Source organism: Xenopus tropicalis, chromosome 4, assembly GCF_000004195.4.
Source record: "Xenopus tropicalis strain Nigerian chromosome 4, UCB_Xtro_10.0, whole genome shotgun sequence".
NCBI lineage: Eukaryota > Metazoa > Chordata > Amphibia > Anura > Pipidae > Xenopus > Xenopus tropicalis.
Genome location: NC_030680.2, coordinates 75,889,463 through 76,012,304, shown reverse-complemented (window position 1 = coordinate 76,012,304; position 122,842 = coordinate 75,889,463). Strand labels below are relative to the sequence as shown.

The 122,842-nt window shown below is 38.9% G+C and overlaps 3 protein-coding genes across 4 annotated transcripts; 1 reads left to right on the top strand and 2 right to left on the bottom strand.

The window, feature by feature from the left end:
* Positions 1-22,843: 22,843 nt before the first annotated feature.
* cngb1 (cyclic nucleotide gated channel beta 1) lies at positions 22,844-90,213 on the bottom strand. The gene is made up of 41 exons (XM_031901329.1): positions 89,902-90,213; positions 89,185-89,309; positions 87,500-87,539; positions 86,413-86,455; positions 86,102-86,222; positions 85,818-85,842; positions 84,485-84,527; positions 83,447-83,570; positions 83,317-83,353; positions 82,402-82,531; positions 80,155-80,248; positions 78,954-78,996; positions 78,228-78,252; positions 77,889-77,900; positions 76,805-76,871; positions 75,946-75,982; positions 67,529-67,657; positions 63,838-65,847; positions 55,984-56,140; positions 54,514-54,546; positions 53,643-53,684; positions 53,050-53,103; positions 49,685-49,775; positions 48,103-48,145; positions 46,588-46,744; positions 46,051-46,119; positions 45,493-45,650; positions 43,995-44,183; positions 42,166-42,374; positions 41,431-41,481; positions 39,736-39,822; positions 37,719-37,783; positions 36,693-36,815; positions 35,227-35,368; positions 34,460-34,619; positions 33,403-33,500; positions 32,733-32,816; positions 31,556-31,674; positions 29,542-29,688; positions 28,199-28,385; positions 22,844-23,671 (listed from the first exon to the last, which is right to left on the bottom strand). The coding sequence occupies exons 2-41, from the start codon at positions 89,299-89,301 to the stop codon at positions 23,465-23,467; spliced, it is 5,769 nt and encodes a 1,922-aa protein (XP_031757189.1). The 5' UTR covers positions 89,302-89,309; positions 89,902-90,213; the 3' UTR covers positions 22,844-23,464.
* Positions 90,214-95,120: 4,907 nt separating this feature from the next.
* Positions 95,121-103,660, top strand: tepp (testis, prostate and placenta expressed). Of its 2 annotated transcripts, NM_001170510.1 has the most exon segments (9): positions 95,210-95,219; positions 96,529-96,733; positions 98,318-98,379; positions 100,468-100,642; positions 101,204-101,265; positions 102,346-102,410; positions 102,492-102,524; positions 103,459-103,472; positions 103,475-103,510. In NM_001170510.1, coding segments are annotated over 8 exon segments (618 nt in total). In that variant the 5' UTR covers positions 95,210-95,219; positions 96,529-96,534; the 3' UTR covers positions 103,483-103,510.
* Positions 103,661-106,573: 2,913 nt separating this feature from the next.
* On the bottom strand, positions 106,574-113,086 carry znf319 (zinc finger protein 319). Its single transcript, XM_002931656.5, has 3 exons — positions 112,731-113,086; positions 110,289-110,392; positions 106,574-109,395 (listed from the first exon to the last, which is right to left on the bottom strand). The coding sequence occupies exon 3, from the start codon at positions 108,961-108,963 to the stop codon at positions 107,251-107,253; it is 1,713 nt and encodes a 570-aa protein (XP_002931702.1). The 5' UTR covers positions 108,964-109,395; positions 110,289-110,392; positions 112,731-113,086; the 3' UTR covers positions 106,574-107,250.
* Positions 113,087-122,842: the final 9,756 nt, after the last annotated feature.

The window sequence follows — 122,842 nt, the reverse complement described above, 5'->3', positions numbered from 1 at the left end:
CCTCCTTGTCAGTCATGCAGACAAGTAAGGGCAAAATACAGCAAGCAGCACAAAGGTTCCCATAACCTACTTTTACCGAAAACTGGATATTATGGATACCTGCTTGTGCTCCCACAGTCTAGATCAGATATCTCTTTGCTTAATTGCAGCCTTGGAGAGCAGAGATATGAAACTCACATTTCCTCTGAGCCATAACAAATGATACGCATATTTTCTTGGGATACCAACCAGTGCCAGATTTGTCCAGTGGATGCCCAGAGGTTGCCCCCTGTCTGCCACCCCTCTCACTTTCACCAGCCCTACCCAGGATCACCCAGAATGGCATCCATTTTTCTTGCGCACGGAGCACTGGGGACAGGACACACAGAAATCCCCAACGCACCTAGACCACAGTGCTGCGAATTTGAAGTGTGGCTGGGTGACATGCTGCCCCTAAGTATGAGCCATACTAGGCCCAGGCCTTTGTGGCCTTGACAGAAATCCAAACCTGATACCAACATAATTAGACATAGGTGAAGTTTGATTTCATAAATTGCTTTAGGTTAAGTGACCATTTCATCTGGGTATTTCTGAATATTGCATTTAGGACAGTAGCAACCAACAAGTGAAAAAGGGCGTGTTTATGTAAAATGGACATGGTAGCTAAAAAGTGTGCATGTCCAATACATTTTCACCAAATGTTGGCAGATGTTTTGTTACTCTTTCTGATTTTCAGATGTTGAGAGATATGCTACATGCAGGAGTACAAAATACAGACACAGAAAGGGCATGATCCACTCTGAGTGCCCCTAGCGTTAAATATTTTCATATAGGGGGTGAGCATTGGGAACCACACAGTTTTAGAGCACTTACCATCTAACTTCTCCATTTAATAACATACTGTTGGCCCATTTCAATTTACTGAAATATTTTAAGCCAATAATTAATAATTATAAATATAGATCTTTTATTTCAGATCTGATGGCAAATTTTTTAAAGGTTGAGATAAACATTATAATAGTTTTTGTTTTTGTTTTTTTTACCAAAAACAATCTTTTTGTACCATAGATTAAAATTATTTTCTATTTAGCATTTTTTTTGTATCTTCTTATCAGCTAAAAGTTCAATCCTACAGAGGTCCATTAACATCAGTGGGTACATTATTGTTTGTATGAATGTCAGTCTTTCTACAACTCTACTCACTACTTTTTAAAAGTTTTTTTGTCTTGATGAGCGAATCTGTCCCTTTTCGCTTCACCTGAAAATTTGCAAAATGGCAAACATTTTCAAACGCATTAAATTGCTACAACATTTTCTATTTTGTGCTAGTTTTGATAGGCATTTTTTCCACTGTGATTTCGCTCATCATTACATTGGGGCACATTCATCAAAGTAGTTCAAATTCCTAATTGGGTAAACTTCGGATTAAATACGATAATTTCTGATGATCGTAAATATCACGAAAATGCTTACAAAAAAATTGTATTAGTCACAATAATATCGTAGTGGCGATCCGAAAGTCACAAAATTTTCGTATCCAAACGATCGTAAACAGCGGGAAAACCTTTCTGACAAATACAAATTTTTTGTATTTCGTACCTGTTGTACTTTAATAAATTAGTTCCCTAGTGTTGCTTTAACTTTAAAGTCTATGAGAACTTTGAACAATGTGAAAAGACATTTTTATGCTTGCAAAAAATCAAATGACAAATGATCTCCTCCCTAGTGTTGATAAATTTGAATGACAGGGTTACAGGGAGACCACAAAACTAAAAATAAATTGTATAATTTTAAATATAACAGTGGGATATGCACAACATGTTTAAAGTTACTCATATTAGCCCTACTGTCTTTGGAAATTATTGGTTTTATGTATTGTCTAAATTTAACTTTAATAAAACAGTATTCATTAAAGGTTATCTTTCTGTATTATTTTCAAAGTGCATATACTGTTATGTTGGGGTATATGAGATCCTCAAAGGTGGTTTATGATCAGGCAATGTAGTATTTTTTTTATTTTGCACAATTAAGATCTGATCCTAGGTATTATAATTATATGGTAATAGGTCTTGTCTAGTATTAGTGTCTTGATTATAAGGTAAGGAACTGGACTTTTACTCAATATGGAACTGATACTTTTGTCCACCTCTTCCACTTAATTAGATTACACAATATATAGGGTAGGGTGTCCCTTTGCTTCAAAAGAAATAACAATGATAGTGTGTGATGTCGTGCTTGTGTATACTGATCACATCTCATCTATTTGCTGTGTAATTCTGATACACGTATTTCTGACAAGCTACTTTGGCATGCTGATCCGTACATGTCTGAATAGCAGCTTCCGCAGACTGATTCCGAAAATCTACCATGTCTGGCATGCTGACCCAAACCAACCCCGCCAGCCACAACCTATTTTAGTCCTGGTTACCATAACTTTGTCTTTAGACTTAGTTTTTAGACTTCTTTCTTGCTGAAATCTAAAAGTGATAATAAATATAACTGTCTTAGTTGACAGTTATACTCCTTTTCCCCAAACCTCAATATTTGTGATAATTGGACTATTTGACAACATATAATGGCTCATTTGCTTGACACACAGTAGCTATGGGCCTACAAATTGCTCTGCAGTTGCATGAAAAATCTTATTCATTAAAGTCACTTGCATCAACATGCACTCTGCAAAGATGCGCCTTTTCATCTACTGTCCAATAGGAAAACAGCAAATAGTGAGGAAATGAAAATTTCCACATAATGAGCAGAGTAGCCACAAGAAGTATACATCTATATAGTTAGAGTCAAAATAGTTACTCAAAGTCAGAACAAGAAAGATGTTCCCAAATATTCTATTTGCACAGGTCCCTAAGGGGTACAAGACATTTGATAGGGACATTTTGGCGGTAAAGTGATACTCCTTTGAGCAAGACTTCCATTTCTGATTTGTACTGCACCTGTTGAACTGGGATCACAAAGCCCATGCTGAAAATAAGAATTGTTTAACCCTGTTGTTATGCCACCATAATACCAGGTGGTAACAGATAGTGGGTTTAATGTTAATTTTCTTTCGGAATGTTAGAATGTGTATGCATATATTTGTATGTTCCTCTGTATGGTGCTGTACTATAGAATGTCCTGTCCACAGATAAATGATAATAACAGGGTGTGGATATAATACTTTGTTTTGATGTTGTAATCTTATACTCTTAAAAGCTGCTAGATGCCTTGGATTCCAGAAGATTAATGTATTTCAGGGTGATGCGCGTCTGAAGTTCAAACTTCATTTCATGGGTAATTATCTATATCTTCTGTGCCTGCACTAATGCTCCCAAAGATGCTCCTTTGCTCTCATTGATTGGTATATTAAAAGTTTGGCAGTTATCCTGGAACTAATGGCAGAATCATTTTGGGATTTTACATAACAGCAATTTAATGTCTGCTAATAACCTCTCAGAGATATAATTATTAAGCTAGAAACCTTGCACTTTGAAAACAAAGCAATATACAATCAGAGTGTGTGTGTGGGTGTGTGCAATCACTAAGGGGCCTGGAGCAAATATATAGTTATTTCATGTCAAGGCTGAGATGTGTTGTGTGGGGAAACACTAGCTTTTGCCAGGGCTTTCCCACCCTCTGCCTTTATAGAAAAGCATTATCCTACTGGTTTGTTTTAGGGCAGGCAGAAAGGGCTTTGCTATTCCCCTTGGTAAAAATATAGTTTTGTGTTAAACCATGTTTAATGATTGTTGATGAATACACTCTTGCTAGAGGGGCAGAACTAGTTCTAGGCATTTGCAGAGAGTACAGATGGAGGCTTTGACCTTCCTGATTTTCTAGAGAGTTGTAGCACTGACCCTGGCTTCTGATAGCTTTAGTTTTTTTTTGTATCAGTCAGGGTTAATAAAAGTGCTGTGTACCACTAGTACAACCATACCATAATCCTGTCAGTATTTAGTAAGGATAATTTTTGACCCTAAAGCATCACCTAGGGGCTGATTTACTTACCCACGAACGGGTCGAAAGGAGTCCGATTGCGTTTTTTTCGTAATGATCGGTACTTTGCGATTTTTTCGTATGTTTTGCGATTTTTTCGGATTCTTTACGAATTTTTCGGATCCAATACGATTTTTGCGTAAAAACGCGAGTTTTCCTATCCATTACGAAAGTTGCGTAAAAAGTTGCGCATTTTGCGTAGCGTTAAAACTTACGCGAAAAGTTGCGCATTTTTCGTAGCGTTAAGTTTTAACGCTACGAAAAATGCGCAACTTTTTACGCAACTTTCGTAATGGATACGAAAAACTCGCGTTTTTACGCAAAAATCGTATTGGTAACGAAAAATTCGTACAGAATCCGAAAAAATCGCAAAACATACGAAAAAGTCGCAAAATGTTCGTTTTCAAGTCGGAACTTTTCCAATTCGGGTCGGATTCGTGGGTTAGTAAATCAGCCCCCTAGTGTGCTATAGAATGTATGCTGGCCATACATGCCCACAATTGTTTGGGTAGCTTGGCCAACTTTAACTAGTTTTTGCACGATGGATTGACTGTTAAAGAAGAATATGAGCCAAAGCTCCTTTTTACTTTCTAAAGTTCTGATTGTCTGGGCTGTTGGCCAAATGAACTGAACTGAGAATAGGAAGGTGCTCATGCATGTACATAGCCACTCTTTTGGAATCATTCCGTTCAGACCGAAGGCCGAATGGACAGATATCCTAAACTAGAGGATAAGCCAGGGCATGGCCACCTTTATATAGTAAAAGTTATTTCTGCAATAGACTAGTAATTAATATTTTAGTGGGTCATTAAGCATTGTCAGCTTGTATTAACCTTGATTCCCTGTGTATATGAAGCTTTCTAAAATTTGGAAAAATAATGTACTCTAGTTATGGGTGTATGTTGGGAATTCATAAAATCTATACATTCTTTTTTTGTTCGAAGTGTAATGGCTCATAACAGAAGTGTTGACTCTCTACTGAAATATGTCTTGGGGGCTGCCAGTCTATATAATCTTGTATGGGTAATACTTATCATATTTACTTGTCCAGCACAATAAACTCCTTTCAAGACTTTTAAATTTTTTTTGCCAAATGCTAATAATTCTTATAAATTAAAACCTTAAAAAAAGCATTTGAATTATTGCATTCACTATAGTAGAGTGAAATGTAATTTAAACAAAAATAACAAAAATAAACTGTATTTTTACATAGTTGAAAAAAATTTCACAAACATTTTACCGAATACACAAGAGAAGTGGAAAGGATACAAATGATAGTTGGTTGAACGTATTCTTAGAATACTAAGAATAATACTAGAATACTAGAAGCAATAAAATGTAACAATATAAACATTCACCTGCAGCCTCATTGGGCAGGGAAGTGGCCTTGTGGTACTTAAGGCAACAGATGATGATTTGGGTTTTCTTCCCTCTGTTTTCCTATCAACGACTTGTCCTTCCATCTTATCCTTTCTTTGTTGTCTTAGCAGTTGCTGGAAGGACAGAAACAGCAGTGTACTCAGAACAAACATGGTAAAAGGTTAAGTCTTGAATCTGTTTTTGTTGGTTCTCTGCAGGTTATTTATAAATCAATATCAGTGTTCATTTTATGCCTTGTACAGCATATTCTGTTTCCATATCAGATGGGTGCATTGCAGTTTATAGCTGATGATGTTCGTGTGCTAGACCTCTTGCTTTGGGTTGTGAATTCTTTGGGGTTCCAACATCCAGTCCTTTTTAAAAAAAAACATTCTTTAGAGTCAAAATCCCAAAATGGTAAATTATATTAAATTCCTACTAACATAATAAGCAGGCAAAGACATTATTCCTTTTCTCAGCATCTGTCTCTTGAGTCTCTTCAGGCACAGAACCCAGAAGACACACTGTACCAACACTCATGTTAAAGAATTGAATGTTTAGTGATCTGCTCTGTAAAAGATGTGTTGTGTAGCATAGCATCCTGATTAATCTATAACCTGCCCAGGCATTGATTGCGTACAAGCACTGTGTTTGTGATCCTTTGCAGAACTCTGGATAAGTAGAGCCATAAAGCTTGTGCTTTCAGCTTCCCTGTCCTCCCTATTGCCATCTGTCTAGCTGTAAGAGGATTGGGAGACCTCATTGTGGCAAAACTGATTTTCTGTGTTGATGAGAAAACTAAACCTGTCAGCAGACGTGAATAGACAAACGTCAGCTGAGTAGCCACAGGATGGCATGCATGTTTTCTGTATACTCCCACTTCAGCAGTATTTTTATTTTATGCATGTGAAAATGTTGTTCTCCTTATCAACACTCATTCTGCATCAGACACTTATATGTAAATACAGATGTATCAAACACAACTTGTAGACTAACAATTTTCACAAGGCTCCCTAGGGCCCTGTTATTTCTGGGTGGGGGCATCAACAAGGCTTTGGCTATTGGTGGGAGTCGTACTTTAACAGCAGCTGAAAGGCATTTGTTTGGGCAGCACTGAAGTAAAACAATGCAATTTATTTCTGCTCACTTGGCATCAGGCATTTGCTTTACAGAGCTTTGTTAGACTGGAGAAAAAAAATGAATATGGCCAAACAAAAGACAAGTATGAATGAGTATTCTATTATTTTTAGTGCATGACTGTACTTAAATAATTTTAAAGCATAATAACACTGGGGGTTCTCCTACCAGGCAGAGAAAAAAATCCTGAATATAATATTCCTTCAAATTTATGGAGAGATATCATATTTAGGATTTTTCTATTGTGTGCAACACATTTTTTTCATTATTGCACATCACTTAGGAGTAGAGGGTGCAGGAACTAACATTTTCAGTATGTAGGTCGCCTATCAGACAGTTACCCATAGTCTCATACCCAGTTACCCATAATAACCTTAAAGGGATTCTGTTATGATTTTATGGTGTTCTTTCTAAATTACACTGTTTACATAGCAAATAATTCACTCTACCATTTAAAATGTTATTCTTGAACCAACAAATGTAATTTTTTAGCTGTAATATTGGTATGTAGACAGCCATCTCAATGCATTGTGCCTGAGTCTGAGCTTTCAGAAGGAGCCAGCACTACACATTAGAACTGCTTTCAGGTAACCTATTGTTTCTCCTACTCCCATGTAAATGGAGGAGTCATGAGCTGGACTTGGATTTTTTGCTATTAAGTACTATTCTGATATCTACCACTTTAAGCAATACAGATGTCAGGGAGCTGCTGTCTTGCTACTTTCCCATTGTTCCTCATTGCTTGGGGGGAAGGGGGGAGATGGTATCACTCACAGGCCACATGGCTGAGGGTACCTGGGAAACTAAGAATATTAAATATAATATTAAATATAAAAAAAATCTGTTTTCTATTTAAAAAAAAAGTATTTTAATAAAGGATTCTGCAGGAGAAGCTCTATTAACTGATGCATTTTGTAAAAAACATATTTTCCCATGACAGTATTCCTTTAACTACAATAAGGAACACCTTAAATGGTGCATAGCAGCCCCGGCATATGTACAATTTACATGTACCCCTTATTAGACTTGGGCTGTTAGCCAAAAATAATATTTGTTAATTCTGTGAACACTGCAAGCACATTCTCTGCAATGGTTTTTCCTCATGTATGAATTTCACTTGATTTCTAAGCAGATATTAGATTCCAGGCAGGTGTAATTATTTAAAAGGAGGTATTTAACTTAAAAGGACTCCATGCAGTTATACACTTTGCCTTGTAAGGTGTAGGAGAAAAAACAATTATGTTACAGCAATCAATAAACTATGCAAATAAATAAAAATACCATGAATGTTTCGAAAATTGGACACAATTATTACAGGAAAATATATTTCCTTCTATTCATTTAATTTTTTTTATCAGGGAGTTGATAGCGTCTCTGAAATTACTGTCCAGCATAATCTGTTGCTATGATTAAACCTAATCTCTTATAGTTTATCCCACAGGCACTAAGCAAATGTATAAAGGTTCATGATCCTTGTGTGTACTGATGCTATTCACTAAAGGTATTTGTACTTAAACATGCTCCTAATACTTATATGTGTTTGTCAAGTGCAGCTATTGATTTATAGGTACCCTGGAGCTGCCATCACTCTGGCTGTAATTCCATGGTTCCCACTGCAGAGTGCATAATCACTCGCTTACATCATTTTAACACTAAATAGCTGAAATAAGGCAATCCCCATTCATGAATAAGTCATATATAGTAAAAAAAACATGACCGATTATGTCCGAAATTGCACTTTGCACACTGCACGTGTTTGTAAATGAGCCCTATAGAGTCGGCTGGGCAGCATACACTTGCTTTCTGTGGTCAGAGTGAGTTTTGGATGCAAGGATAGATTTTTTAACCACTTTGCATCCCAAAATGACCAATAACAAAGCTTACTAACACAGCAGACTAACACAGCAGATGGTATCTAAAATTTGGAATAATTGGAACCCTTGTGATACCTCATTTCATCTTGCCACTGAAACAATATTTTATTTACAGAACAATGGGAAGTCTTACAGCATTCTAGAATTTTTAACAAGACTTTGAAAAAGCCTACAAACATAATGAAACAAACCACACCAAAAAAGTATGAATTCCACACAAAAAAATAGACACCAAACACACAAGTATTTGATATAGACAACCCAAATTAGAAAAAAATTGTTTGCGGTTGCTTTTTCATGTCTTATCAAAGAAAAACATTATTAACAAGGCTTCACTGTCATGCACAAAGAAAAGCCACAAACTTTTCCCTTTAATTATTTTAGTTTCAGCAGTCTTTTTGATGTGCCTGGGTACACATTGACATGTAAACATTAGTGTGGCATGAATCTAAATGAAGGATCTACACCATAGGCACTATGGTTCTTTAGGGCCAGTGTCCTAGATCTACAATCCATCTTAATAAAAGGCTTTAAGCAGACACTGCAAAAAATGACAGCAAACAACCAATTTTTCTGTACAAAAATGCAGTTGAATATTTCCCACAAGTCGGTGTGAAAATCACAATTTTAGCAGCATCCATCATTTACAAGTTTATTGAAAATGCACAACCCAAATATGTAAACTATGGAATCCAAAGTTTACATATGTATGTATGAGTTTAATTGTTATATTTATAACCAAACGAGTTCCAAGTGGTAACTGAAAATAAAGGCATAATTGCAAATATAACCTATAAGTATCATTTCCACCTTTAAAGGAGCAGATAATGGAGTCATTGACTTCATGGCTAAAGTGTTGCAGTTAAACACTATTTCATTTTATTTTTTTACATTTGTACCTACATTAGATTAGATTAAATTCAACTTTATTGTCATTACGCAGGTATAAATACAGGGTAACAAAATGAGATTTAGCATCTTATCAGAAATGCAAGGGACAGCAGTGCAATATATACCTGTACAATATACAATATAGCACAACATTCAGTGAAGTTAAAATAAGTAGAATGAAGTTAAAATAAGTATAGTAAAGTTGAAGTAAATAGTGAAATTGAGTACTTGGGTTAGATAGTAACTCAGTTCAGTTTAATTATTTAAATTATTTAATTCTTTAATCAACCCTTTTTTTTTTTTTTTTAAATTTTTTAACTTTTTTATTGAAAATGATAATTGTATAACAATTTCGTCACCGTTGTGTAGTATTACATTTGGTACATCAATAAACTGTTCATTTGTTAACTATACATATTTGTTATGTTTCACTCTTTAAATGGGGAAGGGGGCGTGGGGGGTGGGGAGGAAGGGAAAAGGTAAGGGAGGGGGGTGAGGGGTGGGCAAGTCGGGATCTTGCTTTTTCAGGGTCCCGGCTTGCTGGGGAGTGAAAGGTGGAAAACAAAACTTGGAACGGTGGGGAAAAAACTGGTGTTATAACAAAACATTATATCAGATTGATCCTGTTGGGAAGCTTCTGTATTCTTCTCACCGAGATCCGGGTGCTACCTATAGGTTTTCTTTACTCATATGTCTCTTGGGACTTTTCAGTAGATTTCCCCCATCATACAAGTTACCTTCTATCTTATATGAGAAGTGAGGGCATGGTTCAGCTAAGAGAGGTAGAATATTGTAGCCATGGAGCCCATATTTTTTTAAACTGTTCTTGCCTATCTGTGAGAATAATAGTTAATTTTTCGTTAACTAGTATCCAGTTAATCTTATTTTTTTAATTGTGGTATGGGCAGAAGTGGGGATTTCCACGCTTTGGCTATGGTTAATTTAGCTGCTGTGAAAATTTGATTTATTAACGTTCTTGCGTTTTTGTTTATGTTGGGGATTTTCTTTCCCAATAGTGCATGTTCTGGTGATTTGGGTAAATTTATACCTGTAACAGAATATATCATTTGGTATACTCTGGTCCAGAATCTCTGCACTCTAGAACATTGCCACCATATATGGTAAACCGTGCCTTCACTTCCGCATTTTCTAAAACATTGTGGGTCACATTGGTTGTTAATTTTATGGAGTCTGGATGGGACCAAATACCAGCCTAGCAGAACCTTGTAACCTGCCTCGAGCAGGGAGGTATTAATTGAGTTATGTGCAGTTTGATCCCATATTAAAAACCAGTCTTTTTCCTCTAGTGTTTGACCCAGGTCCCTTTCCCAGGCTCTTACGTAGGGCAAGGTTGGTGGGAGGCTGGTCTCCGATAAGAGACTGTATAACTTCGAAAGTACTCCTTTTGAATAAGGATATTTTGTGCATACGATTTCCAGGTATGTGGAAGGTGGTACCTGTATGCCTAATCAAATCTTTTTTAAATAATTTACTGTCAGATGCTTTCCAAGAATACAGGACACACTGACTAAGCATTCAGTGTTATCCTATAAAGTCCAATATTGGACTTTGATATAAAGACAAGACAGTTATATAACTATATATTATGAAAAATTGCCCTCCAAAGTCCATCACATTCAAACTATCCACTCCTTAATCTGATGAAGAAAAAGTGGCACAGGCCCCTCGACAGTTGAGGCCAAGCCATGGGCATATTTGGGGCATAACCTTCTGAGGTTCTGGATAGCAAGTAGCTATGTACTACATGTGTTCTCTAGTATGTATGCTGTGTGTCATGTATCCAAGGGGTCACATATATATGCAGCCGTTGAGGGCAAGCCATGACAAGCTCTGTGCTACATGTGTCCTCTTGCATGTATGCTGTGTGTCATGTATCCAGGGGGTCACATATATGTGTTACCATGTCATAGTTTGGTTGGGTAGAAGGGATTCTGCTTGTAGCCAGCCAGCTATGGAACCTGCGTAGCAGCACCTAAAAATGCAGAGCAGCTGCAACATTTCCCTTTGCCATCACTAGTATGCAGCCGTTGCTGACCTCTTACCATCCAGCATTTTAGGTACACAGCTAAGCAGGCTGCCATGTTATTGGCAAAGCATGAGAAGCTTTGTTTGTAAATGACCTCCAAAATTTGGTAAAGGTACTGTTATTAGAGAGTAGCTTCTGTATAAGCCCAAAAATGCAACAGTCCTATGAGCCTGAACTATCACATAGTCATAGCTACTGAATCTACACCACAAGCTGAGGAATCATCTGTGTGGAAAAGGAATGGGGCAACCAGCTGAGTAAACCCAATAGATGCAAGGGACTGATATGTACCTATAAGAACCTGCTGCAATTCATCCCATACAGGACAGTATGGAGTAAGCAGCCCACAACAGAGGCTTGGAGCTTCATTTATAAATGGAAAATTTGAAAATGCCAGCCACCCAGGAGTGATTGTAGCCTCTATTAAGAATGGAAGATCTATAGAACTGTTTCTGATGCCCAGTGTGAAACCTCTAAGGGTGAAGACACATGGAGCTACTTAGTAGCAGCTACTTTTCACGGCTGCTAAATGCCAGAAAATCCCCCGCCATAGACAATACTGAGAAATGCCTCTGCTAAAACACACGTAGAGCCAATTATCAGTAAATGATCAGCATTGTCTATTTAAGGAGACATGACATGTAGCTGCTACTAGTAGCTCTGTGTGTCTTCACCCTAAGGGGCACATTTACTAACCCACGAACGGGCCGAATGCGTCCGCTTGCGTTTTTTTCATAATGATCGGTATTTTGCGATTTTTTTCGGAAAATTTCACGACTTTTTCGTTACCAATACGATTTGCGCGAAAAAACGCGAGTTTTTCGTAGCCGTTCCGAAAGTTGCGCAAAATCTGGCGATTTTTTCGTAGCGTTAAAGCTTGCGCGAAACGTCGCGGTATTTTATTTTAAATTTTATTCCCTAACCCATAACAAATAGGCACTGCACAATTGTGCCAAGGTACTACCACTACTGCTGTAAAGTTTACTTTACTTGAAGTAAACACCCTGTGGTACTTGGGATGTTATCCAGCCTTTGCACTAATTCCAGAAAAAAATACAAGGTAAAATGCTTTGTTTTCCCACTATTTGATTCCTCCCCTTTGGCTGCTGGCATCGCACTAACTATTAAATTTATATTTATATCTTATTTTTATGCTATCATCATAGTATATACTCAATTTAATTTTAAACATAGCATCAATATATTTTATGCAAACTTCATATACTTCCTTCCTTCTTTTTGTTACCACCTGCTGTGCAGTGACTCAGACATAAAATATTGGGCAAATGTTTCATGAACATTTTATCCTGTTCTTGCACAATGCTTTGGTTTCGCACAGAAAGCAGTTACTGATGACCTGTTCAACTGTCATCCGCAGTACCAATGCATTAGACAAAAAAAGATTTATTTAATGTAGTGAAGGAAGGAACAGTGCTGTAGCGGACATGGTGTTTTTAAATGAACAATATAAAAACATGTAAATACGTTGCATGTGGTTCCTGTATATAGCAACCAGGTCAAATTACACATTCGAAAGGCTAAGGGCTCTGGCACACAGGGAGATTAGTCGCCCGCGACAAATCTCCCTGTTCGCGGGCGACTAATCTCCCCGAATTGCCATCCCACCGGCGACAATGTAAGTCACCGGTGGGATGGCACGCGCTGCGCAGGCGATTTTGGCAAATCGCCAAAGTTGCCTTGCGAGGCATTTTCGGCGATTTGCCGAAATCACGCCACCGCGTGTGCCATCCCACCGGCGACTTACATTGTCGCCGGTGGGATGGCAACTGATGGCAACTCGGGGAGATTAGTCGCCCGCGACAAATCTCCCTGTTCGCGGGCGACTAATCTCCCCGAGTTGCCATCAGTTGCCATCCCACCGGCGACAATGTAATCTCCCCGTGTGCCAGAGCCCTAAAACACACGGGGCTACTTAGTAGCAGCTACTTGTCAAGGCCAAGAAAGTGCCAGAAAATACCCTGCTATAGACAATATTGAGAATTGCCTCTTCTAAAACACATGTAGAGACAATTATCAGTAATTATCAGCATTGTCTATTTTGTAGCCGCGACAGGTAGCTGCTGCAAGCTACAACCAGTATTTGGTTCCAGTTACATATCAAGTGGCTTACTGCCTGCCCCACCCAGCATGCCTACTATGGCCACTCATCAGAGGAGGCAGGCCAACCCACTGTTCCTGTATCCCCAACTTACTTTTTAAGCTACTTCTCCTTTTGCTTCTTCAGAGCCTTCTTTACCTAGGATTCTCACCTTTGCCTACCTAGTGCGTCCCGCTCTGAACTTGTAAGAACCCACCTGAAACTGTGTGCCCCCCTTCTAATGTGCGTCGGCTTCTATCTGCACCGGGACAGCTGTGGCAGTGAGGAAAGTGGATGGTTTTCTATGAATTTATGGTCCACATTTCTATAAATGTAAGTGAGGCATCAGCAATTGCCACAGCAATGATCTCTGTGGAGTAGTAGTTTTATGTCCCTTGCAAGAAGGTCAAGTGTTTGAATGTCATCTCTGTTCTTCCTGATGTAGTCTTTTCTATTTCAAGTGTATGACTTCAAAACTGCCCTTTGAAAATACAGAATCACATAGGGATTAGATCTATTCCAGCTAAATTTATAGGGACCTGTATAGCCCCCTTTCCAACACTGGTTAAAGGAACAGGATTTGTGATGATATTACTTTTTGCCTAATGTTTTAATTAGGAAATACGTTTTTAGCTATTTCTTGCACTAAACAGTGCAAAATTTGAAAACAAAGCTAAACCACATTAGACTTTTTGATCCCAAAGAGCAAATCGGCATTCCATTAAAAAGCCCTCTGTACTAATAAACCTCTACTTTCCTCCAGCTACGACCTTTTCATCATTTTAAATAAAGAGCAGCTCATTATACAGCTTCTTAGTGGACTGCTGTTTTGCTTGACTTTGCTATTTGGGATCATTTTGAAATTATGCCTGTTTAGAGTAATACCTTGCATTCTCCTAATTAAAAGAGTAGGCAGGAGGTGTGTTCAGCATATTAAACCATGGTGAAAAAGGTGGTATACTGTAGTATTGTAGGGGTCAGAAAAAACTCGCTGATTCAAGTGTTTCTTGTGAGACTACATTTTTATGTCCTTTTTATCATTCTGGCAACCCCTAAAATTATTGAGATGACTGGCAATGAGGCAATTGTGGGGCATCTCAGGAGGGATAATTGCAATTTAAATGTTAATAAAAAATAATATAACATAAATGAAATCTTTAATGAAAATAAGAAAGTAACCTGACTTCCAGAGCATCTTAAGAACAAAAAGTACCTTGCCCAAGAATCTGGACGCTGGGGGATAAAACAGCCACATTTTTGTAAAATGTATCAGTATCCCTTTAATGTGGCTGGTTATTGGCAAGCGCTGACTTTTGTTAAAGTAAGAAATATAGTACATGCACAGTTTGTGTGAAACAAGCCAATATTGTTTTTGATTAGGTAAGAGCTGGAGTTCATATCAGGTTTAATCATATTCTCAGACAAGTAGAGACATTATTGAGTTCAAGTATAAAGGCTGGATTAGAGATATTCTACAGTCCCAGCAGAGATCTGGTCTGAATCTGAATAGAAGCATTGATCAAGCATTGAAAATAACATTTACACTGTATTAGAGGAATACAAAATGGAGGAGAAACTGGCACAAAATATAGTGAAGTAAGCTCACTGCCAACTTTGGAATTTTAATTAAAAGGTGTGGGTAAATCTTTGTTTTTGTGCAGTTCTCAGAATGGATAAAATGCTAAGGAAACAATCCCTTCTGCAAACAACTTGTTTATTATTCTTTTATGCAAAGTCTCAAGCTGTGAAAATACATTTATAAGATTCCATAAAGCTAAATCTATTGTTAGGTTGATCATGGTGGTTTCTGCCCTCAGTTAATATAATCTTATTAACAGTATAATGTGAAATATAAGCTTATGAACCCATGACGAAGCTGACTAGTTCTGCAATTATGTGAAAACATCCTGCTAGACTATACTGATTTATTGCTTGGAACATATGGGAGACAAAAGTGCAACCAGCACTGTAATCAATGGTAAATGTTGTTCTGTATGTAAAAAGTGAAGGAAATTTTGGTCTGCATGACTAAAATAACTTTCTTTTTTTTTTGTGAGGTCACAAATTTTTTTCCTAGATGTGCCTTCCAAGTTCAACGGTGCTGACTGAGGGACTTTTATGTCACTGTAGTAGTGACATAAAATAGCTCTACTGTTATGAGATGTATTATGTAGAATGCATAGGACCATAGGCTACTTAAGCTGCCAACATTTTAATATTTCTTATTTTGTCATCAATAAGGATGTATGCTACCTTAATACAACCTTCTTTAATATTACACAAAACATGTGAATTAGTCCAAAACAGGACTATTTTTGGTTTGTATGTTTTTCAGTATTTGATTTGCCCTACGACCAAACTTCTATATTTCTGCTCCTAAAAGTGGTCATACTCATTCAGATTTCAGTCTTCTTCCAACAAACATTCGGATATTGATTATACATTAAATTGCAATGCTCTAAAACAAACATTCAGATTAAAATTGTAGGATAAAATTGTAGGATGTTCTGAACATTAAATAGTTTGCAGACACCAATCGTACAAAAGTGACTTCCTGGAAATGCATTGTAGGTCCCCCAAGGAAAGCAGCAGATACACAATACATATGTAGATTTTATTGTTATCCAGCCAAAATTTTTTTAACCTGTCCGATTGACTAAACGATCAATTGCCATGGGGTGAAAGTTATCAGGATGATTACTCAGGGCCCACGCAAGGCCCAAAATTGGTACAAAACTATGTTTTGATGCATCTTTTCTTGCCTTGCACATTAAGTTAGCTGACACCCACCTCCAGTCACTTATGCAAAACACTGCCCTTACTTCTTACTATCAGTTGGTGTCCTTGTTAACCACATAGTCATTCCTGCTCTCTTTTTTCTAAAGGGCTTACATAAGCATGTGGAGGCAGTATGTCAGTTTATCTGGTAGGCCCCCAGGAGCATCAGTCTGGCAATAGCTGCCAACTATCTGGTTGAAGATCAAGCAGATTGAAATCCAATAGAGCAGTGACTGAACTGGGCCATTGCTGTGGTCCTAACCTGACTGCATATATATACATACATACATAAATAAACAAACAAACTAATGTGTTTTACATTATCATCCATTTCAGCACAACTTTCCTGAGGGATATCTCAGACCAGAACAAGTCTGGTTCACCCCACTAAATTATTGCATACTACTCTTACATGGATCAAAGAGGTAAACCATGGTGGAAGGATGCAAGGAAACGTAAGCAAATGAATCCTTACGTATCTTAACAGAATCACAATGATATTGCACTTGTGAAGGGTGTAGGGAGCTCCTGCTAATGCCAAACAATAATATAAATAGTTTTTATTACTTTCAGTCTTGTGCAATTGGTGAGATTCCAAGAGAACTTGCTCAAGGGCATTTCACCTCACTCAGCTTTCTTCTGTGGAGTTACTAAACAGTGGGTTGTTTCATCATGAACATATCCTCAATAATTTTTAAAAGTAATTGCTTGAACATTATTGGATACAAGGAATTTCCTTGTTGTAAAGTAATTTTTATGGGCTTGCGGCATAGAAGTGGCACTATGGTATTCCTACTTTTTTACCTTCTATGCAATACTAGATTTTTGTCCTTAACTTTGTCACATTGTTTTATTTGTGTGCCTGAGTTTAGCCATCTTACATGTTTTACGGATCCATTGGCTTTATCCATACAGGATAAAATATGAGTCCTTGGCATGAAAGAAACAATTTTTTCCTTACAAATTGAGTTTTGTTTGATAACCCCATTCATAAAAGAATCAGCTGTTGAAATAATTACCCTGTATCATGACTAACCCAAGGTCACTGATGAGATACTAATTCTCTTTCTCTCTCTCTACAATATGTACCACTGTACCAAAGACTGTAAGGAAGCAACCAGGGTTAATTTTATAGGAATTCTATGAGATCTGTTGAACTTTAAGTACATTTTTTTCAAATGATTTTTTCAAAGCTTCAAAGTAACTGATTTGGCTGGAATGACCAGTCAAATTCATTTACTTCATATGAGGTGTTACAATTCAGTGACAGTACTAAACTATAACACATAGGTAATTTGGGTTAAAAAAAATTAAAAAATGAGGTTAAACCAAAATGAACCCCAGTGCATATAGGTGTACATACCTATACAGACCCATCAATACACTCACACACACACACACATACATATAAATAAACTAAACTGACTGTAGATGTAGAGATTGCTGTAGTCTTGGATTTTATGGATATCTAAGAAATCATCCAACATCCAAGTCACTCTTAAAGGCATTAATAGAATCTGCCACCATAACATCAACCGGCAGGGTATTCCACATCCCCACTGCTCTGAGAATTAAAAACCATTTGTGCTGCTTCAAATGAAAACTCAGTTTCTAAAGGTCTGTTCTTTGAAATTTGAAAGTGAAAACAGATTTTTACCAGAGAAAACAACCCCTGCCTTACTTTCCTCATAGTTTAATTTTGCTAGTCCTAACTATTAGGAAAGAACAAAGTTTGCTTTAATTTTAATCCACTGCTCGTCGATGAGGGGATAACTAAATCAGTAAACATGATTTGCTGCATAACTACAAATCGTTTGTAACAGAAAATGTTTTGTAAATCAGATCTGTCCGAAATTAATAAATCTGCCTCAAGTATTAGATGCTTATTACTTAGGATGTTGATATATTTCAGTCTGCAATGTTTGCCTTTTTCTGCAATATGGATCACCATGCCTTAAGTCTACTAAAAAACATTTAAATATTAAATAAACCCTGTAGGATTGTTTACCACCATTATGTGCAAGGTGCTGTTTAATTTTATTACAAAGAAAAATGAAATAGGTTAAAAAATAATCATAATTTGCCTAAAATAGACTCTATAAGAGATGGCTTCCCATCATTTGATACTTTCGGGATATCGTGTTTCTAGATTAGATATCCCATACCTGTGCAGATGTATATACATCTTATGTTGCATGTGATCTTTTGTACATACAAGTACATGGGCCAGGACCAAGCCATCATATAGCGTAGACACATATACCATTTCTGCTTTGAGTTTGAGGTGTGGTGTTTGAAAATATGTACCAAGTGTTGTGTGCAGTGAGCTACTATGCTGATAAAATTTGTCAAAAGATTATAATATTGCTATCAGTTCCCAATGGTTAACTTACCTTCTCTTTCAAAACAGCAGTAAACAGAAGTTGTGGTTATCTCTTTTCCTATTTATAAGTGTTATCTTACACAATCACGATATGTCTGTGGCTTTCTAACAATCAGTATTATACTTATAGTGCAGAAATGTTTCCAGTACTTTATCGCTGTGGTTTCCTGCTGATCTTGTCATCTGTTGTTTCATAACTTAGTCATACTGTTTGAAAATCATGTTTCACATTTAAGGTATAATAATTATGACCACATTATTCCTTTACTTGTTTCAGCTGTAAGATGCTTTAGAAATGTCCCCAGGATGTCATAGCTGAGAGAGCTATATGTGATTGTGGGGGGAATTTCCAGATTATTCAGCCCTATTCTGCTCCAGTCTCCTGCACTATTATCTGGAGGACAAGGAGGTTCTTGTGTTGGAAAGGATATTTCTGGCCACAGGTCTCAACTTGCAATGCAAAACCTGTAGGGATTTAGTACTTTTACTCCACCTTAGTTGAATTCCTGCTGTTGTCTACCCTCTTCCTGAGTTAGGCTGATGCCCGACGAATGATTAGTTGCCTGTGGTTAATTTTGGCGACTAATCTCCCTGAAATGCAGTTTCACTGGCAATAAACTGAATGTAGGTATTTAGCTAGTGAACAATATGAAGTAAGGTGGGGGGGGGAGGAAAATAATGTTTGTAGTCACAGGATGCTGGGAGAACAAGGAGAAACTAACTTGCTCACAGAGAAGGACATGCCCCACTTCCTATAAAATCTCACAGCATCCATTTTTGATGTATCAGGTACAATTTCAGTACATATAAATGTAGCGCTTTGCACTCATACACATCCTAATCATTAACAATTTGGACGATTATTTTTATTCCAGAACAGAAAATACTTTGATATTGTATGTATTTTATGAGCAGTATGACTAAAGCTAAACTGAGCCCAAAATTCAAATGATTAAATTTAGTAACAATCTGAAACTTCCCACAAGGGGATTCATAAAGGCTCATATATACATGTAACCACAAGTGCGGCACATGGAGCGCAAAGTTGTGTGCGTATCATTGCGAATCAAAAAAGGTACCTATGCTCAAACATGCCCCTTGCACTTCCATGTACTTCTGTGAGAACCAAATTGCCTGCCCAACCTGCTCTTATGAATTGTGTGCAATTGCACCAATTAAGGCAAGAGATCCCTGAACGTTGTTGCACATGATTCATGAATTACATTGAATTTCTTATCTATCTGGAGAGATATTCACCAAGCCCACTTTATTCCCTGCATTGCTGACCTTTTTGGAGGTAATATGCACAAAACCCAGCATACTGCTGGTCTTTTTACAAAACTGATTCGAATTCTTTTCAAGAGACTAAGGGACTGGGATTGACTAGCCCACCACAGTAAAATTACTTTCTATGGGATTTATCACTGGGTGAAGGTGATAATTCACTCTTTGATAAATACCCCTCTAATTTCACACTTTGATAAATCTGCCCCTTAGGGGCACATTTACTTACTCAGGAACGGGCCGAATGCGTCCGATTGTGTTTTTTTCGTAATGATTGGTATTTGGCGATTTTTCGGAAAATTATCGCGACTTTTTCGTTGCCATTCCGAATGTTGCACAAAATCTTGCGCAAGATTTTTTCGTAGCGTTAAAACTTGCGCGAAAAGTTGCGCCTTTTTCACAGCTTTCGCGCCGAGTACGAAACATTCGGATTCATTCAAGCTTCAGTATGGTGACTTTTTTTGGACCAGGTTGGAGCTGCAGGGTGCCATTAAGTCCTATGGGAGGCTTCCAAAATCATGCTAAGTCTGAAAGTTTTGCCCGCCGCTTATGAGCGCTCAATACGAAAAAGTTGCGACAAGATACGAGCGAATCGTAATGGCTACGAAAAACTCGTGTTGTTTCGCGCAAATTGTATTGGTAACAAAAAGTTGCGACAATTTCCGAAAAGTCGTAATGGCGCCGAAAAAAAATCGCAAAAATACGAAAAAGTCGCAAAATGTTCGTTTTCCAATCGGAATTTTTCCAATTTGGATTCGAATTCGTGTCTTAGTAAATCAGCCCCTTAGAGTGTGTGTGTGATGTAGCAATCAGGCATTGTACAATGTTGCAAATAGAATTGGAGTTGCTAGCCATGGACTATACAAGGTCTGTTGGACCTGTGAAGCTTGCTTGCACATTTGCTGAGGGCTTAGATGTCCTATCTAATACAAGGCAGCTACTACTTCTTCAATGAAGTGCTAGTTTTCTCTTCTGCACTGAATTGAGAATTGACATATGTGTATGTGTCACGTGTATTTGCAATATAGGAAGTTACATATTATTCCAGTGTTTGTGTGTATCAGTGGAGTAATGTGACAACAGTTATACACCAGTCATCTAAATTGTAATTTCATGTTGATGTTTCAAAAGGGTGAAGCCTGGGTGCTGACTCTCAAAACAGGTGTGGCCTTGCGGAAAAAAAATGTTTTCTTCTGCTACATAATTAGCCTCCCTCTAACAAATGTACACTTGGGAATGAATAATATCTTGTTACAAGATATATGCAGTTCTATGTAATATTCTCTCAGCAGGATCAAATTAGAAATTATATTAAAAATGCTAAATATTAAAAGACAGCTTTAACATTTTCAGCAGCTGGGAGTCACTGGGCAGCGTGTAATTAGCAGTACCAGATACTTTCAACCTTGCACAGATAATTTTGTGGTTTAAAAAGAAAATAATTTCTACTTCCACATTTACAGTTTTACCATATTATAGCCTAATTTTGAGTTATAGCACAAGGCTAATTTCATTCTCTGAATGAATCTTGTTGAAAAGTAAGCGATCGCATGTTTTATGGGTCGAGTGAGCAGTTACTGTACTGTATACTTAGCTAGATATTATATGGCTTAACTCCCTACAAAGCATAGTCTTTATGTATTAATAGCACTAATTACATGCACAGGCAGCATAATATTGTATTATTTAAGACTTGAAAGCTAATAAAAGCTGATGATAGAAAATGAACTCTTGTATATTAGCAAAATTACAGCATCTACTCCGTGTTTAGTCATTTAAAGCATTTGATTCTTTTAATATTTAGGCTATTTGATGGGGTGTATGTCGTTTGTGAGTTGAAGTATATAGAACAGGTAAAAGACAAATCCAAATCTTCTGACAATAATATATTTCCTAAATGTGTTTATTGTCTCAGGTTACGTCTCATCAAATGGTATGAATATGTGCTATATATAAATCACTCTGATGACACATCAGTGCATTCTGTACATATGAAAACATACCTGGCACGCCAGGCTCCTAAGCCTCAGATGGGAACAGACCAGTTTGAAAGATAAACAGATACCAAACAAAACACCACAGAATAATGTCATGTTCTAAAATGTAAAAAAATGTATATGATCCCAAAATAACAAAAGGCTTGTTATCCTTCTACTATCTCTATGCAGTGAATAAAAGCAGGGCTATCGCGTTTTTTGGGTTGTTTTTCCAATAAACTTGGGAACTATGGCACAGACAGGAGTTTTTAGATCACTTTTAACCAGAGGCAATGGGAAGCAGTGTGGGAAGCCCTAATCTTAGACTTAGATCCACAATTATGAATCAAGGACAATAGGAGTTAACCAGTAACAATCTATGAGCACTACCATTGAAAACATATACTACTCTGCATTACAAAATGTGAATGAAGATGAACAAGGCTTCAAATATAGGCAGTAGATAAAAATAATCACTGGTAATTAATTAATACTGCTACTGTTATGCATTTTTATGAAATAATGCCAGATTTGCTTTTAGCAGAGTTAAGTAATATGGCAGTAATGTTCTCAAACTTTTGTTTGTTTTTTAGAGCAAACCTCCTCTTCTGAGAGACCAGAGTTCTTTTACAAAGTGACCTGTTTGCACATCTCTTCTTTACTTTGCTGCCTGGAAAGTTTCCAGGGGTACTTTTTTGATGAACCCTTATTCAACACAGCAATTTCAACAGTAGTGTGTGTAATGTGCAACAAATATATCATACTGTGAGTCTATCAAGGCCCATCAAATGAGGACACTCTGTTGCAGGCCTCACTTATGGGATTTTTTCAGCCTGCCTGAAATCTGGATGATCAGATATAAATCAAAAGGGCCCTCCAGAGGGCTCACTCAGTCGGCAGCTTTTACATATATAATAACTTTTTGGATATCATTTCCAATAATTATAAAGAACAGTAAAAGGAAAACAGTTTTCTGGTAATTAGAACATTGAAATACATTTGTGCAGTTGCTCAGTAATAAAAACCTGGGGGATTTTCAGAGACAGAGACTCAAAACCACAATTTTATTTTAGCATAGACTCTAGAAACCTGAGGCTCTGTGAATTGAAAGATGGTGGCAATGGTTGACAACTGTTAGAATAATATGAAAACCTGCTACTACAGGCTCAAATAGACACTCAGACAAAACCAGACACAGAATCAGTGGCTAAAATGTCTCATTCTTGATGACAAAGAGAAAGTGGGAAATTAGTCAGCAAACACATAATTGTTCCCAATCAGTACAGAACTTAGTGAATACAAATAAAGATCAGTCTTTCTTGTTTATAGCTCTCTTAAAAGAGAATATGTTTACCCAGTAGCAGCTGACTAAACAAAGCGTGGCTGAATCTTTCTACTTGTAGTGATATAGTACAGCAGATGTTTTCCTTCTATAGGTCCTTGTCACTTTAAGGACAGGGATGCCTGTCTCCTTTACTTTTGTATTTGCACATAAAGACTTGAATTGATCCACTGAGTGATACACATGCTTTTGCCTGACTAAAGAGAGGCATCACCGTTATTCTGGAGTAACCCACAGTACATCTTGCGTTCGTAAGCAGCAGTGTATTTAGTGGTGCAGAAAAGCTACCCCAACTTGCTAACGTTCATTCCTATTAACATTTGTTTTCTTTATTTAGTTTCATCCTCTGGAGCTGTCACTTCCACAGAAAGGATCTGTTCATCACCCCGCGGTGATGGGCTGACCCGTATAAACACGGTGTTGTCTGCAGACTCAGATACAATTTCAGTAGTGTCGTCATCATCAGGCTTGATCTGGGGAACTGGGGATCGCCTGTGCACAGGTGAGCCGGGGGGAACAGGACTGCTCGTGGTGGGCTATTTCCAGAAATAAGAAAACAAAATTAATACATCACTGTTGCTAAAAAACAGAAACTGCTCCTGTATAAGAAATATATTAATAAAAAAAGATACTGTAGTTGAAATTATTGTTCCTGTTAGATACATAGTGCGGACACATTTTAGATATATAGTGCTTCCTCATGCAATTTAAAGCTTGCATACCCACATACCCTGTCCTATATTTTAATTGAGTTCTGACTTTGTTTTAGGTTGTTATACATTTTTATTGTATATAACCATATACCAGGGGTCCCCGAACTTTTTTACCGGTGTTATGGGTGAAGCTGTACAGCAAAGGTTAACCTGCATTTCTGAGTACATCTCCAGAGCGGGTCTTATCAGCTACTATGTACTGTGTTGTTGTTTTACTGTTGTAGAGCCCAGATGCAAGCACAACCCCCCTGAAACTCCATTTTAGTTCCCAAAACTTGCTGTACTTCTAACAGGTACTTCCTACACTCCCTTCTGCAGAGCCTTGGTATAATGTCCTTTTCTGATTATCACACAGAATTTGTGATAAATAAACATTTTTCTACCCCAAATGACCTCTGGTATGTGAATTTCCATCCAACACCAGTGAGCCACATTGAAATATAAAAAGAGTTGGAGAGCAACACAAGCACCCTGTGGGTGCCAAAAAAGGGCTATGATTGGCTATTTGGTAGCCCCTAGGTGGACTTGCAGCCTACAGGTGGTTCTGTTTGGCAGTACACCTGGTTGTTATGCAACCAAAGCTTGCCTCCAAGCCAGAAATTCAAAAAGGAGCACTTGCTTTGAGGCCACTGAGAGCAACATCCAAGGGGTTGGTGAGCAACATGTTGCTCATGAGCCACTGGTTGGAGATCATTGCCATATACTGTATAATTTACCAATGGCCCATATGCGATTCTTTACTCATTGCTCTATGACCAGCAAACCCTTCATGGAAATTAGTATTAATTAGTATTAAGTATTAATGAGTATTTCATTTTTTTATGATCTAGTAATGTTTGCATAACTTTTATTTACTGCTGTTGCATTTTATCATAACCCATGCTTCGTCATTTTGTTATTCATCTTCTGTTATTTGCCTTGCTCATTTCTATTGCTGACACTGATCTACAGTCTCAGCATCCTTGCCTAATGATTTTAGTATTTTTAAGCCAATTGGAACACGTGACTTTTTATAGTTAAGTAATTTCTCAAGACAAATCATTGCTATAAAATCCTGGCAAGAGTTGCTGATCCTTCTCTTTTTTGGTTAATAGGAATCACAGCTTGCATGTCATGTCTCTCAAATGGGCACAATTATCTCCTGACAATGCTGATCTTTCTGTTTTTAAGTTACAAGCATTCTCTTTTCTTTTGCCAGATAAATAATGCAGATCCCTTTGACTACAGTGGTTATGAGTCTGTTACAATGCCCTGTCTTCCAGGGTACAAAATGCCCCATATTGTGCCTCTGCAGATCCTTATATTATTGCCTTAGTGCTTCTTTTAAGCTGAGATGTCACTTTGTGTGACAGTCATGTAATGCCTTTGAATCTAGAATCCAGGATCCCTTACCTATGAAAGAAAACAATGAGTCCAGTCAATGAAACTACATCATTAGACTACCTAGACTACCTACATCAAAGACTACCTTATGGAGCACTCGCCCAGCACCTGATCTGGAAACTGGCACTTATACTGTAATGTCACCCACTGTGACCTATAGCACTTATATTTGCCTATTTGTGTCTGTTAGTTACCCCTCCCATATAGATTGTAAGCTCTACGGGGCAGGGACCTCCTTCATCTTGTGTTCTGACTCTTATTGCAACTGTACCTTGTATTTATTTGTATTTATTGTTGTACTTTGTATTTATCCATTACATTTAACCCCCGTCTGTATTAATGAATCCTACTGTACAGCGCTGCGTACATAAGTAGCGCTTTATAAATAAAGATATACATACATACATACATCATTAGACAGAGTTAATGCTCATCTGAACTGAATGGTGCTTACCTAAGTTTGTGTCTGGAGAGTGATAAGATGCATGAAACAAGGTCAAGGATTAACGAAGTCTGAGCTTTTAAAAGCAGATTTCAAGAGGATGTTGGCGTAATATATTTTTACTACCTATATTTCTGTGTAAATTTAGATGTGCAATTAACGTATGCGACAGCAGTGAGGAATCTGACCCTTTCAGTGCCTCAGTCATTGTATGAGAATAACTATGCACTCCTCCCTTACTGACTGTTCCTTGTACCAACCAGAAGCCATGTGCCTGGTGAAAAAGGAAAGCAAATCCCCCTTATGGGAAAGGGTAACTATAAACAATTTAGGGTCCCCATAAACTTTGTAAATAAGATATTTTTCACTGATACTGTATATATTGAAACTGCTCAGTCAGTGCCCCTCTGGTTGCCCTGTATCTTTTGCCACCTAGTAATTACAGGGTCTGCTACCTCTATAGGTATGTAGATGCCCCTGGGTGCTCATGGTTGCCATTAACAATAATAATGGCAATTTGCAGCCATGGGCGTCCGCAGAAAATTTTCCAAGGGGGGGCAAGTAAGCTAGCATCATCCTGCAACAGATAAATATATATATATATTTTTTTTTTTTGCAGGATGATACTAGGGGAGGCTAAATATGGCCCATACACAGACTGACCTACAGCTAATGTGACACTTAGTGGATTCACTGCTGACGTAAAAAGTTAACCTCCCAACTACCTCTTGCCGTTCCCACTGACTCCCAGGGATACTGTTCAAAAGTGCGGGTGGGGGTGCTATTTTTTTTTTACCCTAAAATGTTTAGTATTAGTAGTAAAAGTATTCATACGCGCACTTCTGTTAGGGGATCTGCAAACATTTGTGTTTGGGATCAGTTAGCTTAAAGGGGTAGTTCGCATTCGAATTCACTTTTATTTTTAATGGTTTTTCAGTTATTTAGCTTTTTGTTCAGCAGCTCTCCATTTGGTATTTCAGCAGCTATCTGGTTGCTAGGGTCTTATTTACCCTAGCAACCAGGTAGTGATTTAAACAAGAGATGGGAATATGAATAGTTAAGGGGCCTACTTGGAAAAATAAGTAATACAAAATTATAATAATAATAAAATTGTAGCCTCGCAGAGCAATATTTTTTGGCCCCCATTTGAAATCTGTATAGAGGCAGAAGAGAAAGGCAAATTATTCAAAAAAATTAATTAGGAAGACCAATTGCAAAGTTGCTAGGAATAGGCCATTTTATAACATACTAAAGGTTAACTTAAAAGTGAACCACCCCTTTAGATGTGTTTATGTTAGTTTTATAGCAAGAAAGGCAGTGGATACTGACTCCCCATTATATACAGTGAGATGCAGTCTGTATTTACAAAACCAGCACATTATATGCCATGAGGAGCAGTGGGTACTGATGGCAGATATTCAGGCCCTGGCACTATAACACTGGCACTGATACACAACATTGACCCCAATAGTAAGTGCAAAAAACAACAACACATATATAAACTCACAATGAGCTTTTTCAGAGGGAAAGAGTTAACTTACCCTCCATGTGTTAGGGTAGGGGATAGATTATAAATTAAACAATTTAATGTCAGCTAGTGATTCTTTAGAACTGTATAGTACCTGTGGGATGAAAACTGCAGCAAAAGTTGAGAGTTGGTTCTCAGGTAAAGTTACAGCTGCAGATTCATCTTTTCAGTCTTTATTTCTGTTTCCAGTTTGCAAAATCTCCCGATCCCTGTGTGCATCTGTGCTCTGATTGGTCAATTTTACTGTCTGTCAAGGAAGCTGTGCTCTGATTGGTGAATCCACAAGAAGAAAGATCCAATCGGAGCACAGCAAAAACGGGCTTGAGGGGAAAGTGCAGAAACGGAGTAAGGTTTTTGTTTTTTTTGCTACTTTTCCAGGGGGGGGCAAGTGCCCCCTCTTGCCCCCTTCTGTGGACGCCCATGTTTGCAGCATTTCTGACATTGTTGTTCCAGTGATTTTTTTCCAGAGAAAATACATGATAACAAAACAAAATCTGTGGCATTGCCCTTAATTCTATCAGAAAATGTATACAGTATGTATACAGCATACAGAGAAGTAAGATATGCTGGACATGTTTTGGGCTTCTGTAACAACCCAAGGAAACCACAGCCCTTTAATAATAAAGATAATAATAAAGAATCTGTGCCTCCAAATATGCCCCCAGCAACTCCCCATCTCCATTTCTGCTTTACTAACACAAGTGTTCGGAGTTGAATCCATGGGTTCAATCTATAACTGATTAAGAAAAGCTTCAATAGTGTGCCAACACCTTGCATGAATTTATATGACCTCTTCATAATTTCAATCAGATACCATTTGTGATAGAAAAGAGGGGGGCATTGAGGATTTGCTGAGTGCTATACATAGTAAGACTTGCCCCTGTATGTTGTTGCCTCATATAATATTCTGGAGTTCTTAGTACAAGGCGATCCATAACATGAAAATATCCTAGGTCTGCATACAACAAGTCTCATTTTTCTAATTTCCTCTGCTTACCTCTATAGTTGTCTTCACTTTCATTCGGCGCCTTAGTTTGGAAAATCCTTTAAAACCCATTTTTTCAGTGGCGGCAATCGCAGCCTTCAGGAGTTTTGGGGTCTCTGGTCTTGGGGGGATGATATGCAAAAATCCTTTTTCTTGACCAGGCTCATCTTTTGGCTTGCTGCTGTTCTTCAACATTTTTCTAAAAGAGATATGTGTCAATGAAGAAGAATGTAGGGCAAACTACTGCAATTCCACCACCGATTGCACTCTTTATTGCCCCTTAAAATAAATGAATTTTTTTGTTTGAATTCCATTCTATATAACTAGATCAGCGTTTTTCAACCACTGTTCCGCGGCACACTAGTGTGCCACGAGATGTTGCCTGGTGTGCCGTAGGCAGGGCCGCAATTTTTACTTTCAAAAAAAAATCCGGGCCCTGTCATTGGTTGCACCCCGTGTGTACGGGTGACGTCAGTACGCACGGGGCGCAACGTTATAAAAGGGCCTGTGTGCGGTCGCGTGTAGGCAGAAGTGCAGAGGCGGCGCGCGTGAGGGGAAGATGCTGCTGAAGCCGCCGAAGAGTAAAATGCTGCTGGGCACCAATGTATTAGGGGGGGCCACGGGGCACACTGACTTATGGGGGCACTGCTGCTGGGCACCAATGTACTAGGGGGGCTGGCTCTTGGCACCAATGTACTGGGGGGCACTGCTGCTGGGCACCAATGTACTAGGGGGGCACTGCTCTTGGCACCAATGTACTAGGGGGGCACTGCTGCTGGGCACCAATGTACTAGGGGGGCACTGCTCTTGGCACCAATGTACTAGGGGGGCACTGCTGCTGGGCACCAATGTACTAGGGGGGCACTGCTCTTGGCACCAATGTACTAGGGGGGCACTGCTGCTGGGCACCAATGTACTAGGGGGGCACTGCTCTTGGCACCAATGTACTAGGGGGGCACTGCTGCTGGGCACCAGTGTACTAGGGGGGCACTGCTGCTGGGCACAGAGTTAAATTTTTTAACATTTTCTAATGGTGGTGTGCCTCGTGATTTTTTTCATGAAACAAGTGTGCCTTTGCCCAAAAAAGGTTGAAAAACACTGAACTAGATGTTGACAGTGTAAGTACAGCTTTAAACTATACTATAACACCCTATGAGCTATTTCTAAATGAGCTGATACATGCATAACCACACTCTGCAGATGCTTCCAATATGAGTTGTCTTGTATGTAATATACACAGTATGTATTCATGTCTTTATGTATGCCTGCTAGTTTATAGTCTTTAGTCGAGGGAGTAACAATGTAGTGCTATGAAAGGAAATTGCCTTCTGTAGTCATGCCTTAGACACACTTACTTTGCTTTCTTGCGCAACAGCTTCTGGGATTCAGGATAATGAAGTAAAATTTCATTTAGGTCTTTTTTATCCAAAATGAAAAGGTTGGTAAATCCGTGAGCAACTACATTTGCTGTCCGTCTGTTTCCACCTCCCACAGCGAGAAGACTGAAAAGAGCCAAAAAAAACAAATTCTCAGAGTTATCTCTAGTTATGCAGGGGAAATTATAGAGAGAACAATAGAAAAAAAGGTGAATGTTAAGGAGATACTGAACAATGCACACTTTCTACTAATTAGTTTATGCATGCTGCTACAGGTAATGGACCTATTATCTAGAATGCTTGGGACCTGGCAGACAAACTTCTTGGATGTTATGAATAAGTCAGGAAAGTCCATTCTTCTGGGTGAGGGCCAAGGTACCTTATTTTCTAGTATGGCTGGCAACCCAACAAGCTCACAGCTTAGTACTATACTGACTGCTATGTATTGATGGCACGTTATGTTTTGGTGGGCAGTTCTGCTGACACTTTCTCAGCTGCCTTACTATGCTGGGCACACTTGATCGCATGTTGGGTGACTTTCTTCTTTGCTTTATTTCTGTGGGTGAATCTTGCAGTTTAACATCAAGAACAACAAGGGCACAAGCAAAGCTGGACGCAGCCATCTGGGCGCCCTAAGTAACCCAGCGGGCCTATGCAAGCTGCTCACACCCCCCTGCAGCATCACCACACATGCACACACGCGTTGACACTGCTGGGGGAATGTGCACTGGAATAGCACTGACAAGTGGGGAACAAGAGGCCAGCGCGGTGATGCTGCAGAGGTGTAGGGGCAGCACAACTGGAGCAGCATTGACAAAAGGGGGGCGAGGGCCCAGACTAGGGGTAGGCAAAGAAGAGTTATGTACCTAGTGACCGCCCATTGTTGCGCCCTAGGCACGTGCTTCTTCTGCCTACCCCTAGTTCTGGCCCTGGGCACAAAGACCAAATATTTAAGTTAATGTTTTACCACAGTGCTGTCCAACTTCTGTTGTACTGAGGGCCGGAATTTTTCCAACCTACGTGGTGGAGGGCCGATAATGGAAGCCAGTTTTGACCACTCCCCTTTTTGAAACCGCACCCACTTGAAACCACACCCATGTTATCACATGACCATACCCATATTAATGGTTGTAGTACAGCAAAAACCTGCCATACTCTGCCTTCCCTACCCTGCCTGTGTGTGCCATACTCTGCCTGCCCTACCCTGCCTGCGCGCCATACTTTCACTGTGTGTGCCATTCTTGGCTGGTTTGTGCCATACTTGGCCTGTGTGTGCCATACTCTGCCTGCCCTACCCTGCATGTGTGTGCCATACTCTGCTTGCCCTATGCTGCCTGTGTGTATGGCACACACAGGCAGCATACAGTGACACAATGCTGGCACTGCTCCTACAGTCTGCACAATAACTATATATTAAAAAGCTATTTAATTGCAGTACCACCTCAGTATTTGTTCTTTTTGTAGTATGCAGGGATTATTTGTGGGTTTCTACTCCTCCTGAGGTGTGAACAGGGGAACAATGGGGGTGATTACAGCCTGAGCCTGAGGTGTGAACACTGCAGGGGGTGAACAATGCAGAGATTAAAAGGTGTGAACAACACAGGGGATTACATATTTAAACAATACAGTCTGATTACAGCCTGAATCTGAGGTGAGAACCATGCAGGGGGGCAGTTAATCACAGTACTGTACTTTAAAAGCTTACACAAGAGTAAGCCATCAAAGCAGCCAGACAGGTGGGGGGCCACACAGAGGGGGGTCGCGGGCCGCCAGTTGGACAGCACTGTTTTACCAGAACTGGTTAACAATAATTTGGTTTCTGCGTTGTCAAGATCTAGGAAAATTATTTTGACAGAATTTTTTTTAATGCTTTTCATTCAAACAACTGCAGGACACCACATCCCAAAATTCATACACACTATGCCATTTAGAACATTTTGACTTAGGCTTTAAATACTATTAATATTCTGTTTCACCTTGTACTGAAACTCACCTGATTTCTCCAAACACAGACCCTGCTTTTAAAGAGACAAGTACAGTTTTGCCATCAGGTCCTCCTAGCACCTGGACTTGTCCGGCTTTGATAATATACATTTCCCTTCCAATTTCCCCCTGGGAAGAAAGAAATCATCTATAATACAGAATCGACTATATGTACAAAATGAATATTAATGGTCCAACAGACAAGAACGGTGTAGATAAATTCTCTCCAAGCAACACATTTAGGTTCAACCACTAACTTTCTGTCACGTACAGGTAGGAATGCACCAAATCCAGGTTTCCGTCCCGGATTCAGCTAAGATTCTGCCTTTCTCAGCAGGATTCAGATCCAGCCTGGTTGAACTGAATCCGAATCCTTAAAATCCAGACTTTTTGTCACATAAATGTGTAAATTGAAAATTTATCACTGCCCCTCCACTGCCTAATCTGCATATGAAAATTAGGATTACGTTCTGTATTTGGGTTTGTTTCAGGGTTTGGCTGGATCCCAAAATGTGGATTTGGTGCACCCCTTACAGGCAGCAAATATTCACATAATATTAGATTAAGAGATAATGAGAAAAGCTACTCCATGAGGCCTTTATCAAAGTATGTAATATTAAAGGGAGGCAGGCATCGCCATCTGAGTTTTTCTGACTTAAATGAGTTACACCATAACAATAATGTCATAAAATAACACTGTTAAACTGTGATCAGGCAATGTAAAAGAAAATATGCACCTCTTTTTACACCGTTTCAGTGTAATAGATAATTTTACAAAGCATGATAAATAGGCCCATATTTGTATATATTAATGGATAGAAACTAATGATGTACTACTAATTAAATTAATGATATCTGCAAAAAGATGTGGATTAATAGTCTCTTGCTGTCTGGCTCCCCCAATAAGGATGGCACTTGCCACATGCCCAGAAAATAATGAGTGTATTGTATAAAAGTAATTACCTGTCCCTTACTAACAAGAGGAACCTCCTGCCAAACAAACACACACTATTGGCCCAGCAGCAGGTGAGTGATCAAGCAATTGGGCCCACTATATCCAAAGACTATTCTTGCTTGTTCAGTTTAGCCAGTGAGAAAATATTATTTGGTTTTCAATAAAAAGTTAAAAAAGTTAAATTTCTAGTTAAATTAGAAATATCTGTCATAAATCACATGTGAATAATTACCTTTTTACAGACATAATCTCCTGGTAAGTAAACCACAGAGCGCAGTCTCTTCAGCATATCATAAATCATCTGCCTGTCGCACCCCTGAGCAGAAAAAGAGGCATGCTTCATGTCTTTCATATGATTAGCATCCTTAACATTATCCTCCCTGTGACCATCATCTTTATTGAGTACATAAGGACAGAGAGGATGTTCAGCTGCTATATACTCTGGCACCTAAATAAAATAGGCCTAAACTTGTAGAGCAGGAACAACTAGCAGAATATACTGTCTGTATTACTACACAGAAAACCTGTGAGGGTACTTTATTAATGTAAATATGTAATTGAATCAAAATTGATTACTATTTAGCTCTGTAACACAACAATATTTTGAATATATTTTTTCTCATTTTGGAGTGCTGATGTTTTATTGGCTATCTTGCTTTTCCTCTGGGTCCAGTATAATTGGAAAATATGGGATTCCCTGTTCACATTGCAAACCAGGTCCAGAAATCTGTACTCCTGTATCATCCTGGCCTTATTCCCCTACCACAATGGCTGTCAGGACAAAATTTTTATTTCTGTGCTTTCTAGTTGATTTAAATTTAGAGGCTGGACCAACAGCTCCACCTCATGGCCATCTTGGAAAATGTACAGCAATTACCTGGAATGGAAGCAAGGGAATTTACCTGAAACAGTATTACTTTGCTCACAATACTGTAATTGACATCGATAGCAAGGTCCAATCTCATCTTATCAGGAAGCTGAACCATGAGTTCTGATTCATCTGGAAAGATAAAGAATTTGTTATATTGGACATGAGCTTGCGAATTTCTGAAAGGCACAGAGGAAATTCCATGAGTTTTCACTGCACCAGTCTTTCTCAGTGAGCTGTAAGACTTCCGCTATGTGTCATCTATAAAACTGTAGCTATCTCAGTTACCACTTTCCCTTCCATCCTACTGTCTCCAAGTAGATACATTTTAACTCTTTCTTCTGTAAAGTCCACTGTGCCCTTTATACGCATTGTTTGTTCTGCTCTTGTAGGAAAGTAGGACCAAAGTGCCAAGCTCGGATAGGTTTGAAAATTTTGGGGGACTTTAAGTACATAGAGACTATAACAGCCCATCACAGGCCCAATAAATATTGACTGTCTATGGCATCTTACAGCAGCCTCTCTGGCATTTGCCAGAACCCACAGATTGCCAGTCTGGGCCTGCCTCTATACCCTCACAAATAGCTGTAACAAATAGCTGTAACAGTCACTAAGTGAAGCATTTGATTCTCCTAATACTAGCTGCCAGTAATGGTGCTTCAGTCCCAGCACCTTCAATCTATTGCCATGATCCATCATCATTCCTGTGAGACCCAGGGAAATTGCCAAACATACACCATTTAGCTATAGCTAAAACTGTCAATTATGAGCTGTGTTTATCATAACTGTAGAAGTGTTATATAAGTGTCCACAACTTTAAAGCCATTGCCGCAATCATCATGTGTTTCTTTAGCAGGTAGACAGAGTGAAATTCAACCTTACAGACTCACCTCTGGCCCTATTTAGTTTCTGTTACATGTAATTTGAGTGGCTGGCATGTAATATGAGTGGCTTGTGTATTTCGGTGTTTGGCTAGGAACTGATGATTTCTGTAAATAAGTGCTTTAAGTGTGGTGCACATCTGAGTAAGTAGATATAATGTGGATCAGGCAGCAGTGCATATGGGCAGACTATGCATGAGAAGTTCTTACCAAGCATGCCCTGGGATTGCCATGTGTACTCATACCACATCTTGACACGGTTTTGCACACTTCGAGGAATTTTGTAACAGTTCATGTATTTAATAGTACTGTCCATACAGCTGCGGTAATATGTCTGTCCTGCTGTCGCTGCCCCAACCACATCTCTCATCTAAAGAAAGAGGACATGGTCTCAAAATGATAGCATGCAAACAGCATGGTGGCACAACAGCATCCTGCCCTGTCTTATCTAGAGTTTATTTGCATCTAACTGTAAATATTTTTTTTTAATGTAAAGCTAACAAAATAATTGATTTAAATCTACTTAGTGCTTCTTTGAGCACATTTCCAGTCTAAATGAATTTCTACTTTTTTGGGTCAGGGTTTTTCACGTAGCAAAAGTCACAAACCCCAAAAAAGTTGCAGGAAAAAAAGTTGCCATTTGTTTGAGACTTATTATGCGTTTTTTCAGCTACAATTCTGAATCTGAAAACTCTGCTTAAAACCTTTCGAGGTCATGTAGAAGTTAATGGCAGATATCCCCTCCCCTGGAAAATTTTACTTTTCAGATTTTTGATGTGGGTTTTTGTGCGACAATACGAAAAAGTCACACTTATCATGTGTCAAGTTGAAAAGCTGTGCTTTTTGCAACTTTTACCTGCACATGCTTTTTTGATAAACGTCTGAAATTTGTGGAAACGAGTTTATTCATGGTTTACAAAAAAATATCATGAGATAGATTTGAATTTTAGCAAATCAGACCCTCATTCTGTACATACCTGACCAATCATGACGGAAAAGGCAAACACACCCATGAAGTAATTTAGTAGCTGAAACCAGAGTTCAAAAAGTGTGTCTGGGTCAGGAAGTCCTCCAATGGTTATCAAGGTCTTCACAGCCCAGTAGTAGCATCGGATATAACTAAAAAAAACAGGGTGTCTGAGCAGGATGTCATGTATTATGAACAATATTGCTATACTATTAATAGAAAGAAACTAGAAGAATTATTTATGTTTTAACTCATTACTGCACATTCTAATTTATATTATCATCATTCACATTCTAAACAGTGTTGGACTGAGCGCCAACCAGAGAACCTGATGTCACGGGCCCCTCAGCCAAAGCTGGTGGGCCCCGGACAAACCAGTCTGACACTGATTAGCTCTTTCTTTCCCATTTTTAGGGTGGACACACAGAGCTACTAGTAGCAGCTACTTGACGTGGCAACTAAAATAGACAATTCTGATCATTTACTGATAATTGTCTCTATGTTTGCTTTAGCAGAGGCAGTTCTCAGTATTGTTTATGGTGGGGCATTTTCTGGCTTTTGTAGCTGTGGAAAAAGTAGCTGCTACTAGTAGCTTCTGGTGTTTTTACCCTTACTATGGAAATTCTTTCTGAGAAACTACCTCTGCCAGCCCTATATATTTAATTGCCTCTCTAGGTTCTCCTGCCTATCTGTGGCAATTAATTTGGTGTCAGTCATTTCCCTGATCCCATCACAGACTTCTCAATGAACACTTTCTTTTCTTTCTAACTACTGGGAATAAATAACATACATAGTAACATAGGAAGTTAGGTTGAAAAAAGACGTATGTCCATCACGTTCAACCATAATGCCTATATATAACCTGCCTAACTTCTAGTTGATCCAGAGGAAGGCAAAAAACCCCATCTGAAGCCTCTCTAATTTGCCGCAGAAATAAAACACAAGCATAAACTGAAAAAGGTTGAAAAGAGTTGGTGCTTTGTGCTCCAGAAGGGGCAAATGGCCCACTAAGGTTAGGGCCCACCAGGAAAAGTCCTGGTATCACGACAGGCCAGTCTAATACAAGTAGCAATGAATTACCTTGCACAGTTGATTTACACTTCAAAGCAATGGGAAGCAACTCATAATGCCATGTGTGCCTTGTGTATGGAATATTTATTATTCTAAATATTTTTGTTTTAGAGCAGTGCATGCCCCAAAGGATTAGAATTGAATAGACATGAGAAATAAAATGGTGAGCTTGCAGAAGCAAAGAATTTGTCTCCACCTAAACTGGGAATGAATCCTACGTATTTTATCATCATCTCATTCTGGAAGGCTTTCTGGTAACTGATGGATGTTTTGCAAGGTATACACTAGCAGTGTTGCATTATTAATCTTTTATAGTGTCAGCCACTGAAAGATTAAGTGACTTGCTCATTCCACAAAGAGCGTGCATAACAATTTCTTATTTGTTTTTCTAACAGCATTTCTTACCTGTTCCCTACACCATCAAAGACCCATGGGGTGGAGCTCAGACCCTCATAGTCAGAGGCCCAATAGTATAGACAGGCATTCATATGAAGGCAGTAGAGAAGGTAAGCAGTGGTTCGAATCACCCTGCAAACAAATAAGCATGCATCTTGTTAGAGCCCCTTCACACCTGTTAAATCTAGCCACTGCAAAGCCAAGAGGTAGTCACTTTGGGCTTTTAGTCCAAATTGGACTAACACTGAGACCAGAATAACCTAAAATTTCCAATCTGAATATCACACAGAAACAATCCAAAAGCAGGGTGCAATCAGGCAGAAAGGTTAAATACACGACTCAGCTGTTTTAGTGAACTGTATGGTTAGTAGATTGCCCTGAGCTGAGCGTCAGGCCTCGGAGGAAGTGTATGAAGAGATGAGAGCTGATATATAGAGAGGAGCAGAAGAATGCAGGTGAAAGAAGGTGCACTTCATTGGTCTGGGGTATCAGGTGAGTGATTACAGTCACTGGAGTGTGCCTAACATTTGGCACCCCCCTCATTGATTAAGACTTTTCCTTTAAAGGGGAACTCTGGCTTCCATAGCAAAATTTATTATTTCATTATAAATCATGAATATGCTGCATTTTTTTTTAATTGGTGAATATTGCAAAGTTTCTTGAAATGATGTTTATTTTCAAAAGTTTTAAGTTGTATTTGGGTGGAGTTCCCCTTTAAATGGAAAGAACGGTCAACTGTTGCTGCAGTGAGATCCAGGAATATGAGTATGAAATAATGTTCCTGGTCTTAAGCAGCATGAATATCGTTGAGGACCTTAGTTAGAACCATTTCAGCAGAGTGACCTGTGGAGAGCACATTTTTCATGAGAACATACCAGAAAAGCTAGGAATAAGTAAGGGAAAAATATTTTTGCTCACTGACAGCTCACATATTTTTATCAGATAACAAAAAGTGAAAAAATTAGATATTTGTGGGCTTTGATTAATCTGTTGTTATTTATACTATAATCCATATAATCAAACACAATCACTTACCTGTAGATGTAAGCTTTGCTCAGGATTGCTTCTAGACGATTGTTAAATTCAAAGAAAGCCATGTACTGCATAAAGAGAATGCTTAATGTAAAGGATCTGGTGTGAAAAACTTACAGTAGGTTTCATGTATTTGCCATAGAAATGGCAGATATGTAACACATTATGTGTTTCCAAGCAGAATCAACTTTATTTGCATAACCAAGCCTATTATTAAACTGTAAATAAGGACAAATTTTATAAGGACCTGTGGTGTAACTTGCCTCAGCTGACCCCCCACAAAAATGAATGCAGTCTGACTAGCACATAAAAAAAAAGGCTGCCCTGATTAAAGGGTTCTACTTGCATGCCGATCTCTGCATCTACATTACACTCTGACATCAGGTAGGCAAACAATGAGTATCCCCTTTAAGAATACCTCCCAACATTTGAAAAATGAAAAGAGGGACAAAAAGATTTGGCATGCGCACATTTTTTTGGCCATGCCTATTTTTGTGGCCACACCCCAATTACCACACCCCATTTGTTTTCCAAAAATACTCCTTTTATATAGTTGAAATGGTGTGATCAGACGCAAAATGTGCTATACCCTCATACTGTACTACATAAGGAAAACAATATAGCAACTACTACATATAAAATACAAATATAGAGAGAAGGCAGTCAGTTATAAGTGAGTTATAACTATGTACCAGTTTTGCCCCCCCCATACACAGTGCCCCCAATGGCCCAATAGACAGTACCCCCCATACACAGTGCCCCCATACACAGTACCCCCAATTTCCCCCATACACAGTGCCCCCATAGACAGTAGCCCCCAATGGACCCCATAGACAGTGCCCCCAATTGCCCCCATAGAAAGTACCCCCATACACAATGCCACCCGTAGAAAGTTCCCCCAATTGCCCCCATAGACAGTACCTCCCCATACACAGTGCCCCCAATTGCCCCATAAACGGTGCCCCGCGAAGTCGTCGTCATCTTCTTGTTTTTTGGCTCCTTCTTCTTCTGCGGCTCCTGCTCCTTATGTGGCTCCTTGTGCTGCGGCGACAGGCCCTTTTGTAAGGTTGTGCCCTGTGCGTACGTGTGACGTCAATAAACACAGGGCGCAACCTTATAAAAGGGCCTGTCGCTGTCGCACAAGGAGTCTCATAAGGAGCAGGAGCCACACAAGGAGCAGGAGCTCCCGGCCGGCCCGGCCGTAATAGATTGAAGGGGGCCCAAGCCAGTCAGAAAACTGTAGCATGGCCGGGCCCCCTTTAAAAGTGAAGATTGGCTGGGCCCGGGGCAACTGTGCCCCCCTGATGGCAACCGAAACGGCAGCAGGAAATGCAGGACATTCATTGAACTATCCAGGACAGCGGGATATTAAACCTGGGACAGTCCCGTGGAAAGCGGGACAGTTGGGGTGTATGCCTTTAAATACTTTAGTAAAAGCCTTGCTAAGGACTTGGGTGTTCCCTGTAACTAAATATTCAGTTACAGCAAAAGTGATTTATTAACTTTTTTCCCATAAATCAATTTAATTTATTAAGCTTTGTTTTAAATGATAATATTGAATTTTTTTTTAGGAATTCAAGGCTGAAATTATACCTGTTTATACCTTATACCTTGTTGGACACCAAAAAGGTTCTGTACAGAACCTAAATTGATAGCTCCCTAGACACTCTGGGGTCCACTCACACACCTTAAATTCCTCAGTGATTCCATGTTTTTTGGAAAAAATATCAGTCTTCATATCTTTATTTTTCTCTATGAATAATATTGGCTTCAAGTATCATTCTACTGGCCTGGCTGGCAAAATATAGATTGGATGGCAACCCTGGCATTAGGTAATGTTTAAACCTACCATTAGATCAAATATTGACCCTACAACACTGATGAAAGCCCCATTAATCAAGTTCAGTTATCCATAAATATGCACATACTTTGTTAACTGAAACCAGGCCACTTCAGAGTGACAATTCTCTGGAGTGATGCCCCATACATTGTATTCTTATTGGGAGGGATAGAAACATACCTTTAAAATACGTGGCAATCTCAATAAAGACTTGACGCCAAATTTCAAATAAAGAAGGTCCAATGGAAGGAGAGAAATGAGATCCATCTACCAATAAACAAGCAGAGACTGAGGATGGTATAAATGTAGACTGACTTCTCTTTACCCTGACTTTATATTTCTAATGCTTAATTTTACAAACTGTTCATAGATAACACTTAGGGTGAAGACACACTGAGCTACTACTAGCAACTACTTTTTCATGGCTACTAAACTCCAGAAAAAACCCTGCCATAGACAATACTGAGAATAGCCTCTGCTAAAACACACAGAGACAATTATCAGTAAATGATCAGCATTGTCTATTTTAGTAGTCACGACAAGTAGCTGCTACTAGTAGCTCTGTGTGTCTTTACCCTTAAAAGTACAGGTATTATATACCTTATATGGAAACCTGTTATCCATAAAACTCCAAATTACAGGAAGGCCATCTCTAATATATTCCAAGGCAGGGGTCCCTTGGGGGGTGGGTGTGAGGCCCCTGTTGGGCCCTGAGCCCCCCAGTCTGACCCTGGAGTTGCTCCCTTCAGCACAGACAGCTTGGTGTAAAAAAAATTGTATTTATTTTTTGAAGTTCAGATAGTGTTTATGTATGTTTTTTTAGTGTAAGGCCAACTGCATGAGCTGTAGTTATACAGGCAGTAAGTTAATTAAAATATAATATACTGTTTCCCTGCCCTGGTAAAACTGGTGTGTTTGCTTCAGAAACTTTACTAGAGTTTTTATAAACAAGCTGCTGTGTAGCCATGGGGGCAGCCATTTAAAGGAGAAAAGGCTCAGGTTATATAGCTGATAAACTATGTAGAATATAATGGTGTTCTACAGTGCTTATCTGGTATCTGTTATTTATCCTGTGCCATTTGGCCCTGTTTCAATTGCCTCCATTGCTTCACAGCTTCTTATTAATATAAAAACTACAATAGTCTTTCTGAAGCAAACACACCAGTTTTACCAGTGCAGGGCAACAGAACATTATTTTTTAATTACTTAAAAAAAAAAGGAACTTTAATTTTTTGGTGTTACTGGTAATTTAACCCCCACCAACCAGATACGAGTTTAAATTCCAAGCCCGAGAGCAGCAGAATAAAAAATATAAATAGTTAAAAAAACACACAAAAATACAAAAATGAAAACCTATTGCAAATTGTCTCAGGGGTATATTTATCATGCTGTGTAAAAAGTGGAGTGAAACATTACTGGTGATGTTACACATAGCAGCCAATCAGATGCTTTGCTTTGGTTCTTTAACTGTTGAAATCTAATTGCTGATTGGTTGCCCTGGACAACATCACTGGCAATGCTTCACTCCACATTTTACACAGCATGATAAATATACCCCTCACCATTTTGCTGACTACATCATACTGTGTAAAATGTAAATGTGAATTAAGAATTGGAATTGGAGGGTAATATATTGTATATTTAAAAGCCCGGAAAGCCTGGATTTCTAATGTCATGGAATATGTTAGAAAATGATTAACATGTAATGGTAACAGGGTTTTGCAGCTTTGTTGCAGCATGTGATACAATTGTGCTTAGGACAGCTCCACCTACCCTATCTTTAATGAAAGGTAAAGATTGCATTTTTTTTCAGCATCTTTATGGCTCTAATACATTTTAATCAAATGCAGAGAAATGGAAATTCATATAATTTACCTTAAACCGTTCAGACTTGAAGTAATGCTCACGCATATCTTTCTTATTTGTCTAAAGAGGAAGAAATGAGAGGGCAATTATTATCTACTGTAATAATAAACTCATTGGAATTAATTTACTTACACTGATTTGCTGAAGGGTAGTAATCCATAATCTTGTAATTTGCCTGGGAAGCTTACCCCATTTATTTTTTTGTGTAATACCACAAGGATCAATGTCTGCCAGTAATACCACAAGTAATACCACAATGATCCTCCTTCCTTTGTCAGAATGTTCACCCCTGAAATGTTGATTCTTGTAATATTACTGGCAACATAAATAGGGTAAGCTCCCTGTCAAACTGCAAGTGCGTTCTCTGTCCTTTTATCTTGCAGTATGACTGAGACATCACCATGTATCTAGGGACCAGGCACCACTGCACTATTTTCATTAAATTAAGGGAAAGTGGTGTAAAACCTTCTACCAGTAACCAGTAAACCTGTTATCAGTAACCCATTACATCCATTTTTTAATTAATGTTGGTTAGTCAATGGCCCCCATTGTTGTGCCCCAAAAAGGGTATTTGATTCCACTGAATATTATTCTTCAGAGAAATTGATTCTGTTTTATTAAAACGTTTTTGTCCCAAAATGTATTTTCCATCATTCTGTAATGATATCAAAACGTAAAAAAAGACTATAGACTTTTTTGTTATCTGTTTCAATATGACTGGACAAAGATTGCAAGCTGACTTACAATGATGTCGCCTCCTCGGACAAACTGTAGCCTGCTCTGGAACACAGTAATGTCTAGTAGGTAGATAAGGTCGCACAGGTAATCCATGAGCAGCCAGTAATGGATGTTGCTAGGAGTTTGGTATGGGAAAGCCCAGCGCACAGGGATTAGCCAGCAGTTCCAGTTCCACGCCAATACGACAAAAAATAGCCACAACACATACATAACATCTAGAAACAGGAAACCAAAGGTCACAGGTGGCTTAATAATGATATTCTCTAAGACTACTTGTACAATATTGCTTTGGGCTTGATTTTGCAGCAAAGATGTTGTTCTGTCTTATACCCCATTTCCATTTAGATTGTTACTTTATTAAGCTGGACCCTTTTTACCTTTTGTACCAATTAGCATTTTGTGTTTCATGTACATACCCTTGTTTTGTGCTAGCAGTAATCCCCAACCTGCCTGAGGTCAGTGTATTTTATGGGACAGCCTCTACTGGCTTATAGGCCAGCCTCTACTCAATGATGCTTAAAAGACCCATGGACTGAATAGATGAATACTCTAGGACAGTGCTGTCCAACTTCTACGGTGCCGAGGGCCAGAATTTCTCTAGCATACATGGTGGAGGGCCGCTAATGGAAGCCAGTTTTGACCACTCCCCTTTTTGAACCACACCCACTTCAAACCACACCTATTTTATCACAATGGTGGTAGCACAGCAAAATCCCAAATGCTTGGTCTTTACTGTAGGGATATCAACCATCATTCATATGTGAAAGAATTATGTCATATTAAGATATACCCTTAAATTCCATATGCCTCCTCCTCCCCTGTGGATAGCAGAGCAACCCCCAGTACATAATTACACACCTTAGGGACCATTTAATCGCTATTTCCAACTGCTAACAAACTCCCACAACAAACCCCTGCCAGGTTCACCTCCCACAAACAGCATAGGGCAAGCAGAGTATGGCACACACAGGCAGCACTCTGCCTGTCCTATGCTGTCTGTGTGTGCCATACTCTGCCTGTCCTACCCTGCCTGTGTGTGCCATACTCTGCCTTCCCTATGCTGCCTCTGTGTGCCATACTCTGCCTGCCCTTCCCTGCCTGTGTGTGCCATACTCTGCCTGCCCTACCCTTCCTGTGTGTGCCATACCCTCCCTGACCTATGCTGCCTGTGTGTGCCATACTCTACCTGCCCTATGCTGGCTGTATGTGCCATACTCTGCCTACAGTCCCTATGTCTGAGGTGTGAAGAAGTGAACAATGGGAGTGATTACAGCCTGAGCCTGAGGTGTGAACACTGCAGGGGGTGAACAATGCAGAGATTAAAAGGTGTGAAAAACACAGGGGATTACATTTTTAAACAATACAGAGGGATTACAGCCTGAATCTGAGGTGAGAACCATGCAGGGGCCAGTTAATCACAGTACTGATACCATTTAATGCTTACTCAAAGGCCATCAAAGCAGCCAGACAGGTGGGGGGCCACACAGAGGGGGGTCGCGGGCCGCTAGTTGGACAGCACTGCCCTAGGAGGAGCCGCACACATGTATGGCCACTTTACTATTGTTTTATTTGGACTGACCACCTAAAACAAGAAGTCAATGGTCAGGCAGTATGCTTAATTGTCATGTCTGGCCAGTTGGCCAGTTGGCCTGTTATCCTGCAGTTGTTAATATATTTAAATTCCATTATATCATCATGGACCACAGGTTGCTTCTAAAGTCTTAATCATTTTCAAAAGTGAGTCATTATCATATAAAATCCTTGGGATGCTATCTCTTGTACGCTTTTATAAAGTTACTGTTATAGCCTTGGCCACCATCCTTACTACTACTTACTAGTCAGAGGGTCAATGCTGGATGGAAATTTGAGTTTCAGGAGACGGTCACGCCACGGCCTGGTCTTAAACTTGCAACATAGCATTTCACAGTAATGTTCCTCTTCTGCCTGGGCTTCAACTTCTACCTTCTTCTCTTCAGCTGGTGGGGGTGGAGGAGGTGGGGGAGGTGCACTTTTTTTGGATGGAGCTAAAACAGATAAACATTATTATCACACTGTATCCTGTTAGTATTACACATGATATCTCTGCCCTAATGCTTTCTCAAAGTCCCATGGAAATGGCACTGGTCTGTCTGAGTTTAGTGAGTCACAGGAAAACATGTTTTCTTCAAAATGTATTAGTTAATAGTGCTCCTACGGCAGAATCCTGCATTGAAATCTGTTTTCAAAAGAGCAAACAAATTTTTTTATACTTAATTTTGAAATTTGAGTGGGGCTAGTCATATTCTTCATTTTCCAGGTGCCCACAGCCATGTGACCTGTGGTCTGATAAACTTCAGTCACACTTTACTGCTGCACTGCAAGTTGGAGTTATATCCCCCCCACCCAGCAGCCGATCAGCAGAACAGTGGGAAGGTACCAAGATAGCAACTGCCTCACACCTGCATTTCTAAAAATGTTCTCATGCCCCACTTAATGCTAGATATGATAACAGCACTCAATAGTAAAAATCCAAGTACGGCTCATGAACAATAATTGTGCTGGTGTTTCCTATCTCTAGTTATATCTGCTAGCATTGCTGAATGCCTTAAAGGAGAAGGAAGGTACCATCACTGGGGGGTGCCAAATGTTAGGTACCCCCCAGTGATTGCAATCACTTACCTGTTAACCCAGCTTGGTGCTCCTGTTAGGAGAAAACTGTACCAACCTGGGGTACCTGCAAGTGATCCTCTTCCTTCCTTTCCAGGGGCCGATGCATACATAATAGAGTGAAAAAGTTGGATTTTTTGTTAAGGTTTGGATTTTCACTCTACTGCCCATTTGCCAGCAGCATGAGGTAAGAATAAGGAAGAGGATTGCTTTCCCACAGTACCCCAGGCAGGTGCATTCTGCTAACAGGAGCACTGGCCCGGGGCATCAGGTAAGTGATTTCTTATTATTTTTGCGCCCCCCAGTGATTGTACCTTTCCTTCTCCTATAATGGTGGGTTTGCTGAAAATTCACACAGCTGGTCCAATAAAAATATACCTGCACCTTAAAGAGAAAGGACCTCCCTATATCTATCATTATAATTACAAACAAATAACTAGACTCCTGGTAAAGGATTCATCACATGAACCAAGAATGGGGGGGGGGGGGGGGCAATTTTAGCTGCAGCCAAAACTGATGTAGAAGCAACCACAGCTATAATAACTATGTATAACCTCAAGGGTATTTAATATGTTGTCACTGCAGGGTCACTGTACAAATATCTAAAGGGTAGAAGCAAAGTTTTCTGTACTTCTGACTATAACTATATGCCCCAAGTCAAGATAAAGAAAAGACCAATATACTTACAAGCAGATGGACTTTCATCTTCAGAAGACAGTTCTGGATCAATCAGTTTCTCTTTCACACGTTCTGTCCGGTCCTTAAACATGCGAACCAGTTCCTGCAGGCGCTCTGTTATTATTGCGCTACTGTGACTGATTGCTGAAGCAGATCTTTCCATAACCCTGAGAACATTAAGAGAGTTCTGAGTGGTTAGCTTGCTTTGCCAAAGAGGTTACAAAGGTACAGAAAGAAAATATCTATAGTTTTGTAATTTTGCTGTAGACCAAAGTAACTTCTAATTACACCATTGAGTAAAAAAATGTTTTACCCTATCCTAGCCTTTTTAGCCTAACAAGTCTTGACCAGGTAAACTGTCATGTTTGGTATAACGATTCTTTAAAAAAGTGCCCTTTTTTGCAGGGAACAAATATGGGACACATATAGAAAAAACCTGTAGTGAAAAAGTCAAACATTAGTAAATACCATTCCCCCCCATAAAGTTTTCTCTACTGAGATTATATTTTCTGCACTTATGCTCCTGCATCTGTACAAGGAAATATGTCAGGGCTGGATTTCCCTTACTCTTCATCCTCTGGTGCAGCATCAGACATCTCCTCCATGATGTCTTCCTGGGATTGTGTCCTCTTCCTACTACATTAACAGACAAAGACCCAGAAAAAGAAAAATATTTTAGCATGTTTTACCGCACTACAAGAAAGGCAAAAAAGGAACATATTGTTTAACAAGAAAAAAAGAATCACTGAGAGAGGAATAAGTTGCAAACAGCAGTAGGAAGCAGAAAGCGAGGGGCAAAGAGAAAGAAGAAAAGGAAAATGGAAGGTAGAAAGAATGGGGAAAAATGGCCTGCAAGAGAAGGGAAGAGGGCAACAGCAAGAGGGAGTTGTAAATATTTTTCCAAAGTGATGGGTATGTGCAAATTAAAACAAGTATCTAAATAATATATAACAATACATAGAATTATATATATATATATATATATATATACACATACACAGTATTACAGTATTTGAAAGAAACACTTTTAAGTAAGTTGTATGTTACATTTTTTACATAGCTAGCAGGGCGTTAGCCTTCATTTAAAGTATTTACTTTAATTACCTTTTAGCAGGCAAAGAAGTGACAGGCACTGTAAGAGTCCTATGTTTGCATGGTGACGGAGGAGGCCTCACAAAGTCTTCATGTTCCAGAGCATCCGTAATGCTACCAGAGTCCACATCTTCAACACTGACTGCTGGATGCATAAAGGGACCCCCATCTAGAAAAAAATTTACATTGTGCATAGCTGGATGAGACAGCCCCTCACTTTCAACTATTTGCCTGCCAAAAAACTGGCAACTACAAAGAAATTCCCCTTAGATGGTGACTGAAATAAAACAAAGCAAGCACCTTGCTCATGGATGGGTGAAGGGATAGATGAATGGATCGATAGGTAGATGATAGATAGATAGATAGATAGATAGATAGATAGATAGATAGATAAATGATAGATAGATAGATGATACTAGATACAGGTATAGGATTTATTCTCTGGAAATGCATTTGTGTATTACTTAAATAGAGGAGTAAAGACTCCATATCCAAAAAATTGTAAATGCCAAACATTCCAAATACTAATCGCCATACCTGTACTAATGACTCAAGGAATTGAGCAATATTTGCATTGGGAAAAGCTAATAGCAGAGTATTCTACTGGCAATATATTGATGGCAAAAGCAGTCTGTGGAAAAGCTTGGGGAAGTGTGAGCTGATCTACCTAAGCCACGAGGGGGAGAGCCACTATCGCCCAGGAAGGAAGGATTCAGCACTCCATGTTTGAAGCTCAGAGAGAGAGGTGGAGCTCGGTAGCTAGGTACATTAGGTAGGTCATCTACAGCATCAAGCATGGCAGATTGGGAATGGCATCCATCCTGGGCACCTTCAGGCACCAGGCGGGACAACTCCACATCTGCACTGTGGAGGGACATGGCAGCTGTGTCTATGGAGAATGAGCTGAACAGGAGCCAGACCTAGAACTTAGCACAAAGAACACACATTACAGAATTTGCTATGTTCATCTATGTGGGCACACACTGACACACTCACAGGAATTCAATTATTTTGGATCCCAGTTCTTAAGAAGAATATTAATGGACTGGAGAAAATACAGACATGCAACTAGACTGGTGATGGCAGATTCTAATTACACTTTTAAGAGTGCCTTGCATGACTACTTGGCAAAGTACAATATACAAGACTTGAAATTTTGATTTTAACATGTACAGAATACGTATGTATATATATATATGTGGGTGTATAGATGGATCTGTATAACTATGTATCTATATCTATATATGCACTGGGGGTCATTGGAAGGGTTGTATTTACCCAAATTAACTATGTAACTATTTTATTATAGCACCCACACAGTTGGGTGGCAATGGTTTGGTGAGACTGGTCATTATTCACATTAGTCCTTCTCTCAGTGGAGCTTACAATAGCACAACTGATCCCCAGAATTGCCCTTGTATTAACTCTGCTCTATCTGTTTGTTCATATCAGCAAATTCACGTGCATACACATTCCATTTATTCAAACACAACTGAGACAAAAAGCTCTTTCACACATCCTACTTACCAGGTTCTGGCAATGACAAAGTGCCTGCTATCTGCACTGGGAACTGCAAACAGACAAGGTAGATTTTATTTAGTTTTTATTATTTACTAGAAATGATGGAAAATTGCTGATCGCATTCCAATAAATACACTGAAAAGACATCATAAAAGATAATGGAGGACACCTGACAATGCAGGGCTTTGCTGCAATTAGTGTTTATTAGTGTGTTCCACTACATGTTTTGGGCAAAGCCCTTTTTCAAGTGAAAGTTCACTTGAAAAAGGGAATACTGGATTTGGAAAAATTTTGGTACACTGAAAAGACACTTTGAGGCCGACACTGTGTCAGTTTGACAAAATAAATTCAGATGCTTTGAGCAGTCATGTACTGCTCACCCATCTGAGTCCTCAATGTAAATTGCATCCAGGAAAAAGGATGTGGACAAATATTTTTGTGCTGGAACAAATTATTCCAGTGCAAAAAATAGATGGCAAAATTAGCAATACTGGAGGGACTGAAGTCTAGGCAAGTCTTCTTGGCCCAAGTGCTGTGTTCTGTGTGAATCAGACAATAGGATAATCTTTTGAGATAATGGCAGGGCAGGTACAGTTTATAGTTGTGTAACTGAATGTCTTCCATTTCCCTCCTGGATTTTTAATCTTCCTCCCCATAATGGATTGATTGTCGAAATAATGCCCCCATTCTCTATGCAAAACTTGTTTATAAGGGCTCTGGCACACAGGGAGATTAGTTGCCCGTGACAAAACTCCCAATTCGTGGGCGATTAATCTCCCCGGATTGCCATCCCACCGGCGAAAATGTAAGTCGCCGGTGGGATGGCACACACTGCGCAGGCGATTTCGGCAAATCGCCGAAGTTGCCTTGCCAGGCTTTTTCGACGATTTGCCGAAATCGTGCCACCGCGTGTGCCATCCCACCGACGACTTACAGGGAGATTAGTCGCCCACGAACAGGGAGTTTTGTCGCGGGCGACTAATCTCCCCGTGTGCCAGAGCCCTAAAGCAACACTTCAGCTTAACAAAAAGCAGGGTAAATTATGCTTAAAAAGCAATTCATGTGTACTTAGAATTCACAATAATCCATAGCTTATTCAAATTACCTTTATTATAAAAAGTTTGATTTTACTGTTTTCAACTCCCTCTCTAACTGAATTTGCATGATGGGGTTTTTTTGATAGATAGTAATGAGCTCTGTGTACTGACCCCCCATCCCCCACACTCTTCCCTACTTGGTGTGATAGGAAAAAGAGCTCCTTATACTGGGCATCAGGGGGTGATGGGTATCAAATACTAGTTAAATGGTATTAAATGTATTATTTGAACCTGTAAATTAATAAAATAAAAAATGTACCTTATATTAGCATATAGTTAAATACAGAGATATATTGCTCTAATAAAACAAAGCCCAATTCGAAAGAAACAAAGATGGACAACATTTGCATTGTATAAGGCACAGTTATTACCCTTTAAGTGTTTACTGGTTGAACTGCATAAATCCCCCTTGCCCCAGTCATTTGAAAGATAAAATTGTAGATATGCCCAATGTAGGCTTTGTGCTTTCCACAGCCATATGTACACATTACCTGCTTTAAATAATTGGTCTCCTCCACAGCTTGTGTAGCTACAACAACTGAGGTGTCCAGATATTCAGGTGGAGCCTCCAGAATCACCTCGCTGATACTACGGAAAAAGAAATCTCATTAAAAAAATTAAAACTTAGGTGTCCCTTTACTAAGGTGCAATAGACAGCGATAATGGCTTGCACCTAAAAAAACACAGGAGCAGGTTTACTAAGGGCTCTGGCACACGGGGGAGATTAGTCGCCCGCGACAAAACTCCCTGTTCGCGGGCGACTAATCTCCCCGAATTGCCATGACCCGTCATCCCGCTGGCGAACATGTAAGTCGCCGGTGGGATGGCACACGCGGCAGCGCGATTTCCCGAAATCGCAGAAAAAGATTTGCGAGGCTTTTTCGGCGATTTCGGGAAATCGCGCTGCCGCGTGTGCCATCCCGCCGGCGACTTACATGTTCGCCGGCGGGATGGCGGGTCATGGCAACTCGGGGAGATTAGTCACCCGCGAACAGGGTGTTTTGTCGCGAGCGACTAATCTCCCCCGTATGCCAGAGCCCTAAAGTGTGAGCACTTTTGTCATTGCGAATATTCTGGCGCACATATATATATTATCACCTATTATTGCATTCATGCTAAATAAGTTGTCTCGCAAGGTTTACTAAAGATTATCTCCAGAATTGTTGCCAAATATAGACAAAATTGTCGCCAATTTTTAACACCCACCTGAACAGTGAAAATAATTGATTACATTGGGGAATAATGATACTTATAAATGTATTATCAATTAATTAAGAATAATTAATATAATGTGAAAATAATTGATTCCTGAAATTACTTTATTGGCCATAAGTATATTTAATAATGCATTTATTAATTGCTAATAAATACTATTTTATATAGACTATTCATTAATGTGGCCATTGGCAGTGGTGAAAAGATTTATAGCAGATTATGCAGTTAACCTAACTGAGCGCCAAAAAGCTCCCAACTCGCTAGAATTAATGCAGAAACTAACTGTTACTGTTATTACCACTTATTGCAAGACAAATCTGTCTCATTGCACTTTAGTAAACATGGAAGTGGCGTTAATTTTGTTGCAAGAATATTTGCAGCGATAATAGGTGATAGTTTATAGACAATTTTTATAAACTAGTGCTTAAATGCAAGTGCTGGTGATGGGACTAAGTGATGAGCGAATCTGTCCCGTTGCGCTTTGCCGAAAAATTCACAAATCGTTTGAAAGATTCGCGAAACAGCGAAAAATTAGCGAAACAGTGAATATTTTTTTGTCGCCCGCAGCTATTCTTTTGTTGCCTGCGGCTATTTTTTTGACGCCCGCGACTATTATTTTTTGATGTTCGACTATTCTTTTGACGCGGGCGACAATTTTTGGGCGTGCGGCGAATTTTTCTGCGCCAAATTTTTTCATCCGTTTCGCGAAACAATCTGCCAATGGCAAAATGCGGAAATTTGCCACGAATCCATGCCAGGCGAAACATTTCTCTTGAAAGATTCGCGAAACGGCAAAAATGGCGCGCGTCGAAAAAACTGTTGCCCGCGACAATTTTTTTGTCGCCCGCAGCTATTCTTTTGTCGCCCGCAGCTATTTTTTTGTCGCATGGCTATTCTTTTGATGCCCGCGACTATTCTTTTTTGATGCGCGACTATTCGATTATTCTTTTTTGATGCGCGACTATTCTTTTGATGTGGGTGACAATATTTGGCCGTGCGGTGAATTTTTCTGCAGCAAATTTTTTCATCCGTCTTGCGAAACAATCTGCCAATGGCGAAACGCAGAAATTTGCCACGAATCCATGCCTGGCGAAACATTTCGCCCATCACTAGGTGGGACACATTGGGAATTGCTAAAACATGGAGTGGTCCCTAACCTACCCATGAGCCACATTCACATTTCTCATGTTTGTAAGGCAGACGGGCAATTAGTTGCCATAATTTTTAAAATCCAGTCACTGTGCTAAAAAGCCACGTCGATTTGTGCCGCACATTACATTTAATGGAGGTGTCGTTGTGGTAATTAGTCACCGCAAGTGAATTTTTATTCACCACAATTACAGGTTTTAAAAGTCACGGCGACTAATTGTCCAGTTTGTCATTGCCCTGAGTAGTAGATTGACAATACCTAAAATGCAGTTGTTAAATAAATACCTCACTGCCAGTTCTGTGGGGGTCAGAGATAATAGCACCTTCTTGCCATTGATTGTATTTTGTGCTGATCAGGATAACTAAACAGTCCAAATCATAAGAATAAAAAAGTATCTCTGGAGCCCAAGTAAGATAGGATGATTGGCCTTTGTTACTGGCTTGCAATTATACAGTAAATATAAAATGTTGCATTTTGTTTATAGGGAAATACAATCAACAAAAGAGCAAATTCGCTTTAATTTACACAAGCCTTTGAAGGGATGAGTGTAACAATTTGGAATGTTTAAAAATTCTACAAATGTCACTAGTCCTGCAATTTTCTGTTTATTCTCTGCTTTAAATGTAATTATGTCCCTATTTCATCTTGATTCTACCAAGGTATGTATCGTCTGTAAAGCAATGAATTATATACTGAAGGATTCTTTGTGACACTGTTGCCAAACAGGTGTTTTCAATTGTTTACTCTTCTCTATACCTATATGTCACCCAAAGATATGTATTATTTCAGGTTATAGTACAACATGTTCAGATTTACCACATTTCACAATTGAATCTTCCTGCTGCCAAAGAGATTTATTTAGTGAAACTTAGCATGGTCCAACAATATTATCAGCTCATTATTTTGGGACACTGACACTAGAACATATATTACAATAAAATGAATGCAGCTAATGAAAAGTAACCCTCTGTATCCTGTGATGCATATATATATACAAAGCAGTACGGCTGTCAAAGTAAATATCACCTACTTGTATCCAAATAGGTCTGCACATCACAGGTGACTGTTCCAGACCTCCAGGATCCATCAAATTCATTTAAAAGCCTCATGTCAGAAATCCTTAGCTCTCGCTCTCAAAAGGATTTTAATTTTAAAAGTGGATTGGGAGAGCAGGCAGCAGATTACAGACAAATCCTCTATCTTGTTAGTCAGCTTGAATGTGTAATATGATCCTTTTAGCACCTATGGCTGGAGGAGAGTTCTTTTCCATGGACGCTGAGTATGGGGACTTGAAACGATGCTGTTGCTAGGAGAAGCTGCATCGTAGCTAGGAGAGGGGAGGGTTGCTAAGAGCTAGCAGGCAGTTTCTAGGGGCCTCAGCGTCACCATAGAGTTTTTCGTGTACAGCACTGGATTTTAGTATGCAAAGACTATCCTCTCTTCCTAGTGATGATGTAGCCTAAATGAAAAAAAAAAACCCCAGAAACTTACTGTGACACCTTGATTTCCTCTTCACTTTCGCTTTGATAATATGATACCTGGAGCCTGGAAATAAAAAGAAAAGGAAAGACATTTTAAGTAGCAGTTGGTTATACAAACAGTTACATTCTAACTCTTCAGTCTTTCTTATTGCCTGTGATATATTTCCGGGAGGCAGCCTTAAAAAGTGCCCAAGAGGATTAACCAGTTAACAGCTAATTTTGTTAATGTAAATAACCTTTTGTTCACTTAGCTTTCAAACTGCAAAAAAATGTAATATATATATATATATATATATATATATATATATATATATATATATAGTATATAGCTAATAAATAATAATAAATAAATTAGTTCGGCATGTATTATTTCTTTACTGCTGTTTTCATGTATATGTGCAAACAGGGCTGTTTCTTTCTTCATCCTCCCTATTTTTCATTTTATTAAATTCCTAGATAAAATTATTGGCCTAAGCCTTGCTAATTTTGCTTGGTTCAGGCTCAGCATAAAGGAAAGTGTATACATGCATATATAATCTAAAAACAGATGGCAGGAAAAAATCCACCCTTGCTCTAAATTTGTGTAGAAAGACTGATACGTACTCAGTCTCGTCTTCATCTTCTTCTGTGATCCAGGAGAGGCGCCTGAGGGACGTAAGACGCTGAATTAGGGATAATAGCTCAGAGCATGAAGCATCAGATCACTTCATAATGCAGCATTTTCTTACTCAAAATGGCCTGGTTGTCATATATTAGGCATAACTATAGTAAACACTCCAAACAAATAATCCTTCTAATGACTTTGAAGGGCAAGTACTATGAATAAAATTTATGTCTATGAAAAGGCAAATATATTTTATGATATGACACAAGTTGCTTGCAACTAGTGGCATCATCACTCTCCTGGTAAAGTCTTTTCAGAAACTACATAAATATACTGTATTTCCTTCATTCTTATGCACTGAAGAACAAACACCTGTTGCAAATGTCTAATTCTTTACTACATAAATCCAGGGCTTTCATTTCTTAGCTAAAATACAATGATAATTTTGCTAAATTAAGTTAATATAAATATCTTAATAGACCAGTAAATTGTTATTTAAAGGGAGTGAACACATTTACACCCAGCACCTTTGGGCAAACAAGAGTATGAAGTGCTCTGTTGACCAATGTAGGACTGGCCAGACCGGGGATGACTTTGACGTAGTTGGCCAGCTTGAATACTGTATATTGAAATACATGGAAAAAGGGGAGGGCATTTCCTAAAAGTCCTATATACTGTATATTTATAATGGGTAAATGCAGTGACCCTCTTGTTTCTGTCTTTATCACAATTAGTCAATAATTTTCTTCATACAGTAGCTGTACGGCCATTTGAAAGCATGCCTTAACATTGTAATTACCCATAGTTCCTCACTGAGTCCTTTTCAGTACCAAGCCATGAGAAAGAATAATATACAAGTGATTTACTTACTCATTTTCAGATTCCAACACTTCCTTCTCTACCCTGGAGGGGGGATAAACACAGTGTAGTTCACATTTTATAATGCATGGTCTTAGGATATCTAAATTATATTTTTACCGCTAACTAGTATGACAGATTCCCAACATTTTCAAATAAATAAAACATCACAATTATTTAGACTCATAAGAGTATAATTTTAGTTTTGCATTGCTGAGGGCCTTATAAATGGATCAGATAATCAATACAAACATGTACATCCAAGACATTAACAGAATCTGCCATTACCACATCACTAGGAAGGGCATTCCACAACCTCACTGCCCTCATCGTGAAAAACCACCTACGCTGCTTCAAATGATAGTTCCGTTCCTCTAATCTAAACAGGTGGGCTCTGTGCGCTTAATGTTTTTATGGGACAAAAACACCCCCTATCTGCCTATAATCCCCTCTGATATACTTGTATACAAGTACAGGAAGTGAAAGACTCACAAAATACTGTTTGTGGTAACCAATAAGCTTTAGACATACTTTGTACGATTTCATAAACTAAAGATACCCTTGTTTGGCAAGGATGCCAAATTAGTGGATTTTTCTTGATGCGCCCACCTTGGGGTGGGTGGTATCAGATCACACTGACATGGTAAAACGCACTGATGCACTCCTCACCCAAATGGAATTTTTAAACCTGCCTGATTGTCATCTGTACCATTTTTAGCCAAATATCGGTTGGGTAGGCCCATCTGAGGGCCCCATACACAGACAGTTAAGCTGCCAACTCGGAGCTTCAGCTTTTATTGGCCCGTGTATGGCCACCTTCACTGTGGCATTTTATTCTTTTAATTGCTCAGAGAAAAAGATATTTGAAGAGACATGGTTTAAACTCATACAATAAACAATAAAAAGGCTTTATCTGGCTGTATCTGTCATTTGAAGGAATTATATTCCTTGAAACATATCTATCAATATTCTCATGTGCATTTGGTATTCTAAATGTTAAGCTAGCCATACACGGGCAGATCCGCTGACTTGGCGATGTCGCCAAGCAAGCGGAACTTCACCCGATATCCCCACCTACGGGCGGGCGATATCGGGGAGGCATGTAGGCGAATTCGATCATTTGGTCCTGGGGCCAAATGATCGAATTCTACACACGGCAATGGGGCAGTCGGTTCGGGGACCGCATCAACGAGCCAATGCGGTCCCCAATCGGACTGGATTTTCTAACCTGCCCAATTGATATCTGCCCAATTTCAGGCCAGATATCGGTCGACCAGGCCCCTCGGTTCGGCCCCTACAAGGGCGGATAAGCTGCCGAATCGGTCCAAGGGACCGATATCGGCAGCTACTATCAGCCCGTGTATGGGGACCTTTACTTTCTAGTTATGGAAAGCCAGCCATATAGAGGAGCAAGGGATTCATAAAGGATGTCAGTTATACTGATACACTGTTATCAACATTATAAATAAAAAGTACTCTCACCCTTTTTCTTCTTTTTGGTCATCGGATTTTAGGAGGGTGGTTAGAGCAGAGTCACATGTTAGGTCTCCATATTGCATCACTTCATGGGAACATTCTGTTTCTATGTGTGACGCTTCCTCCACTGGGACAAGATCTTTGTCTTCTAATTCTTTCTTGACTGCAAATAAACAATAAATACACAGACGTATGAGTAAAGCATACATATTTAACCCTTTTTCTGCCAGGGCCCTCTATGATGCAGCCAGGTCTGGATTAAAAGGCCAAAAATGTCAATGCCCAGGGTGATAAGTTGTTAGGGATGACCCGCTGCCCAAATATCTTGGTGACTTACAGGTGTAACTTTTGCTGCCCAGCAGTTCCACTGCAACACAATCTCTCCAGCACCAGCATCTTAGTAGTTCACCTTCAAATTAACTTTTAGTATGGTGCAGACAGGGATATTCTGAGACACTGCATTTGGAATTCATTTTTTTATGTTTTGAATTATTTAGCTTTTTGCTCAGCAGCTCTTCAGTGTGGAATTTTAGCAGCAATCTGTTTGCTAGGATAACTTGGATCCTAGCAACCAGACAGCTACTGAAATTCCAAACTGGAGAGCTGCTGAACAAAAAGCTAAATCATTTAAAATTAAAAGACGGAAGCTTAATTCCAAAGTAGGGTAGTTTGAACGAGAGATTGGAGGATGAAGAGGTCTGAATAGAAATATATGTAACAAAAAGTAACAATATAATTTTAGCCTTGTAGAGTAAAAGATTTTTGGCTGTCAGGTCAATTTAAAAACTAATAAATAATAAAATAAATAATAAAAACAACTGAAACACTTTTTTAGAATAGGCAATTTGATAATGTTAACTTAAATGTGAATGATACCGTTAACAATGTTTTAGGGGCAGCAGAGCACTTGGACCTAGAGGGGCAAAAAGGGTGCATTTGGCCCTGAATGGACCATAAATTAAAGTTCAATTCAAAAGCATAGTATCTACAGCCTTTGCATGATTGGACTTTTATGCTGGCACTATATATTCAAAGGCACTTTGAACTAAAAGGGTTAAGGAACACCAAAATAATATAGTTTGTAACACACAAAAATGTACTTGCAAAAGAAACTGTCATGTACTGCTTAAGTCTTCTCCCATAACCCTCCTTCTCCTTCCACTCACCAAGTAGTAGTCCAGTGGCACATTATGGTTGCCTTTTAACAGGTATTGAGACCCTAGAGGTCCAAGATCTTATCTGAAATCTATAGTTCACATCACTGCAAGATTTTATGGCTCCTACTAGGCCCAGATCACTTATTTTTTAGAAGGTTATTTGGTTCTCTTTCCACTAGAACTTGGTACGTATGGGATCTGTTATCCGGAAACCCGTTATCCAGAAACCTCCAAACTGTATTCAAATCTACAGATTGTAGATCAAAATACCATTTAGTAGTGTATAATTGGAAAAAATGTATAGAGCATATTTATCATCTACTGTATGTATACAATTTGTGTGGGTTATGTAGTATTGCTGGCACAGTTGTTCTAGTTCATTTTAGCTTTTATTGGATTTAAAGAATAAAAACAGTGATTGAAAACTGAATATTGAATAAATATATTCATATCATAATATATTATATGAATTACTTTTAGCCACACCCCCAAATACCATGACCATAAGAATCAAAAACCATAAAAAATTCAGACATGCCAGTAAGATCACTGCAGAAATGGCCAAGGATGACTCCATTAACCCAAGACATGCCAGTAAGAGCACTGTGGATAGCTTGATATATAAATAATGACAGTAACTCATGCATCATACAAAATAGGTAAGGTAATACTTTAACCTGTCCATTTCTGCAATGATCTTACTGGCATGTCTGGGGTTTGGCATTTCCAGAAAAATCTCTATAAACAAGGGACAAGGCTGACAGCAAATATTGGATGGCCATGATCTTTGGGCCCTTAGGCGCTGCATAAAAAGTAGACATGATTCTGTAGTGGAAATCTCTGCATGGGCTCAGGAATACCTCCAAAAACAGTTCATCACTGCATCCACAAATACAAGTTAAAACTTTACCATGTAAAGAAGAAAGAAGATATAAACATGATCCAAAAACACTGCTGCCTTCCCTGGGCCCAGGGTGGACTGAGGTAAGTTGTGAAGATTTACTGAGGTGAAGTGTCCTTTGATATGGCTGATCAAAATTTTAAATTCTGTTTGAAAATCATGGATGCTGCATCTTCTGGGCTAAAGAGTAGAAGGTCCATCCTGGTTGTTAAAAGCGCACAGTTCAAAATCCAGCTTCTGCGATTGTGTGGGGGTGCATTAGTTCACATGGCATGGGAAGGCACCATTAATGCTGAACAATATCTACAGGTTTTGAAGCAACATCCAGACAACATCATTTTCAGAAAAGGCCTTGATAATTTCAGCAAGACAATGCCAAACTGCATTCAGCACATATTATAACAGCATGGCTCCTGAGCAAAAGGGTCCAGGTACTATGTTGGCCTGCCTGCAATCCAGACCTGCCACCTACTAAAACACTGGCTTTCAAGCTGAGCTCCCCACCCACTGCTCCAGGTCCCCTGAGATGGGGCAGCCCCACACTTTGTGCATTACTGATATAAAGGGTTATCGGGATCATACATTTCCCTTACAACCCTTCCCCACAATGGAATGTCTCAAGGTGGTTGCTTCTAGCCATCCTCTCCTCCACTATTTGTGACATAGGGGCATATTTATTATGCTGTGTAAAAAACGGCGAGAAAATTCGCCACACATCGCCAGGCTTCACCGTGTAAAAATGGCGTAAAAATGGTGTAAAATCGGCGTAATTATTTTAGGCGTTTTTTCTTCCACCGGAACTTATGGAAAATAACGGCGTAACAGCCAGCGTAATATCCGGCGTTCAGATGGCGATCTTTTCCATTTATTTTACGCAGCTTTTTACTCCGTTTTTTCGGCGAATTAGTTTTACACAGCATAATAAATATGCCCCTAACTGTATTGTAGATGGCTATCCTTGAGATCAGCTTAAATAAAGGCACACTGTGTATCTCAGCCTGAAAACAAAGATTAATATTGCATAATGGGGGATTGTTTTTTTTAGCTGGAATAGTTGTTGGCATGTTTTATGCTTTAAAGAGGGGATCAGTTTCTTGGTCCTTGTGTGATTACTATTTCCTTTCTACAAAAAATAACCCAGAAATCATATAATTCTTTGTGGCTGTGAATCCAGATATAGCACTCAGGAAGTAAGTACACTGAACGTCTCTCCTGTCAGTAGCCAGGCATGGATAGAATATTAGTATTAGAATTGAAAGTTGAATACTGATTACTTGAGAGGCAGGGACAGAATCACTCACTTTCTGTTTCATTTGAGGTCCCTGTATAGAGTAACAAAGTCTTACCTACACTACTTTTATTCACTTATATAATTGGGTGATTAAGGGGAATTTGAATGTGATTAATAAAAGTAAAATCCTATTTATCCGATGATCCTTCGGTCTATCTGGCTTTATGGCAATGGTGCAGGACGTTAAGGCATTCGCATGATCTGTGATCTCAATAGTTTTCTAAGTTTATAAGTTACTCTTTCTGCACAGTGCCTTTTAAGGGGACATGGGTTTTTGGTGTGGTTGGTGTCATTGATTTTAATCATTGCAACATACTCTGCTTTATTAATCTTTGGCTGGTGTGCAACCTTGTATAATCCTTGTAACGCCCTCTTCATTTCTGTAAAATTACCATTTGCTTAAGATGGTAAGAGAAGTGGATGGTTGGGGATAATGCCATTAAGGCTATATACAAAGAACCAGAATCACAACAATAATGCTTATATCACAATGAATTTGATAGATTCAACTACTTTGCCAGGAATCAGACATCAGAATGAGTTTTTCAGAGATCCCCCATAACAATGGGCCATTGAGAAAGAAAAGGGGATTATCAATTGATGAGACATCTAGCACTGCAGACAAAACCCACTCTAGCAAAAAAAAAAAAAAAAAAATGGCAACCATTTATTATATATTATCTCAGTTTATAGACCAGCATGATTAGGGACAGTTAGAGGGCTTGAATCATGTTTAATACCATATGAACCTAAATATTACTGGATAAACAGTATAATAAATATTATTTTTTTACAAAAAATATATAAAGTAAAATGAGATCTTCAGTGCAAATATCTGCTAAACTAATTCTGTAAAATACTGTACACTAGCATTTTATTTATTTTTTTTTAATATTGAGAATAGCAGGTGAAAGCCCCTTTTATAATTCTTTAAATCCTCTGTAACATAGAAAAGGAATTGCATACAATGTCTTTAGTCTTGTAAGAGCCCCTGCCAGTGCTGAGTGTTTTCAGGTTTGTTTTAATCATCCTTTAGTAGCATTGCTAATGCATTATAATATCCCCAGATTGCAGAACAGATTTCACAACATTTCAGGAGTCTATAATGTGGTATTTTTCATCTGTTTTTTTGCCACTGCAATGTATTCTAATGTTTGTTGTATTCATGTTGATATCACCATTTTTTGTGAGGGTAAAGCATCAAAAGATCACCGTAGACTCCACATTATCTTCTTAATCAGTTATACAGAACTTTATTGGGCTGGTTCTCCAAGTTCTCTAACCCTGTTTTGAGATTTTGTCAGATAGGCATTGTCTTCATTCACAGGAATTTGTTTCATGGTTATCATGCTTGAAGCTCATTTAATATTTAAAAATATGGAGGATGGGTTTGGCATGTATGCTTCAGTTCCTTCCTTTTCAAACTAGGGTCCAGTGTTTGCCATTACTGTATTTACAAGATATACTTACAGCTTCCAAGCCAGTGAGAACAAGTACGCATAGATATGATAACAGCCAGCATAGATCCAGCTTGCTTCAGGGTAATATCCCTCTCATAGATATCTTAAACTTGGTCACACTCCATTAATTTATAAGGGATCATTTTAGCAAGAATGAAGGCGAGTATTAAATAAGTCGAAATGCTAGAAGCTTGTTATTCTGTTATTGAATTAACAAATAAAACCATTATAATTTGAAAATATAATACATGAAAGACCAACGTTTCATTTTTCATCCTTATGCTATTCACTGGATAGCTTCTGCCCCTTTCAGGGCTGCATTAAGCTAATAATTGAATCCCTGTGTTACTTTTCCTGTTTATTACATGTATCTGGAGGATCCATGGCAGAGAGGATCTATCATGGACAATAGGTAACTCTGCTGGAGTGACTCTAGAGACTAAACACTTAGGAAAAGCAGAGACACAGATACTGCAGTAAATATGTACTGTAAACATTTAGCACAATTGTATGGATTTTGTAGGTGGTCAGATTTTTGAGACTCTCTAGATCTAGGATCAAGGTTTTTTTTTAAATTTGTTGAAGCTTATGGTTCAACATTGTCCTTTAAGGGGGTTGGCAAAACCTTTTGTTAATTATCAACCTCTAATACTTCACTTGGATTTTTTTGTTAGATTGTAGATTCGTAATTGAAAGTTATCAGGCCAAAGTTGCATTATACACTTTTAATTCTTTTTTATACTTAATATTTTTAGACATTTAGGAGAACTAAAGGTTAACTAAAGATGTAGGCTAGAAATGTTGCACATGTATATGTTTTTGGCTTCTATGCCAGCCCAAGGCAACCACAGCCCTTTAGCAGGGAAGATCTATGCCTCCAAAGATGTCCCAGTAGCTCCCCATCTTCTTTTCTGCTCATTCCCTGCACATGCTCTGTGCTGCTGCCACCCGACTATACTGTATATGTACAATATACTGTGTATATAGAATATAAATGTCACAATATAAGGCTTATTAGTAATTTATACAGATATTTACTAAGCTCAGAAACCAGTGCAATTAGCATCAGAATGGAATAATCAGCCCTGTAGCATCAGCTTAAATGAGAGTTGAAATTTTACAGCATTTTAGAGCAACTACAAGCATCTTATGACATGGCTTTTGAATGATTATAGGAGTTACAGTGTAAGAACAGCTTAAGCACCATTGTCTAAAGCTTTCCAGTGCAATTTCAAATGCATTGTGTGACCCTTATTTGGAAAACATTGTCTTCATATACAAGCGTAACCCTGTCTGATCCATAAACATCAAAGTGATCACTGAAGCAAACTGATGATGTAGCACACACACCCGTGTTCATCTGGACAGACTCCAGCACTAATAGTTATTTTCCTCCTTGTGCACCACCTCTTATGTTCAAAAGAGCATATGACAGCTCTTAAATGGGAACTCCCTCCAAACAGAACTTAAGTTTTTTGAATAACAAAAATAATTTTAAGCAACTTTGCAATATACATCGATTAAAAATATGCAGCCTTTTGGTTTGGAATCCTCTTTAATTTGCTGTGCTGGTAAACTCTGGATGTGCAAAGGTTACACCTAACAGGGGCAGGTACAAAGCAGCAGAAATGAGGTGCTTTTTGGGCAATGACATGGTGCTTTATACCAGTTCTTTACACTTTGTACCCTGCTCTACTATAGTAAATAAGCCCTATATATGATTCATTGAGACAAGGCAGACAACTTTTATTCAGTTTTTCAGTCCCAGGGAGAAGCTTCACTTAATAATCACATTCACAGCCACCATCAGAGAGCAAGACTGAAACAATTAACATTTTGGGACATATTTATCAAAGAGTGAAAGTAGAGCTCAATACAGTCAATAAATTCCACCACTCTGTTTCACCCATTTTTACTAAAATGAACTTGTAATGTATCTAAGATATCATATAGAAAACAGCTTGGGTATATGCTCCATTGAACCAATGACTGCTTATTCACCAGCCTTCGCAATTAGATTGGCATTTTCCACATATGTATCTGGCTCTCAGTACGTTATATTGTATGTAATATATACCATATACAATAACATTTAAATCTTCCATAAGATTGTTTAAAATTTGGGATATTTGCAGATAGGTTATACACATTAATGGAGTCAGAGATGTGTACAACCCACAGGCAGTGCAATATACTAACCCCCTACTTGTATTGAGCCTGGAGAAGGTAGAATTGCAAGCCAACAGCCTCATTTTTTATAACTGGCTGAACAATCTATTGGTATTACAGATTATATTGAAATGTTGTTCTCTACACCATGCTAAATGTTCATGGACTAAGGGTGAACTGGACCCCCTGTCAGCAGCCATTATAGTGATCTTGTTTGGACTGATGCTTGAGTCATGTGCATTTTGTCTAATCTAAACTAACCAATAACAGAAATTCACTTACCCATGAACAGCTATTGAATTGAGTCAGCAGGTTATAGCAATGGTTTGCTGGTGCAAAACATTTGAATAACTTATTGGAAATGCATTTTCCCATGCAAGCAAGAAAAAGGACTGTTGCAAGCTGAAACCTTGTTTCTGGCAAAAAAAACCCCCTTTCCTGAGAGTAATAACTTATTTAGTATTAATACTGTACGCTTTATTACTCATGTTATCAGCTTGCTTAAGCTTGCTTAGGCAAACAATATGCAAAATAAATATGGACCTGTACAGAATCTCACTTGTTTTGCATTTGATAGTCTCTCTTCCACCTGACATGGAAGAAAAATACCAACATGAAACACAATTTGTTGCTTTGAAAAACTTTATTGAATATTATAAGGTTAGTTTTAGATTACATGGCGTAACTCTGCAAAATCAATAAAAGAGAATTTAAAAAAAATTAATATAAAAAAATCAGTGGGAATGATATCTTGCTTGTTCATAGGATAATGCATGAGCACAGATAGTTAGTTCATTTGTCAGACCAACATTGTACTGCCATGTTTTCATTCTTCCACACCAGCTATTTGCTCCGACTCTGCTTGTGTGTGAATGGACTCACCTTGATCAGAACTTATGGCTTCAGGAGTCAAGGCAACCTCTTTTTCATGATTTCTGTCATAATTTGAATCAATCTCAGGAATAATATTTTGGTCTTTCCTCAGCACTTCATTCATTACTTCCTCTTCAATTTGAATCTTTTGCTGTTCAAGGGAATCTCTTTTCTGTGAGTAATGGATTTGTATTTCCACTGAGGACTGAACTGTTCTCTCTTCATCTGTTTGATTAACATGTTCAGTGACTGACTGCTCTCCTGGTTTCGGAAATATTTCTTTTTCAATATTTTTCTCCTCTTCAGACTGAATATATTTCTTTTCTTCATTGCTTTTATCCTCTTCCTCGGTTTGGTTTTCTGTCTTCTCACTAAGGCACATTTTCTTCTCATTCTGCATTGCTCTTTCTAAATTCTGATTCACTTCTTCAAGTTGAGCCTCTTTCTTATCATTTTGGAACTCTTGATCCTGAGACTGTTGCTCAGTAAGCTGAGATTCTGATGCTTCATGTTTAGACTCTATAAAATTATGCTGGGGCACTTCATATATTTCCTGGCACTCATTCTTTTTATAAGGGGCGTCTTTATCGGGATACACTAGCTCTGCATGTTGAGAAATTACATTTTCATGCTCAGATTTTTTTTGTACTGGTGGACTGAACCTTTCATCAGTTTGGGTCTCTCTCTCCTCAGTTTGTATCTGATCCTCATCATAAGATAACTGTCTCTCTTCTGCAGTCTGACAAACTGGGTCTTCAGTTTGTGTATGACGCTCCTCAGTCTGAACATGTCTCTCCTCATCAAGTTGGGCATCAGTCTTCATGTCTATGCTTAGCTGTCTCTGTTCCTTTTCTATGGGTTGAATGTCAATGTCTATCTTTTTTATTTTTTCATCAAATCTGTCTCCTGAATCATTATGTTCAATGTTTTCCCTGCTCAGTATTGTATCCTTCATTAGTTGTCCATTTATTTTCTCCCTTGGGTCTGTTTCTTCTGCAGTTTTGTGCAAGTCTTCCTCGGCTGTAGGCATTTTGTCTATATCATATTGGGCTTCCTTTAACTCTTTTTCTGATTGAATTTCACAGAAGCTCTGTTTTTTAATGTCCTCTTGCTGATTTTGTTCATCCCAAAGAGCTTGCTGAATGTCTTCACACCCATAAAATTGAAAAGACATGTCTTCTGTTAACTGGCGTTGTAACTCCATTCTAGATTCAGTCTCCACTTCAGGCTGAGGATCTCTTTCATTCAAACATTGGGTCTTTTTAAGCTCTTGTGCTCTCTCCTTTGTATCTGCCATATCTGCAACCGTGTCTGGTTTATTTTGTTGTTCTTCAGATGGTTGTATTTGTGTTAGTTCTAGTGACTGGCTCTTAATAATCATTTGTTGTGTTTGTTTGATAATTATAGTTTCTTCCAGACTAAGTCTGTTATGTGCAACTTTTCCTTTAGCTTTATCTTGCCAGTGGCCATCTTCATTATCAGTTTTTACATCTCTTGCATTTTTGCTGCCAATTTTTGCCTCCTTCGTTTCATTTTCTTTATCCTGGTTTTCCCATCCTTCTACACATTGATCCTGCTTCTTGTTTAAACATTGGCCTATGTCAAGATGTCCGTTCTTCTCAGACTGTGTGTGTGTTTCTTTAGTTTGCTGGCATCCTTTTTCAGCAAGTTCCTGGTTTGTTCCTCTCATATATACCTTATCCTGTCCATTTTGTGTCACTTTTTCATTTACTTGTAATTTTCCTTCTGCTGCTTGTAACTCAGTATCCAGAGACGTCCCATCCTCTAAAAGCTTAACTGGACTTTCTCCAGTAACAGGATCAGTTTCATTATTTTCAGACATAATTAATAGTTCCATTTTTGCACCCTCTGCAATGCATGCCTGAACAGAATCTTTGTAAATCTGACTTTCTTCACTAAAGGTTTGGATCTTGTCTGTGGTTTTCAAATCATCTTCTCTACACTCTGGTTTGCTGGTACTTCTGCACATTTCTTCTAGGCCATTGGTTGGAGCTCTCCCTGAAAGGGAGCAGCAGGGCATGGGGTTACCATGTTGCTCAACTGCTTAGACAATAACAGATCTCAATAACAGATCTTCCTACAGAACCACACAATATTCTTGATGAAAACTACACACATAGAAAACAATACCCCCTACTTCAAAAAAGCAGTGGCACAAAAGCATGTTAGTATACCAGGAAATAGAATAAATACAATTATTTAATATTAATATTGCAATAGGATTTCCATTTGTTTTCAATTCAGTCTTTATAAGGCAATTATTTTTCACCTCTTTTATCACCTCTTTTATCACCTCTTTTATCCAAACCTTTTAAGACCTTATAAGTCTGTGGGCTGCTCGTGCAACTCTTATGCATTTCTGAAATTTAAAAGTCATAACCACAGTGTAATTAAAATACCTTTGCAAAACATAAGGGACACACATCTGCATAATGTGTGTAGTTTATGAAATAATTCTGTCTTTCCACTTTCTTTATTTGTGTGGCAATGGTGAAAGCTTGAATAAAAATTACAGTTTTTACGGATATTAAGAATTAATATTACAGATATTAAGTATTAATGCTCATTTGATTATATGTAGATCGATATATAGCTTTATATGTAGCTAATCTTGTCTATCAAATTCATTACTTCATTGTCTGAAAGAAATTTTATTCATTTGAAATACATACTAGCTAATCCTGTCCAGAACAGTTTGAGTTGCAGTAACTAAACTGTAAAGTAGGGTGAAAATCAATCAAAGAGAAGCTATACATTTATTAGACATATGTAGAAACGGGAACTCATTAGGGTCATTTACCAAAGACCAAGATGCCAGTGCTAGAGCACTAAGTGCCACAAACATACAAATTTAATTGACTTTAAAGGTGAATGAGATCCTTGTTTCTTGCCTTTTATTTATATAGCGCCAATATTTCTGCAGTGCTTTACAGAGATTATTCGCCATTCACATCATATAATTGAATGATATGCTGCACAAATAATTAACTTACAGAAAGTCTGTATTATATGCTTTAATGATAAGATCTCGCTACCAGGGCCCTCACCCTATTGTTTTTTTAATTCCCTTACTGGGTTTTAAATTATATAAATAATATTAACATGTTAGGGGGCATTCTGTATGATATTGAAAGCATGTTGAGAGTATTAGGTACAATACAATGCTGGACCATTATATTTATTATACATTTAGCTGCTGCATTCAGTGGGTTAATTAGCAGTGTATTTATTTATTGAAAGACAGGAATAGAACAATAGGAGAAGTATACCCTGTGAATGCTGGAGGCCTAGGAGTACCGTGGCTTCATTGCTGGTGTCTGACACTGCTGATATTTGCCAACTTTTAAGATTACTCAGATGCGCGCTCAGTTAGGGGCGGATTTATCAAAGTGTGAAATTAGAACTCACTACAAAAAAACACACCCATTTCAATTCATTCCTATAGGAATTTTAGAAGCATATTAATCAATGTGAATTTGATAAATACATTTCTAAAAATCTCATAGGAGTTTTTCTGTATTGAGCTCTAATTTCACACTTTGATAAATCTGCCTCTCAGTTTAAACCAGTAGTTTTTGTGACAATTTAGTAAAACATTGTAAATGCAAAATATTTAGGGGGAGACTACCTTCCTTATATGGACCAAGGTTTCTATTTTCTTCTTTTTTGAATGCCTTACCTTCTTCAGTATCTATTGGTGCTGGGGCTTGGGCTAAGCACTGTTCTTCTGTTTCATCTGCATGGCTATTCACAGTTTCTAAGTCTTCCACAAGCAGATTATCCTCAGGGCTGGTAGGCAGAATACAAACTGCACAGGAGAAAGAAAGCCTACATTTGTCTTAAATTGTCAAAAATATTGTAAACGACAGACATCTCAATATGTTCACCACAAAAAGATAATGTACACAACGCCACTAATGCAAGTACAATATAACAGCTAAGGCCACAGGTACAAAGACTAACTCTTACTCTGCTAAACGGGCACTATGATATACCTGTAAATAAACAGTAAAATTAGAAACACACACTAACCAATGTAATTAACCATCTTGTATTCATTTACTAATAAAATCCAATATTTTGTCCTCTTACCCATCAAAGATAAACACTTATAGCTTCTATGCTGTCATGTGCAGTATAATGTGACATTCAGAGCTGCTCTTGTAGTAATATGCAGCCATATGCTATAGTGTGTTCAAACACTACCAGTAAACATGTGTAACAGCAGCTAAAGAATATATACAGTATATATGTGATAAGGGGTCATTGTGGCTTTACCTGCGTTGCCTCACTTAGAATTAGCATTTTGAGTGTCCTGGCAACCTTGTTGGTTTCTCATAAAAATGAGCCATACGGTTCAGTCAAAAGCAGAGAACAGATGGGTTAGGGAGTGGTAGAAGATTGTTTTAACACTGGGTAATAAGCTGTGGATGGGAATGGATCTTCTGATACCACCAGTGTTGGAGAGAGGCACTGGCAGCCATCCAGGAACTATGGGGGCCCAGTTATCATTACCATTCTCTTTAATCTTTAATTCTAAGTCATACCACTATATCTTACCATTGTTCTCTGTAACCGAGCTTCTTTATCCCACATGTTTACTTTTGTTCCAAACAATCTTAACTTATACACTACTTCATCTCATACAGTAATTCCCTTGCTCTAAGCCAGGGATCCCCAAACTTCTTAGCTTATCAGCCCGACACCAATGTAAACAGTAAGCCACACAAGCATGAAAAAGTTTTTTGGAGATGCTGTGATTGGCTATTCGGTAGTCCCATGTGGACTGCTGGCCTACAGGAAGCTCTGCTTGGAGTAAAACTGTGGCTCTGTGCCTCCAAGCTAAAAATGGCCACCTTTTTTGAGGCCACTGGGAGCAACATCAAAGGGGGTGGTGAACAACCTATTATTCACAAGCCACTGGTTGGTGATCACTGGTCTAACCTATTCCCCATGTTCCCAATGTTCTGTTATTCCTATATTTTCTCTCCACTCCTACACACTGATCATTATCTCCTCCACTATTTCTTTCTTTGCCCTTTCCTCTTTGCTTTATCATTTAGTTCTATTTCCAATATTCTTTTTCCTGCTGCCAGTGTATGAGTGAAGGGCTGTATCAAGGTGAGGGGAATGTAAGCGCAGACACATGTTGCTTCCCCACTCACATTTAGAATGCTATTTTTCTTGCTTGGCAACACATGCAGCGTAGGTCAAAATGGCCTAGGTTTTAAATATAAGCTGACTGTTCTGTTAAATTTTCCAAATTGCAATTAAATAAAAATGATATGAAAATATAGTTTTTCGAGACCAGGACCTTACATTCTATTTATAGCTGTCAGTTATGTAACATCTTAAGCAGCACTAGTGAACACACAAACTAATCTTACAGTGCAAATCAAATTAAGTATACACATTGAAATATATGTAAATATTCTCCTTCACTGAATGTTATGATATCCTGTACTCAGGATAACTTTGAAGGTGAGCCACAAAAATAGCTTAAAGCCTCAGAACTGCCAGTTTATTACACAAAACAATGACAGACACATTGTTATACAGAGGATACACAACCTCTGCTCCCAGCATATTTACTGCAACACACACAATACATTTATACTTTATTTAATATTGTCACATCAAACAATTGCAGATATAAGTACTTGTACTTTTAAGCTGACTACATAGTAGAAGAATAATTATATTACTATTACAGATAACAAACATTTTTAAAGAGGCATTTAAACTGGAAAATCAGCTGTGTATATTGTAACATTTCCCTGGTAATGGTAAAAGGGGTCATTTTCTTACTGAACGTGCAATTTTGGACACAAACGCACGTTTTTCCCATAATTCCAGCATCATTGCACCCATGAGGGGGTAATAAACCTGATGCAATCAGTGGTGTAACTACTTTGTACCAGGCCCCCCAGCAAAAAAATCTTTAAAGGGAGTCTGGTGCAGAGTAGCAAAGTTAGCCGGCCCCCTGCCCTGATACTCCCTCCTGTTGCCCTGCTCCCATCCGCTCTCCTACCTCAGAACTGGTGTGGAGGGGGGATTTACATGTAAAATGGAGGAAGCAGACCCCGCAGTCCAGGCCCCCCTGTCCCCGGGGGCCTCGTTCCTCTAATGTCATCACTGGATGCAATGGTGGGTACAATTTTGTTGTAACAAAAATGTTGGCTTTGGACACAAGAACCTTTAATAAATGGAATTTTTAAACTGTAACATGACTGTGGCAAACTTGTGCACACACAGAGTGTCCTCAACTCCTACCACCACACTGGCCATTCTGCTGTACAGTATGCCTAAAGGGGTACTTCATATTAATAAACTTTTTCTTTTCAAAGTACACCATACGTGACTTTTTTCCGTTTTTTTTACATTTTTTCTAAAACCTGCTGAGAAAGCAGGAAGTCAGCTTATTAGTGTAAGTCAGGGAGCATGCTAGGTAGGAAACATATCAACCAATGGACCAAATTATATCACTTCAGAGGTACAGTGACCAGGCTTACAGAGCTGCCACATGAGCTGTCAACATGAAATGGGGAAATAAAAGTAAAAATTAAAAACCTAAAATAAATAAATAAATGAACAAAAATATTGCATACATACACGTGTGTCTTTTTCAACCACCTGCTATGTACCTATGTGGGCAATTCACTAACAAGCTGATTTATCACAAACTGAGGTATGGCTAGTTATTGTATATTATCTACCATAGGGCAGGTCAGTCATAAAGCTTGTACACACAATTTCTTTGTGATCAGAAGTGCATGGCCAAATTGTACTGATTCATTCTTTGGCATACAGGCATGAGCCAATGAGCATATGGCAAAAGGAGAAGGAGACAGGTGTATTCCCTGCCACTTGTGGTTGAGCCAATTATCTCCAACACACAGCAATGATAGGCATTGTCAGAATTAGGGGGTTATTTATAAGAATTACTATTTTTAAAGATGCAAATGTTACTTAATTTATTAAAGAATCTGAATTTTTAAAGATGCGATTGCATAAAACCATGAAACAAAAACTCAAATGGTTTTTCATTTTTAAATAAATATATTATTATGATAAATAACCCCCGTCCGGATTGACTTATTGTGATTTCTCTGGAACACTGCTTTCTGTGGTAAAACACAGAGCTATAATCAGGCAATTTGGTTGAAAATGGTAGAATGACGATATGTCTTCTTGAATATGTGACATGATAGACTTTACCTATGTGAGGAATATGTACACATGTTTCTAATGAAAGGAAATGCTTTGCAGAGGACAGGTTACACATAATATTAACAGGATACACAATACATTAGGTGAATCAACCATTTCAAGTGAAACATGACATTGTTCGGCTGAGTAATATATGTTATTACAGTGCTTGAGTGGAAACAAAATATTTACACAACTTTTCATCTCGATGGTCTATCAGGATATATTCTGCTCTTAATTTTTTTTCTTCATTGCAAATCTTGTTATGTTTTATAGAAATCACTACTTGTAACAGAAGCCCTGTGGTAACAATGCTAATCAAATCCCCTAAACCAGTGCTGTCCAACTGGCGGCCCGCGGGCCGCATGCGGCCCTCGACCCCCCTCTGTGTGGCCCCCCACCTGTCTGGCTGCTTTGATGGCTTAACTTTGTGTAAGCTTTAAATGGTGTCAGTACTGAGATTAACTGCCCCCCTGCATGGTTATCACCTCAGATTCAGGCTGTAATCCCTCTGTATTGTTTAAAAATGTAATCCCCTGTACTGTTCACACCTCAGGCTCAGGCTGTAATCACCCACATTGTTCCCCAGTTCACACCTCAGGCTCAGGCTGTAATCACCCACATTGTTCTCCTCTTCACACCTCAGAGATTGTATGTACTGCCTGGCCTGTGTATAGGCAGCATAGGGTAGGCAAAGTATGGCACATGGGCAGCATAGGGCAGGGAGGGTATGGCACATAGGCAGCATAGGGCAGGGAGCGTATGGCACACACAGGCAGCATAGGGCAGGCAGAGTGCTGCCTGTGTGTGCCATACTCTGTCTGCCCTATGCTGCCTGTGGGAGGTGAACCTGGCAGGGGTTTGTTCTGGGAGTTTGTTAGCAGTTGGAAATAGCCATCAAATAGTCCCTAAGGTGTGTAATTATGTGCTGGGGGTTGCTGTGCTATCCACAGGGGAGGAGGCATATGGATTTAAGGGTATGTCTTAATATGACATAATATAATTCTTTAACATATGAATGATGGTTGATATCCCTGCAGCGACCATTGTGATAAAATGGGTGTGGTTTGAAGTGGGTGTGGTTTAAAATGGGGGAGTGGCCAAAACTGGCTTCCATTATCGGCCCTCCACCATGTATGCAAGAGAAATTCCGGCCCTCGGCACCGCAGAAGTTGGACAGCACTGCCCTAAACTAATGAATTTCACAGTATTGCAACATTGTCGGGTTAAAAAGTTTGTAGGAAAAAAACATGGTGATTGTACTTGAAATTGCACTTTGCTCACTGTGTCTAGCTGCGTGAACTTGCCCTTATGTCTTTTATCATACATTCTGATTATAAACTAATATGAGTCCAGGGAAAAACAGAATTTACCCTACTCTCAGAAATGTGGGCAGTAGGCTTTGTGCTATGTATTCTGTTGTGGACAGAAAAGCATATTGTTTAGTCTTCATTTGAGGCATTGGCAGTTCTCACATTATACAGTCAGTACTGCAAGTATTCTCTACAACAGCTGTCACTTGTCTAGGCCTTATTGTCCTTAACTTGTCTCTATCCAAGCTGGGCAATAGGAAGGGTCTCCTGTGTCTTCTTTTCCATTTGTTTCAAGGGTATCTTTAAACCCCCCTCCCCTCTGAAACAAAGGAGAAAAGAAAACAATTAATAGAAACTCCACTGCTATGTGACCCCCTGTAAGAGAGGCAGACTGCTGTGCAAATGATGGGGTTGCCAAAGAAAGAGGCAGAGTTTGTGTTTAATGGAATATCACAGTTTCATTTGTCTGATATTGAAATTGCATTTATAATGCAATACAACCGCCTTTGTCTTTATTCTCCCAAGCTTGAAGCAATATGGTTGGGAAATTAATTTCAGTGAATTTCCTAAACATTCTACGTGTCTCACTTCATATAAATCCATTCAATCTCAGTCCATCTAAAAGGAATGAAAATCTCATTTGCTGACACCCCTTATCTTTGTGTAGGGGGGCACTGACAAGCCTCCACCTCTTGTGCCATCTAGTTCCTTGGACAATGGGCAAGATAATCAGATAAGTACAAACTGGCCATCCATTTGTCCAAGTAAATCTCAGCCCACATGCTTTTATTAAACTGACAACACTAGCCTTTAACCTTGGCCTAGATACACCTACTGTAATTGCAATAATATATACATAATATAATATACCCCCTAATGTGAATGATAAGGTACAAGAAAGTGCCCAAAGAACCCAAATCTGCTCCATCTACCATCACTCTAGATGTAGAAGGTTAGGGGTTAGATATAAAAGTCATGTAACCAACTTCTTAAGAGTGCTAATCATTTGCATGGTTAGGTTTCTGTCTCTCTCTTTTGAATAAAAAAAGCAAAATAATATAGTTACCCATAAAATTAGGACATGAACCTGCAGCCTCATGCTTTTATGCAGGTCAAGGTACAAGGGCCAGCTCTTCATCTTTAGTTAGCCTACAACTGCCAGTTAGGCTGATTTATCAACACTGGGCATATTTGTACCTGAACAGTAACCAATCAGTGATTCGCATTTTTTAACCAGCTGCAGGAAAGACTTAATTGATTGCTATGGGCTACAGCCCAGGTACAAAGCTGCCCAGTGTTTCTTAATGAGCCCCATTACTCCTGATATGGCATTGTAGTTCAATAACTGCAGTCGCACCATAATTAACCGTTGAAGTCTTGCAAGCATATTCTTTTCATTTGGGGGGCATGCTAAATAAATATATAAGTAATACTGTATAGCAAATGTAACATAATACTGATATAATAGTTTGGTTGTTACACCACAGCTGTAAGATGTTCTCATAAGTACTTCTAACAGAATTTTTGTGAATTGACGTTCTTCTAGCACAGCACATTCTCATCTACACAAACTTTCTTACTTTTCCCATCTCGTGCATATCAGTTGCAAGGATAAAATACTCATATAAATGTATGAAAGGTTCATAAAAAATTAGGGAACTATCGTCCTATTTAGAATACAGCCAAGTCTTCATGGAGAGATTCTACATTCTTTTTCATGAAAACTTTTAGATATGAATACCATTCAGTGTAATGTGACGAAGGGACATATCTTGTGTGTAGAAATTAGTGAACCATGTGTAATATAACCCATACCAACACATTTCACATGACATTTACACCAATATGCACAACACAAATGCTTTGCTTTCTGATTTTGTTCCATATAAGCAAAAGACTTTACATCATGTCTGAGGTGGCATAAATAATTTAACAAGCCATATCATTTAAAAAGACATATTATATAGTTAATGTGGAGATATTTGGAGCTAGAATGTGTATTCCAGAGTTATGCCAGAATTTTCACCAAAATCACATGTTTCAGTAGAATTGATAAAGGCCATTGACATGTATGGAAACAAAAACACATAAGTTTAGTAAACCTGTTTAGGAAACAACAAATTTGTATATTTGTGTAACTGTAGGTGTTTACATATGTTATGCACTTTTACTAACTACACTGATTTCTGTTTCTTGTTACTAGTGGTTTAGCCAACATACTTCTAAGGAGACAGGGTTGAACTGGGGGGTGCAGGGCCCACCGGGGCTGCCACCGCAGGGGCCCTGCACCCCCCCTAGGGTCCCCACACACACAACCCCGGCCCCCGCCGCTCACCCAACCCCCTCCTCCAAGTGCGCATACTTAGGCACGTCAGAAGAGGCGGACCTGCGGGTCCTGGAGCGCTCAGCAGGGATCAGTTCTGGCCCGGGGCCCACTGGGTTCTTTTCCGGTGTCATGCCGGGCCAGTCTGACCCTGTAAGGAGATACTGAGCAGAGATGCTGGAGTTTGACAAAAGGGACCCCTGCCAGTGTAGGCATGTAAGGAGGTGAAATATATTTTATTTTAAATGTTTTAAAATGTTTTAAATAGTTAAGCAATATTCAGTTCAGCCAGAAGGTGGCACCAACCCTTAAGATTGGCGTTTAAGGGAATTCCTCACTCAGCTCACAGTGCACACCTCAGAGGTGAGAGGTAAAGTTGTGCTAGTCTGTGAGGGCAGTTTGTGGCCCTGTCAAGGAGTTAGTGTTTGGGGTAGAGCTGCGGGCGATTGTGTGCTGGACTGTAGTATTTAGGAGTAGGTTAGTGGGAACCTGGGAAAAATGTAGTAAGACAGCTCAGGAGAAGCTCATTCCTTGTTTGCTGGACATGACAATGTATGTAAGGGTGAGCTTTATTGGGGTAAGAGTTCACTGCTAACAATAGTTTGCTAGTGCACTTTCCAAATGACAGGGGCATTAAAGACTTTAGGAGAGGGAACACTGTGTGAATATGTGAGAGAATCCTCAGGAGAACTGGAGATCTGTGTAGCTGAATTTGTGTAGCTGATTTTTTACTGATAAATTCCCAAGCCCCAGTCTGTAGCCTACTATCAATGTGAGAAGCTGCTCAATAAATTCTCTATCAGTCCTGGGTAGCCATTCTACAGGCAGGCTTAAGGAGTAATGGTGTGGCAAATCAGGAATGCCCAGCCTGAAGCACACCCATGGTTACTGGATTACAACTCACAGAATTGCTGTTTAGTAAGATCTGGAGAGCTGCAGGTGAGACATCGCTAGTTGGATATTTAAAAAAAACTAGCAACTGGTCAGAATATAGAGCGTCCTTTGCATATTTATCTGTGCTTTTTCTAACGAAGGACCAATGTTCTATATATTTATTTTTTTCCTCAACTGATACAAATGGTAAAGCATGCATATAACAATTTAACGGAGTCTTTATGTGGAAAACACAGAGCCAAAACCTCAGCCTGGGCCCTGTTACATTACTGCATCAATTCCTCCCCACAATGTAGCACTTGTTTACAGGTAGCATATTGTTTATCAGACATATGAGAGGTTGGAACAGCCACTTACTTTCCTCCACTGGGCAAAGGGTGATGGTCTGAGAATCCTGCCAGAAAGACAACAGCCTGTCAGCACTTACATTGTTATACACTATTTACAAATGTACACAAACGGATGTAATGTAAGACAATAAGGGTTATTAACGTCAGAGTAGAGGGTTAGTAATGTGCAAAAAAAAGCACACCTTTCTTGTTACTTGAATTGCTGCAGGTCTCTGTGCTCCATTTTCGCCCCCAAGAATACATTAAAACTCACAAACTTTCACCCATTAATAAATAGGCTTCTAAAAATTTCATAGGAATGAATCAGACATGGGTGAGTTTTTATGTATTAAGCTCTAAAGTGACATTTTGATAAATCTGCCCTATAGTATCTGTACTATATTTACTTAGGGGCAGATTTATCAAGTGTGAAATTAGACCTCACCACAGTAAAATTCTGCAACTCTCTATTCATTCCAATGGGATATGTAGAGGTGTATTTATCAACTGGTGAAAATTAAAGTTCACTGTTTGATAAATACACTTCTAAAATCTCATAGGAATGAATAGAGAGTGGCAAAATTGTACTGTTGTGAGCTCTAATTTCACACTTTGATTAATCTGCTCTTTAGAATCTGGCAGGTTGCAAGGCACTATGTATGCAATATTGAAATATTGATCCTTGTATATGAGAGTGATAACATGGTATTGCAGTGCTCTGAATACTAGGACATTAGCAGGTTACATGAGAATGTTAATATAGGATGCTGTAAGGGTGCATATACTGTATATATTTACTGCTAGCAGTCTATGTGCTACAGCCAGTGTTGTGTTTCTAGTTAGACAAGAAGTATTTTGAAACCCAAAGCACACGTTCTTTTATTTACCTGCTTTGCTATGACTGATGGCTGGGGAATGACCTTCTCTATACCTTGGGTGATCCAGCTGAAAACCCTGCAGATGAAATCAATCACAAAGAAGAATAGTGTTAAAGATACATTCTGGAGACCAATACTTACTGTGGACAACTTTCCTTCTATGGGTCAGTGACCCAAAATTCATTAGCCCTACTGAATTTAAAGGAATGTCTACCAAATAATGGAAACTTTTTTGGCATAACTAAGAATATATAAGAAAATATAATTCTAAGCAAATTTTAAAATATACATGTATTATTATATATTAGAGCAGGTGGTAAGCACAAGGCCCCAATGCAGGCTGCCTCTCCTGTCACTCAGCACTTTGCATGTCTGAATGATACACAAGGTACGGGGCAGGAGGGGGTTACCTAGGTGCCTCTTCCTGCCCAACGCAATCTTCAAGTCTCTGAGCTCCACTACGGAGAGCAGAGGCCTGCCGGTATTTGCACAATGCCCGACACAGTAGGCAAAGTGCAAAAAAATGGCTAATTAAGACCTTTCCTTGCAATTTGCCCAATGTGTAGGGCATCGCAATAAAGACCAATTATATTGCAAAAGAAAGTTAAATGGCATCACCCATTTATTTTTATAATTATAGAAGCCAAAGGGACATATACATACAATTCTCAATTCCGACTTCTTTCTCTGAATTGGTGATTAATTGGAAAGCTGCATGCATGTAAGTGGTAAAAATTAACCCTCTGTGTCCAGGGCAGAACCTGCACCTATATAGATCATATCATCTTGCCAAAATATTTTTCTGTAACTTCTAGTCATGCAATACAGTTAACTGTAAAACTATTATTTTCAGTACCCTGTAACCCATGTTCCTCAACAGAGGAAGTCAAATCTATAACCCTTTTCAGGGAAGAAGACACCAGTGAAGTATAAAAATGTTTTTTGTGACCCACCTATTGGTCCAACCAATAAAATGAACCAATATGTAGCACTGTACCTCTCACTGATGATATTGATTATGTAAGTAAGATAATATTGTACAATGAAATACAAACATGCATTGCTATAATACAAATAACATATTGTTACTTACCCTGTGTCACTGCTGCAATGATTTTATATAAAAAAGAAAAGAAAACACAGATATGAGAATAATACATTTTATATTCCACAGGAAATTTTACTAATTAAAACTGCAGGTTGCATAACCTCACAGAGAGAGTTGCCCCAAATGAGCCCCGACATTTAAGATTATGATTAAAGGCAACTGAAGTATAAGTAAGATTGCAGAGCTTGGCAGATATGGTGTACAATACAGGTAGGAGATCATTTATCAGGAATGCTTGGGGCCTTGGGCTTTCTGTATAAGGATCCTACTCATTTAATGTTAATTTTTTGAAAAGGCGCTGTCTTTCTCAGAGCAATCACTTACCTTCTCTTGGATTCTTTCTGGGGCACTAAGAAAAAATAAAAGTATGTGAGCCATTCATTTGTATCTGCTTCAGGGCTGTGGCAGACTGGGAGACTAGTTGCCCGTGACAAATCTCCCTTGTCGCAGGCGAACAATCCCCCCGAAATACCATCTGGCGAGTATGTAAATCGCCGGTGGGATGGCATACGCGGCGCCACAATTTCCCAGAAATCATGGAAGTTGCCTTGAGAGGGAACTTCCGTGATTTCGGGGAAAGTGCGGCGCCGTGTATGCCATCCCCCTGGCGATTTCCATTCTCGTCAGTGGGATATCATTTTGGGGAGATTAGTTACCCGCGTCAAGGGAAATTTGTTGCGAGTGACTAATCTCCCTGTCTGCAACGGCCCTCACAGTAAATAATCCCTAATCATTTTAATTTAGTTATTTGCTAATAACCACATAGGAACACAAGAAACTCATCAGTGATTTATTATATGCTTACAGATTACAGGGGTACAGCATACCCCCAGCATCATTTTTAGATGTAACTTAATAGCAAGTGATCTACAAAAAAAAGGCAAATACCAAACACCTAATGTGCATATTAAATTATAAGCGCAATGAATGTAAGTCATCAGCAAACACAAATCTGCCCTTTTCCATTGTCAATGCTTAAAAGTAACCTGACATTGAAGGAAAGATGTGGCTAAATCCCAATGTGTATTCTGAAGTTAGATATATACTCACATGGCACTGGCTTCTCCTCTTCTTCCTCCTTGGGTTTCTCTTCCTATGAACAAATGCAATTATTGCCATAGTAGCACATTTTGTACTATAAAAAGTACAGATCATTGTGCCAGATCTTTAATGGCATTGAAGAAAAATGTATGTTTCTAATATATTGCAGACATTTTAGTTATTAAAGGATAAACATCTGATACTGTCTACAGGTTTGGCAACTGTGGCAATTTTGGCCACTTACATAGAAGGAAAAACTGGCCTTTCAATAAGTTTCTCAGCAGTTGGTTCAGGGACCAAAACACAGAGAGGCTTGATTGGCATTGCAGCCAATAACACATTCAGCAGGGTAGATTTAAAGGACAATGAAAGGTTAATATAAATTAAAAGTAAGTCTAAAGGCATTTTTTTTAAGTAGTTACTGCATATCTAAATTCCCAGATCCCTGCTTGCTTCTCTGAGATATGGTGCTGGCAGCCTACAGCAGTGTGAAGACTACAGTGACATCACTGAAATCTCTCTCCCCTTCCTGTAGGTGCCAGCGGCAGCCTTCCTATTCTCTGAGCATGTGTGTAACTTGATCCTGTCTCCTGTTCTGAGCTACACATGCCCACCAGCCAATCAGAAGCGGATCTGGCAGAGGGGAGGGGGGAGGGAATGAAACATATGTGCAGTATGATGCAAGGAGGGAAAGGAAGGGAGAATACATTTTTAGAGATGGCTGCCTGTTCTAGAAAATGTGAAGTAAGTGTGACTGAGTAAATATTTGATTAGGTGAGCCAAAAGTGTGGCGTTTTTACTAAACAATAGGAGGACTATTGGGCAGTATGCTTTTTAAATTTTGACTTGCATTCTCCTTTAACATCGTAATTGTAATCTGAAATCTCTCAAGCAAATTCCTGTTAAATAATCAGGTCATTATGGGACCAGCATACCTTGGATGACAATAACAATAGTGTCTAATAATAATGTAATGTAAGTACAGTTTAGCATGGTTGTGGCCACGGAGAATTATCTTGAACTAATAAACAAAGTATATACTGTTATATATATTTAGTTTCAAATAATATTTCTAAAGGCAAAGTTGATTAATAAATAGGTTCATTAAGTTCATAGGTTCATTTAAGTTTATATGATTTAAAGCTAGCTACTAGTAGGGACTTTCTATGTTTGCTTTCCCCATTGCCTGCATCCTGGGCATAACACCTACCTCTACTTTAGTAGCGAGTGGAGCGACATTCTCTGGCTGCGGTACGACTTTCCCTAGGCCCTGCATGAGCCACCCCAGAACTCCAGCCCCTGACCTGCAGGCATAAATAAGAATAGGATTGCTTGCAGAACACTCGATAAAGTGGGAACATATATAAGGAACTCTTTGAGTAAAATAATGAATAAAACAGTCACCAAAATGCTTTCAGGTGATGTTTATGGACAAGGAAGAGAATATGTACACGTTTCTACTGCAGGTCAAAGAAAGTGATTACACAAATCACTGAGTGCAGTTTTTTTGCATTGTTACATTGCTGACTTATAGATAAATGGCAATTTTGAGACCTGGCATTTGCCTACACAAAATACCAGAAAGCTATCTTTTCCACTAATTTACTGTATTCAATTTATTGTATTGTATTTATATTTGTTTTGGTTTTTAGGCAGGTCATGGCAATAAATATACAGTACTACAGCACTACATCATGTTGCAAACAGCAGCGCTTGCTCTAAATCAGGTTCCAGCTGTAAGTATACATGCACTTGTCTGTTATGTCATTTTACTCATTCATTTCATTTGATCTAATTCTTTATCATATAATATGAAATTAATATTTAGGACCTAACAGATTTTTATTGTGTCAGGGTTTATAAGTAATCCTCATTGCTTTCCCAAATTGGGATCTGGTGAATGATAGATAGAAACATTACCAAGGAAACACTGGATAAAGATGATGTTACAAAAGGTAAATAAGCACTGCAGTAGATGTGTGATGTACCATAGAATGCTACAGTTTCTCTAGTGTCATCATCTGTTTTTAGCAGGTCAGACACGAAAAGATGCACTTAATTGGTAAGGTCACCAAATGACCAGATCTTTATGCTGGGCTAAATTGTGCCAAGGCCACTGATCACATCTCATGGGTCCAGGTCTGGACTGAGATTCAAAATAGGCCAGTCGAGTCCTGATGGGGCCCATGCATAACCATCAGCTATGAACTGCATCCAGTCTGATGCAGTCCTTGGTCTAAAGGTAGCCATACATGGGCCTTGTGGATCCCATAGGCCAAACTGCAGATGTGGTGCACTGGAACATATGATTTTCCAAAATACCTTACCCCTGAACCAACCAATTGTTATAGTACTGGTATATTAGTCGGAATTGTCAGACCACCATACATGCACCAAAAATTGTAATAAAAAAAAATCATTATGAATATAAAAATGTTACATTGTTTTACAGGTACTGCATAGTATAATGCCCATTTTAGAGGCAAGAAAAACAGTGTAAAATATGAAGTATGTAAAAATGAAAAATATAAAATCAGGGAAATGAGTTAAAGGAACTTGAGCTCTGAGTGTTTGAAGGAAATAAGCACATGATACAAATATGTCTTTGATGTGTTAATGACAATGTTGGAACGGTTCAGTTGCCCGCGATAGAATTAACCACTCCAAAATGGCTTTCCACTGGCAACAATAGGAGTAGCCGATGGAAAGCCCTTTGCATCGCTTAGTTTTCCAAAGTCGCAAGAAGTTGCTTGCAGGAGGAAACATTGCATGACTTCAGAATACCAAAGCAATGTGAATGGGCTTTCCACCAACTCCTATTTTTGATCTATCGCGAGCGACTAAACTGCTTCGTGGGTTCTTAGCCTAAAGCAGTGCAGTATTAATGTTAACCTAGGGGACAGCCATTGAAATGCCATTTTCAAAGCCAGATGGACAACCTAACAAAATAAGTGATTTGCAAATGGTTATAGAAGATAAACTGAAACCCCCTAATTACAGGGACCCAGGACAAGATATAGATGTGGTTTGTGTTTTAAATAACTTAATTTCACAAAGAATAACATTCTTATAGGACAAGCAGCCATTTTTAGGCAAACCAAACCGGGACAAAACTTTGGTGTATAATGCAAGAAAACATGGTATAAATCCAGAAAGAGAACTCACTGAAATAATAATTGGAGTGACCCTAAAAAACTGTGTTAAATGCAGGAATGCAGAAATCAAGGTTTGACTGTATATCAATGCAAGACAACAGATTTGCTAGGGACATTTCACTTAATGAATAAACAGCTTTTATTGGACATGAAATTAGAATTCAGATGGACACTGTGAAGAATAATTGAGAACAAAAAAAATTGTTATGCACCAAAAAAAATAAATAAAAATTGTTATGCACCAAACTCCCAATACTTTTGTATTCCTGAAGTGTGGCATGTAGAAGGAATTGTTATCATACCCTTTGTCTGTTGCTGTGACCTCTGGTTCTGAGCTGGTTGCTGGCTGCACCTCAATAATGGTGGGTTGGGACTCTGGCACTGGAACTGAGGCAGGAGTATGTACTGGTGTTGGAGGAGAAATCTTTGGCTCTGAAACATCAAATGTAAACCATGGGTGAGAGTGGAACACAGCTAAAGTCATCACTATACTTGTGGATGCCTATATCAGTCTCAAGGGATTCTTTTCATTTACCAAGTGACCCATATCTGCTCCTCCCTTCAACTTTCTGCCTCTCCACCATAGTGCCGGCCTCGACTGCTTTGTCCACATCTGTTCTCTCACCTATGTTTTTCCTTGTTTGTTATTATTCACCAATTTCTCCATCAAGGTTTGCTTTTTTTCTCTTTTCACCATATTGTATCTTCCTGCTTGACCTCTCACTGCCAATTCCTCTATTCTGCACCCTATCACTGTCTATTCTCTACTTATGCATAAAATTTGCCTTCTCTAGCACTTACCTGTCCCTATTTGTGTTTTGCACTTGCTCTATCTCTATCTGAAGTTACATAGTTAAGTTGGGTTGAAAAAAGACCAAAGTCCATCAAGTTCAACCTTTCCAAGTAAACCCAGCACATACAACCTCTACTTACCTATCTATACACTCACATACATAAACTATATAAAACATCATTACTAACTGTAGATTTTAATATCACAATAGCCTTTGGATATTATGCTTGTTCAAGAAATTATCCAGGCCCCTCTTAAAGGCATTAACAGAATCTGCCATTACCACATCACTAGGAAGGGCATTCCCCAAGCTCACTGCCCTTACCATGAAAAACCATCTACGCTGCTTACAGTTCCCAAATTCATTTTCAAGCATCTTTTATGTGACATATTTTAAACCTGTGTAGTTAATTTATGTACTAACCTTCTATGACTATGCTTTTTTCTTCCCTTGGTGGTGGCTGACAGAGAAAAAAAAATGATTATTTCACACGTTATTCCCCTCTTACCTTATTTTTATGTTTCATTTATATAACATATTAACATAGGCTTACCAGTTCTACAGTAACTGCACCACCCTCCGATCCTCCACTGGTCCCTGACTTTAGTGTTCTTGAAGGTTGAGGAACCACTTTTTCCAAGCCCTGAGACAACCAGGAGAGGACCCCTGCTGGTGTACTGCCACAAACCAGAGACAGTAGAAAGTGTGATGAGAGAAGCATATCCTAGAGATTCAGTCACATGTCAGGTGGGCAGACTAATCTGTACTAGAGTATGACATATGATTCATTTAGCAGGAAAAACTATATACAGAGAGGCTCATTTATTAACAGGTGAAAACTTCAGCAGTGCAGTAAACTATAACAACCAATAAGAGCTATGCTTTACTTTTTTAAATTGCATTGATCCAAATTAACATTCTAAATGGTTTGGCAATAAATGGTTAATACATTTTTAGACATTTATGAAGTAGAAATCTTCACAAATATAAATAGGATTTAGTGTGCTTGCAATAAAATGGAAATGTAAACATCACCACTGGGTAGCATTTTGTTACTGGTTTCCCCAAGAAGATAGTGTATTGGATCACTTCCAGTGAAAGATTATAGCACATAGCACAGAAATAAAAATATGTTGGACTTGTGTTTTCATTCAAAAATTGCTCATGGTGCCATATTCCCAGTAATAACCAAAACACAAATAAGACTACTTTTAGTAAGTTATAGAATGTTAAATTCTTTTTAGCTTTCTTATAAACAGATCTTTATTTTATAATTGGTTATATTATTATAGTATTAATTATTGTCTAGTCAGGTCCTCTCCTAAATATCATCTAGCCTTGCAAACCACAGCCTGGTTGCTAGGATAAATTTGACTCTAGCAACACAATAGTTGCAGATAGCTGTGAACTACCCCTTTAAGAGAATACACTAAAAACAAAAAACACAGTAACAAAATATGCCATGGCCTGTTAATGCCCTGTAAAAAGACAATTTGCTTGCTTGGTTAATGAGATGATATAGATGGTATGATTGGGGGCATAACATTTACTCATTTCTACTAGAGGCCAAGAGTTGTGTTTAGGTAGATACCTTTCCATGTGGTCTGTAGGATTGATCTCTGTTGGTTTTTCCACTATGAGACAAAACACAAAAAAAATAAATACTACTTACAAGAAAGAACAGAGTACTCTGCAGTGTCGTCTAAAATGATACATAGTGACATCTCTAATGAGGGACATTTTGAGGTAAGCTGTAGCTTTCTCATAGTAAAACAATAAAGTTGCATCTATATGGAACTAGCACAAAAGGCAATCATTTGCAATTCTTTGAATGATCTCTAAATATAATGTATGTATGTATGTATGCGAATAGATATTCACAGCTGTTGATGCTCTTCAATAAACTAGCTACCCACATCCATTTGACATGACCCCGCCATACTAGCAGTTATACAGTCACTGTTGGTGCTGCATGTCCCCGCAGTGACTCTTATTTGTTTTTTACACAAGACTTACAATATTTATCCAAAGACCACCATGTTTTCATTGTAATTGATTTCTGCATTTACCATTATTGGTGACAAAAGTTCTTGAAAAGTATTTTGATGTGCGTGAGTGGAAATTGTGCACATTTATCAAGTGCGCCAACAATGTTTTTACATCTTTTTACTTAAAACAACTGACAATTTGGAGCAAGTTGCAGGCATTCGACCTATATAATTGTCAGCTTGGAATTTATTGGATTTATGGAATCATGTTATTAATGTTGCAACGTTTTCCAGGCCTAGTAATCTATCACATGTTTGTTTTCTAACAGTACATTCTACCTGGTGATTGGTTTCTATGGACAATTGGACCAAGAGCAAACTTACCTCATTTTATTACATTCAGGTTGCTGTGAGGGATAGTGGGGCCCTATGCCTGAATCCTATCAGTCCTGTCCAAACTGTTCATTTTGTGGGAAACCACATCTCATTCGTGGCCCCCTTATTTTAGTGGGCCTCTAATGGCAGCCTTCATTTCATTACTCTCTTTACTGTTTAGACTTGAGCAGAATAATGCCACTGGTGCATTGCATGAGGCAGTGTGGTGCTGGTTAAAACTTAATGTGTATAGATTTATTAACCATATGATTTAATCAACCTCTTTAAACACTTCTTTTTAACACAATAGGAACTTTATGGTAAAAATCATGTCCTGTGTTTCTGTGAATCCTTAGTAATGCAGAAAATGATATGTAAATGACAGCTGCTTGTTCACTTGCTTTTTTAAATGTGACTGTTCAAAAAAACGGAAAAAAAGGCTATTTAATTCTGCCCCGTAAGGCACACCTTGCACTCATCTGTAAGAAGACAACTGTATTACTTACATATACATTGGACTAAGCGACATAAAATTTCCTCCTCAAATATATGATTCCTTACCTGTCTCACTCGCAGGTACCTCTTTCTGAAAATTAAGAAAAGATCAGTTATTATTTCAGATCTAGGTATCATCTCCTCATCACACCATGCATCCAAACACAATATGAGTTTTACTACTCCAAACTGTGCCTGCACTCATACACCTTCACCTGCAGCCTCACACCTCAGCTTACTAATGTGCAATCTGCAACATTTTTAAAAAAAATATTCATAATTAATCATCAAATGCACAAAGCATCGTGAGGGAATCAGAGTCTGTGCTGTACTTTAAAGCTTTGCAATACCTGCTCCACCACTGCTGGCACTGTACTTTCCTTGTTTGCACGAGAAAGTGTTGGGCTCTCAACAGGTTGCGGGATTACTCTTCCTAAACCCTGTGACAGCCAAGTGAGTACTCCTGCGGCCCTGCACCAAGGAGAAAGTGATAAAACATAAGATCAATCCAAACAAGCCAAGTTTAGTAATTTATTCTCTCTTCAATAGGCATGGCTACCTAAATCCTATCAACTGCGGTCCTTGAACACTTTGAGCGCATCCAACACTGCAGCCTATACTACTCTATTCCTACCTCTGTTTCACCCACATATATTCTTACCCTTTGTCAGACTCTTGCTCCTCTTCTTGAGTTTTTACTACATCTGAAAAGAGAATCTAAGTCTTAGTTTTGCATGGTTTACAGAGTTGGGGCAGATTTACTACAATTGGAAACAAATTCTCAACCTTCTTTCTCATGGGGGGGATCGCTTTCTATTTTTCACTTTATTTTTTTTACTGTTGAGAAACATCCCCATACAAGAATTTTTTTTACAAAGAATAAACAATTGAAAAATAAAATTACAGTTGGATTCGGCTTTTCATGAATGGAGGAAAATATGCCAATTGTATTCTAATACAAATGGAAAAAAATCAACTTTTGGTAAATCTGCTTCCAAGATAATCACATAACCTTCTTTTAGAGAACTAAGAATTTTCCTGCCATTGTTTAATCAACAGCACCGCTTACACCACCCAACATTTTAGAAAAAGTTATTTTTTACAAAAAGGTTGAACGTAGTGTTGTTTTTTTTAAATGTAATAAATGATAATGATACATTAAAGCCCAGAGACATTGTTTCAGTAATTGTGACAATTTTAGGTACTATTTTAGGGTCTGCTATTAAGAAGTTTACCACTAAAAATTGGACTAGTAGAAGGTGTTTAAAAATAGCACTGATTCTGTTGGGATGTTCTGTTTTTCCAAAAAGAATATTTAGGAGACTGCCCCAATGCATATTCAATGACATGTCTTAGAGTTAAGGTGGCCATACACGCACCGATATTATCGTACGAAACCTCGTTTCGTACGATAATCGGTGCGTGTATGGCATGTCGGCGAGTCGACCGATATCGCAGGAAGCTGCCGATATCGGACGACTCGCCGATCGGACAAGTTTGAAAATTTTGATCGGGCGCCATAGAAGGCGCCTGACCAAAATTCTCCCTTCAGAGCTGAATCGGCAGAAGGAGGTAGAAATCCTATTGTTTCTACCTCCTTACCTGCCGATTCAGCCCTGAATGGTGTGTGGCGGATCTTACGATGTTTCGTGCGACCGATGGTCGTACGAAACATCGTCGGATCGCCACGTGTATGGCCACCTTTAGACTTTAGCAAGAACTTGAAATACAATAGATAAAGGTGTTACCTGGAGGGTTGTCAGCCTCCTTTTTCACACATGTTTCCTTCTGAAATAAAATGGAAGAGAGAAGAGTTTATCCACTTCAAAGTATAGAAATTGAGGATGTCCACTTCTTATGCTTTTATATATTCATAACAGAATAACCTGTAAAATATATGCTTACAAACAGTGATTAGCCATGTCACCAATATTAATCAGTGCTTAGGGATATAATTTGTGTCAAAAGACTCATTTAAATTTGTGTAGTATAAAAAATAATGTATTTTAAAATATGAGCATGAAGCTATGACAAGGAGCACGTAGTTATAAAATCACCCCCTATAGACTCTTCGGTAAATTCTAATATTCTTATATTTTACAATAAGTGGTATATTTTCTTTATAATATACAGTAACGGTATATCCACAACCTAGAGTTTAAAAAGTTGCATATCTGGTTGTTAAGCTTTGTGATTTTGGCAGCCAGGAGACTAGAGAATCTGAACAAATTACTAATCAGCCTTGTATTTGGACTTTTATATCCTATATATACAGTATACAGTGAGTCAGTCCCTAAGCTCAGTATCTGACAGTAGCACAGAGCTAGTGCAGGGAATCAGCAGAAAAGAAGATGGGGAGCTACTGGGCATCTTTGGAGGCACAGATCTTTCTGCTAAAGGGCTGTGGTTGCCTTGGGCTGGTACAGAAGACAAAATATATACATGTGCAACATTTCTAGCTTACATCTTTATTTAACCTTTAGTTCTCCTAAAGGTCTTAAAATATTAAGTATAAAAACAAATTAAAAGCGTATAATGCAACTTTGGCCTGATAAAAGCCTGTGCAGGTAATCAGCAGATGGGGAGCTACTGGGACATCTAAGGAGGCACAAATCTTCCCCATTAAAGGGTTGTGGTACATATGTGCACCCTACTTCTTTATTAAGATTGGGTTCTCCTTTAACAGGGCTGCTGTTGGAGATCCACGTGGGGCCAGACAACAATCTTATTGCCACTTTAAAAGTAAGTTTAACACTTAGCTACACCATGTAAGTGAAGAATCATACAAATCAGGAATTCAACATCAACATTTTGGATTTGACCATAAACAAGTCTAATAAAGGTCAATCCATTGTTTTGATTTGTGTGGTTTCTCACTTAGTCCAGGTAGTGTTACACTCACTGATAGTAAGTGTAAGTAAGCAAGACAGGCCAGTTCCTTGTCTCAGTATTAGTTCTGTTCCTTAGCCTAATTATATGCAATGGGAATAAGTCCTAGAGATAATGAAAGATTAACTGTGGGTGAGAGTGCTGAGAAAGAGTAAGAGAGTGCGAGGAAACAAGAGAGGCATAATATTCATGGATTTTATGAAAACAGGTGGCCTTTGGTTAAATTGCATAATATATTATAGTGGGCAGCAATTAGCAATAAACATGCACAAAATATTTACATAATATTTTAATTTCAGTGCATACCTGTGAGTTAATATTTAATAACATACAGTTAAGTGCAGTCTTCCTGCATATACTGAAGGGAATGCCTACTTCCATATGTTAATCTGTGTCATTAAATGTATGAATAAAACAGGTTTGATTATGCAAGATACATGTTTGAGAAAAAACAATCCTGTATGAAGCTAATCCAAATTCCTTTAATGAGTGACCTGAAACATGTAGTTAGTAAATCCTAATGTACAACAGTGGTTACTCTCACCTCATCACACTTCTGCTGGGTGCTTTCAGAAGCTTGGCAGCCCCCTTGGGCCTCAGCAGATGTTCTTCTTGGTGTGTCAGGAGGCTGGGGGATAACTTTCTCAATCCAGCTAAACATTGTGGGTCCTGCAATGAAAAACAGATCACTTGGTGTCACAACCAATGCAGGCATCTCAACATGTAAAATAACTGACGCAATGTATTGCATGAATATCATCGCTGTAGCTGTCAAATCAATATAATCTCCTGCATGTATTTGGTCTTTATAATGCTAGGGCATATATTTGGTTTTTAAAATTTCCTAAATCTATTTTGCATTATTTCTACTGTATTTTTAGGGGTGAGACAACATTCCATTACTACTATTCCACGTGCACACAGAAAAACATTTATACCGTATAATACAGAACTAAACATTCAGGGCCCCAGTCTTTTAGTTTTACTGCCTCTCCATCCTTGCTGTGAGAACTGTGCTGAGTGCTTTACCTGCAGTACCAAGTTCCAAAGGATCAAAAACAAGGCCTGTAGATTTTTCCCTTGTACACGGACACTAGACTAATAACATGCTACGCGTTGTCCCTTTCTGCATATAGTTCAAATCCTTTCTGCATATAGTTCAAATCACAAGTGCAGCAATATTCATGCTTATCTAGGTCCCCTTTTATTTTCCCCATTATTCTCATCTCCCATACCTGTTCTATCCCTTGCATTGTTTTACCTGTTGTTCTTAACAAGCGAGTTACTTCTGCTTCCGATCCAGAGCCCGCTCAGGCAAGCACTCCACCAGCAAGAAATGAGCGTCCTTGACAAAATCCTTCTTGTGCTGAGGCAGAAGATTACATCCTGATCCTGTTAATTGACACACAGTTTAAATGGATTTCCCTGTGTCCCTAATAACTGTCTGCATTAACCCTTTCCAAACAGGAATAATAGCATATTCTGGGATATGTGAACCTGCTATTCAGTTCCCACATTCATCAACTCAAAACTGTAGCAGTTCTGCAGCAAAATGGATTCCAATATATTATCAGTTTCTAGAATTGGAGCAAAAATTAGACCCCCTTATTATTTCTTTTGTGCAAGCCAAGGGGACTTTTGTGTTTGTACAGGTTTTTATTTAATATATATATATATATTTATTTATTTATTGGTATCACTAATAATTATATGGTTCTGTATTCTCTTCTTCTTTTGGACAAATATAGGTCAGGGCAGGACTGACAGAGGGCCATAAACAATGGCAAATAAGCTGCCAACATGGTCTGAATCGCTAAATTGACAGCTTAATCATACCTCCTAACTGTCCTGATTTTCGTGGGACAGTCCCGATATTAACAGCTCAGTCCCAGATTCTTACTGTCCCTCATTCCCCTTTGATCTCCTGTACTGAACACTAAAAAAAGGTACAATGATTGTCAAACTTAATTAAAAATATAGCCAAAAAAACTTAACAAGCTCCACCTGCACTTAGATACAATGTTTCTCAAAGTTAATTAAAAATGTAGCTTTTGGCAGAGAGCCCAGAAAACTTAACAAGCTATACCTGCACTTTGATGCAATTGTAACTAATAAGGTAAACAAGTCTCTTGGGGGAACTGAGACTTGCAGCTTAAAGAGCAATTTCACCTTAAACAAAACATTTTGTGCAACATTTCTTTTTGTCCCTCTTTTCCAATGTTGGGAGGTATGGCTTAATCTGTCCATCCGTGTATGGCCACCTTTTGGCTGATGCTGCATGGGGCTGATTTTCAGCCTGTTGAAAAATGCAGCCCCTCCACTGTCATCAGCCACCGAGCTTGACTGGACCCAGAACCATTGTGTTGGCCTGGGTGCAGGCACACTAGGCAGATATCAGTAATGAAATGAAAGAGTTCGCATTTCAGAGCCGATATCCGCCACACGTGCCTGCACCCGAGCGACACAATAGTTTAGGTGCAGGCAAAGAAGGAGGCTGATGCCAGTGTAGGGACTGATTTTTGGCCTGAATTTTTCCACAGTGACAGAATTACAAAACAAAAGAACTTTGGTTTGAGAAATCCAGTTGTTACAGGTGAAAATTTTTTAGGAATTCTGGTAAGGAAAGTTGCATTGTGGGTAAAACCTTCTCAATAGTGTTTTTTTATTGTCTTTGGTTCCAGTTAACACTGGTCTTGTCAATTAACTAGAAAACATGTTCTTAAAATTCATACATACTGATGAAAGACATAAAAGCTTCTAGGTCTCAATAATAAGCACAAGATCCATAAATATCCTGCAAAATATATCCTTAGAAAAAGTGCACAACAATGTCATCTTTTATAAAGAATGATCACACCTGATGTCACATGACTCACTAAAACATGTGTATTATAAGAAATAAAGTACCCACAAATTTAATTTACAAAGATTATAGACTTTAACCTTTTTACTGCCAACGATGTATGGGATACGTTGTGGTAGAAAAAGGGCTTAATTGCCAACGATGTATGGGATACGTTGTGGTAGAAAAAGGGCTTAATTGCCAACGATGTGTCCCATACGTCGTCGGCAGATGAAGGATTCTCTCTGCAGCGGCGCCATGGCCCACCGCTGCAGAGAGTTTCTAGCGATGACAGCCCCCTGGGCAACGGAGCCAGGGGGCTGTCATGTGGATCCTGCAATGCGATCATCGCAGGACCATCCTAGAAGCAGCAGACACGATCGCATCGCGTCTTCTGCTTCCTGCTTCCCCCCAACGCCGCCGCCCACTGAGATCCTGCAGCCTGGAGGACAGAGCCAAGCGATCAGTGCTTCAGGACAGGTAAGGTGTTTTTTTTTGCACTTACACACACACTTACATACATTAATACACACTTACATACATTTACACACACTTACAGCACACAATTTAGCAGTTTTTTTTTCTGGTTTTTGGTTTTTTTTTTTCATTTTTCACACTTATATACACTCATATACACACTTACACACTGTCACACAACTTTTACACATGTACACACATGTATACACAAACACTTTGTTTTTTTTTCATTTTACCACTTTGTTTTTAGTTTATTTTACCTAAAAACTGTTTATTTTGACAGCGTGACTATTGGATCAGATATTCTGACCACTAATTGGATCACATTCAAAATTATGTAGTGGAGAATGCCATTATGAGCAGTAATCAGCATGGCTTTATGAAGGACAGGTCATGTCAGACCAATTTAATTGCTTTTTATGATGAGGTAAGTAAGAAGCTGGACAGTGGGGATGCAGTAGATATAATCTATTTGGATTTTGCCAAAGCATTTGATACCGTTCCCCACAAACGACTGCTTTCTAAGCTAAGGTATATTGGTCTTAGTGAAGTCGTTTGCACATGGATAGAAAACTGGCTACAGGATCGGGTACAGAGGGTGGTTGTTAATGGCACATTCTCTACTTGGAATAAGGTTCTCAGTGGGGTCCCTCAGGGTTCTGTACTGGGTCCACTTTTGTTTAATTTGTTCACAAATGACTTAGGGGAGGGTATTATGAGTAATGTATCAGTGTTTGCAGATGACACAAAACTCTGCAGATCAGTCAATTCTATCCAGGATGTGACATCCCTGCAGCAGGATCTTGACCAACTGGCAATCTGGGCAGCTAAGTGGCAGATGAGATTTAATGTGGATAAATGTAAGGTCATGCACCTGGGATGTAAAAATATGCAGCCACTTATACCCTTAATGGGACTGCACTAGGCAAATCCATAATGGAGAAGGACCTTGGAGTCCTTGTAGATAATAAACTTGGCTGTAGCAAGCAATGCCAGGCAGCAGCTGCAAGGGCAAACAAGGTTTTGAGCTGTATTAAAAGGGGTATAGATTCACGGGAGGAGGGGGTTATTCTTCCCCTTTACAGAGCGCTGGTAAGGCCCCATCTAGAATATGCTGTTCAGTTTTGGTCTCCAGTGCTCAAACGGGACATTATTGAGTTAGAGAGGGTCCAGAGAAGGACAACTAAGCTGGTAAAGGGTATGGAAAGTCTCAGTTATGAGGAAAGACTGGCCAAGTTGGGTCTGTTTACACTGGAGAAGAGGCGCTTAAGAGGTGACATAACTATGTATAAATATATAAGGGGATCATATAATAACCTTTCTAATGTTTTATTTACCAGTAGGTCCTTCCAACGGACACGAGGGCACCCACTCCGTTTAGAAGAAGGGAGGTTCCATTTAAATATTCGGAAAGGATTTTTTACAGTGAGAGCTGTGAAGTTGTGGAATTTCGTCCCCGAATCAGTCGTGCTGGCTGATACATTATATAACTTTAAGAAGGGGCTGGATGGATTCTTAGCAAGTGAGGGAATACAGGGTTATGGGAGATAGCTCTTAGTACTAGTTGATCCAGGGACTGGTCCGATTGCCATCTTGGAGTCAGGAAGGAATTTTTTCCCCTCTGCAGCAAATTAGAGAGGCTTCAGATGGGGTTTTTTCCTCTGGATCAACTAGTAGTTGGGCAGGTTATATATAGGCACTATGGTTGAACTTGATGGACGTATGTCTTTTTTTAACCCAACTTACTATGTAATTACACCGTTGTGTGACTTAATTTGTTGTTTCACTGATTTTTGTGGTTTTATCACATTTTTATCCCTGTATAAGTGTTCCTGATCTGTATTTAGCATAGCTTTGCCATGTGTAACTTTGGTGTACAAAAATAACTTTACCTATTTTGAATTCATCAGAATGTGTACTTTCCAAAAATATATGGTTTTCTGGGGGTCTTTGTATAGTTAGGGGGTGTTACAGCACATAATACACTGTCGGGGGTCTCTGTATAGTTAGGGGGTGTTACTGTACATAATACACTGACAGGGGGCTCTGTGTGCAAAAGCTGAGTTGGCAGGCGAGAAATCCTTATGCGCTATTTTCATTTTGGGTTTAGTACATTCCACAGACTTTGGTATATCTATGCATTTTGGGCATCAAACTGTTCAGTAGACCTCTGGTGTTCATATTTGGGGTGATCTGCCTTTATCTGATCTTTATCAAGAAATTGTGAGAGATAAATGCGGCAAATTGCAACATTTTTATGCAATTTTCTGAAATGTCATAAAAATCTGCAAACTTAGGAAAGCTTTACAGCTTGGTACTTTGGAGCAAAAAGAAATGTTTACCCATTATAGATTCGGGGGAATGTGTACTTTCCAAAAATATATGGCGTTCTGGGTGTAATTTTTTGTAGCATTATCCCACATAAAGGATGTAAATGTGTTGATTTTGCAGGAGCTGAAATGATAGGTCATATGGGGGTATGTTCCCATTGGGGCCCCTACATGCCAAATATTTAGGTAAACCTATACATATTGGGCATCAAACTGTTCAGTGGACCCCTGGCGTTCATATTTAAGGTGTTTTATCTTGGTACCTAATGCTATGTGGGAGATAAGATGCTGCAAAGTGGAAGCTTTGAGGGGATTTTTGGAAATGTCATCAAAATTGCCAACTTTAGAAATGCTTTGCGGCTTGGTACTTTGGAGTAGAAAGACACAGGTACCCATTTTAGATTCGGGGGAACGTGTACTTTCCAAAAATATATGACTTTATGACCCTTTGTGTACACACACACATATACGGGTATAGGATCCATTATCTGAAAACCCATTATCCAGAAAGTTCCGATAACGAGAAGGCCATCTCCTATAGATTCCATCTTGTACTTGAAGGTAACTAAGATATAATGAAACCTTACTGGAGGCAAACCAATCCTACTGGGTTTATTTAACATTTAAATTATTTTTTTTTTAGTAGAATATAGATACAGTGATCCAAATTTCAGAAAGAAAAAGAAAAGAAAAACCTCAGGTTCCATATCTGTGTGTATATATATATATATATATATATATATATATATATATATACACATAGAAGCTGTATACCCAAATATACAAGGGAATGGGAAAAAAACACACTTGGCTGTGCAGTGCTTGTGTCCCTTAGCAACCTATCGCCTGGTAACAAGTTGTCATCAACACAGACGGAAGTTAAACAAGGGCTGAGTGATAATGTCCTGACAGACTTGAGACCTGCAAGAGGTGAGTAGACAGGAAGATTATCTGATATTAAGCAATAGCCCTTGCATTAGACACATTGGTATGCTGCACTCATTATCATGCACTTGGGCATTCTATATATCCCTGGCCCTAGCACATTGTTGTGCCATATGTAACAGCTACTGTGGTTTTCTAACACACAGGGTGTAATGGGAATTAGCACATCTAATGCATTTCTGGTCACAAACAGAGGCTTTTAGGTCAAACAAGACATCTTTAGCAGCCATTGCATGCAACCGTACTACAGGAGCATTCGAAGTGACTCCATGCTGCATGTTATCCCATTTCTGCAAACCAAAAGGGTGTTTTATTCCAGGACACAGGAAAGTTGAATATAATATATCACTGATGAAGCAGATTGAATATAACTGGCACATTAAATATTGTATCCATGCATTGTGTTATATAGAGTGACATATTATAATGCTGACCTGCAGGACATGCTTGTCCCGTACTGCAGCTTTTCCTTCCAATGCCATTCTGAAGCCCTGGATAATACTTTATTCCAAATCCCCACATAAACTGCCTGGATTACATTCTATAAATCTGACTACAGTCACAGCACAGTATAGGTATTCATAAAGCAAATTACTGGAGATACTGGCAGGCTACTAGAAAAATATAATTAGAAATAACATTTTAAAAAATGTAGTCTATGCATGATTGTTTTTCATTGAATTGAAAGGAATAGTATACATTTGTATTTAGCAAGAGACAAATAAATAGGGCTTGTTCAGATATTTGTTTTCTTTTCATTAAAAATAAATGTTTTCTTGATTCTTGACATTATAAAGTACAAACAGCTTATTGTTTTTTTTCTTACCTTGCCCTCCCTCTCCCATTAGCTGGAACCAGGGGAGTTAATTTAAAAAGAGATAACAGAGCTCATTTTCTTAGAGATAGGAACAAGCTCTGAATTGTAGACCTTAGTTTGGCCTGGGCCACACGGTCCGCTTTATGGTAGTCTCCCTGCCCAGCCCCTTCTAGCTGGCCGCCACAAGCAAGTACATGTTAAATTATGGAAATGGGACTTAATGGGACAGCATTGCTGTATGGCCTATCCTGTCCCCTATGGACCTAACTTATTATAATCTGCACTTCCCTTTGACATCCTTGTGCTTTACTTTTGTACAAACCTAATTCTATGCAAGTTGTTGAGAGGAAGGCCTTCTAATCCTTTACTTTCATTCTGCGACTACAGCAAGCGCCTGCCACACACCCTGTGAGCATAGTCTGATAATTAAGGGGCCTCTTTGTTAGGTTAACAAACATCTCTGTAAACTTACTCTAGGTGGTGATGTCTCAAGGCTGGTATGGTCACAGATCCAATGGTTGCTGGATTGCCCCCACTTCTACCAGCTCACGGTGCAAACTGGCAGGGGTGAAACATACACTGTACCATCCTCTTCAACCCACCCTTCGCCGAATGGAAATGGATAGCGTGGCGCACAAGCTGAGTGAAGAGCATTCAAGAACCAGCACGCCATTAACTCAAGGTAAGATGCTAGATGTGAACCATGTGATATGGTTAAACCATCTTTCAAAATGAGTTCCCTTCTTAAACAGACATTCCAGACTAATAGTGATTTGCAAAAAAGTGTGAATCCCCTGAAACATAAAAGATAAAGGGGTTGAAAGTAGTCCCTCTGAAGAAATACTAAGAGAAGGATGCAGAGAGTGTGAGAGGGAGAGTCCAAATGAGTGCCCAGATTAAGAATTAGAGATATTAGTAGTGTTGACAAGTACTAATTTTTTAAAATGGTATTTACTGTTTAATAGGAGTTTCTATTAAGAACCACTGGTGCCAAATAATTGTATATAAGGCAAAGTAAGTAGAATACTCGTTTTGCAAAGTATTGAGAGAGCCTAAGTTGTGTGTGTGTGGAACAGAGGCTAAGCTAAGCAAGTAGCTGGAAGTAGTTATAAAACATATTACAAGCAATGTAGGTGTAGGAATCCGTAGACTTCAGAAGTTGTGCATTTTGTCTAGGAATTAGTGTTTAAGCTTGGGGCCAGTGGAGTAACAATAAAGGAAGCAGACCCCATGGTCACTGAACAGGGGGCCCAACCGCAGGAGAGCAGGGATTTATACACAAGCAGGTAGGTGGTAAGTGAGTAAAGGGAGGCCGGGTAGGGTTTGTTACTCTGTGCCAGGCCCTGCCGAAGATTCTTTTGCAGGGGGTATATTTACTAAAGATTTTAAAGCAATTGAATTCAACATGTTTTGGTGTGTTAACTTTACATTGGAAAAAATAGGCCAATTTATTAAAGAAACAGTAACACCAAAACATGGTAATGTTTTAAAGTATTAAAATATAATGTACTGTTGCCCTGCACTGGTAAAAGTTTTGTTTGCTTCAGAAAGACTGCTATAGTTTATATAAAAAAACTGCTGTACAGCCATGAGGGCAGCCATTCAAACTAAAAAAAAGGAGAAAAGGCACAGGTAGCAGATAACAGATAAGCTCTGTAGAACACAATGGGAATCTATGCAGCTTCTCTGTTACCTGCTATGTAACCTGTGCCTTTTCTCCTTTTTTCCAGCTTTAATGGCTGCCCCCATGGCTACAGAGCAGCTTTGTTTATATGAACTAAAGTCATGTTTCTGAAGGAAACACACAACTTTTATATGTGCAGGGCAATATTATAAAAGATATTCATTACTTTGATACACTTTCATTTTTTGGTATTACTGTCCCTTTAAGAACACCAATCCAATCCAATCAAAAGTTATTCGGACAGATTCACTCTGGTGAACTACCATTATAAATATACAGCATCTTCTTATCTACATCATCATGGCATTATTTTACCAAAGCATTTTCTCCATTGCTCGCAATAATGTAAATGTGATTTCAGTAAATACACAAACTTTGATTAAATGAGGAGAAAAATAGTACCTTAGTAAACATGCCCCTATGTTTCCAGCTGATTAGGCATGGTGTCTATTATAACATCATCATATAATAAAATCACAAGTTGTAATGATAATTGCATTGTTTTCAGGCAAATCCTTTCAGATTAACAAATATACTAATTTACTTACATGGATATTAAATTCATGCTTTGGTATCTTGCAGATAACTTTAGGAATGCAAGCTTTACATCTGTTGCTGCTCCAGATTGCCGCCTTCCATCACTTGTGAGTGGAATGAAGTTCTTTTTTTTTTACCAATGCATGATCATATCATATGTTCAACTCATGTTCACTATAGCAAGCCTGTGGTTCCCATCTACTGTGTTTGCATCCTCAAACTTTGTTAAATAGTGCTAGGAGCAATATATTAGCAAGAGGTGCAAAATCTTACAAACATATATGCAGGAGCAGGATGCAAAATCAGATACTGCTTAGCTTGTAGCACCAAGGAGCGACTTGCTTGATTAAAAATGAATACTTTATTACTTTACTTTATTAAACTATGGATATTTGTAGATGATTCCCATTTCACATAACCATACGCTTGATGCATTTCATAGCCCTCCGCCACTTTCTAAAAAGCACAAATGGTTTTATTATACACAGGAAGTTAAATCACTCCTCAAGTCCCACCCACTAAAACATTAACTCATACTATACCAAACTGCATCTTATGCACAAAATCACATATGCTTCACATATGCACATATTGATTACATAAAATAGCAAGAAATCCTACCCTCTACACAGCCAAGAGGTATTCTAGGATTCCTGTACCCATGCTGCATGGTCTGACCTATTTATAGACCCCACACTGACAGGTGGCTAAATACACCACTCCTTTGAATAACCAATTCAAATACTGTAAAACTGAATGTCTTCTTCCAGTATAGGAGCTGGTAAATTCCTTAGACATATGAATTATGTCACAGGCCTTAAAGCTCCCTCATCACACTTATAGGCACACTTATTTTTCATGAACTGTCCTATTGTAATGTCTTTTGTACATTGTACTACACATTAGTGGGTTACGTTACAGGTTATTGATTCAGAGTGCTTCCATACACTATACAGAGTTACGTTGCTCACGCTATTCAGCTTGCACTAATATTAATAAAGGTACTTGCACCAATACACGTACCCTAAATCTTGCGTGTAACTTGTATGCGCTGCTTCTGCCCAATTCAACAACCATATTTCAAGTGTATGATGGAGCTTTAATATAATATACTTTTCGACTTCAGTTGTATCATTGCAGAGCCCCCAACAAGTGCAGAACTTAGTGTTCAGTCACCCAGTTAGTATTGTTTGGTTCATATCTGCATGAAATACGCAAACTGAGTTAATAAATAACAGGTCCAGCATCAGCTTGCCTTGGCCTCAGACTTTCTAAAACATATTCCTTGTTCCTCTAAAGGGTAAACTCCATGGGAGCTTTTGTCGGATGGTGTTGGACTGACAAAGTTGTACTCGCATGGGTCAAAATATAATGGGACTGATAGAAAAATCTAAAGTGTAAACTACATGAAAGGCGACCTGTTGTAAGGGAACGCTGTATGCTGAGTCTTCATCTGACGAGACAAAATCTAATGGTGTCTGACAAACTTTTTTCTCATTGAACTACATATTGACCGTCGGTTGTAAACGCAGGAACAAAACAGACCATCTGACTTTACTTTACAGCCTATGGAGATTAGATTTTGTAGGATCCCACAAAATCTTATGCTGATGCTTGGTGTTGCATGGTGCTGTGTACTGTTGCATGGCAAGATCAGATAAAATTTGACTGACAAAATCTTATCAAAATCTCCTGCGGAGTTTTACCCTAAAGCTACAGCATTAGCATTAAAAGAAAATGGATGATATATACAAAATGCTATTTTTTTTCCTGGAACCAGTGTTCAACAGAGGACTGCATTTTGCAATACCTAGAAACTTTATGGAGTTTATAGCATCAGTGGTGGATCTATTTTGGAAGCATCACTGCTAAGTTCTGTCTTCATGTTGTATTGCATTTGTGTGCATACTGCCAAATACCAGGCTACCAGACACATCCCGTGTCTGACTTCACTATGAATAAAAAATCTTCTGAATGATGCACAAGTTAGGAGATAAGTAGGGGCAGAAGGGGAAAGGCAATTTGCCTCACCCATCTGCCTCTCACAAATACAGCAATACAGAAATAAATGAGCCATTACTCCTTATAAAATTTGAAGCAGGTAATTATTTCCCATTTACTTTACTAAATTCTAATCATTTCAGACACAAATACAAACTTAATTTATTAATGATACATTCATTTACTTGCACCAGGAAATCACAGACACTGGACGGCAAATAGCAAAAAGATTTGCCACAGGTACAATGGCACCGCTACCCCAAAGTACAAGCCAGGAGGAATGGAGCAGTTTTACCAATGCAGCTACTGACTGGTCACAGTGTAGCTCATCCTCTGGGGAATTTCAGGTGAAGGACCTCAAAAAACAAGGTAAGTGTGTTGCAGAAAATGGATAGTTTTTAGACTGTAACATTGTGATTAAGTATTTTCCATTAATTAATCTAGTTTTTCTGATTCTGAACTTGAATCTGAATAAAACTGCTTCATATACAACCTGTAAAGTTTCAGGTGTTCAATGTGAGAGTGATTATTTAGGTACAAATGTGCTGAACCTATTGGCACTGGGTACAAAGAGAACCCTGGAGCTAGTGCCTGGTCAGTAAGTGCGGTTCCCCTGAATCAATAGGCACAGCACAACTTGAACCAGAACAGAAGGCAGGAAGGACGGAGGTGCACTGGGCATACCTATACCCAAGCACATTTTAATGCAAGTAATGAAAGTGTTTTTATGTGCAATGGACTGCAGGGAAATTGCAGGGACCACAAATGAATTTGCGGACTTTGCCCCTTTGTTTTTATCTTGCCAAGGATATATACCAGTGCTACAATACATTCTTACAGTACTCATCAAAAAGAATGATATAAAAAAAATAAAATACACTGCTTTTAAAAAAATATATTATTATTTTACACATTGCTTTTTGCCTGCAGTTTTAGGTTACAGGGGGTATGCTGTGTGCTTGCTACCTACTGATGGCACCCGCTCATGGAAGGTAAGAAAAAGGCTTATTCAGATCAGTTGTGAGTGTATCATGGTAGCCTCTCCTCTCTGATACCAATATCTCAGGATCTACTACTTATTAAATTAGAAAAGGGCTGACTCTAAGGGCTCTGGTACACGGGGAGATTAGTCGCCCGCGGCAAAACTCCCTGCTCGCGGGCGACTAATCTCCCCGAGTTGCCTTCCCCCTGCCATCCCACCGGCGAACATGTAAGTCGCTGGCGGGATGGCAGACGCGGCGGCGCGATTTCGCGCAAATCGCCGAAAAAGACTTGCGAGGCTTTTTCGGCGATTTCCCGAAAAGGGCTCTGGCACACAGGGGGAGATTAGTCGCCCGCGACAAAACTCCCTGTTCGCGGGCGACTAATCTCCCCGAGTTGCCTACCCCTGCCATCCCACCGGCGAACATGTAAGTCGCCAGCGGGATGGCAGACAGGGAGTTTTGTCGCGGGCGATTAATCTCCCCCGTGTGCCAGAGCCCTAAAACAAAATATTTCCTCTACATCGCTGTACGTGACTGCTCACAAATTTTTACTGGTTTCAAAACTGGGGCCAGTATATTTAAAAAATACATATTTATACACCAAACACACGTCTCATATAGTGGAAGGTTTCTATGAACAAATTAAAAAAGTCAATGTGGAAAACATATAAAAAGGCTATAACGCAGAGAAAGCTTTATTAAAAAAATAAACAGATATAAACTGTTTGGAATAGCAGTGGAGGAAAGTTCTGGAACCCATGGTTAGCATTGTAGCCTAAACCCACTCTAACATGGTCCATACCTCAAACAAAAATGGCTGCCATTATTTATTTGTAAATTAGTGCAAATTACGTACTTAACATGTTTTTCCATGACAGTATTCCTTTAACAATCATGGAACATTTTGATGTGTACTGAAAAGTTGCTTAGAAATACATTTTCTATTATTGTGCAAAAAGATAGTATATCCCATTCTTTGGGTGGGCAGAACTTTAGTATTGATACAGAAGGTGATTCCCATGTTGATATTCTAAAATATGTTAATTTAAGCATATTACTTGGAACTTCATATAAAATATCTTGTTCTAGTACTGTCTGCAGCAAAATCCATCTCTAGACAAATATGGACCATCGCCTGTACCTGTGGAAACACTGTGAGTATTTATTATACCCACTACTTCAAACTTCAACTCTTTCAGCTATACACTGAAATGTACCTTACTCTTTTCTTCCAGGAACACATACCGTTCACCTGGGAATCTATACAGGTATCTAACAAATCTTTTATGTAGTATTTGGTCATATCCCAGGTACATATATGAAGCTTAATTCTTGGTCCAACAAAGTAGTTACTTGCAGTCAGAGGGCAGCTCATGTGACAGACATAAATGATTGAGACTAAAATGTGAGAGAGTTCATCACAGAAATATTCAGCTTCTTTCTTTTTATCTCCATGGGATTTTTAGAAGCTTATTTATTAATGGGTGAAAGTTAGAGTTTACAGTATGATAAATATGATTCTAAAAATCCCATAGGAACTAAAAGCAAGTGGGTGAATTTTTCTGTGGTGAGCTCTAATCGGTTTCTAAATTACCCATTTTATAGGAATATTCCTATTTTACAAATTGTTACCTGGAAGTTAGAGACTGCTGTTTTACTTGTGTCCCTAAAAAAAATCATTTCCCAGAAAGTAGCCATTTTTGGGTATTTTGATTTTAACCCTTGTGAATCCCAGTTTATAACCAGGGAAGGAGAGTGAAATGCGTGACTGGAGAGGCTATCAATAGATGGGAGAACTTAAAACTGTATGTGTATATATGACAATTGGTCTCTTTTTTTTAGTAGCCTAAACCTCCCTATTATCATTATCCCTAAAAGTTTACTAGTCTCAACCTGTTTATAATCTCCACCATGGAATGTTATTACTTACAATTTCTTGCTGTACTGCAATTTTATAATTTTAGCCCCAACAAATTACCTTCTTTAGGTCAAAATGAATTTAGCAGATATATATGTATTTAATATCAACTGCTAATGTCTTACTGTGGATAGACAAACTGGCAAACTATGCTCTTTGAGCTAAAATCTTTTTTTTTTTTTTTTATTAAATCTTAATGGCAAAACTGCATTTTAAAACTTGTATCTATCAATTCATCATAGCAATATCTCAAGCATTTTTTGTATCCCCTTTTCTACCCCTAGCTGGAATTCTTCCATTGGAGATAAAGTATAGGCACAGCAATTAAAGAGTAGCAGAATTCACTGATGATGGAAAAAATAATAAAGGAACAGAATGGACCAGATTTTGTAATTTTTTTTCCCAATCTGCCACAAAAGATTTAGATGGTAAATGTTATCAAAAAGGTTTATGTATTTTTACTAAATAGTAAATATGACTTCATCTTTTTGGTGCAGCGAGATGTTTACTTTTAAACAAGTTACATAGGGTTGAAAAAAGACCAGAGTCCTTTAAGTTCAATCCTTCCAAGTAAACCCAGCACACACAAACCTACACTGACCTATGTATACACTCACACACATAAACTCTATATAACAACATCAATACTAACAGTAGATTTTAGTATCACAATAGCCTTGGATACTATGCTTGTTCAAGAACTCATCCAAGCCCCCCCAAGAATCTGCCATCTCAACTAGGAAGGGCATTCCACAACCTCACTGCCCTCACCGTGAAAAAACACTCACGCTGCTTCAAATGAAAGTTCTGTTCCTCCAATCGAAAGTGGTGACCTCTGGTGCGCTCATGGTTTTTATGGGGAAAAAAAAAAAGAACATCCCCCAACTGCCTATAATCCCCTCTAATGTACTTGTACAGAGTAATCATGTCCCCTCGCAAGCACCTTTCTCCCAGAGAAAACAACCCCAACCCTGACAGTCTAACCTCATAGTTTAACTCTTCCATCCCCTTTACCAGTTTAGTTGCATGTCTCTGCACTCTCTCCGGCTCATTAATATCCTTCTTAAGGACTGGAGCCCAAAACTGCACTGCATACTCAAGGTGAGGCCTTACCAGAGACCTATAAAGAGGCAAAATTATGTACTCAGTCAATGCCCTTTTTATACAAGACAGCCCTTCTTATCACTTATATTTCTATTCAGGTCCTCTCCTATTCATAATCCATTCTCTCATTTAAACCACTGCCTGGTTGGTAAGATAATTTGGTCCCTATCAACAGATATCTGCTGAAATTCCCAACTGAAGAGCTGGTCAAAATGTTAAATAATTCAAAAAGGTGGCGACCAATTCCAACTTGTCTCACAATATCAAGCTCTACATTATTTTAAGGCTAAAAACCCCCTTTAAGCTGGGTTGAAAAAAGACCAAAGTCCAAGTTGAAATTTAAGAGAAAAAAATTGAAGCAGACAGCTAGAGCTGAGTTTCTGATGGGAACCAGCAATGCTATCTCTGGCATCTCAATGCCAACCCTACTGGCTGTTAGACTGGAGGGCATGTTTAGTAATCTGAGCTTAAAACAACTGAGCATGTCTGGCAAGCCAGGAATCAAAGCAAATTCCCAAGGGGGGGCGAGTGGGTTACAGGAAACATATTGAAACATATTTAAAATCACAATAATATGAGTTAAGCATGGTTTTATGTACAATAGATCCTGTCAGAGAAATCTAGTTGTTCTCCGAGCAGGACAGCAGAAACCTAAACCATGGAGTTGCTGTAGATGCTAAAGCATTTGATACATTAGTACACAGGGTTTTGAATGCACCAAGGAATATTTGCTTACCTGCCATCTGCCATCAGAAAACTGAATGAAGGATAGATTACACAGTGGTGCTAAACATTTTCTAGTTGGACCAGTGTTGACACTGGAGTACAGTACCAGCTCTGTGATGATGAACTTGCATTATAAGTCTATGTGCTTGCTAATTATTCTACATTGTGCAGTACAAGTTAGAGCATAAATACTAGTTATACACTAAATTTCATAGTTAGCACTGCTTTCTTAATTAAAAAGCATTTAGTGTTTAACATAAATAACAGATTTTTCAACTCTGATTGTCTTGACTGATGGGAAGAAAGGGTTTCCCTCTTTTTAAAACCCCAGTATCCAATTACTAGTTGGGGGAAGAGTGTAAGGGGGGTGACAGACAGGGAGATTAGTCTCCCCGCAATGCCATCCCACCGACAAGATTGTAAATCACCGGAGGGATGGCATGCGCTTCGCTACCACTGTGGGGAGATTAGTCACCTGCGGCAACAAAGATTTGTCGAGGGGCGACTAATCTCTCCGTCTGTCACTTCCCTAACAGAAGGCTATTAATAAGCCTGAACAAGTGCAAGTTTGTCTAAATAAACTGGAACATGGAAATGGGACATATAGGTACAAAGATAAAGTTGAGTTCATTTTCTTTAAAAAGGAGTCCCATATGAGGGACAAATAAGATGTATTTCTTTACACTGATATGAAAAAAGACAAGGGCAGTTATCATCCTGGAGACAATGTGATGCCAGATCACTTAATGGAACAGTAACACCAAAAAATTAAAGTGTATAAAAGTAACTAAAATATAATGTGCTGCTGCCCTGCACTGGTAAAAGTTGTGTGTTTACTTCAGAAAGTCTACTATAATTTATATAAATAAGCTGCTATGTAGCCATGGAGGCAGCCATTCAAAGGAGAAAAGGCACAGGCACATAGCAGATAACAGATAAACACAATTGTATTCTACAGAACTTGTAACCTGTGCCTTTTCTCCTTTTTTCCAGCTTGAATGGCTGCCCCGTGGCTACACAGCAGCTTATCATATAAATTATAGTAGTGTTACTGTAGCAAACACACCAGTTTTACCAGTGCAGGGCAACAGTGCATTATATTTTTATTACTTTAAAGCTCTTTCATTTTTTGGTGTTACTGTTCCTTTAATGCCTTTAGGCTAATGTAAACACAGGATTTTTCAAAGTGAAATACACCAGTGGAGAAATGCCCAACAACCCCCACCACCACAAGTTTCAAGCTTAAAAATGTACATTTAAGTGTTTCTGGGCCAAAAAAACATCTTTCACAAGGGGTACCAAGTGCATCTGTGTCAATGATGTGGCATAGGTAATTTTTCCACCAGCATCTTTCTGTATGTTTTTTTAGAGATGTGGGTGTGTGTGTAGTTAGAAGGAAATATCAGCACAGTCAGCAAGGGGAGTGGGAGATGCTAAGAAGGGATGAATTTGATACACAGTTATCTCTTTATAACATATTTTAGATGAGGCTGCTTTACAACACTGCTGTGTGACGTGGAAAGGAATAACTCATAAGGCCGAGATATCAGTGAAGCATCAATCGACATCTGTTACTGAAGATAAACATTTATGTACTTGATTGAGAACACCAATTAACTTGCTACATTATGGAAAAAGTATGTTGTGACACTAACAGGTTTACATGTAGATGAAGTTATACATTAAGATTTCTAATATACTGCAACTATTTTTTAAAACTATAAATCCAATTCTTAGCTCACTTCCTGTTGTTTGGTACAATGCCCCCATGGACAGCTGATACAGAGTGTCTAGTGGAATACAGTACATACAGTATCATTTATCTGAAGTATTAACGTGTAGGTGCTTACAGCTGTTACAACATATTCTTTCCATTTATGATTAGTGTTCTCATGGCAGAACTTGTCTAAAACTCGCTAGGATTTGAGGATCTTCTTACTGTGACTTAACTGTAACAAAATGCTCAAGTAATAATATCTGCAGGCGTTAATAGGGCTTTAAGAACCACCAGGAAGACTTTAGGTCTAATTTTATTTTAAAAACCATATGTATCTTTGGATGACTGCAGTGCGGTATTTCTGCTCACCTAGTTTAGTTACTACAAGATGTTTATACATAGAAGAATGTTTGATCACATGGTACTACTAGCTATAAACACAGGCTTGGTAGAATGAAAATGGTATATGTTCTTGTTTTAAGCTGTAAAACAGGTGATGTCTTAGTAATACAAAGAGGTAAAAGTATTTTCAAGGCAGACAGGCTGCCACCTGATATGTGCCATCTGCAGTGTGTTGAGCACTATGCTCCTGTAACTGTCCCAGTTCATGAAATCGCTCTCCACACCATAAGCATTTGTATTGTTGCTCTCTGTTGTGCACACTTTGATGTTTATTGAGATGTTCCCGTTGCTTGAAACTCTTGTCACAAGACAAGCATTTGTATGGTTTTTCACCCGTGTGTACCCGCCTATGCCTCTGAAGGTCTGATGCATATTTGAAACGCTTTTCACAGTCTGAACACTTTAACGGTTTCTCTCGTGCTGGATCACAACGATGCTGTACAAACTCAGAGGAAGAGAAGAACCTTCGCTCACAGCCGGTGCATCGTAAAGGCTTTTCTGCACAGTGTGTAGTCTGGTGTTTTTGTAAGGCAGAAGAACGCTTGTATGCTTTGTGGCATACACTGCACTGGAAAGGTCGGTCAGCACTGCTTTGCCCACATTTGTGCCGCAGTAATTCCTGGGACTGACTAAAACCACGCTGGCAAGCATTGCACTTGAAAATGCTTTCAGCCCCATGCTGGTGAAACAAAAGCTGTGATGGCTGTACCATAGTTTTATCACATAAGGTGCATTTGGAAGGGTCCTCTACTTTGTGTGTCCTCCTATGCCTCATCAGTGCATACTGCTGCTTAAAACTCATTTGACAAAGGTCGCAGTGGAACGGCCTTTCTTCACTATGTGTACGCTCATGTTGTCTTAGGTCAGATGGCCGGCGGAAGGTTTTCTGGCAAGCACTGCAGCGAAAAGGTCTCTCTCCTGCTGGTGTGCATGGGTGCTGGAGTAGCTGTGAAGATTCTTTGAAACGTAACTGGCAAGTCTGACACTGAAACAGTTGCTCGCCTGCATGAGCATACATGTGGCGCAACAGATGTGATCTGTGTTTGAAACTTTTATCACAAACTGTACACTTGTAGGGCCTCTCTGAGCTGTGTGTTCTCTTGTGGTGTACAAGATGTGAGGACTGGCTAAAACTTTTGTCACACAATGTGCACTTGTATGGTTTCTCTCCTGTGTGCACCCGCTCATGCCGAGACAACTCAGACAGATGCTTAAAAGGTTTTTGGCACAAAGTGCAACAAAAGGGTTTGTCATGGGATTCCTGTGCTGACTGGGCAGGAGGAGCTGGAGGAGGAGGAGGGACAGTGGGTATGCAGACCCGCTCTGCCTCAGTGGCTTTGTAGGTTTTTTCACAGATAGAACACTTTAGAGAGCCACCATTATGCACATTGTGATGCTGAGCTAGTGAAGTAAGGAGTGAGAAACCCATCTTGCAAACACCACATACAAAGGGTTTCTGTTCCACCTGTGAACACTGGTGCTCCAAGAGTTCTGTGGCCTGGTGGAAGATCTTTAAACATTGTGTACATTGGAAAGAGCGGTCATGGCTTGCAGAGGGCATACACTGATGCTCTTGAGGATTCGGCAAGTGTGACAGGTCATGGCCACACAGTCCACACTTATGAAGGGGTTCACTGGGTGGCAAGGGGTGGTGATGAATGCCCAAGTCTGGCTGCAGTAGAATTCCATAAACAGCACAGCCCAGAGAACTCTCTGCTGAGCCCGGAGTGGAAATAGGGTGTTCTGCCAGTGAGACTGCTCCAGGATGTTGTGAAGGCTGTTGCTGCGAGGGCTGCAAAGTCGGAGGGGGAACCTGTGTTTGAGGCCAGCACTCTGACATAATTGGGCAAAGGAAATGGGTTCCAATCTGGTTTTTAATAGTCTGGTGTGTAGTGCCAATAGGGAACACTTTCAAAAGTCATTGAACAGAGTTCTAATGCAGAAAAGCAGATCATTTCAGTGCTGTCATAGCAGACTGATTAATGCAAAAATGTGTCAAAGGCAGGGCCCGGATTAGGGGTGGGCAAGCGGCAACTGTCTTTTGGAAGTGAAGTGCAGATCAAAATATGTTTATTGTAACATGCACAGAAATATACTGGTCAAGTGGCTTATTATTAGACCTGCCCATGTATCGCCTCACTTTTCCTGCATCACCTGGTCCGTGTCCACCACTAAACTCTTCTAGAAAGGGTGATGCTGTGGTACAACTCTAGGGCGATGGCATGGATACACCATCTTTGCCTTGGGACAGCTGTGGTTACAGATCATACAACTAGAAAAAAGAAAATGAGTGGCTTTAGACCCAACCTCAGTATAAATTGCAGTTATTAATAACAGACAAAACAGATATGTACATCTATTTACTGCACTGTAAATGTTAACACTTTTTTTTATATCTGTACATAAAATAGAAATAAATAATATATTTAACAGCAGTGCAGCATATAGAAAATATCACCCTCAGCTAATTAGCTACATGATGTTATAAAATGTATATAAATTGTATTTAGACCTCCAGAAATTAAGTCAACTTTTAGAGGTTTTAGGTTACTCAGTGCAATGCTAATTTCTGCATGCTTTAAATCTTTCAGATACATGGTCTTTCTCTATTCCCATACAGCTGATATAAAAGCATATTACACAAACTGTATAGCTCAACAGAACACAGTTTTCCAATTTTTAATACATCTCATTCAGAGGTACTTTTCAAGTAAGATAACATAGCAGACAAGAGGCTATATACAGTTTGTAGTAACACTACTCTAAATGCTTCCACCAGTTCACAAGCTCTGTCTCAAGTGTTAGTCATTTACCTCTAAGGGCAGTGGCACATGTGAAGATTAGTCACCCGCGATAAATCTTGGTTATCGCGGGCAACTATTTTTGTGCATAGCAAATGAGCAGAAAGTATTGTGTGCAAACCTGGGCTACACACAAAGCTTCCCACTGCAGTAATTTGCTATTTTGTTGCCAAGTGATGTTTCACAATTGTTTCATATTTTAGAAAACAAATAAGATAGATGGCAATTGTAAAATAATAAACACGAATAAACATGTTTAGATGGTGATACTCAGTTTAGATTGAAAATATGTCTGCACACCCAGACTGCTGAAGGCCTGTGTAGGGTAATACTAATGGTTTACTTTAGAGGATAGAAACATTACCATTTTTGTCCTCTTCAAAGACTGCATCGGCTTCTCTGATTATATAGAATATATGTTTCAAGGAACGATGCACAACATCAACCTACAGTGCCCTGTGATCATACCTGGAAGGGAAAAATGTACTTAAATTACTAGTCAGACAAATGGGCATACATACACAAAGGAGTACCTACTTTGCTTTCTGACAATAAATATAATTAATTTGAATCTACAGATATTAAGTCTACTAAAATAAAAAAACATTTAAACATTAATTTAACCCAACAGGACTGTTTTTCACCAATAAGAATTATTTATATGTTAGTTAGGATCAAGTGCAAAGTTCTGCTTTATTTATTACAAAGACAAAAAAACTAAACCATGTTTAAACATTTCAATTATTTGATTAAAATTGAGTCTATAGGAAATGGACTTCCTGTAATCCTGAACTTTCTGGCTAACGGGTTAACAGATAACAGATTCCATACTCGTATAACACCTTTAACCCTCTTAAAATGGTCACCATGATTCTTTTTGGGACAACATCAAAATCTTAATGTACTGAAAAAAAACCAAAAGCCCATGAAAGCCAATTTAACATAAGTTTAGCATTGAATGGGTACTGGCATTGCCATGTATTTCCTATTCAAGTCAGTGAGAGCTGCAATGAGCAGTTCTGGATGTTTCTGAGCTGGCTAAAACACCGCTATCCAAGTAAGGCAGAGATCCTCACACTTTTTAAGTAGGGAGCCAGTTCATGGTCCCTCAGACTGCTGTGGGCCCGACTGTAGTTCTCAAACTATGCCCCCTATCTCAAACTACAGCCCGCTCTTGCTGCCTGCTGAATGGTCAAACTATGGCCCGATCCTGTGTCTTCCCTCTCCCAGCTCCCTGCTGTGTCCTCCCCCTCCGTCCTCTCTCTTCCAGCTCCCCACTGCCTCCTCCCGCTCCGTCCTCTCTCTCTTCCAGCACCCCACTGCCTCCCACCCCTCCGTCCTCTCTCTCCCAGCACCCCACTGCCTCCTCCCGCTCCGTCCTCTCTCTCTCCCAGCACCCCACTGTGTCCTCCCTCTCCCAGCTCCCCACTGCATCCTCCCACTCTCCCAGCTCCCCACTGCGTCCTCCCGCTCCATCTCTCTCCCAGCTCCCTGCTGCGTCCTCCTGCTCCACGTTCCGTCCTCTTTCTCCAAGCTCCATCCTCTCTCCTGTCCTCCCGCTCCAACACAGTGGGGGCCAGGTAAATTACCTTGGGTCATAGTTTGAGGATGCCTGATGTAAGGCTTTGTGCAGCAACCTTTACAGCCCCTAACTGATGGGGACAAATTATTATTATTATTTTTTTTTTTAAATATATCAGTCTGTACTCCACATGGCCCCCTATACCTAATGGGACAAATTACCAGGTGTATAGCAAAGGGGCTATTATACAAACTTTTGCCCAAAAAACTAGTCCAACTGTGCTCAGTCTGTCTGTATCATTAAATATAAAATGGAGAGTGCTGGGAAGCAGAACAATGTTGCAAACAGTTTTATGAGTTTTGGGCATTGCTACCTTTTTGCCCCTAGCAGTCAATAAACTGCTTCTTGTATACAGCAGTGTTGCCATTGGTTTTAGGATATGTTTGGTTTGACTGATATCTGCACAAAATCTTAATAATTAGTTGCAGAAGATAGTCATATATATTTACCTAAATAATGAAGAACACATTTACAGTAGAAGGATGGAACTGTGCAATTGCTTCATGCTGCTTTTTGATATAGGAATTCATTTTATATCTCGGAATTTATTTTTACGTTTGTATAAAAATGGCAATAAACTTTGTACAAGCTAGCAGAGATATATATATATATATACACACATACATACAAAACACATATACACATTATCATGTTACTAAAGGGCCTTTAGGTACTAGATAGAAAGTACTTTAGACCAAAATATTGATCCATCAATAAACATTTTTATTTTTGTCTTTTGGATGTTCAACTAAAAAACTGCACCCAGGTCTGGAGAAAAATAAAATAATATATATATATATATATATATATACACACACGGTTACAAGACTGAAACAGATAAGTGCATATTATTAACATTATTAGTAACACTTATTTATAAAGCACCAACATATTCCGCAGCGCTGTACAATAAGCATAGTGAAATGAGTACAATGCACTGGAATGCTGAAGGGGGCACATCCACTGAATGATCCAAAGACATTATACAGCAAATTCTCTGCACACTGACAGTGATGAAAGAGATATCAGAATGACAGGGACCTGGGTATAAATTATACTGCTGAAACCAGTGGCAAGAGAGGCAGACAAAAAGATAATGGGCGGTACTTCCCCGCCCCTGTATCACTTTTAAGGTGACAAGGCTTTCTAATTTCTCTATGTCGTTTTTCTCCAATGTCAAATTTTACCCCAAAATATAATGCCAACTGGGATTTTCTTACTCACCATGCAAGACTTCTTATTAACATGGCAGGACTCCAGGGTTGCCAGGATAACGCCAGCATAGTGTATAAGAGTATTGCTTTTCCTAACACAGCTCCCAGTCTCCGATGGCTCCTTATATATCTCGGATCGCTACTTGCACGTCCCGCAAAGCTGTTAATTGCAAGCTCTTTGCATCCTGTCTCACAGAAAATCCCGACGCCACAAGTCTCATCACGCGAGACTGTTGCGTCACGCAGCCGCTCTGTGGGCGTGTCCAGCAAGGCGTAACTAAGCTTCGCACAATTGGAAGCCGACTGTAGGTTCGCTCACAGACTTCTTTGCGAACAACAATAAAAAAAGAAAATTTTCTTTCGTGTTGGTTGTCGGCATGCCCTCCCGCAACCTCAGCTCCCAATGCTTCCTCTAAAGTAACACATCATTTTTGGTCAGATTTGTGCCGAAAACCTAAAAAAATAAGATTTTTTTTCTTGTTGCCAAAAGTACCTGATGCCGTTAGAGCCTTTTCTCTAAGGGTGAAGACACACGGAGTTTCTAGAAGCAGCTATTTGTCACAGCTACAGAAATATACAAAGCTGATCATTTACTGATAATTGTCTCTACATGTGTATTAGCAGAGCCAGTTCTCACTATTGTCTATGGCAGGGTATTTTCTAGAGCTGTGACAAGTAACTGCTACTAGTGGCTCCATGTGTCTTCAACCTAAATTTAATAAGGGAGTGATTTTTTTTTTTTTATAAAATTTCATACAATGGCTATTTTAGGAGAAGAAAGTGGGTAAAAATCATTAATTTTGTCCTGCCTTGATTTCAGACTTAAAAACTAAAGGTCCCCATACACGGGCCGACTAGCTGCCGATATCGGTCCCTTGGACCGATTCGGCAGCTAATCGGCCCGTGTATGGGCAGAACAGAGCGGCCTTGCTGACCGATATCTGGCCTGAAATTGGCCAGATCTCGATTGACCAGGTTAGAAAATCCAGTCGGATCGGGGACCGCATCGGCTCGTTGACGCGGTCCCCTAACCGACTGCCCCATCCAAACGATCGGATTATTTTTTTTTAGAGCCACTTGCTACCCGATATCGCCCACCCGTAGGTGGGGATATCGGGTGAGCATCCGCTCGCTTGGCGATGGGGGCCTTAAGCAAACAGTTTTGAACAGAGTAGGCCATGTTAAAAACTGGGCTGTCCGGGTTTTTGCAACACTAGGGCCAGGTGAAATGACGTGAACGTTCGTTGTTTTACACTGGCATCAGTGGGTCCTTATGTTTGTTGTGCACATAAGTTCATCTTCCTCGGGGGAACGATGGGAGCAACATTTCTGTAAAGAGAAAAGTTTTGTGAAGTCATGTTTTTATAAGACTATTTTGCTTTGAAACATAACATACACAGTCATTGTATACAACATTGTGGAATAGAAATGATACATATTCTTAATAGTGACATATCAACGACTTATTGTGGTTTTGATATGAGGAGACCCTAATCCCACCCCACCCCCCCAAGTGGCCAGACATTTGTTTCAACTATTTGTGTTCTTCATAGGGTCCAGTTCCCCCAGGTGTAATCAAATTTCTCCAGACAGCCTCTAACAGTGTATGTCCGTTTTTGCAGGTGCAATAACATCATTAATCAGCTTAATCAAAATTGAAAATGGGGGATTCTGTTGATTTCCAGGTTGGCAATATTCTCCTTTTTTTGTACAGAATAGAACTTGTGTGAGGCATAGCCTGTTAGTGTTACATGTGTGACTTCACAGAATCATTGGACCATAATACATTTTATAATGTGCCCTATATCTCTCTGTACCTGTTACACATATCTGGAGTTTGTGGGTATGGCTTGTGCATATGAAGGAATATAAATGATATAAATCACATATGACAAAGCTAGTTTCAGAAACCCAGGATGTCTTTTCATCCCTCCCTATCCACATTGGCAGTATCTTGGGCCCATCTAAGATACATCCTATTAATGTCAGATTTTGCCTGGACAGGGTTTGTTTAAGTTTTCCTATACATATATAGTATGCCAACGTGGTTTCTTCTATTACTATAGGCTTGGCTGAGAATTAGTTATGGAATGCATTCCTCAACTGGATGTAGCAGAAAAACATATGAGAAGGGAGTTTATATTGTTTTAAGGTAAGAAATGGTTTGAGGTCTTCCAGGGTAATAATAACAGTCATTTGCTGCCATGATCAGCCCATATAATGACATCTGGGATTAGGAGAAATTGGAGGAGGTGGTTATTATCCCATAACAGAGTGTGAGGAGACCAGGAATTTGCTTTCTTATGGGGTTCTAGGACCCAAGTTGAGAATGTTTTAACTGTGGTAGTCAAAGGGATTGTGAGATGGTATGTAGAGGGTAAGCTTCTGTATAGTTGGTTTACTAGTACCTTGTATAAGGATATAGTTTCTGCTTATGTGGTTAATGCAATGTTATTTAGATCAATTATGAGCCACCAGTACACATGCAAAGTAGTGTGAGACATTCAGTAGATCAAGCCCTCCCTCAGTTTTTGGGGCTAAAGGATCTGAGTGAATAGTTGTGGGTGTTCCCAGCCCAAATAAAGTCTCTGACAATTGTATCTAGATGTTTAAACCAGGGTTTGTTGAGGGGAACAGGGGACTTATAGAATTTGTAAAGTATTTTGGCTAGCAGGATCATTTTAATTGTATTTATGTATTTGCGAAAAACAAGGACCTGATGCCCATGTACAGGCTACAAAATTATAAACCATGAGGAGATAAGGGGGAGTGTGAGGAGTGCAGTGGCATCTAGGAAGTGCAGAAGTGATTGCTATGCCTAAGGCATAGAGGTGAGGAAAGCAATATATGGTTGACAGTTTAGATATTTTAACAGGTATGGATCTCCCCCCTCACCAGGTTAAAGTCTTCTGACAGTGTGGAATTCACCAGAATCCACATTTAATAAATAGATGAGTCTGACAGAGTTTTCCCGAGCTTGGGGATTGAAGCAATAACCGCTTGTGTCGTTAGGTAGGTGTTTCCCATGTATGATAGTTGTATAGCCAATTAAGTATAGGTGTTAGGATATCTGCATACTTCCTAAATACTGATACCCCTTACCCCTTGTGCCTCATGCCCCATTCCCTTTTCAGATTGTAAGCTCTGTTGGGCAGGGCTGTTTTATCTTTTTTTATCACTTATTGGTTGTATTTTTGTATGTAATGTGCATGGGAAAGAAGTGTCAAGAAGTAGGATACATGGAGAAGGTAAAGAATGGCAAAATGTGGCACTTTGGATCCCACATGTAGTGGTTCTAGTGGTCTAGAGTAACTGACCTAGTAAGTGAAATTTCAATGCTTTTTAAGTCTTTGTTAAGCCTGACTGGTGACTCAGGTGGGGCGTGATCTTTATAGGTAATGATGCAAAAAGTGCAAGTCCCCATAAGGATTTTGGTGAAGATCTGTGCCTATGGAGCTGTCCTGCTTTATTGTAGCATAATCCCAAGCCAGAATCTAAGCTCTTCGCTACTGTCCAGTCTGCAGCGCTAGCTTGAGTGTAATGTGGGAAAGAAGGCATACCCCTTTATGGAGGACAGACAGTAGTGCCTTTAAATCTTACGGCATTGAGGTGACGCTAGCACCTATCCATTTAAAGAGGTATAAGCCAAGCTTTAACAACCAGGGAGCCAAACCAAAGTGCCAAGAGTGAAAAAAAAGCACTATATGCTTAATCCTAGTTTAATTCTTGTCTCCTTTAATCACTTCTTGTGCCTCATTCTCTTTCCCCTTTCAGATTGCAAGCTTTTTTGAGCAGAGCCCTCTTTACCACTTTTATCACTGATTAGTTGTATTTTCTGTATGTAATGTGCATGTTAATCCTACATTGGTCAATTGAGAAGGCATAAAAAACACCGCTAGACAGTTGAACAAAGAGAACTAAAATGTAAATCACTGGTGGGTGCCAAAATTTTAGGCCCAGTGATGAAAATCGCTTACCTGGTAACCTGGGCATGTGCTCCTGTTCACTAAAATCTGCACTGGCCCAGGATATTTCTGCACAACAATCTTGTTGCCATCTTCTTCAAAACTTTTCATTCCAGTTCAAGTATGTGCATGCGTGTAGATTAAAAGCCGAACTTAGTCACAAAAAGCTGGCTTTTGTTTTGTAGCTAACATGAGAACTGGCCAGGGGTATCAGGTAAGTGATTACAACCATTGCAACATACCATGTTGATACAGGAACTGTGTTCAGTCGCCGTTAAGGGGCTAGGAAGGAATTTTTCTCCAAACCAACACAGAGTGGCAAAAGTGTTGGTTGGGTTTTCACCTTCCTCTGAATCAACAGAAATTACTTGCTACCTTCCCATTGTTTTGCTGATCAGCTGCTGGGAGGAAAAGGGAGGGATGTGATATCACTCCAACTTGTGTCACTAAAGTTTATCAGAGCACAGGTCACATGGCTGTGGCACCCTGGAAAATGAAGAATATGGCTAGCCCCATGTAAAATTTCAAAATTAAATATAAAAAAACAGATTGAAACAGATTTCAATGCAGGATTCTGCTGGAGAAGGACCTGGACCCTTTAATGGTGGTCTTATGCCTTTAAAAAATAGGTTGGTTAATGGGCAGTCTTCTCGTTTACAAGCCGCAAGCGGGGGAGGATTAAGCCTGTAGAACCAATGCTGTGGTCGTGGCAATCAAAGGCATGGGTAGTGCCAGCCTTTGAAAAATATGACCAGAGGTAAATAGTTAGGACCACCATATGGGGTTTACCTTGTGGTATGGTGGCTTACCAATCTTATGATCATAATTTTGTAACTAAAAACCCCTGTTTTTTGAAAATACATGCACTAGCATAGATATTTATTTACTTATGAAACAGGGGACCAGGAACATGTGCACTGATCAATCCCCCTCTCTTTTTTTTATGCTTGTAGCTAATTTGGCCAGATCAGTCGCACTTCCATTGTATTTGTATATTCTATTTAGCCTTGGAGTGCTCCCACAGCCCACTCTTGTAATTCAGATGTAAACTGATAAAAAGGTGACCACATTATGCCACTTAAAAAGTGTGTCTATCTCCTGATTTAATTGCTTAATATTCCAATTCATGGTGTAGATTGATATTTCAATTATCATAATTGGAGGAGGTATTGGTTTCTCTTTCCTATTTGATACTATTCACTTGCAAAGTACGGCACAGATTTAATAAATGTGTCAAAAAGATGTATGAAAATGGGCTACAACTATCTATGCATGCAATAATTATATATCTAAGACAATCTGATGTTCCCACCAAAATAAGCCCCTTTATTTACATTAAGCATTTACCCTAAAAACATAAATATTAGCCAATGTACTGATACTGACTCCACAGAGCCTTTCCCAAAGGAGCAGATCTTGCTAGGTAAGGGAAGGTGAGGCTGTGGCACATCATAGAGGGAGGAGGTAGCCAAGGTGGATCATAGAGGGTTGAGGGCAGATTGGGCTCTAGAGAGGGCCCTAGAAGGATGAAAGAGAAAGCTGAGGGCAGATTGAGAAGGGCTAAGGGATGATAGAGGAGAGGGCATGTTACCAGGCTCAAACAAAAGCACACAAACATGAAATGCTTTTGTTCAATACAATGGCGAATTGGTAATTATTTAGATTAACATCTCTCTAGCAGTTCAAAAGCTGACATCTCGCAACTTGCAGGTCTGCTTTGAGATAGTTGGCAATATTGTAATGTGTGTAAGGGCTGTAACAGTTTTGGGGTTTATAACTGCGATAGTGCCTGCTTTAAGGCCCCAATGAAATCACTGTCATTGACATCTGGCACTACACTGCCATTCAATGTTGAGGGCAAAAATCTAGCATGAAATGCTTTTGCCACACAGAATCTGTCATAAAATGTAGGTGCCACAGTGTGTCATGGAATGCTTAGAACCACAATATGTCATCAAATGGTGGCCCCCACTGTTCCTGTCTGAAAAATACTAGTGTGCTTTGTGCCTCTGATGCTGGTATTTTAACCAGAGAGTATTTTCGTAAAATAGGCAGGGTATCCATTTTAGACAACTATTTTGACATCCATTTTATTTTAAGCCCACCCTTTGAGATCTAATATTTGGTCAGATTTGGACAAGGTTACAGATGTATAAAAATTATGTTGCATCATACATAATTCCCAGAATATATAGGCAACCAATAAAGCCTTGCTCAAAATTTCATTTTGGGGTGTTTTTCTTTTATCTAGGAGAGCAACTAGGCAGTCACCCACATTTGCATCTGTACATACAGTAAGTGGCATACTTGACTGTAATAAACGTATGTTAGAGAGTTACATAGTTTTATATTTTCCTTAATTGTGCAAAAGTCAGTTTTTGGGTGGAGATCCCCTTTAATTTTAAGTTGCAACCTCACTGCCAGACCTATTATAACATGCAACTTCTCATGCAGATGCATTTCCCTTTTTCAGTAATTTGTCTGAATTACAGTTTGTAAAGGGAGATCTCTGTGCTTTTGTGATATTATCCACACACATTTTGCTGTTTCTTGTTTTGGAACCACGCAAATTTTGTGTTGATGAGGGTTGAGCCACTTAAGTGTAAGGGATCAGCCACGTAAAGGAGAAGGAAAGGCAAAGTCACTTGGGGGTGCCAAAATGTTAGGTACCCCCAAGTGACTTAAATCGCCTACCTTTTACCCCGGGCTGGTGCCCCTGTTAGGAGAGACCAGCACCAGCCCAGGGTACCGGCACCGCTTCCTCCTTCCGTCTTCGCTCGCGCGGTAGAGTGAAAAGCCGAACTTTAACAGAGTAGTCGGCTTTTCACTCTACTGCGCATGCGCCTGTCGTGTAGTCCTTGCAAAATCAAGCTGGAAGGAGGAAGCGCTCCGCTACAGGTACCCCGGGCTGGTGCTGTTTTCTCCTTACAAGGTAAGCGATTAAAGTCACTTGGGGGTGCCTAAGATTTTCCTTGTCCTTTAAGTGTAAGGATAGGATATTGTTACTGACATAATTGACAGATTTTATCACGTTATTGATTCTGTTTGAGTTTTATTTCTCAAACTACTATTTGGTTACATATTACTTTGGCCTTACATTTCTTTATTGAAAGTGACCAGTAAATGCTACCTGCTGATTTGTTGCTGTGAATGAGTAGACCCATGGCAAGCTTCAGCTGTTGTGTGATGTTGGAGGTTGTAGTTAAAATTTGGAGGGGTCCTAATTTGCACAGTTCTACTTAATGATGTTATTGAGCAAGTGCTGAGTGATCTGGTTAACATTTATTTCAAGTATCTTATTATGATAATTTGCTTAGTAATAATGAAATTTAGTAAGAGATATAAGGGCCGATTCACTAAAGTGCGATAAAACGTGCGCTATTTATAGCGTGCGTTAAAAATGTTATCGTGTCTAAATTACCGCGACAACGCACGATTCACTATAAGCATACTTGCGCTAATTTACGCGCGATACTGCATGCGTTATTTAACTCGCGAAGACTATTTTCGTGCGGTATTTGACGGTACATGCGCTAAATAACGCCCGCGTATAGTCGCCGCATATAAATAGTAGCATATAAATTGTCGCCGCATATAAATAGTGTATATAAATAGTAGCCACATATAAATAGTAGCATATAAATAGTAGATGCTTATAAATAGTAGCCGCTAGTGATGAGCAAATGTGTTCTGGTTATCTTTGGTGAAAAATTCGCAAATCTTTCAAAAGATCCACGAAACGGCAAAAATGTTGTGCGGCCAAAAAAATTGTTGCCCGCGACTATTATTTTTTGACACCTGTGTCAATTTTTGGACATGTGGTGAATTTTTGCGTGGCAAATTTTTTCATGGGTTTTGCCATTGGCAGATTGTTTTGCGAAACGCATGAAAAAATTCGCCTCACGTCCAAAAATTCGCTGCCAATCCATGCCTGGCGAAACATTTCATCACTTGTAACCGCATATAAATAGTTGTGCGAATAAACGCACGCCATGTTAGCCATACACGCCAATACTTGCGGAAAATTACTGTATTAAAAATGACCATTTTGCTGCAAACTGGCGGCTGCATCACTCTAGGGGAAACACATACTTTAATAAATAACACTGCAAAGTCCATATTTTATTGCCAAAAGCTCATTAACTGTACTTTTCTATAATTATCGCCTGCCTGAAGTAGGTGTTAATTTTCACATAGCCTAATGCGATATTTAGTGCGCCTTACTGTTTGTTAATCATGCGTTAGTATTTTTTTCTGTGCGCTAATTAATGCATGCGTTAAAACTACTGCATGCGGTCGCGTGAAAATTAACGCATGCAATATGCAACTTAACGCACGCGATAATACTGTAGTGAATTGTGCGCTAATTAACGCAAAAAAAGGTGCGATAAAAATTATCGCACTTTAGTGAATCAGCCCTATAATATATTATCTGTTTTGCATTGATATAGAATTAGTCATTAGGAAGATTTTAAAAATTATCTTGTAAAATGTAATATTAATGTTTTCAGGTAATTATTGATTTTATAAGAAATCTGGTATCTAGTAATTAGGAAAAGTGTTCATTGTCAATTAGCTTCTAATTTCTGCATAGTTCGTATCTAGCATAGCATAGTAATATCAGGTTGCTGTGCAATGCATGTATTATTTGATAATAAAATGTAGTACAGGTATAGGATCCCTTAACCAGAAACCCATTATCCAAAACATTACAGGAAGGCCATCAGTACCCTGTACTTGATCCTTACTGAAGGCACAACAATCTTATTGTGTTTATTTACTGTTCAGATAATTTTTTTAGCAGGTACAGGTATAGGACCCTTTATCCAGAATGCTCGGGACCAAGGGTATTGCGGATAAGGGGTCTTTCCGTAATTTGGATCTCCATACCTTAAGTCTACTAAAAAATTAATAAAACATTAATTTAAGCCAATAGGATTGTTTTGCATCCGATAAGGATTGTTTATATCTTGGTTGGGATCAATTACAAGGATCTGTTTTATTACTACAGAGAAAAAGGAAATCAGTATAAAAATTCTGAATTATTTGATTAAAATGGAGTCTATGGGAGATGGGCTTTCCGTAATTTGGAGCTTTCTGGATAACGGGTTTCCGGATAAGGGATCCTATACCTGTATATGGATCCAAATTCCCTCATCCAAAAAACCCAAGGTGACAAGCATTATACATAATAGAGCCTATACCTGTATATGCATTGGCTTTTTCTATAGTATTAATGTTTGATGGGACTTAAAACACATGATGATATAAATATATAACATTTAATGTAAGAAAATAATTCAAATATGGATGGGTTATTAATCTATAAAATGTTAAAGGATCAAATGGATGCTTTATTATTATTATTATTATTACAGAGATATTAGTGAAGTCACTGTATGGCAAGTTATGTGCTGTACATTTCTGCATTTATAAGCTTAGTCAGGGTAGAGCAATGTTGCTTGTCTGTAGTTGTGGGCTTAATGGGAAAATGGGGAATGGGGAAATAAGAACAAGTAAAACACACAAAAGTGACAGTAGCAAAGAAATAATATGCTGTAGTGGGCATTACTGTGCCACAAAGAGGAGGGTAATCTATATAGTCATTACTAGTTATTACTAGACATTGTTCTTTGCATTGTTCTTATTATGGTGTAATGGTTTAAAAAGTACAGTCCATATTCACATGGCACTAATCTATTTTACATTTTTAATTCACAACTGGATATAAAGAAAGGTTTGGACACTTTGGTGGAGCAGTTTATTGTAGGTAATTGAACCTTTTATCCTGAGGGCAGTGCAGATAGTAAGAATGGAGGAAAGGACATTTTACCATAATTACAGGAGAAGTCTCTGCACTCTGTGGGCCATGACATCATGGAAATTCTTCTAAGGAAAGGGGCAATGATGGAATCAAGAGGTTTTAAATGTATAAACATTTCTAGAAATAAAGAACAATTATTATGAAAGCAAAGTAGTTATGTAGTTAATGTGGAGTGATGACACTGAGGGTAATTTTTTCAGCCAATCCAGGTTGAGACACTTAAACATTTTTATATTTAAACAGTAAATCCCCTGCAAGGAACTTCATCTGTAAAAGGATATGTGTAGCTACAACCCTAATGCAATTGGTATTTTACCCTAATAAAGCCATGCC

Coding starts and splice junctions, on each gene's coding strand:
- znf319 (XM_002931656.5), bottom strand. CDS start 108,963: ATGTCAGAGTGCTGGCCTCAAACACAGGTTCCCCCTCCGACTTTGCAG.
- tepp (XM_031899925.1), top strand. CDS start 96,535: ATGTCTCAAGGCTGGTATGGTCACAGATCCAATGGTTGCTGGATTGCC. Junction 98,380..100,467: donor ATTGCCGCCTTCCATCACTT/GTGAGTGGAATG, acceptor TACTTGCACCAG/GAAATCACAGACACTGGACG. Junction 101,266..102,345: donor ATGGCACCCGCTCATGGAAG/GTAAGAAAAAGG, acceptor ATCTTGTTCTAG/TACTGTCTGCAGCAAAATCC.
- cngb1 (XM_031901329.1), bottom strand. CDS start 89,301: ATGTTTAGCTGGATTGAGAAAGTTATCCCCCAGCCTCCTGACACACCA. Junction 41,482..42,165: donor TCCGAGGAGGCGACATCATT/GTAAGTCAGCTT, acceptor CTTCCTCTTTAG/ACAAATAAGAAAGATATGCG. Junction 31,675..32,732: donor GAGATTATGTCTGTAAAAAG/GTAATTATTCAC, acceptor CTTTCTTCCCAG/GGGGAAATTGGAAGGGAAAT.